We start from the raw sequence: 114,251 nt of genomic DNA, 5'->3' as shown, positions 1-114,251 counted from the left end.
TGCAATCCTTATCGGCCATGCTAAATTAATGCCAGCATGCCTCGTGGGAAAAGGTCGGAGGCATTCATGCGACGGCTCAATGCCTGGCCTGAGGAATCCTCAAGCTTTCAGGAACCTTGTCTGACTTTCCTATAGATCTGACGATCATTATAGTCACATCATTGTTCCCCCTTCATCAGATTCAAGGCGCTGCCACTCAGAATCATAATATTGATGATGTTTTGTGAAGACATAAAAAAAAGAAAGTTATCTTTTGACTAATTATGGCTGTGGGCAAGGTTCGCAACAATGCGTCTTTTTTTTCTTCCTTCTTGGTGTTCCTCCACAAACACAACATTATAGTGTTGGCCCCATTTTCGCAATAATTGATGCATTGCTATCCTAACGTGGCAGCGACATGAGGCCAACATCGCCTAGTCTTCCGCCCCCTCAACCTAGCAGGGGACTAGTTTCAGAACGGAGCAACGGCAGAAATGGCCCCCAATTTCATACTCGCTGCTCCATATCGCAATCTTTTCTCATAGGTGCCCATGCCCACAGACCCTTTGCGCCAGTGTACGGTGTAATAAGCCGGGCACGTCTGTTACAGCCCGCTCGCTTACTATTTGCGGCCCATGCCACACCCTTCATGCTCGAAATGAGCACACCGATGTGACTCGATGATTTAATGATCGACACGCTGAAGCTGATTGTGTACTGAAAATAATATTGACTGAACAGTTGCAACAGTGGCTTGTCGTCTCGTAGACTTTGTCTGCTGGGAGAGTATATCCCTAGTGCTACCATGTGTTGATGAGAGTGACACCAATAAACGAGGGTACCAATCACCATCTGTAGATCCCACTAGGTAGTACTAGCCTTGGCCCATTAGTAGTCCACCAGATGCATGGGGCACTGCTGCGGTTATTTAAAATCCAGAGGGCTAGTTATTATCGCAATATCGTTCACCAGTGGAGCTGGTACAGGTCTGTTCAACGACTTTGACCAGGCCTGGTTTAATGAACCTAATACTGCAGATTGCCGACACAATGACAAAACCAGGTGCCGCCTTGGGCGCTTGCTACTTTGCAGTTGCCCGTTGACTCGGAAATTCTAAAACGGACAGCCAGAGCTGCGATTTGTTGATGTCTTTGTGGTAGCCAAACCACTGTGACGGGCTGGGTGCCTAAGGTGGATTCCATTCGCGTTTTGACTGGTTGCAGGACTAGTGATGCAAAAGCCAACACAGCAGAGCCTCATCCAAGTGCGTGCGTAGCTGTTGTGCTGTGTGTGTATAGAGGGCTGTGTGCACAGCCAAAATGGGCGTACACATATCGCAGACGCCTTACCTTGCTTGGTAGTAATTAATTATTAGTAGTTAGTCTAGTTGTCGGCCTGCCCGACGAGGGTGGTAGTACAGGTATCGGTCTGTACCATGGACCAGGAGTGTCTGGAAGGCTCCGTAACGCCGTATCAAACCAGATTGGTAACCGGTAGCAAAGAGGTTCAACGCGAGTAGTATTGTGCATAACTAGGATGTGATTTCCAATCCTAGAATAAGGTGTTGACGAGAGCCACGGGTAACTATGGCCGCCTAAGACTAGTATCTGTTTGAGAGAATATTGGGGAACCATTAGAAACCCATTTCGTCAGAGGTCTCGGGGACGGTGAATGTGCTGTCCGAACTCCGCGGACTGTCCGGAACGGACATAGTTCTGCCGACCTCATTCCGGCAATCAATCCATTGAGCAATCAATCAAATGACTTCTTGTACGAGTGTATTGGGGACTAATTGGCCCGGTCAGTAGATTAAATGAACCCTTGTGAGTCCGAGTTACGTCAACTCCTTCGGACATCAGTTGTGTGGTAGTGGGTCGGGTTATTCACTCTATCGGGCTGCTGCTAGCTGGGAGTAGGCAGGCAGCTGCCTTCCTTCGCACGGGTGATTGTGAAGGAAGAATTGATTGATTGATTGATTGATTGCTGTCACCTCGTGGCAAAAGCTCGGGGTTTACTGCGGCTCGTCCGTCTCCGTGTCGAGAACACGCTAGTATGGACTACAGAGTACTGATGGGGCCAATACGTCCGTCCCCATTTGTGCTTTGTAGGCCTTAGGCAGTGATAATTCGACATCTCGCCAAGACCACAATCCTACTGCTTGGGCCGGTGTTGAAGAATATTGGTCGTTAAGGTGCCCCATCGGTTGTTTCAGATTCTGTAGGCTTCATGGCCCACTCTCGAGCTAGCACACTGCCACACTGCTCGGTTGGACTAGATGTATTGCAAGGTCACGGCGATCAACATTCTCTGGAATCTGTTGGTATGACGGTATGGACAGGGTTCCACCATCCATTTGCATAGACTCCCGCTACTGGCTAAACTGCCATGGATGGAGCATTCTGTGAGAATTGAATCGCTCCATCTCGGGAAAGAAGGGACAGAAAGACTGACGGAACGGATCCTGCCGGCAGAGTAAGGCATAGTGGACACGAGACTCCTACTGCTGCTGCCATATGCTCGATGATCTGCTCGCAAGTGATTGTTGCCTGGATGGGGTTCAGTAGCCTGAGGTTGGTTGGTTTTCCTAGAAGTCACCCCGTAGTTGATACTATCTTAATGCTACTGCACAGTTCATAGAGGTACACTGACTCACGGAGACCTGGAAGTATGGGCGGACCAGGAGGTGTTGGATATCCCGTGTCCGGGCACTGCTCTCCGTGTAGTTCGGGGCCGAAACCGAACAGCCACGCCCTACTGGTCTTCGTGACTGGGATCCCATGGGCGTGCATCTACTCCATTGATGAGGAGATATCCAATAATCAATGAGTCTGGCGGGATACGCATCTAGCGACTGTCGATCATCCTGTGTCGATTGTTACAACTCGAGAGTATGGTAGCTAGGATATCATTGTATAGCGATGCTATTTACAGAGACGGCTGAGCGTGCCAGCAAACCAAATTCACCCGAGTCACAGCCCATGTCCAACACAGCTGCCGTGTGCACCTCACGAGGGGGTGAAACGCAACCAACTGAGACAGGGGACGTGCCTCAGGCGTCCTGCAAGTAATCGCTCCAAGGCACGGCTGACTACATCTGCCATGGCCCGTTATCTGCAGGCTCCTCGCGTACATCGCCATCATCCTTGACCTCTGTTGCTGGACGGGCGTGTATGTCGTGCAGGAGGCCGCAGATGATGTTTCCGTCTTGTCTAGGATTACCTGGCAGACACCTTCAGTCCCGTTTCCTGAGAACGCCAGAAACTTTGCCCTCGATTACTGGGGTAATCCAATCACCGCTAGGTCGCAAGACGTAAGAAACAAAAAACCCGCCTTTCTTTTGATGTGATGCTCGTGCTCGCCAAGAACAATCACCACTAAATCGACGTATAGTAAAAAACATGCCAACAAGACCGGCCATTTGATATCCATCTATCATCAAATTATACCAGAAAAATCTAGCAATGCAAGCTTAAAAGACCATTTCCATTGTTAAAACCTCTTTTCGCTGATTTAGAGGACATAGCTACTGGTCGGTTAGCAAGCTGCAACATCCATAGGGAAACAGGCAGGCTCTAAACTTACCTCCAAGGGTGACTCTCATCACCATACTGGATACCCTCGATCCAGTTCTTCATCTGAAGAGCAATTTCGCCTGCTTCCTCAGTCTCCTTAAGGCCGCAGTCGACCAGCTTACCCCGGTAGCTGATTGTCCGCACGGGACTCACAATAGCTGCAGTACCGGCGCCGAACACTTCGATCATTCTGCCCTCCTCGGCCGCTTCGGCGACTTCGGACATCTTGAGCTTACGCTCGGAGATGGTCCAGCCCTTGGGCACCAGTCTTTCCCTAGCCAGCCCCAGCACGGAGTCTCTGGTCACACCCTCAAGGATTGTTCCGTCCAGAGGCGCAGTGATCAGTTCCTTCTGGCCAGTTTCCTTGTTCTTCAGAGCAACGAAAAGGTTCATGGTGCCGACCTCGGTAATGTATTCTTCCTCTCCAAAAAGCCACAGATTCTGCTGGAAGCCACGGGACGCCGCCTCCAGCTGAGGGAGGACGCAGGGGGCGTAATTGGCGCCCAGCTTCTTGTCTCCAACACCACCAGGCCAGGCTCTAACAGCATAGTCGGTAGCCTCCAACGAAATGGCCTTGAAGCCAGTGGGGTAATACGGGCCAACCGGGCTTGCAATCACGAACAGAAGAGCAGAGCCCGGGGGTCCCACACCGAGAGTCTTTTGGGTTCCAATCATCGTGGGCCGCAAGTACAGAGAGTAACCCCGCTCGCTATTTATTTAAAGGTAAGTTATTATCCTCAATCATCAATTGGTGGGCTTTTCACCAACCTTGGAATGAACCTGCTGTCCAACTTCACAAACTCTCCAATCAGCTTGGTGAGGGCCTCGCCATCAAAGGAAGGCAAAGCAATGCGCTTCGAGGATTTGTTCAAGCGCGCCATGTTCTTGTCCGGACGAAACAAGCGAATCTGACCAGACTGGTCCTTGTAGGCCTTCATACCCTCAAAACATTCGAACGCATAGTGGAAAACACAAGCCGACGGGTCGAGACTGAGGTTCTGATACGGAACAATCTGGGGAGAGTGCCATCCCTCCGTCGCGGTCCATTCAATCGAGAGCATATGATCTAAGATGGAATGCGCATTAGAAATTGAACAGCGCTGAGAAACGACACGTGCTTGTCATACCGGTGAAGGTCTTGCCAAAGACCAAGTCCTTCGGGGCAGTCAATTCCTTAGGGGTATTCGTCTTCGAGACTGTAAGTTTCGAGGGGTCAAGGGGGGCTAGTTGGGAGGCAGCAGCTGAAGTAGCACTGAAGCATCGCTTCCATAACTGAGCCGTTGCGGGAGATTGAAAGGCGCGCGGTGCGACGAGGCTTTGTAACGCCCTGCGACGAGCGAATTGAAATGACTTCATGATTGCTTTCCGGCTTAAATAACAATCCAGGGGGTAATAACACCAGGTAAAAAAGAATAGGAATCCCAGAAAAAGGACAGCAAAGAAGCGCAGGAGAATGAACCACGACAGGAAATAAACCAGAAGAATGCACCGACAGGACCGAGGGCGGGCTGTGGAGCTTAAAAGGCGGATAAGAACGGTAGTCTATGACTCTTGCCCACGGACTACGGCACCAACTCCGAGATTAAGGTCTGACAAGGTCGATTTGGGTTCAATCATGGAGACCACACTAAGCGAACCTTTGAATCTGGGCGTCCCGCCAGTACGTAAATGGTTACCTATATGAGCAATTGTACAGGCTATATTGCAAACTCTCCAACCAATCGATGAACCGGTGATGAATCAGACACCCTAGAAGGAGCTCTCTCTTGGTCAGTCTCCGTTTCGAGTCCGACGTCGGCGAAGCGAGTTGCCGGCAGTAAATCCGCGTTCCAGCCAGGCGGTGAGTCCGGGGAAAGACCCTCCTTCCAGTCTCCATTCCTGATTGGCCAAGGAGTGTTCCTTGCACGTGATGCTCGCCGACCGGGCAGATTAGCAGCGGCCAACTGATACCTGAAAGCTACCAGAGGGGAGAGAGATATCATATTAATTTAACACTTAAGAGAAACAGAGGCCGGGCAATGTATGATAGCGAGGAAATCATTCGCCTCGTTTACGCTTGAGGAGGACTCAACTTAGCATTGTCAGCTACGCGCCCCCCCTTCCTCTTTCGGTTTCTATATAATACTATTTCTTGTAATATTTGTTCCCCTATCTTCTGTGTCCCTGTTCTTCCAACCCCCGGAACCGCATTGCATACTTCCAGTGTTTCGACGACCACACTGGAAGCACTGAGCCCATTGCGGCGGATTTCTCTTTTTATCTCAGCTTTATCGTGTCTTCTGTGGTGAGAATTGAAACAGACAAAAATGTTTTCGTCTGCTCTCAAATCCCTGAGCTCTAATATATCATCCAACTACCACATCTCTCCACACCCCACCGTGATCTCCGGTCCTTGGAAAATCCACGATGGGAAGAAGAAATCTACCGGAACCACAGCGTCAATCTTCATCTTTGACAAGAAGGTTCTCGAACCGAGATCAACTGGACTTGGTAGTCGTTCCAGCTCTTCCACCAAAAAGCTGCAAGAAGATGTTGTCGAACGCCTGAAGCGGGAAGCAAGCAATCTTGCGCGGCTCCGGCATCCGTCTGTTCTTCAAGTGCTGGAGCCCGTCGAAGAGACTCGGAATGGCGGGCTCATGTTTGCTACCGAGCAGATCACAGCGTCTCTTGCCGGACTACTGCAGGCAAAAGACGCGCAGGAGACCACTTCGAGGAATGGCTCGAGGTCCAGCCGTTACATGGTGGAAGAGCCCGACGGCACGCGCAGGCGAAGAGACCTCGAGATCGACGAACTAGAGATCCAAAAAGGCTTATTGCAAGTTGCCAAAGGTCTCGAATTCCTTCATGAGTCTGCTGGGCTTGTCCACGGCAACTTGAACCCCGAGGCCATCTACATCAATGCCAAATCGGATTGGAAAATCTCCGGGCTTGGATTTGCCGGCCCCGCTAGCTCTACGGAGTCACGCTCTACTCTCCCACCTTTGGCTCTATCAGAGGTTCTCTACCAAGACCCACGTCTGCCTCAATCTGTGCAATTAAATCTGGACTATACTTCACCCGATTTTGTCCTCGATACCAATGTCACTCCTGCAGCGGATCTGTTTTCGCTCGGTCTAATCATAGTGGCGCTCTATAATTCACCCCATGTCTCCCCTCTACAAACGCATTCCAATGTGAATACGTACAAAAAGCTTCTCAGCTCTCCATCCAGCACTCCCTCCCAAGGCAACAACTTCTTATCATCAGGCCCAATCCCAAAGGACGTTCTTTCTCACGTTTTACCCAGGCTGATAACGAGACGGCCTGCTCAGCGTCTGAATGCGCGCGAATTTCAACAATCCCAGTACTTCGATAATATTCTGGTCTCGACCATTCGCTTTCTAGAGTCTCTACCTGCAAAAAATGCCAACGAAAAGTCGCAGTTCATGCGTGGACTTCAACGGGTCTTGCCAGAGTTCCCAGTCTCCGTGCTAGACAGAAAGGTGTTGGGCGCCTTACTGGAAGAGCTGAAGGATCGTGAACTTTTGCCTCTTATCTTGAGCAATGTATTTGCAATCTTGCAGCGTATTCCCAATTCACGCCGCACGTTCCCGGAGCGAGTGATACCTCAGCTCAAAGAGGCCTTCCCAACTGGGAAAGGTACTGTCCAAGACCGCGACTCTAAAAGAGACGCGGGTCTTTTGGTCGTCCTAGAAAACATGCGCGTCGTTGCAGATAATTGTTCCGGAAAGGAGTTCAAAGAAGGTCGGTGAAACCGAAGACACGCGAATGAGCCATAACTAACCTTAGCAGACATCCTGCCCCTGATCCGTCTGGGACTCGATTCACCCACGCACACCTTGGTAGATGGTGCAATCAAGTGCTTACCAGTTATTCTTCCGGTCCTTGACTTCAGCACTGTCAAAAACGAAGTTTTCCCGCCTATAGCTTCGACCTTTAGTCGGACAAACAGTCTTGCTATCAAAGTGCGTTGTCTGGAAGCGTTCGCTGTACTTTGTGGCGGCTCCGTGGAAAGCAAGGAGGCAATCGAAGATGATCTATCGGGTGTAAGCCAAACGAGCAAGTCGCAGTCCGTGAAGTCATCCATCCTAGACAAGTACACGATACAAGAAAAGCTTGTCCCATCGTTGAAAGCCATCAAAACCAAGGAACCAGCTGTCATGATGGCTGCTTTGTCTGTCTTCCGCCAAATTAAAACAGTGGCGGACACCGACTTTCTTGCTCTGGAAGTCCTCCCGGTTCTCTGGAGCTTCAGTCTTGGGCCCCTCCTTGACCTGCGTCAATTTGGGGAATTTATGACTTTAATCAAGGATATCTCATCGAAGATCGAAAAGGAACAGACTAAGAAGCTCCAAGAGCTTTCGTCCGGAGGAGATACTGGAGGATTCCAGAACGGCACTGGGTCTTCCTCAACGGCCGCAATCTCGATGGGTCAGTCTAACATGGACAACACAAGAGACAACTTTGAGCGTCTTGTTCTAGGACGAACGGCAGCCACCTCCAATGACCAGGACATTGACCAATGGGGTAGCCTCACCTCGGGCCCTCCCGCAGTGCAGTCTACTGCTCAAACGACATCGCCTGCGGGCTTCACCTGGTCTTCTAGTACTACAAGTCCAGGTGTGAAAGGGAACATGCTCCCAGCCCAAAACAACCTCAGCATGCGTTCGATCACTCCGGATTATAGCTTGAACACTTTCCCGTCCCTAGAACCTGCCAGTCGGGCCAAGTCTCCCCGGACGCCGTCGTTTCCTACACTGCAGCCTTCGCCTTCTTCATCGTGGAGTATACCGAGCCCCGCGAGCAATCAGCAATCGGCCCAGAGATCTAATGTTTCCGGTCTTTCTCTGGGAGCGCTAGCGAACATGAAGACACAGGCACCTATGCCTAGCCAACCCACTCAAGCTGCCCCCAATTACTCTGCATTTTCAATTCCTCCGCCTCCGTCGGGTCACAGCTCCGTTGGATCATTTGGCAGTCCTGGGGAACTACCGAAGCCGGGAGGTTCAGCTTTTGGTACAACTACCTCCCCCAATGCTTTTCTAAACAACAGTGCGCCGCAGGCAACACCAAAGCAAGGCCTCGACAAGTACGAGAGCTTGCTGTGAAACCTCGGGGGTAAGGTTATACAATGGATCCAATCGCATATTTTCGAATTATAGTCACCAGACTCAGATACTCTTTGGGAATTCCCCTTTTATTTCTCCCCCTTTATTTCTTTTGTTTCTCTAGCATAGTCCTCGGTTATGTTGTGTGTACAGCATCATGCATGATTCCCCCATTGTTTCAGGCGTAGTTCAAAATGGGCTTAAAAAGTTTTCAATTTTCCTCTCTAATGTCTGAGTTGGCTCGCATATGGGGCTAAAGAAGGGTTGTGACATATCTAGCATACTGCCATCATCAGGCCACATAATTATGATAATGGAGCATGGGGAGGAAAGCGTGGTGCTACAAGGTGGAGAAACAGTCGTGGAAACGATAAGTGCAGGCTCCACTTTTTTTGTTGCCAAGCAACCCGATAGTAGATTGATACTATTCCATTCGACTGCAATCTAGGTTTCCTTTCCCCGACGGTGACCCGACGTAGCAGTGACGGAGATTCTGGGTACCCACGGCCACCACCAGCTCTCCAGGCATGCAACCTCCTCTTCGAGGCGCCTTGAGACGCTTTCCCTCGGCTCAGCGTTTTGTCCTCCCCCACCGCCCCTCGTCCCTGCTGCCCCTCCGTCATCGTCTGCCTCCTCTCCACCTCACCCGCTGCTCTTCCTCGTCTGTAGCAAATCCCCTCTCTTCATCCTCCGATTCCCTAATTTACTCCCCTCATCGAGCCACAATGGATGCCCAGACCAAGCAGCACTACCTGGCCGACTCGCCGCCAACCGTGGTTCGCTTGGAAGTCAAGTCTCACTTTGACAACCTCACGGACCCGAAGCTACGGAAATATGCCCATTATCTGAGCAGGTGCGTTATGAATGCTATAGCCCATACATTGCTAGTATTCCAGTGTCATGTCGGGTTCCGCTAACATGCATGTGTTTGTAGAGCTGCCTTTGAGGGAACCCGTATTACCCTCCGTCAGGTCTCCCCGGAGTCTGAGCCTATTTACGACCTCATTCTCGAGCTTCATCGGGCCTGTGATGGAAACTGGTCCGAGCTCGCTCAGAAGACCAATGTCAGCGATGAGCATCTACGCTACTTCTTGGAGTATGCAACTCAGTTCCTTGGGAATTGTGGTAACTACAAGGGATTTGGAGACTCGAAGTTCATTCCCCGACTCCCGGTTGAGGCACTCCAGGCTTTAGCTTCGGCCACGCCAAAGACCAAGGCTGCCTTTGACTTGGCCAATTCTACCGGTGGTGGCATCTACGAGACTGATGAGCAGTCCCGCATGCACCTCGGCTACCCGGAGGGCGGACACATGACAACATACTACCCCGACTCACCGTCTATCACAAAGGATGAGATCACGGCTATCGGAGATCTGATGGAGCAAAAAGGATTGCCGTTGGAGAACACGAGACTCAAGAAGACCGAGTCTGGTGACTTCGAACTATTGATCGCATCGGGTGTCTCCTCACCACCTGTGCGGGATAGAGATCTTGGCGATGCCGATATCTTTGAACTGGATGGAAAGCTCAAGGGAAAGACTCTTCGTCTCGTCTTTGGTGACTATCGGGAGGAAATGGCGAAGGTCGCTCACAGCGTGAAGCAGGCGGGACTTAATGCGGCAAATGAGAACCAGAAGCGGATGTTGGACGCATATGCCATGTCATTCGGCTCTGGCTCGATTGAAGCATTCAAGGAGAGTCAAAGGATCTGGGTGAAGGACCAGAAGCCGGCTCTGGAGACGAATTTGGGCTTCGTCGAAACCTACAGAGACCCCCACGGTGTGAGAGGAGAATGGGAAGGATTTGTTGCTCTGGTAAGCGTCACGTCAGAAATCAAGACCCTATCGCTCGGACAGCTAACAGAGCGCTCCAAAACAGGTCAACTTGGAGCGCACACGTGCATTTGGAAAATTGGTAGACAGTGCTGAGGCTATGATCCCCAAGCTTCCTTGGGGTAAGGATTTCGAGAAGGACAAGTTCCTGAGTCCTGACTTCACCTCCCTGGAGGTGTTGAGCTTCCAGTCCTCTGGTATCCCGGCTGGTATCAATTTGCCCAACTACGATGACATCCGCCAAAATCTTGGCTTTAAGAACGTTTCCCTCGGCAATGTCCTTAGTGCGAAGGCTCCCAACGAGCCTGTTCCTTTCATTGCAGAGAAGGATTTGGAGGTCTACCGTAGATGCCGTGATGCTGCGTTCGAGGTCCAGGTCGGCATTCATGAATTGCTTGGCCACGGAACCGGAAAGTTGCTCCAGGAAACAGCCCCTGGGGAGTACAATTTCGATATCTCCAATCCTCCCATTAGCCCGGTGACGAACAAGCCTATCTCATCCTGGTATAAGCCTGGGCAGACTTGGGGCTCGGTATTTGGAGCGATGTCTTCTTCATATGAAGAGTGCCGCGCAGAGTGTGTCGCCATGGCGCTCAGCTGCGACTTCAGCATCCTGCAGCTGTTTGGCTTCGGTGACGGTAAGGAAGATCTGGCGAACGAGGCCGGTGACGTTCTTTTTGCGGGATACTTGCAGATGGCTCGTGCTGGTCTCGTGGCTCTGGAGTTCTGGGATCCCAAGACGCAGAAGTGGGGACAGGCCCATATGCAGGCCCGGTACAGTATCCTACGTACCTTCCTCGATGCTGGAAGCGACTTTGTCAAGCTCTCATACACTAAGGATGACCTGTCCGATCTGGAGATCCACCTGGACCGGTCCAAGATTCTGAGTCATGGTCGTCCTGCTGTGGAGAAATACCTGCAGAAGCTGCATGTCTACAAGAGCACTGCAGACTTCGAAGCGGGCAAGAAGCTTTATGACGATATCACGTCGGTCGATGAGTGGTGGGGTACCAAGGTCCGCGAGATTGTTCTCAAGAACAAAATCCCTCGCAAGGTCTTTGTGCAAGGCAACACCATCTTGAATGGGGATGAAGTAACTCTCAAGGAGTACGAGCCTACGCTTGAAGGTATGATTCAGAGTTTTGTGGAGCGTAATGTTTGAACGTAAGGCGTTGAGGACGAGGCCGGAGGAGTATTAAAGGGTTGATCAATAACGCTGGATACTCGAGGCTCTCCTCTCTGCATGGTGGTACATATTGGGTGGAAATGTGGCACACTGCCTGCTTTAGTAGTATGGATTGGATCTATCAGGCATGCATCATCATTATGACTTGCATATAATCAGAAATCTTTATCCTACCATTAACATCATAGTATCTACTTACTTCAGGTAACCTGTGCTCTGTCGGAAATGAGGGGGATCGCCACTTTTGACAGGCAGCATCTCCTACCAAATATTCGAGAGCTTTAGTTTCAGGTTTTTCGACCGGAAATAAATTGAGGCAAGCTTTTTGTAGACAGTGCATCACGTAGATACTAATGACTGCCAGGTAATGATTGCTGGGCATCAAGCTGGGAGGGAGCGGCGGCGGGAGCGATCAGCCAATACGCGCAGTCGAGAGCAGTCGGTGGATCAAGTGCCGCCTCCTCCTCTTTCCTCCTCTCTTTAGCAACGGCGGATTCCAGGCTCTCTCGTGCCCTGTAAGCGCTTCGTCTCATCCTCGTTCTCTCTCCTCTTCCCTTTAACCTCCTCCACCCCCACAGTCTCAACATCTTATCATCTTGGCTGCGGTCGCATTCTCATTGTTACTTCTTCTTTTTCTCTTTGTTGTTCTGTCGTACTCTTCAGGATAAAATCCGATTTGGGCCAACTAAACTTGCCCCCTAAGTTCCATGTTTGAGCGTCTCTAGAAACGCAACGGAGGGCTCCTGAGCGACTCGAGCAACCCAGGGTCTGGATTTACTCCGGCCAAGGCCCCTTCTCAGTGGGGTTCACCTAGCTTCCGGCAAACCAAAGGACAAGACGGCCTTCTCTCAGCATCAGTCGACAACTCCCGACACCTTGTCGTGGTCACCGAATTCTTCTGGCTCGCCTCCCACGGCGCGGCCGTACCAGTACACAGACTCCGTAGCGGAGGAGGACGACGACTTCTATACTGCACCACCGCCGCCGCATTCCCCATCCTCGGAGGCTTCTTCCTCTAGTTTCACTTCGTCGCGCCCTCCCCCTTTTTCGTCCCTTGTCTTCGCTCCGGCGACCGAATTCAATCGCGGGAAGGCTACCTTCTCCCCACCTGAATCTGCCTCCGCTCCAGCCTCCGTTCCACTTCCCCCCGACGAAGAGTCTCTCGACCCGAGCCCTTCTTCATCTTTGGTCGCTGAAACTAAGGCGTCTTTCTCCCGGGACCACAAGCCGGAATCGTCAGGAAAATCTGCGGAAGACGGAGAACCTCCTCCGCCGTATACTGAAGGATCCAGTCCTATCGAATCGTTCACATACGTGATGGCTGCAGCAGGAGGAGCGTCGAGCATCATCACGCAGGTGCAGCAGACCGGCGGGCCGCCGATCAATACATTAGGAGGTACGAAAGCCATTTGCCATATTGTCTGGGGAAAGGCCTTTCCTTGGCTGACTGCTTTGCATGGATCTTAGATATCGGTGGAGATGAACATATTACTCTTGATCTCCGGTGAGAACCCTCTATCAGCCCTCAGTCAAACTAGAGTCTTAGACCTCCTAACCAAATTCGCAGGGGAACCCGTTTTACCCTCTCCCGAGATGAGCTGCTGACTCTCCCCGAGTTTGTCCTTTTGTCACTTTTTCCGAACGGTCTACTCCCTGACGGGCACATGGGTACCTTCCATGAAGGCGACATCTATCCGGTCGACGTGAGTTAACAGTCATTCCTCTACTATTCACCTTCCACCGCCGCTGTTCTCCCTATACCTTGCCCAGGACACGTCTCATTATTTCCCACTTTTTAGTACGATCCGGCGTCTCTGCAATATATGCTAGACTTCTTCCGATCGGTTGCTCAATCCATCCCGTCATCATCACCATCTGCATCGACCTCTCCGGACCTGGATGTTGCTCCCGACTCCATGCAAGGGACTGCTAGGGATATGCTTCAGGACCGTGCTGGTATCATAGTGTTGCGCGAGGATCTCGATTTCTATGCGATCCCCCCTCGCCCAGATATAGACCAGGCGGAGATGATCGAGGTCAAGCGCGCGGCTGCAAAAGCATTGTTAAAACAAGACGGGATATTTTCTGGGCTGAGAAAGAGCGACGAAGCCGGCTCGACAGAGCAACATCTCATAGAGATGCTTACTGCAGGGTGAGTTGACTATTTCCACTCATTACTCCAATAGGCGATACAAAGAATGTTTTTCGAGACTAACTGATCGCAGTGGGTTTGATCGTGACGACCGATGGGGCCACCGGGCCCCAGAGCCCAACAAGGCGGTAATATGCAGCCTGGCGCTGGCCAAGCTGCGTACCGATATCCGGGGCGACCTGTCGAACAACAACGCAGTTGGCATGGCTCAGAAGCTCCTTCTATTCTGGAGGAAACCAGCCAGGAGATGCTGGTGGGAAGGAGTTGAGCTGGATGATGTGGAGGGAGTTGAAGGCAAAGTGAAAATTTGGATTCGTAGAGTATGGACTCTAGAGATGGTGAGTTTTCCCTTACTGTTATCATATATCTCAAGATCTAACCAATATTTGCAGAGCGTAATCGGGCTTCGATAGCCTTCTCGCGGCGGTCACATCGTACCAATGGACTTTTTTTTGGTCTCCGCCGTTATCCTGCGATTTCTTTCGTCCTCGTCGATGCATATTAGAATCGCTTTGTTAGCAGCCCATTCTTTGTTTTTTTTTTTTTTTTCCCCTGCGTTGCCCAGTGCACATTTGCGGAGTTGATGATATCCCCTATATCCCGAGTCTGCATCCGCAGCCTAACAGACAAGAGGGATGGCGTATTCAATTATCATTGGGTACTGTGTAATCCTGTTTATAGTTTTCATTAGCTGGCCGGACCCCATGCATTGATCTGTATTTTCATCTAATTTCATTCCTATCCTGCTTTGTCTTAAACCTTTTTGGCCGCTTAGCCCTCCCTGTTGCTGGGCTTTGACAATGTGAAAGACTCTGTTGCCGAGTTGGAAATCCATATAATGTGTCTCTACAATATACGCAAAATAACACGAGGATTACATGGCAGTCGCCCAAGATTTCAATATAAAATGAACTTTGTAGCTCCCAAGTTTGTGTTCTTGTTCTCCAGACAGGCTTGCCTGTATGTACATCACGTGATTATATGGCTGGAAGGGGCCTAGCGTGGAAAGGCCGGCAGTTCTGGCAAAACGCGACGAGCAGAAAAGGCGGAGCTCGACCGCGATCACCGTCAAAGAGCAGCTTTGGCTTCATTTCACCATCCCCATTTCGCAGCCTCAATTCCGGAACCGCGATTTCCTTCAGCAATTGTTCGCTTCAGGCGCTTCCTACCCGCGCAGCGATACCTCAGCCATAACACTCTGAAATCATCGTTTCCAATCATCTGCTGTCAGCCCTTTCGTCCAGCGGATTGTACGCGGCCCTGTTCGCCGACCGACTTGCGCAGTGTCTGAAAGGGACATGTCCCTGACCAGCTAAATGGCCAACATGTCCCCTCTCAGAGGCTACATCACATCATACCCGCCTCGTGTGCGCCAATATGGCAATGCGCTTCTCACCCCGATCATCCCACCTAGCCAAGTTGGCCCGACTTCACGGACGACCAAGCGAGGAACCGCCGCCATCAATTATGCGGAAGATGGTTACGATGATGAAGACTTTGAGGACAGCGAGGGACCTCGGCGGCCAACTGGGCTAAGGAGCCTTCGACGGGAGGAGTCAACGTTCGACAAGGTGCCGCTGGCGGAGAAGCTGGGGAAAGAGATCCACGCCCCTGTTGAGGTCCAAGGGGTTTTTCGCGATTGGATGATCAAGAGGATGTTGCGACCAGCGTATGTGCCGCTCAGTCTGATTCTTTAAGCGTTTCCAGTTTGCGTCTGTGTTTTTCCGGCATTTGTTATGGTACTGACTTGGAGTCTTCTCCCTTCACACAGTTGCGCCGATCAGCTGCAAATTCAAGCGCAGCTCCCTCTTACCCTTATACCTATCCGAATTGATCTGGAGGTCCCAGCGCATCAACCTTTAGAACCATTCCCTTTGCCGCGAACAGTCCTCGATCCCAGTATCAACCCTACCTTGCCCGCCTACAGACGGCCAGAGGCGCTGCCTGCCTATCGCATCAAAGACACGTTCCTTTGGAATCTTCACGAGGCTCTTGCGACTCCCGAAGAATTCGCCGTAGGGTTCGTCCGTGACATGGATTTACCGAATCCACAGGCCATGACGATGGCTATTAGCAACCAGATCCGTCAACAATTGGAGGAATATGCCGGCGTTGCCCTGCATCCTTTATTCCAGAGCGTACAGCCAAAGCCCCCAGCTCCGCAGATTGGCCTGTCACGAGATGTATCTGCTACACCAGTTTCCACCCACGCCGCGACACCTGACAGCAGACCTAACCAGGTAACGGTGACCAAAGAGCCTCTCGTGAACGACAGCATACTAAACCCGGACGACGCGTATCGGTGCATGATCAATTTGAATATCAACTTGCAAAATAAACTTTACACGGATAAGTTTGAATGGTCTCTATTGCACCCTCCAGGCATGGCAGAGGAGTTTGCCAGGATTACATGCGCGGACCTTGGTCTGGGTGGGGAATGGGTCGGAGCCATTGCGCATGGTATCTACGAAGCTGCTCTGAGACTAAAGAAAGAAGTATGCGAAAGTGGTGGACTTATCAGCGGCATGGGTGGTTATGGTAACGAGATCGACAATCAAGCTGCCAACGGCGCGGAGGCGGGCTGGCGTTACGATCCCGAGGGACTGGGTGACGAATGGGAACCTAAAGTGGAGACACTGTCAAAGGAGGAAATCGAGAAGCGTGAGGGTGATCGCGAACGTCAGATTCGTCGTCTACGTCGAGAGACGGCCAGATTCTCCTCCACTGCAGGCATAACGCCCGACGCCTCCCGACAGGGCAGTGGGTACTTTGACGTCGACAGTGAAACGCCGCTAGGAAGAGGCGAACGGAGCAAACGAAAGAGACGATTCCGCAGTCTAAGTCCGTCGGGGAGAGGAGGAACCCCTGGAGGACGAGGGACTCCGGACACTGGTTCAGGAGCTGGCTATGGTGGAGGTGGCGGTACACTTGCCGACTGGTTTGTCATACCTTTAATATCTCTTCATAGTGCGCATACTGACCACCTTCTTTGTTCGATAGGGAGCGTCAAACTTGGAGATGCACCAACTGTATGGTCTGGGGTACGGCCGTTTGGGCCGTACGAGATGGCCCGGCAGGCCCAAGAGTAAGATCTATATGCCACATCTCTAATTGAATACATGCTGACTTAACTGCGACAGACTCTCTGCCACAACTGTGGTCTATTGTACGAACGAGACAAGGTGGCTCCCGAGTGGTCCAGAGATCTACACCGTCACGATATGCCCATCGGCCGGTAGTAGACTTGGTGGATTGCATAAGCGTAGATGTTTCTCTTTGACTCCCGGCTCTACGCTCTGTACCTATACGGCAGAGGTGAGATCGATCCCTCTCCCTGCTACGATACCTCAAGCAGGGGGTCAGAGCCAGAGTCTGATTCCATGTTGTTTCTTTCTCTCCACAGGCCGGCTATTTCGTGACATAACCTACGAAGTATCCCTGACGTGATGAATCCTCGTCGAAAAAGGCCCCCAACCTCCCATCAGCCTGCCTTGTGTTTTCCCCGTGCCGAAACAAGCACATCACACACCCCCAGTCAATGTACTATCTGATTGATGATATCTCTAATGAACCTCTATTCTATAGTTGGGGCAGGCGTTTCTCATTATTTCCATACTTTCAATCTTCCTAACTACTTTCCATTACCTTTTGCTTTTCACTTTCTTACTCTCCCTAATATGTTCTTCTTGATGGATTGGTACCTACCCTTGCTTCTCTGGCGATAGGTTTGGGCCACTTTTATTTCATTCTCCATCATCTTTGGTTGGGTTTGTAAGGACTCTAAGATATTCGGTGATCAATTTTATTTTACTTTTGCTTCAGTGGGGTGTTGGTCTGTTTGGGCTGGTATACTACGTTACGAGGATCTGGTGGGCACTTTTCTGTTTCCTTTTCTTTCTCATTTTGAAGTATGGTATTCCTGCCTATTCTGGACTTATTGTCCTTTTTGTGTGGGCGATCAAACGGAATTGTTATGTGGTAGCTAAACAGTAGTCTTGTTATCGATTGATGTGTTGTATGATAGTTTCAGCGTCATAGCAGAAGGTGCGAAGAGAGTTTATATGTCTGGAAATTTACGCGTCTTGAATAGGTTACTATTGACTGTATTGTTCTGTAACTTCATACTCTGAATATACTCTATTAGACAGCTGCGGTTGGCCCTAGTCGACGATGGATATATATATATCTTGCTAGAGGTGCTCGGTTCAACCATCACCATCCTAATTATAGTAGTAAACAGACCACACGCAATGCAAACCAATTTAAAAACACAGTATGAACACGATGATGGAATTCTATGAGAAAGGAAACACAGGCAATCTAAACTAAACTAGAACTAACCAACACTAATCCGGAACGAAATGGCTCTCTATCTTAGCTACTATATATCATCAATCCATTCCACTACTTTCCCCACAGGCCAGTCGTATATTATGTCCTATCCCCACCTAGCATTATTAAACCCATCAAGAAGAGATAAGAGAAAGCAAGTAAAACAGAATCAGATACGAAAAACACAACAAGACACAAAAGGAAAAGCGTCAAAGAGAAGACGAAAGAGTACACACACGCACAGAGCGAAAAGGTCACTCCGCCTTCCATCTACTACTACCCAATTAGTTCCATACCACACGCCAGAGAAGAGAAAGCTGCAAGCACACTACCGCGCCCTCTTAGCAGCAGTAGTACCTACATCCGGCGGTTCCTATGTCCCAGAAAATAAATTAATCAGCCAGAAGCCCACAACCCCATACACCAAAGTCCCAAGAATAAACCAAGCGAAAACAATTCAAGGGAAAGGAGGAATACAAAACTCACGGAAGAAGCCCTCCTCTTCCTCTTCAGCACATTCATTCCCATTCCTCTCTGCTGTCCACCCATTCCCACGCAAATTACATTCCCACTTCCCAGGATTTTGATCCCAGTGTTGATATTCAGCGTAATGGATGGTGATGGTGATGTATTTGCATTATCTGCTGCTGCACCGGAGTTGTCGGTAGAATTGAGATGACCCGTACGATGTAAGGCAGTGATGATTGATGTGGCCATGTCTGTTAATTTGGAATGGCGCTGGTATGGGGTTGACTGCGGGATGGTGGAGGTTGATGTTAAGGATGGAATGAGAGCGGGTGATGCCTGGGGATTGAGGGTTGATACTGGGGCTGGAGCTGGAGCTGGAGCTGATGGGAGGATGATGCTGTTTGCGTTGCCCTGAATGCTCATTGATGCGTCGATGTGGATGGTTATGAGGCTGGTTTGGTCTGTTTCCCCATGAGAGGAGGCATTTTCGGCTTCAAGTTCTTTTTGGAGATTGTGAGCGGAAGGAGAGTATGGAGGAGGTGGTGTAATGGTGTCTGTCTGATCGGAATCTTCTTGTGATTCGGCTAATTTGTGGAATTGATGAAGGATGGATTCAGATGGTGGAAGCATTGTGAGTAGAATTCGGTCTGATAAGCGCTAGAAGTCATAGAGCAAGGATGAAAAGATTGGTATAGATGTGATGCACTGTGGCAACGAAAGACTGTCCTACGGAAAGGAGACCGGACTTTAAAGAACAGGATGAAAGGATGGGTGAAATAGTAATTGGTTAGGATTGGTCACTGCCGCTAAGAACAATAGCATGCAATTGACATAAATAAACGCTATCAAAAACATCTATCGAGGTAACTAGGATGCATCATTAAACGAACTGTCTCTCGACACCATCCACTAGCAGGCAAAAGCGATACCCCTATCGCGCCAAAATGGCTTAGGAGTGCATCACACAGCCCGTAATGGTCAACATTGTCTCATAACAATGCCACCTGCGTCTCGAATTGACGTGCTCTGGCTGTGATATTGTTCTCCTCCATCAATAGGCGGAATAGGGTCACGTGTCGATTCAGAGAAAACAAGGGTCCCTGTGCGGTGCCACCCCGGAGTTTCAAAGGATGAATAGAGCATCTGAATAGACACAGCCAATTCTGACGGATTAGAGTCTGACACTTCCAACCAACAAGGACTGCTCGGCACTTGCGTGATCCCGAGAGACCATAAATCAACCGGCTAGTCCGATACATTCCCTTTCCTAGCCCCAAGAATTGAATTGGAAAGTCAAATGATTACTTTAAGCCCAGCGGTCCCCATGACGCCAATCCCCGTATGCAGAGTAATCACCGCTAGGGCCGAAGCTACCAGGTGAGCTTTCCGGATTATTTCCACTTGTGATTGAGGCGGAGTTTCCTTTAGACGAAATCCCATGCATGGCGCCTATTCGGTGAAACCCGGTTAGCTTTTCCAGCCTATCATCCTGATCCATCATGCGAAGTAGTAATAGGCCGCCTGGCACGTCACAAACTTACTCGTAGTGTTGGGTGTAGCGTCTCCGCGGGCATGATGGTCCGTATCTCCTATTGTCTGCCCTTGCCGTTCTTTCCGACGTTCCGGATAATATTTGCCGCCTGGGTGCAGTGGATGCGGAATCTAGATACTGATTAGCAGAAACAAAGGCCGGCGCGCAAAGACTTGATTATACCAGCGTTCGTTCCACGCCAGCCGAATTTGATTTCATTTCACGGACTGCTGGTACTGACTTCGCGAAATTCATCCCCCTCGATCTGAACCTCACGGTCGCGAATGCGGCGCATCAAGGCAAGGAAGTTGCTTTCTCTGAACTTCTGGCTTTGATCATGTTTGACACTGTCTAAAAGCTGCCCCGCAGTTCGGGCGAGCTCGTCCGCATCATTCACCCGTGCCTGTTGATCATTCTTCTCTGTCTGGGGAATGGTATCCGATCCAATCTTGATCTTCTCTTCCGTGCTTTCAGCCGTAACATGATTCGTCTCTTCCACGACCTCTTCGGCGTGTACAGGTGTAGTTTCGGTTTCCTGCGACATCATGTCTGCCCGCGCCTGCTCAAATGCAGCTTCAAACGCCGATTCATCAAATGTGTCGGCCATCGGTTGCTGGTTTGCTGCGGTGGCTTGCGCAGGGGGGAAAGCAGTACCAGTCATAGGGAAGCGAGGTGCAAAGGTTGGCTGAAGCCCTTGGACATGTGGCTGATGCTGCTGGAAAGAGGGTCGTTGCTGCTGAGCGAACTCATTCTGCCAACCCTGTTGTGACATGGCTGCCATCGGCGCTACAGATGGTCCTGATGTTTGATGGAGAGAATGCGAAGGTCCCGATATATGCATATTCTGGAAGTCTGCCGCCCAGTTTGACGATTCGGCCGGGCCTGATGCGGGAAACTGATGAGAGGGAGGAACGAAAGGGCCGGCATGCTGTACATCGGGAAGGGGCGCTCCTGCTAGACCGGACTCGAATGCAGCAAATTCGGGATCGAGAACCCCATGGCTTGAATTTTGAGATCGAAACCCCTGGTAATTCCATGAGTACAATTCGGTTAAACACGCTCACGGAGAGAGACTCACTTGAGAAGGCGATTGTCGAGAAATAATTCTATCTTGCTGGAGGGTACGATCAACAGACGCATGCTTTTGGAAGTTCTGCAGCGCATTCGAGGGACCACACAGAGCATCACTCATGGTGGAGACTAGGTTGAACACGAGCTGAGAGGATGGAGCGTGTCGGATTGCTTGCTGTGGTGAGGAGAAGAGGATATACAATAAGCGTAGTGAACAGGCAACAGATAGTAGTATTTAGGAATGCAGGATGTATATACAAGAGCAAGCAATGAAGTGAGTTCAACAGAAGACAAGAAGAGAATGAGAGGAGGCAAAGGCAAGTAAGAGAGAGTAGTAACAGCCAAGGAGACCAGAGGACAGGCCGCGGGGCAGAGCGACCGAGGACTGCCGAGGCCCCCGGATCACGTGTATATGAGCATGACTGGAGATGGCTGACTGAGCCGATAAGATAAGATCGGGCTGCGGCTGACTTGCGAAACGGACAAGCTGGCGGTGTTTTGCTGCTGCTTCTCCTGTTGCGTGTTGATTCGGCCCTCCACCACCGCCTTCTTACCCCCCAAGAACCCCCCTAATACTCCCCGGCAGGGCCACCCACGAGCTTACGTCCCTGTTCACCCTATAGAGTCGATTTTAATTCCGAGCAAAAAGTTGATCAATATGGTATGTCCCCCAACTCCCCTCAAACGGTCCCAGGCGAATTGCCCATGAACATCGCTGACGTCCAAGCAACTAGGCTGCTCAAGTAATCTCCAATTCCGGACACGATGAGATGATTGTACGTGAACCGAGACAGACCCTCCTACGGCATCGTGACAATGGCTTCGTCCCTTTCTGTGTGGTCCCTGAAACTGACCGCAGCGCATAGCACGATGCCGGCCTGGACTACTACGGCCGCAGATTGGCAACATGTTCATCGGACAAAACGATAAAGATCTTTGAAATTGAAGGAGAGACACATCGGTTGATTGAGACATTGAAGGGGTGAGGATCCAGAACTTCCTGGTCATCTTACGCGCCATCGATTCTAACCTCCGGCCGTGTGTGAACAGACATGAAGGAGCTGTGTGGTGTGTGGCTTGGGTACGTCATAATGGCATTCTTGGTCAAAGCTGTCCTATTGAACTATCTATCTGACTCTGGACTTCTCTAGGCGCACCCTAAGTTCGGAACTATCCTCGCTTCCTCTTCGTACGATGGAAAGGTGCTCATCTGGCGCGAACAACACCAGAACGCCACGTCACCCGTCGCTGGCGGCGCTTGGACGAAGGTGTTTGACTTCTCTCTACACACTGCTTCAGTGAACATGGTATCCTGGGCTCCGCATGAGAGTGGCTGTCTCCTGGCTTGCGCCTCCTCAGACGGACATGTTAGCGTTCTCGAATTCCGTGACAACAGCTGGACTCACCAGATTTTCCACGCCCACGGTATGGGTGTGAATTCTATCAGCTGGGCACCTGCCGCCGCCCCTGGCAGCTTGATCAGCTCCAACCCTAGACCGGGCCAGCAGCGGAGATTCGTCACTGGTGGAAGCGACAACCTGCTGAAGATCTGGGACTACAAGTATGCACCATGAGCCGCTACACACAGATACTGTGCTTTAAAATGAACTGAGCTGACCCTTACGCCTCTGCAGCCCGGAAACCAAGACCTACAACAACACGCAGACTCTGGAAGGCCACTCCGACTGGGTCCGGGATGTTGCCTGGTCGCCCAGCGTTCTTTCCAAGTCCTACATCGCCTCTGCCTCTCAAGATAAGACAGTCCGGATCTGGACTTCCGATGCGTCAAACCCTGGCCAGTGGACCAGCCAGCAACTCGAGTTCGACACTGTCCTCTGGCGCGTCAGCTGGAGCCCTAGTGGAAACATCCTTGCTGTGAGCGGTGGCGATAACAAGGTCAGCTTGTGGAAGGAAAACCTCAAGGGACAATGGGAGAAGGTAAAGGATATCGAGGAGTAGGCTTCAGATTTTCATTTCCCCTAAGTTTCATTTTTCATATCTTATGTGTGATAACGGATAAACTGGGTTCCTGCCATGTATTTCATCCGACCCCGACGTTGTCAAAAATCAAAAACGAGCTCAAAAACAGGCAAAACATCATCGTTTCCAGAAGATAAACGGACCCTTGTCCAGTGTCTCCAGCAGATCTATCCAAGTTCCGATCATTATTCTACCTTCCGGTAGGATGACGCCCTCGTAAACCTGTACCAAGTAAAAATCAGACTCAAAGTCCGGTGGCGGCCATTTTGCCTCGAAAAGCCATGCGTTCTCATCCAAAGCGGGCTCTATGCCATCATGAGCAGAAGGAACGGGCGGCTGCTCTTGATCCCATTGATATATCACGAAGCAAATGCGACGCCAGCCAGAGAAGCCCCCTTGAAAATCGGCAATCGGTTCACAGAATCCTCGCACCAGATCTGGGGGCTGAACGACGTAATCAGGTGTCCTCCGTGTTCCACGGAAATATGATCGTTCGAAGTTCAGAGGATCAAGAGGAACTACTGATTGAAGTATAGGTGGCCAATTCAAGGGGTTGGGATCGGGTTTCACTAAAAGAGACTACACAGCAGGCATTGAATCAGCTGGGTTCCTTTTTCTGGAGTATTTCGTGCAATACCTGAAACCGGACTTGTGCACAATTAGTATCCAGATCAGCGCATGTCTGGCGATCCTCGAGGATCTTCAGAGATCTCGGGTATGGGTGGACGCATGCTACACACAAGTTAACACTCGCTTATCTTCATGGTATGGTTGGATAACAGATGATTAACTGACATGCATAACCCATCCATGGCAATTCATCATCAGAAGGCGCAAGCTCACCCCATGATCTGGGCTTGTAGCGTGGAGCCAGGTTAATATAAGAAGCGTGAAAGGTCGCTTCAGTTGGGCAGAGAAGATGACGAAGCCAGAAGTTGCGTATGTGAAGTAACTTCTCCAGGTCGATCTTATTCTCAAGCACAATTGGTCTGCTGTTCTCAGCCCTGTAATCATAGACGACGCCAACGTCATAGTCTGTCCTCAGACACTGAACAGACATTAGAGGATCCAGAGCTAAACCGGTCAGGCACTGTCAGAGTCAGTTTCTACGCTCTCTCATATATGACATCTGTGGTGCTTACCAACTGGGTTGCACAGAAGAGATCGGAAGGCGGGCCTGCATCCTTCTGACTGTAGCCGCTGACGGGCCTGTTCAGAAATTCAGAGCTAGAGAGTATGTCTCGAATCTTTTGGTGGTTCTTAGAAGTGAATGGCCCGTTCGATTCTAGAAGACAGTATGATTCACGTAGCAAATCTCGTAGGACTTCCAGCCAGAGAGTCTGGGCCTCCTTTTGGCCGAATTTAAAACTGATGGATTGTGAGAGGACAATGGCTCGAATTTGATATTCAACTTTGACTTCATCGGAAGCATAATGTCGAATAACGTCGTAAAGGTCAGTGAAGCGGCTTCGCCAGATGGAAGAATGACCAGGGAGTGTTTTTGCTGCTAGCCAAGGGCAGCATTGGGCGAAATTTACCATATCGACGTCGCGAGGTAACAAGTAAGCAATATACTGAATGATCTATGGACAATCTTAGCAGTGCAATCATGATTAATGGTTATAGCAGGAACTGTCACCTCTGTGGGCAAGCGAAAAAAGGAGTTACGAGAGCAATTTTCCGCCTTGGTCGGTATTTGAGAGTTCATCTTCGTTAGGGTTCCTTGTGACTGAGAATGCCTATCAGAGGCTGTACAGTGGTGACAAGCCACTTGCCTTATGTTCTCGAGCCACGCAGGAAGATGTTTAGGATGATGGATTTACACTTTTCTTCGCGTATGTATACGGAGAGTCAGAGAAGGCCGCTGTGCTTAAGGTATATAGCTCCCATAAGGACCGAGAGTGAAGAGGGTTTGAATAAAGAGCGAGTCGGTGTTCAGCTATATGAAAGGCAGTTCTTATGTCACGATATTATGTTTCAAACATGAGTACAATGATCAGTTTTTGCTCTCTTGGATGATGGTACTGCTTGCTACATGCTAACCTAGAGTGATATAGCTCTCTTCGAAATGAAGTATACCGTTTCGAGATAGGGGATGTTGCTGTCAGTTTGATCTCACTACGGTAGGCCTTGCAAGGAGGAAAAGAGTGCATACAGAAAATCAGCTACCGGAGGTAAGATGTGCGCTTCTTCAGGTCAAGTAATGCATAAATAATACATCAATCTAGATCCAGAAAATTAATTTTAAAACGTAGGTTTGTGGTTGATAACAATGTCTATAAAGTCCGCACGCTGGCCACGTATGAGCAGAAGCCAGCCCCTTAGCTCACGCCAGGACGACCACGACGTCTTCTAAGGCTTTCCTGAACACCCCAGCCATCTGATAAAAGTTCCTTGACTTCCTCCAAGCGAAGCCCGCTCATCTCGGGATAGATAGCGTAGATACCAAACCAACCGAACACGCATACGGCCGCATAGGCCGCGAATGTCCATCCAGGAGAGAGCCATTCCATCATAGGCAGGAAAGTAAGACCGACAACAAAATTTGACCCCCAATTCGTTGCAGTAGCCAAGGCTGATCCAAGGGAGCGTACATTCAAGGGGAAGAGCTCTGATTGCTGCCAAGGCACGTTTCCAAGTCCGAAAGCATAAGCTCCCACATAAACGGTGAGGCATATCAGGATAACAACAGGGAGGAAAGCGCTATCACTTGTGGCATCTTCCGCCCGTACCCTCGACTCGGGGTTTGGCATCTCGACTGAGCCGAACGTAAAAGCGCAAGCAATAAGGGAGAGAGCCATCACTGGCACTGAGTACAGGAGAATGCGGCGCCGACCAATCCTATCGATAAAGGCAAATGCGAGTAAGGTGAATAAGAAGTTGGTCAACGCCACTGACAATGACACTAGTGTTGGTGACGAGAATGACAGCATGGAGAAGATTGTTGCCGAGAAATACATGAGGCTATTGAATCCACAGAGTTGTTGTGTGGCTTGCAGCATAACCGCTATGATCAATGCCCTCCGATTACCACCGACGAGGACCAAGTGGCGAGCACACTGTGTAACGTTCGTCAGCCACTGCCAGTTTCCTGTGGAGGGCTTGTTTGTTTGAGTCAACTCTTCCTCCTCCTCGGCCACTTCTTGCTGGATATCACGCATAACCTGCTTGGCCATGACGCCACTGTCGGGATGGCTCCCATAAACCCGGGAGAGGACTTTCGTAGCTTTCTCTTCGAACCCTGCCTGGACCAGCCAACGAGGGGTTTCTGGAAGAGCCAAGACTATGAAAAATTGAAAAATTGCTGGGAGCATTCCAATGCCAACAATATAGCGCCAGCCTCCAGATACAGAGGAAAATAACCAACCGATAATATAAGCAACGACTTGTCCGCCTGTAATGAAGAGACTCAGTATCGTCACAAGCCTTCCTCTAGCATGGGAAGGCGCCAACTCGGAGATGTATCTGTTGATATGTTAGACAAAAGGTCAACTTCATTCCCTCTTACTGTACTCCTTGGGGGGATCCCTTTAGCAAGGACTAGCAAGGGCTGAACATACAATGGAGTCACCAGACTTGCTCCACCAACAGCCAGGCCAACAATGCTTCTTCCAACTATCATGCCCCATACTGCACTTGTGACAGCCTGTATGAAAGCGCCGAGCGTGAAAAGCACGTCTGCAACGAGAATGACTTTTCTGCGACCGAACTTATCTGCCAGGATTCCCGCTAGCGGACTCGCAATCAAAGCGAACAGGCTGGTGCAGGACGTTACGAGACTCTTGTCCAATGTCGTTAGAGGACGGTTAGAGAGGTCGGAGCCGATCGATACTAAGGTTGCGGAAATGACACCTGTGCTTCAAAAGGCAGAGTGTCAGTATAACGGATGACAGCAACCAACTCTCTACTTGGAGTTGTCATTGATGGGAAGGCTATCCAGATCGGACCTACTCGTAACCAAATAACAACCCACTTATGCCGGCGGAGAAGGTCAGAGCGTAAATGAACCACCCGTTTGTTTGTTCCAAGTCGGTAGTAGGCTTCGGCCCATTGCGACCTTCATATTGGGGTTCCTGGTCTATCCGGGGCTCGGAAGGGAGCAAGGGAGCATTGGGGTCAGACGGCTCATTGTCGTCCCTGCGATTCATGGCTTAAGGTTGTATAGGTTCTATATGGGTATCTATATCAGCCATTCCAGGCACGGGTATGACTCGAGCTTCCAGCTATACCCTATATCTGGGGTATACTAGATTGTTCGGGAAAGGGGGTTCTGGAATCCGGAGGAGTGGTTGCGGGTTTAGCTCAGGCACGGGGTAGACACTTACATAATAAGGCTGACAGCTCACGCGACCCACCGCCCCCATACTCAACAGTGGCGCAGCCATGAATCTGGATACAACATCATGTTAAGAAGGGGACACATTTTTGGATCTTATTGATTCAGGTCAATGTTTCAAAGCGTTCCTATGCTATGTCTAATGACATACTGTTGGGCGACCTGGTAAAGTTTGACATCATTCCTCACGAGCACTCCCATATCATCTCTGTAACGACAAGGAGTACATATGAACATATTCCACGCATGTTGATCGACCAAAGCGCAGCTGAAAGGCTACCTGCTGATATTCCTCGAACATAAAAAGAGCCAAATAGTATCCATCTTATAGGCAGAGACTTGTATGGTCAGAGAATCTACACTATAACAGTCTTATAGGCCATTATCAGGACTTGGTCAGTGTCCATACGAGTTTGAATGATGCAGCTTGAGTATATCAACGCCGCAGTATCCTAGCTGAAAACCACAGAATTCAGGATAACGTCTTGGTTACGAAGAGCGGTATGCCGCTGTGGTTGGTCTTCTGTAGAACGGGATACATTAGATTGGCAGGACACAATAAAACCAAGACAAACACCCATCTTACAAAATACAAATGTTCTGCTTCGTGTCAGACCACCTACCTCACTCTCTCAGTGTCCTTATATCTCCTGCTGCCCAGTATCTAGGCATCTGGGCAAGGTTGTCTTGCTATATCACTGATATTGAAGGTTTTATGCCTGAGCGAGAGACTTTTCTCATGATGGCAAAAGCTGAAAATGGATAAAGCCCGAATAATGATCAGATATGGCACACTCTCATTAAGGCTCTGAAGAGCTTTTTACTATCTATATATATTCTGCTTGTCGAAGCTATCGGCCTCACAAACCCCAAACAATGATAGGATGCATCTATCGGGTATTATCACAATGCATGTAGTACGAAGAGATGCTATAGTTATCCTTGACAGGCAGGCCCACGGATGGACAGCTCCGAAATACCCACGGTCTATGTCTCCATATCATTAGTGTCCGACTTGGAAAGGGGGCTCAGATAGTATGTGTTTGGTATATTGTTTAGTGCCTCGAAAAAACCAATTAGGCTTCAGCGGTGATAGTTGAGCCAGAGAGTTTGGGGCGATATAATAACTTGGAAATCAGGCGGTATGGATTTCTGTTCTTTAAAAAATAGTGCAAGTTGGGCTCAAGCTGCCATATTATGTTGGCTTTGGTCGAGTAGCTTCGATACATGCTCACCGGGCAATTGATTCGAAGTGTTCATATAGTCTCCTGTGATTGAGCATCTACCAACAACGCATAGTCGATTCATCATTGTACTCGTGAGCTTAGTTCCCCTGCAATGCATCACTTTTGATGTTACCATCTTCCAGTGTTCCAAGACTTTAGGTACCATGGTCCCCTCAGGATCACGATATCTCTTGCTGCAATGCTCAGATGCTGCTAGTAGCGTCTGGTTCTTATTCATAGCGAACGAGTGAAGGTAATTCTATGAAGCCTATGGTCTTCTGTTCCAACTATCAATGCTATTTTGCATGACTGCTTGGACCCTATTACCTCGCAAAGCCTAGATATGGTGGTCTAGAGTATAGTGGCATAAACTTTCGACTCGTCTTTTTTCCCACTAGGTATCTAGGTGGCGGGTACCAGCTCCTCGTTGCGAACCAACAGGTCGAATGTATGATTTCATTGGTTCCAGTATCTGGCGCCCCATCTTTGTTGGTACAAAGTTGTTTTCCCAGCATGATTATATCATCGTGTTTAGCTTACCGCCCCGGTTTTTCGGGCGTAGGCCCCGCGTAGTCGGTGAAGGAGCATCAACTTTGCCAGCTCACGTTGCTCCCTCTCGGTAAGCACAGGCCTTGAGAGGTTAGCCCGAATGCAGCAGGAAAATAGCCCGGAGTAATGTGCATATAGACAGTAGCTAGCACTCGAATAAGAGCGTAGTGGTAGATTGCCATACCGGTGTACCTACAGGCCAGGACGCTATGTTAATCTATCAAAATTAGAATTCTCTGGCTGATCACCTGCAGTAAGCAACATCGCACAACCAAATTGAGCAAGCTTCAGGAGCCAGTTGATTTGGTCACTCATGGTTGCCCCGGCGAGGAGGGGAGAGGGGCTTCAATTGGCACAACTGCGAGTGCGAGACACTTGCGGAGTACCCGGGTCCTGTACGAAGATGGTTGGTTTGTGACGAGAGTGAACAACGTCCATCGACAGGACCTTGCAAGGATTACCGGGTTTAGCTCCCCAAGATCGCGCGTCAGGAGGCAGGACAGCTGTTCATGGGGCCGTGCAACCCTGGCTAGTTTCGCCAATCAAGGGAGCGAGCGGCACATCTCGTCCACAAAGTGTGCTAAATCTGGATAGGTCAGTCGCACCGCGGCGCACTTTGCACTCCAATCCTAGAGGCCCAATGATGAGGATATCATTAGGACAGGGTTATGCCTGCATAGATGCATGGACTTGCCCCTCAGTGTCACCTAGGAGACTATCCCATCAGTTAAAGTGCCGTATTTCTGGAGGCAAGGGCTGGCGGGTGTTCCTGCTTCTGATGGTTTCACACCCACCGAAGGAAGGGGTGCAGTCAGCAAGGATAGTCTTTCTCTTTCTTATCCAATGGGGCCAGGATCAGATTCTGAAACATGGAGACCAGCTTTTGGCAGATTATAATAAGGCCGTCCGGGTGACGGTTGAGAATGAATCAGTAGCAGCGAACGCCAAGAAAGTCGATCAGCACAGCTGGAGGTACCGGAAAGCACACTCTTTCCGAACGAAGCCTGCAACAGGAGCAGATAGGCATGGCTAATCAATAGATGATGGATGCACAGGGGCACGGAATGCTCGCAGCTACGGATCGGACTCCTGTGGTTCGATCGGATTCATAGCAATCAATCGCACTGAACGGAACTACTATCTGTCTTGCGTAAACAGGCCCAGAGCCTAGGTAACAATAGCGATACAACAAACAAATAATTAAAAATGGAGACCTCAAGGCTCTAGCCCGGCCGGCAATCGGCCGGAAGAAATTGTGCCCTTGGAAGCTCGACGCTCGCAGTCCACGTTCCGCTCCGAGAAATTGGATCTATCATCGCGATCGGCCTTTGTGCTCGATGAGATAAGCTTACTATACACCGTTGGCCTGCCAGTTTTGACACATGCGACCGAGAGAAAGTCCGATACAACTGGTTGGACTCAGAAATTGGCTGCCTTCCCTTACTACATGGCATCTTGCTTACGGATCGCAAACGCTCGAAGAACATTTTTGCACACGGGTACACTGGGAAATGAAAAGCCGTGAGCTCTCGGCCTTTCTCGGAAAATAAATGCGACCGTAGTGGGCTAGATAAATTTTCCTTGGAGATTTGGAGTCTTCAGACTTCAGTGTCGTCATCCTGGGGACAGGCGGAAGGGAAAAGAGGGTCAGCAAGGAGGAATGAAGGGGATTTTATTTTACTTTTTCTTTTTTCCTAATCACATCGGGAACTTGGATGGATAAAGATGGGTAAAAATAATGGATTGGAAGCGCTAAAAGAGGCAAGGACTGAGAAAGTCTACCCTGGGTAGCATCCCGCTTGTTCCTCTCGGCCCCGTGCCTTGGAACCGGCCGGTTTATGAAAGCTCAGGAACCAGATGTTCTGCCGATGGTTGTTCCAGAGATCGCCAGCCTAGATCGCCTCCTCCTTCGCTCCCTTGAATAGCTCGCTCGGTAAGCTAAGCAGGGAACGTAAGTAAGAGACTAGATAGCAGTAGCTAGGGATACGAGCCCGGGGCCCCGTGCTATCTGAGAAAATTAATAGTATTAATATTTCTTATTATTATTGTCATGAGGGTGACTTTTGCCAGTCAGTCAGTCAGCCAGCCAGCCGAAAGCTACTTCCAGTGAAAAAGTGGGGATGGGCATGATGGCTTAGCCGCGTTAGAAAAGGGACCCATTATTTTCATGACTTGGACGGAATCAGCGGTCCTGATCGGTACTAGGCTCGGACGCCAGTTGCGGTCTGATTGCATCATGAGAAAACCAGACTCGGTCACCTCGATCCCATCTCGTGCGATTTTGGAGCTCTCTGCAGAAGCATCTCCACTATCTAGGTCCTGAGAAAGTTGGAAAAAGCAAACAGGGTGAGATGCTAAATCTAGTCAAAGCATAAGATGGATAAAACCAAGTATAATCTAGGCGCCTTCCTAGTAAGTAACATCCCTTCGCACAGGGATAAGATACAATGACACAGGGAGAGAGAGGGTTGAACGTCGTCGATGCTTCCCTTCCAATTATATGGCGTTCTGGACCAGTAGGTTCTCATGAAATCTCGGGAAGGGAGGGAGGGGGGAGGAGCTGAAGATCCCTGGTTTGTTTCATTAGGCCAGCACAGGTTCGGGAATCAGATCCCATCCTCGCCATCAAGTCTCTCTTGGTGGGATCGTGCACGCTAGTGGCCCAGCTGCAGCCGCCGAGGTGCAAGGATCGCGGCTCGCCATGATTACCCAAATACACCGCCCGATGGGTAGATGGTAGTAGTGGACGGTCGGACTACTCCGAACACCATTAGTAGTGTAGTGTGTTTCTGTGTGTGGACTGTGGACAGTAAGCAGCTGAAGACGAAAGATACTAACTGGTAATTAGTTAGTTAGGAAGTAGAATCATACTAGACTTACCTGTCTGATCACTCTACCTAGAACAAGGTAAGTGTTTCATTCCCCAGGTTATGTGCATGATTGGATTTCAGCTTAAACAACACACCAGTCTATTCCTTTGGCTCAGTCGTCCACCACGTCAGTAAATTCCCTCCTACATAATACCTGCATACTACATGGATGGAGTACATGAGCAATGACTTACATAAATACCCTCGTGTTCCTCCTTATTCTGCATTAGAAGGCGTTTCAGGTTTCCTTGGTAGCTATCGCTGTCCACCTGTGAGTTGGTGCCTTTAAACCCCAGGCTGTCAGAAAAGCTCTATGTACTAGATATTTGGTCTCATAATGATCACTAGTTTTATAATACTGAGTAGCAAACCCTTGAACAACAGCAGCTCCAAAATCCCATCATGGTGGCTGCACTTGCCTTGTCTATGCTGTGTGGTCCAAACAGGTGTGTGGAAGTTCTTGCGTAGCATACCAGATAAATGAGGTGTGAAAATTTAACGGCTTTTGTGGTGGAGGGATTTTAGTCTTCGTACCGGTTTTCTATTCTAATACTGAAGGAAAGAAAAGAAAGCACAATTTTAAATAATATTTTATTTTTCCTGCTTTTCTATGCTCCTTCTTTTACCCTTCCAATTTGTGCTCTTCCCGCTTCCCTGACTCTAGCCACAATTTATTGGGACTTGCCTTGCGGTCGTGGGTGTGCTGGGGGTGGAACTCCTAGCGTGATCCATTCCTTTCCCAGTGGTTGAGTTTAGACTAGAACCAGAAGAACATCGCCCGTGGGTAGCAAAGCCAGTGACCGCGTCCCACTGGGGCTTTTGTTGATCGATGACCTTGGTCTGTTATTATTACCTCTCTCATTCGCATGTTGCTATTGCTGCTGCTGCTACTATTGCTGCTGCTGCCGCTGCCGCCGCTGCTACTCTACTACTGCTACTGCTTCTTCATTTTTCCTTCTGCTGTCTGATTTCTTTATTTTTTTTATTTTTCCTTCTTCTCTCCGTTGACTTTAGGACAGTTAAACTGCTGAGACTTTGTGCGGGCCAAAGCTCTAGTCGCTCAGTCTTCCTCTTTAGTCCCTCATTCCTTGATTACATTCCTTTTCGACGATTCCCCCATTCCTTTAGCTTCCTCCTAGCTGGCTCCGACACCCTTTCCCCTCACCCACCCTAAGGTCGCACTGATCGCACGCTGGGATTGTCTTTACAAATAATTAATACTGCTGCTATACTGCCACTGTGGCTTTGTCTTTCACCACCGCAAGGCTAGATCGCGCTCTGATTCCACCTGTCTTCTTTTGAGATGGTGTTTATCTAGATGTGTCGGGCTAGCTGATCCTCCTCGTGCAAGATAATGCAGATGGGTCGTCAACTACATGTGATATCGATGTGGCTAATCTGAGGTTTATGGTGCTTGACACTGTTCTCGGCGCCCTCTGAGAATGGAGCATGTATCAACTGTGAGTTCTGCTCTGTGTCCGATCATATCTCTTTTGGATCGCATTCGTTTGGTTGTCCACTTTGCTGCGGCTACAGGCAGGCTCTCTGCCTCGCGCAAATGGGGAGAAGCAAAGCGCTTGACTCAGATTTCGCGTCCTTTATGTTTACAAGTAGTCGCGGCTAACTGGCTTTTTCTTTCTTCCTTTTCGATCAGCTCTGTGCAATTAGCACCGTCGGTATTGCACCAACTGGCTTCGCCTTCGGTCGCGTAGATCGAAGCTCCTCCAGACCAGGCCGATTCCGGAAAAAGACCCTCCCGCTGCATGATCAATGCGCGACAGCGACAGACGATACCGTATCCTTGTCAAATGCAAACCATGTCCCCACAAGTCCCTTTCCATCAGTGACAGCACAATCTCCTCTGACCGCAGAATTCTTTCGGGGGTCAGAAGATGGTGCATTTGATACGAGTAAGCCGGGAGAGGAGAAGTCGCGCAGGAAATCATCGTTTGCAGGTGTACGACTGCGACGTCGCGGACAGACCTTCACTGGCCCGCCAAAGCCAGTCTTCGAGAATATTTCACTCGCTGCGCACATACGACGACCCTCGTCTTCCTGGGTGCGACGCCTGTCATTTCAACCGGAGAAACGCGCTTCATGCCAGACCCCCGTTTCCCCTTCATCAAACACGCCCGGTAGCCCGGCCAGCCCTCCCGCTTCTATTCAACGCAGGCCCAACAAACTAGTCAAGCGGCCACCTTCACATCATGCTAACTCTCATTCATTGTCCGGGATCGCGCCATCCTCCCCTTTGACTCCCACCGGTTTTCGCAGGCCTGCTACTAGTCATCAGCGGTCTGAGACCTTGGGACATAAAGCTACTCATAGTCTTAATTTCGAACCGAGTCTGATCTTGAACCCTCCGGTAAGCAAACCTGATATCGCTGCTATAGGGGATGATCATGTCTGGCGTCCATACATAGACGTCAGCCCGGAGGGTTTATCGGAAAGGCTGGCGCGCAGATTCTCAACCGCAACGAGACCGAAAGACCAAGGGCTGCGGCGGATCGTACCGAATGCGGAGACTGCCCCGGCTCTCCTTTTGGCAACATCTATCAGAGGGAAGCAACCGACGGCGGAAGCTGGCCTGGATGCATTTACTCCTTCCCCTTCAGTCCAGTTTCGAAACCCATTCGAGCCCAGTGGGAATCCATCTCAACAAAAAGAATTGTCATTGCCGCCGGAGGAAAGCGATTCCCAAACCTCGCCTTCTTTGCAAGATGCAGATCCTAAGTCTCCCCCAACCGACACTGGAGCCGCCGAAGGCGAAAACTTCAAAAATGTTCCCCTAGTTTATTCTAAAAGAAGGGCAATATCAACGCCTCTTCCAGCGTCGACAAAGACGGAAGGAACACAGGTGATTCCACCTCACACACATGGAAGACGAAACATCACCGACCCTAACATCTTCCGTCGTCCGACCTTTGCACAAAACGGCGCTACTTCGTCATTGATGTCGGAACTAATGGGTCCGCGACGCAGAGCCTATCCTCTTTATCTTCAGGACTACAAACAAGAGATGGCTCATCTACGGGACATCGGATCACGTCCATTCACCCTGGACTCAGTAACACTGACTAGGTCTCAAGGCACTTTTCGTCAGCGCCCAAAACGCCATTCTATCGCTGCATCAGACCCTGCATCAACCGTCATAGGTTCCGATGATACTCATATATTCACATCTGGTGATGAGGATGAGACAGATTTCTTGAGCGATACTGCCTTTGACTCCATCCGCACCCATCTCACCACCAGCAGTGGCTTGGGCTCCTATGCTCCTCGAATCGAGACAATCTTTGATAAGGACTTCCCCGTGAATACCTTGGAGGGAGAGTCTTCTAATGGCCATGCACTTGAAACACGCGAATCTCTTACTTCACAGTCGCTTGGGAATTGCCATTGTGAATCTGATGCAGATGCGACGCCAACGCCCATTACTATGCCAGGCCATATCGCAGACAGCGCATCGGATATGCAGGAAGGTGACAGCCATATATCTTTCCCGTCTGACTTGACCGACGACGAAGATTCTCGCAGTCTGGTGGCGGCATTGCCCGGTGAAACTACCAACCCATTCACACAAGTGCAATCTTCAATGTTGTCGTTGAAGGGTAATGGCGGCGATTGTTTCAGAAGCGAGACAAGGCAATCACACAAGTACGATTCTCGCAGTCTCAACCACGAGGCGCTTGACTCGTGTCCGAAAATGAACATCTTCGACTGGTCAGAACAGCCGAGAAGCGACCGTGAAGCAGCAGGCTCTGATGGGCGGCCACGGACCATGCATGGGAAGCATACGCCTGACGTGCGTGGCAGCCGCGCGCCAGGACGAAAAGCTCCGAGTACATTGCATCTCCGTAGTCAAAGTGTTCCAGTAACGAGGGACCCTCCGACAATTAATGAACAACGTCAGACCTCAGGCAAATTCGGTACATGGGGCCTTGGGAGCAAAGGCGTTAGCGAAGACTGGGACAGTGACTTCGATTTCGAGGATGCAGATGAGACTACAACCAATGAGTCTATGAAGCCAAGCAAAACGACCCCCCGGCGGGGTATGATTGTTCCTCAAGCCATCATGGAACGCCAAGCAAGTCTTCATGGGCAGTTCGGACAGGTCCAAGAACTAACCTTGCTGGTTGAAGAGCTAAAGCGTCTGCGACACCAGGGCAGCTTTCTAAACATCGTCCGCGGGCCATCAAGCGAGCTTTGGAAAGAGGCAGAAGGAATAGTGAACCTAGCCACGCTTGATGATGATGATCATAATAACTCGAACAATAACTCTCCTCCTGGATCCCCTTCGTCGCTGACGTTCAGTTTTGACGACTCGGAAGGCGATTCATCCAATACCAATGATCCTTGGAAAAGGGTCAGCGATGGATCATGGGGATTATCGCTCTCAGAGCACTCCAATTCCCGCCCTACTACCTCTCCCAGTCCCGATGTCACTACCAAACCGAACTCTGTGTTGGATCTGATCTATCGACAACGCAGCTCGGTTGACTCCGCTTTTGCGGAATCACATCCTCCTCGTCCCAGAAAACTTCCTTTTGATACACAATCTCTCCGAGACTTGGTCGTTCGAGCTGGCGTTGTCACGCGTGCTTTAAAAGAAGTAATCCGCAAAGCCGAAGGTGTTACGGCGGAGCCTAGAGACACCATACATCTTTCAGACCCGCCATTCCGTCGCATTTTCGACCAGTCTTCCCATCATAATGCATGTCTCGAAACTCACGGCAAATGAGCCACGCCACTTCCTTACATTACATGATGTTATCACTTGACGCATTTTCTATTCTCCGACTGTATCTTCCTTTTTTTGAAAAGTCTGATGATTTCTTGAGCATATGAATTGACGCGAAAGAAAACAATTGACTTGGACATGCTTCACCTCTACGCTACCGCTAATTTCCTCTTCTCCCCTCCCTCTGTCAGGGAAGGAATTTTCGATAAAACTTTCTGTTTTCGGATGGATATCACATTGTACAATTCAGATGTTTGGTATTTCCCATTCAGGGTTTGTGTTGTGTACTTGGGCGGTTCTTGTGCGAATATTTCTTTCTATTGGGGCTTTTCTTTTTCTCTCTCAACCTTTTCCATAAAGTCTCCTTTTTAGTCTCCTTTTTCTTTCTTTTTTTCTCATCTTCTGTTCTCTGTACGTGATATTTTCGGAAGTGGATTACGAAGGTCCCGTACAGTCTTCCATTGCCTGTTTTGCCTCTGCCAGCTTCCTTTCTTCGTTTGATTTTACTTTTCACGGGTGTATGGATATAAGAATCTGGGTCATAATGTACCTGTCTGGAGAAACAAAAGAAAGATATGGCGATATCTCAATAGCCAATATTGCAAAATAACGAAGAACGGGCTATTACAATCCTAATGAAATGAGCCCAGTGAGCCAAAATCTTCCTACAACCATGTAAATGTCCATTTCTACTCCGAATTCACCCTTTAACACATGCTTGACCCTGGCCATCAGGAAGTGTATAGATTTTAGTGGATACGCGGGGGAAAATAAAAAGAGGAGATCAAAGTGAGAAATTTGTGGACAATCCATCAAGAACATGATGGGCTATCCACCGATCTGAGAACGAAAGTGGCGACCAAATGGACCTGGTGTGAAAGGGAGCTTAGACAGTATCGGTGACATACATCCAATCAATGTACTGCTCGTGATACAATGTCTTCTTTTATTGTGACATGATTTTACTAGTATATGGCATTGCAAGCTATAGCAACCATAGGTTTCAACAACATATATATTTATATTGGTTCGAACTTAGTCCTTGCTAACCCGGAGGAAAAGAGCGTAATCTGGGTAACATTGCATGCACCGTTTCTCTTCCAGAAAGAGTTACTAGCTCTCAGTAGTAGCTAGAGTACCCTAGGAAGAATAAAAATAGAAATTATTTATAAGGGGTAGCAATATGTCCTACGTAGATCACACTTCATACCACCCGCGTTGTATACGACATATCCGGGATACCGGATACTTTCTTCCAAGGACATGCTCAAGTTATTCTTCTTGGACTTCTTCTTCTCCCCTCCCCCCACTCCTTTTTCCTGAAAAGCACGCAACTGCTATCTAGCCTTACGGCTATGGAGCTTTGCATGAATAGATCAATCACAAGGAAAACTGCCTTTACAAAGTGCCGATTCAAAGGTAAAACGGCCTAGAGATCTTCCGGACTTCAGGCCTGACAGGTTCTCCTTATGTTCTTCTATAGCTGTATGATGCCCATTACCTGTTAGGTTGAAGTGATATACCTAGAGTGATGCATTCAGAAACGCAAGTTCACTAGCAGCGGAGCTGCAAACTTAAAGGTAGATTTAGTCCTCCCACCTCATCATCATGGCCGATGTACATCATGAGAGCAAGTGCCAACTGATGTTTAGTTGCTTGAGATGTGGATGTGCTGATATGATGCAAGTTACTCTAGTATTGAGCTATTGCTGGTAGTATACTCGCAACATATACATACATACATATATTAATTAGCAGAATACTATTGCTACACGGCATGGTGATATAGCCAGCCAACGATCCAATAGGTTACATGAACCTAGTACCTGGAAAAAGTATGCATGCCATGATCTTCTCCTAGGGGGCATATAATGCATATAATTGTGGTGTTCCTTGCGATTGGTGTATCCATTCTAAGTTCGCTCTGGTTTCCACAACGAACCATAATCCCAGACTCAAGGGACCTTTGCTGTATTCATGTCTCAGTCCCAGCTACATAGGAGATGTGAATGACGAGACGCTCGCAGGTGAGTGGGCATGTTCTATCAGACCAGGGATCTTCTTACTTTCATAATTCTACCATGAGAAATGTGCTTTCTGGACTCTGCAGTTTTAGGACATCTATAACCAAGGTCGCCTCAAAATACTTTTGGGCCTCAGGCCACGGTAGATCAGCTCGAGGCTGTGGTTTGGCTAGTAGATGGCTTAGCCAAATAACCGGCCAATTGATTAATCTGGTTTTCTTTTCTATACTCTGCGTAGTCTTCGTAGTAAGATCGGAAGGGCGGGGAAATATCATAGTTCCCAGAGGCTACCCCATACTTTATCACTTTGCAGACAGAATTGTCACTGATTGCTGGATTGTTTGTTGGGGGGTTCACTAGTTGTGGATAGAAGAGATAGATAGCATCAGTGCAGGACAGTAATGCTTCGTAGGTATTTGGTACTACATGCCAGGAAGGATACCCGGGCCAAGCCAACTGAACAATTGAGTAACTGAGCCAGCCAACTGATGCTAATAATAAACCAACTGTTATCGTGGATGTACGTCAACTACTTCTTCACTAGTTGTACTCTGTAGGCAACCAACAAACTTTCGCAGTGCCAATCTACTCCGGTAGGATCATTCGAGAAGGTTTAGCACCTGTCCAGACTTCCCAAGGGGTAAATGTCAGATAATAATCGAGCAAGTCGACAGGCTCAGCTTTGTATGGCGGGTGGAGAATGTCCGAGAGGTAATCTCCCAAGGGGCGGAGTCCCCTTTCAATTATTGGTCAGGACTGAGCGGGTTCCTGGCGCTAGTCTGAAAAGGAGAGACTAGGCGCCCCACTTGTGCCTTGGTTTTTTGCTTTCTCGACTCAGGGGATTGCGGCCACCTTACTTGCTCGGTCTTAAAGTAGAGAAAAGTAAACAGAGCCGGACCTGGAGGGGATGAAAAGACAGTGGATTGAGAGGGTCGCCAGGGTACTTAGAACATCTGCCAGAAAAAGCCCACGAGGAAGCTGAAACACTTGCAAAGTAAGGAAAGTCACAAAAGAGGAATCAGCTTGCCCAGACTGTTGGATGGAGTCCGTTCACCATTACTGCTAGTGAACTAGTGTTCCATACGGATGTGATACCGGTATCTACTTCACACTCGGTAATATGTATTCCGATCTTCAGCCAACTCAGGGGGCGGCAAAACCATGGCGTGACAGAAGAGGAAGTGTACCTCACTACCTAAACTCCGACTTTTTGGTCCATACTTGAGCCAGCTCCTTTGTAGTTCTATTCCTCTTCTTGACCTCAAAATCAATTGCAATGTACTCACGGTGTAGAAGTTATGTGGGATGGCCAACGTTATTGGCCCAAGCTCTACAAAATAGGAATTATGTTGTTTATCAAGCATTCTTCTGGGGAAGATACTGTGTGCAACAACAATCATACTACTACTTAAAGTAGCTAATAAGTAGTTTACTTTGCTAGCGAGTAGCAGCAGCCTGTCTTATCTGCGTACGTAGATAGATAAATACTCAGATAGATAGTAGTACCTCCTCCTCGAATAGATGACCATACAATACTTTGCGAATACGGGGCATGTGTTCGGTGTTTCCCCTCCCGCACTATGGTACGACGGATGGATACTCACTCCAACTAACTAAACCAGCTAGTTTAGTCTAGTTCAAACCACTGCTCAACTTCCACCCCCCCATCTGCCACCAAGCTTTGCCTCTCCTCCCCACAACCGGTTAGACAAACAAATGAATGGAAATGAAACGGGCCATCTAGACCGCTTAGGCAGACTAGCCCAAGGTAGTAGCCCTGGGTGCTGCTGCTTGCTTACGCCCTCTGGGCTTTCGCCCTGCCGGCTCACTTCATTTTCCCTCTTTTCTCCCTCTCCCTATTGAGTTCGGTCGGCCTCCTCTTCTTGCTACTCCTTTCCTTTCCTTTTTTAACCTGTTACACGTCGTTCTTTCCCTCCCCCCTCGGGCCTCGACATCTCGGGGTTCGTACAGTCGTTCATTTCAGGGAGCCTTTCTCGCTCCCGTCCATTCCTTGCTGGACCCAAATCCGTCCTTGTACCTTCGCTTCTTGTCCGCCATTATCACCGTTGTTGAGCGTGCCCACCTGCCCTCCCCCCAGTGAGATAGATCTTCGCATCATAGGCACCTCCTCAATTGCAGCTCGTCATAAATACCGCCACTCGACTTCATGCTTTACGGATATCGACACCTGGGAAATATTCACATCAGACCGAAGAACTACTGTGGCCCTGCAAGTGCCCCATTGTCGAAGTAATCTGGAAGAATCTGGAAGTCCTCCGGGCTCACGGAGAGTTCGGATTACCTCCTTGAAGAACTCGGTCGATCATGCACAATCATCACCACCATCATCAGGCTCTCCATGGCACACAATTGCAAGGTCGCTCGATGGCACGTCGCCCAAGCCTTGTGCCTCGTGACCGGCTGCCATTGCTAGCGATGCGCGAAACTCCGACGTTGGCAAGAAGAGAGCCTCTGCCGTCTACTGATTCTTCTTCGGCTACCTCATCCTCTGCGTCCAGTGGTACTAAACCGACAAGCACGCTTACCACTACGACCTTGCCTGTTGTTTTAGGAGCAGTGTACGTTCAATTGCGTTCCCTCCTCCCTTCAAAGTGCCTACCTTTGCCCTCCACTTTACGGCACCCATAGTTATAGTTCTGTTCCAATGGTTTAGGGCCATGACTGATGAGCACCTAGGGTTCCTATTGTGATTGCTATTGGCATTCTACTCTACTTGCACCGCAGAAACGTGAAGAAGCTCCGTAACGAAGATGCAAACGACAAACACAAATCCCTCGACTTCGGCCTGGATTTGGCGCCCACTAACGGAGCCGTGCCTATGCAACAAGCAGAGAAAGATCGCAATGCGGCCCACAACAAGGGCATATCGTTGGATATTGGACCTAGCCCCTATCTGCTCCCTCCCGGGCTGCACAACTCGAGGGAATCCCTGGCGTCTATGTCCAGATCCATCGGTGATGGTGACGATGATAAGTATCGACACGTCGGGTCCTTCCTCGGTGACAATTCATCGCTCAGGTCGCACTCGAGAGGCCCCCACGACGACGCGGCAAGCTTCACAGGTTCAACCAGACGGGCCGCCCTGGGAGACGATATGAACCAGGGCCTTCTGCGGAACGCCCAACGAATGTCGCGCTCGTCGCCGCCACTTTACAATACTCAGTCTGGTGACCGTAATGCTGAGAGCCCAGCGAGCTCTGATCATGAACGCGATCATGGGTTCCAACTGGATCTGCCCAGAAGCCCGAGTCCTGTACATGTTCCCGGAACGGCCATTAGCGAGCCGCACACGACAAGCAACGAAGCCGGATTCGCTGGAGATCACGCAGTTACTGAAACCAGTGCCAAGCAGAAGCGCCTATCGCATATGCCACAGTATGCAGATATGACACTTCCCAGTGACCACGGTCTGGGCCACGACGTGGATTCGGTGCCGGCTCCTCAGAATCATGCCAATCTTCCACCGTTACACGACCCTCTTTCGCTTCATCTGGACCCCAGCCCGGCTCCTGTGCAAACTGCATCGATGTCAACACCCAGGATCTCGCTCCCTGTGAGTGATGCAGCTAGCGATTACGGTGATGCGCGGAGGTCTACTATCCCGGCCGTCAATGTGCAAGATGTGACGAGCGCCACAAGCTACGAAGATGGTCCTCAGCACCCCGACGTCCCTGCTTTTCTTGCCGAAGAGCCACCTCGGGGTCAAAACACAGGCCTTGATGCGAGCCGTCGTGACACGCGACGGATGACTTTCGGTCTTCGCCCTCTGCCGCCAGAGGACCCGTCTGAGGACCCCGAGCAACGTGCCAACCGTATCAGGTCCTTCTACAAGGAGTACTTCGATGAGAACAAGAACGGCCGGGAAACAATGTACCACGACTATGTGCCTGATTACTATGGTGAAGAGGCCTATGCGTACGACCCTACGATGGGTGATCAGTTCGGTGCGGTGCCGGCGCCATTCGCTGAACCAGTGACTCGTCGTGCCATGACTCCTCCACCTCGCGCACCTCCGCGCTTCCAAGGGGCAGCTCGGCATATGGCCAGGGGCTCGGACGGAGGCAGCGGCTTTCAATCTCCCGGTCCCCGTGCATTCTCCTCGGCCTCTAACCGTATGCCGGGACCTCCCAAGCCGCGCAAGCCGATACCCCCGCCATCGCCGCTTCAGATCCTCCCCACACCCCATATGCTGAATGATGACTCTATCATGTCTGCCATCGAGTATGCCCCCTCCAATCACTTCAAGGATCAAAAGGAGGGCCGACCAGGAACGCCCTTGGGCGGCCTGCAACCATTTAGCCCGGCGGTGCCGGTCCATTCGCCGCTTGTTTCAGCTTTCGATGACCTTTCAGCCTTGCCTAGCGCGTAAGTCATATGCTCTCCATTTGCATTGAGTACAATATTAACCAAGTTTCAGACACGCATTGCGCAAGTCGGGCGCTTACGACACATTGGATTTTGCACCTCCGCCTCGCTTCAAGAATGATACTGCGAGCGATGCTGGTAGTATTCGCAGCAACGGCACTGGGATTTCCTCGACCCATTTGCACAACATCCGCACTGGTGCGTATCGTGTCAGCCGTCTGCCCGCGGACACTGTAGGTACCAAGGATGACTTGATGTCGAACCTCCGTCCTAAATGGGATATGCGGCAGTAAATACCGGCATTTCTGTTTCGTTCTTTCTTCCCAGCCGTAACGATTTCCCCCTCTGCCACAGCCATCTGGTGTTCACATACCTTATCACGATCTATTCTTGTCCATTATATATTCTGTCCTAGCGGTACTTCTTTTGAGGAACCGGGTTCGATTTCGCAAATCTTCCCGATGTTCAGTGGCGTGAATACATACAAGGGGCCTTTTGTTGTTCGTCTCTGCTTTCTCTAGGCGCTCGGTCTGATCAGCCATGTTTCTCTATAACCTTCAACCTGCAAATATGATTCCTTTTTTTGGAGGCGGATCGTCGATGTCTATATCCGACGATGCTTGTGTCCCCAAAATGCCTTCTTTTTATTAGAAAGAAAAAGAATGTGCTGCTTTTTTGTTTTCGCCAATTCTGGTGAAAGTGTGCGTCGTAGGCCCACGTACGTGGCTTCGAAAGTAAAGGTGCCATGCATATCCGCAACAGTGCAAGGATGACATGCGGTCTTGCGTCATCGAATGATAAGAGACCTGACCGACCGGATGTTGTTACAGATTCTTGCACAAGTAGTAGGTAGTATTCTCGGATACAAGGTGCATTGGAAAAATTCCGGGACAGATATTCGCCCAACGAAGTTTGCAGCTTCATGATGTGTTTTACTGTTTATGGCGTAGTATTCAACGCCTTGTTGGGAGGCCTAAAAGTAAGTGGTAGAGACCCAATTGTTTGACCTATCCAGCTTGTGTCTGTCTCGCCTTATTGTCAGATGCAACCTCGGGAGACAATACTCCTTAGTAGTGGACAGTAGGCAGGTAGGGAAGAATGACAGCCGGAAGCGGCCGACCGAGGCTTCATCTAAGTAGTCAACATGGCCATGACACAGGTTAGTAGATAATGGCGTTGCAGTGTAGCTAGCCTTGATAATGAGATTATTCGATTTTACTCTTTCCTTATTCAATTGGGTTGGATTTTGAAGTGTCAAATATGGATCCTAATGCCTTGAATGAGGAGGTGCACAGTCGATGGTAGACGCGACCGTCCGAGTCGCTCTTACCCGCTCGGGCGATTTTTAGAGTGGAGAGAGATGCGGCATTCGCGGAAGCCACTGATGGCATACTTTTGAGTTGGTAAACATATTTGATTGATTACCTTGCCAGAAATATCTCAAGGCATGTACAGATACTTGGTTTATCGTGGAGATAATATGTTGATATCAAGGAAAATTACTGCCTGTATATTAGGTAGATTGATCAATGCTGCACCACCGTTCAGGGGGTTAGTAGATATCTACTAGTAGTAGTAAACATGTGGCATAGCATTGGTTTTTTTTTTCTTTTCCAAGACACTTGGTACCTGAGAGTTACCGATAGTGGCTCCTGCTTGGTTAGCGGTAAGAATGAAGTCCGGCACCACCAATCCGGGCTTAAGGCTGCTCAACTGTGGGAGATTGAGACCCACGGAAGGCGGCACTCAATCTGCAATCAGCGATTCTTCCTCTTCTCGCGGTGGGCCGCTTTGGGGGTCATCAAGTTTTGTTGCCCCCCAATGGAACCGGGTCTAACTGTTGCTAAGAATAAGTAGTTCAATCTCAGGGCGTGTCATGGTGGTCATGGACATTGGACATTGGAGAACTGGGTATGGAGTATGATTTTAGCTCCATAAGGATAGTAGATGAACCCTTGACACTCCAGATACTACTCCATTGTTCTGGTGTCAATCGATTTCGAGGGAGAGAAAGAGAGAGAGAGAATGTGATGACGGACACTTCGCTTGCTGACTCCGGCGGATGCCGATCGCAGCAATTTGGGTTGGCCAAGTGTAACTGGTACCATTACATACCACTCACTGGTTGTACGTACGTAGGACTTTTTGTACCTAGTCGCTGCTCCGTACTCGTACCTGGTACTAAGAATAATTACCAGGAAGAATCAAAAACCAAGACAAGACTAAGTCAAAGTCACCCTCAGGAGCAACTGAGCCGGTTGCAGAGGCTTGCTTCTGGCCGCAATTCGCCCATACTTCTCCGCTCTCCCGCTCGTTGAATCCATTCGTTCCGTCACTCTCTCACTCGCTCACTCGCTCTTTTCCCTTCCGTTCGTTCGTTCGTTCTCTCGTTGGAGTCTTTTCCCTCAACTCCTCCCACACCCACCCCCCTCAGATGGATCTGTCCCAATGAGTGTGTTATTTCTGCGCTCTATCTAATATGAGATCCGGGTCTGCTGTCTCATGGCATCCAGTTTAATTCCGGTGAGTTGCCACTGTGCAGTCCATCCTCCTAAAAATTTCCTTTCCCGAGAACCCTTTTTTTTTTCCCATAATTTGTTGTTTTCTTCTTTTCTGCCCGCGTTGGTCTGAGGCGACCGTGCTTATCCCCTGACCATCCGCTAGGCAGTCCATTATCAGCTTCACCACTTTTACGGGCGCATACTCTTATTCTACAGTGAAGCAATTCTTTTTTAATTCCTATTGGGTATACGGTCGTACCCTATATTCTTACATATATTCGTTCTTTCGCTATCGCAACATCTTTTCGCTCTTTCGATCGCCTTCCGATCCTTCCAACGCAATCTTAACACAGACTCGTGCTTTTGCGAAACTTCGCTCAAACGTGTACGACCGGTAACTTCTCGGCTGAATACGTCCTGTCCCTTTTCGTGGATCAGTCATTGACAGCTGGACTTGTGGAATCCTCAAATCCCAGTTGATCCTGCTTGACTGATACCACCTGGACTCTTATCTATCTGGGTCTAATTCCCGTCTAAAGATGTCTTCTGGTATGGTGCTACCCCAACCCCTGCCTTGGAGAGCCCGTTTCTGTTCTCTGTTATTCATCATGAACTATGCGCCTGCGATATACTGAACTTGCTCACAGAACCGGCTGCGGCGGCTGCAGGAGCAGCGGCAGCAACATCGGCAAACGCCGCTGGTGCAGCTAGTACTACACCCACCGAGACACAAGCGGAAACCACATCCCAATCGACAACGGAAGCAACTCCTACGTCTGAGGCGACAACATCGCAAGAAACTTCCGCGGAACCAACGACATCCGTATCCACACCCTCTACAACATCAACGTCGTCGACCTCTGAATCAACGTCTTCTGCGACAACAATATCCATACCATCGACAAGTAGCACTTCCACTTCGTCGACTAGTACCACTGAGGCTCCCTCAACCACTACTTCTGCTACTTCCCACACTACCGCGACTCCAGTTGTCACGGAAGTGGTTACTACGACACCAAGCAATGGATCGAGCGGCGTGGAAACCCTGACGATAACATCCACCGACACAACACTCCCAACGGGAACTGCTGGTACTGTAGGAAATGGCGTGACTGCCACGGGCAGCGGATCGGCAGCAGCAGCATCGTCGACGGGTGGAAGTGGAGGTGGCAGCTCAGGGCTTTCGGCAGGCGGCACCATTGCGGTTGCGGTTGTTGTGCCAGTGGCTTCAGTGGCCATAATCATCCTTGCAGCCTTGTACTTCTGGAGAAAGTGGAAAGCGAAGAAGGCGGCCGAAGAAGAACGGAGGAAAGAAGTGGAGGAATACGGGTTCAATCCGAATAACGATCCATCCCTGCCTCCTATCATGGGTGGTGGAGCCTTTGAACCCAAGGACGATAACACTTCTTCAGGTTACCGTGGCTGGGGAACGACATCTGCTGGTCGCAAGGCATCCACGAACCTATCAAGCAGCGCCGGAGTCGGCCTGGCGATGTCCGAGGCTGGAAGCGCGCCTGGTTATCACCATGCAGCGACCCCAAGCGATGGGACAATCCAGTACTCCGAAGGGCAAGGTACACTGGGAGAGACTGAACCCATTGGAGTCTTGGGTGCTGCTCCAGCAGCCGCGGCGAACAGTCGAAATGTCGATATCCACCGTGGTCCATCGAACGCCTCGTCGGCCTACTCTGCAGCCAATCATTCCGAAGCGTCCGAAGAGAGTCACATGTCTGCCACTCACCCCTCGGGAGGTTTCTACGACGATAACCCGTACTATAATGATATGCAACCGCAATATGGTGCATATGGTGACGGCCCGTATGGCGGAGCTCCGCCTGTCATTCGCGATGTTCAGGCACGACGCAATACACGCATTGAGAATCCTGCCGTGTTTCCTAGACAAGGGAATGCTGGTATCGCGCAGAATTTCTGAGATGCCTCTGCTTTCTCTATCCTCGCCGCATTAATACGTGGACATTGCAAGCTGGACGCCCGGATGCAACAGACATTGTGGCGGTCGATGGGTGCTTTCTAACGAGCCCCTAGCGCCTTCAATTGGCTGTCTTTATATTTCTTATTGGGGTCACGAGACCTATGGCATAGCACGAAACATGCCTACAAACGCCAACCCCCCGCCTGGAAAATTGGGATAGCTTTGCCGCCGAACTGTTCGGATAACGTTCAAGTTGCAGCATCATGAATCTCTTGTTCTTCAAATCTCTCGCTCACTGTTTCTTTTGTGGCCTTCCCAGACCTCAAAATACCTCCTTCGTTTCAATTGTCTTGTTTTCTTGTTTCAACCGGTGCCCTCGTTATTCTGGTATATGGATATATCCCTCCTGTTTTTCTCATTTTCTCTTTTTTGTTTAACTCGGCCTTGTGATTGTACATTTATGATTCTATAGAAGCCTGACCTTCACACAAGGCAACCAGGGCTTCCTCTCTTGTTATTTTTTCTACCCACCTCCTTATCTCCTTTTCTATTTTCTGTTTGCCTCGATTTTGTCTAAACGTGTCTTGCTCGGGTCTGGATATATTGTGGGTCAAGGCCACCGCAGTGCGTGCATCTCACCTGTACATTTGGATGCAATGGCATTGTGGACTGTTCATGGGGAGGGTAGTGTGGTTAAGGAATACATATTGTGAACTTTTTTGTTCCTGAACCCGTAGAGTCCGTAAAACTCGGAAAGGCCCAAGCATAAGTGATCCGAAGAAGTAGACCGTAGTGAAATCTGGTCCATTGACACTCAGAATGTCACGTCTGCCCCGGCACAGGGGATGAAAGGGCCCGCACGGACATGCTAACTTTTCAGTGATACAATTGGTATTGCGAACCTGCTAGTGCTTTACGTAGGGCTGAGGACGTAGTACAGTTCAGATCAACCAAGTCCCCTGTAGATCATGACCAACAGACATGATGGGGAGGAGGGATTGATGGGTCAACGTAAGAGCCTGAGAAGGAAGTACGATAATGCAATTAGCCATTGATTCCTTCCTGCCTTCTGTTTCCATGAACAGGAGATATAATGACCTGGGTAGATCAAGCCTTGTGGCTTGAAGGTGCCGCACATTGCAAACATGTATCTAAAGATTAAAAGGTGAACAGTAGGATAGGATCGGACAATTGCCCTCTGATGCACCGGAGTACTAAGCAAAGTATATCCTGCATGTCTCGGCAGCAGAAGTGATTGGCTGCATGTGGGACAACGCAGGGGTGGTACCGCCAAGACTGGAATGGAATGAAGAAAGACGCCTGCGGTAAGTACTAAGTAGATATGAGTCCGGAGTTGTACTATCTGAGTAAGAGTACCATTGGGATACCGTACTTCGAGCCCGGCTGTCCGTCCTTCAATAACAATGATCCCCGAAGAAGTCCAGGTGTACTTTTAACTAACTCAGAACCAAGCAAGTAGTAACGAGTCAGTTCATTGTTAGTGTACTTTTTGTAGAACACGTTGGCCATGAAGCCCGCGAATTGAAGCGTTGTCGTTCGGCGATAGAGGGAACGTGGGCACATTCCGGGCGGTGATTGGACCGGAGGCAGCTCTCCAGAGCTCCCCACTCCTTTTTTTCGACGTAACTTGACGTTGACCCTACCTATTCTGGCATCTAATGAGTGAAGCGCGTTCCCCCATTACCGCGTCTCTTTGGATTTACTGAACCTTGAGCTTCTCTATTGCTCTCTTTTGCCCTCTCTCCCTCCCCCTCTCCCTCTATCCCTCCCTCTTCTTTTTCCCACCCCTCCCAATTGTGCCCCGCCGGGGTCAGGTGCCCCGCATTGGTCTGCCCTTCCGGGTGAACACGGCATACCTTTTTAGTTGTGAGAGAACGAAAGAGGTCTCTCTCTCTCTACCTAAGGAGTAGATAGTGATACTAGACCCTACCACCGGACCAGTCATCCATAGTTTTATCTCCCACCCCTTCTCTTTGTCTGCTGTCCACCTGCCCTGTCACCGCCGACGCCGACGCCGCCGCTGCTGCTTCAGTGAAGGAACGACGAGTGCGACGGAGGTACCAATATCCCGAGATATCACTACCTACGTCTGAAGGTACCTGGATCAGGCCGATCGTCACTTTGACGGGTGTCCTTGCCTTTCGTTCCCCGTCCCTTGGGTTTCTTGTTGACGCCCCACCCTCAAGACTAGTCCAGTCTTCCCTCGTTGTCTTCTCTCGCCCTCCCTCCATCCCGCCGGCCGAGCTCAAGAGAGGGGCGGACGTCCTCACCCCATATTCGCACTCGCTGCCATTCTTCTTCCACTTTCCACTCTATCATTGCTGCTGTACACTGTCTCTCTTTCTTCAGTCTTGTATTCCAGGCCCCTCAGCCTTTGCCTCAACTGGGCACCAGCGCATTAAGGGTCCGGCTACATCGCTCTCTCGCCTTCGCGCAGAGCTAGCCTCCGAAGATGTGAGTCCTGTCTGCTCATAACTCATGAATTTTGAGCTCGTCATGTCTCCCATTGGGACACTAACAACCGGGGTTACAGGAAGTTCGGCAAGCAGATCCAGCGTAGACAGCTTGATCTTCCCGAATATGCCGCCAGCTTCGTGAATTATAAGGCTCTGAAGAAGGTCGGTCTCACACTCACTTATCTGGCCGTTCACTACCTCGCCTTTCTGTCTCCCTGGACCACCAGATATACACCATGTCTCACCACAGCTGACCCCTATGACAGCTTATCAAACAACTTAGTGCGACACCGACAATACCCGCCCAGAGCGCCGCAGGTGTCCCCCAAAATGTCCCCGAAGCGCAAGCTGCTCTTCGCGCGAACAAGGAGGTGTTCTTTTTCCGTCTGGTAAGAAAGTCTGCCCAGCGCATGATGAATTGGAACTCATTGGTGATTTGTGTAGGAGCGAGAGATCGAGAAAGTCAATGCATTCTATCTGCAAAAAGAAGCCGAGGTTTGCATTCCTTTGCAGCTCCCTTCAAGAGCTGTGATGGGCTGACGGCAAGGAACAGTTCTCATTACGGCTGAAGACGCTAGTCGACAAGAAACGAGTTATCCAGTCGCGGGCAGTGACCAGTTCAAAAGCACCAGCCAATTTCGTGGCCCTGTTTGAAGGGTTTCAGCAGTTCGATGGAGACCTGAACAAGTTACAAGTGAGTTCGCTCGGTGTCCGGCAAGCTTTGTCGAGGGAGGCATACTGATAGTCACTGTACGAAAAGCAATTCGTCGAGATCAACGAAACTGCGATGTCGAAAATTCTAAAGAAGGTTCGTCACAGAAAGCAACGCAGCCGTTGGATTCCTTAATCTTGACATGGCTAACAGTTCAGTTAGTGGGATAAAACATCAAAGGTCCGAGTCACTCATACCCGCGCGTCGTGGATCCATCCATCCCATCTTGATAACGTGCGACCATTTACTTATCTATGTGTATCCTATAGTCTCGCATGAAGGAACTCTACCTGCACCGCGCTGTTGAAGTACAACCGTGTTTCAATCGTGATGTCTTGCGTGATTTGTCCGACCGAGCAACGACAGCCAGGTTAGAGCTGGAAGCATGGGCAGAAGGCGAAAACATCCACTTTGATACGGCTCGCCCGGTGGATCGGGCTATGGCTGTTCAGGCCTTTGGCACGGATGAGGAAGATCTCGACCTGCAGATTCTACAGTCTGCAATGGCAGGGAACCTGCAGACTCTACGCGAATGGACCGCCAAGTTGCAGTCGTCTCCCGACGCACAGGCTCGCGCAACCCGCACTTTCTTAGCCGCCATCAACGAGTTCTCCGACGATGTATTAGCGGTGCTCTTGGAAAGCGGCCTGGTTAACCTCTTAGCTGAAGATGACATCAATGAGCGCAACTGTCTGCACGAAGCAGCGATCTCTGGTCGTGAATTTGTCTTCAAAGCTGGCCTGGAAGCCGGGGTCGATGTTTCCAGAACAGATGTTTACGGCAGGATTCCTCTTCATTACGCCTGTATGCATGGACGCGTGGATATGGTGCGGGATCTCCTGGCCGCAGGACCTCATACTGTCGATGTGATGGATCATGATAACTTCACCCCTTTGATTCACAGCATTGTTAAAGATCAACTAGCATGTGCGGAGCAACTACTTCACAACAATGCCCGTATTGACCCCGCTTCCGAGTCCGATCATATTCCGCTGAATCTTGCCTGCCAGCATGGATCGCTCTCGATAGTTCAAATGCTTTTACAGCGGCGTGCACGATTGCTCCCGGATGCGGAAGGCCTCTATCCTCAGCACATGGTAGCACGAGCCTCGCAGTCGCCACAGCTACTTCTACTTCTCAAGCAATACGGGGCTGACATGAACCAGCGCGACAAGTTGTATCAATGGACGCCGCTCTTCCACGCCGCCAGCGAAGGCTGCGTGGGCTGTTTGCGCACCCTACTGGAGCTAGGTGTCGACGCCAGTGCTGTTGATGAGAAGGGCCTCTCGGCGATGTATTATGCAGCCTGGGAAGGCCATTTGGAATGCATGCTTTTGCTTTGGTCTATCCGCACCGACTTACGACCCGCACGGACACCATTCGACATTATGAACGGTATGAGACAGCCAGAAGCAAGCCACAACATTGACCTGCAAATTAGCGATGCGACAGAAACCGGTGATATGGAGACCGCTGACGGTATCCCTGATCTGTCTCTTCCGCCGCCTATCATACCCTTGAGGCGTTACGGCCATAACTTTTTGGATAAGAAAGTGTTTGTTCAGATATTATTTGACACTGGCGCGTCTGGTTCAATCTGCTTCGATCAGGCCGGGCGGCATCCTGCTGCTCGGTTAACCATCTCATCGAAGCTCTCTGACTTGATTCCCCGGACGATCATGCTTCCGATCCAAGAGGATTCACGCATGATCTCATTCCATGTGGACAACCTAGAATCATTCGCCGTTGATTTCGAGATTTTCCCCACTTTTGGCTCCAAGGTTATCGCCAAAACAGTCGCCCTACCAACAGTTTTCAGAGCTGAGAATTCCAGTACCGGGACATGTACATTGCCGTTGTTTGATCCTCGGTTACGTTCGATCGGCCAGCTTCAGTTTGGGTTCCAGGTTATCAAGCCGTACCACGGAGATCCTCTGGAGATCACACACTTTGCCACTTATTGGAAGGCAACAAGTGCTATCGATCCTGAGCATAACGGCCTAGTCACCGGCTCAAGCCTTTCAGGCGACCATGTTCAGCTTTTCGTGCAACTCACTAAGGATCGGGTTCCGGTTCTGTACCCTCACTTTACCATTGGCCATCACAACATCGAAATACCCATTTGCCATCTTACCTATGCCCAGTTCCAAGCAATGGGCGCCGAAAGGGGCATCAATCATTCAGAGATGCTGCAGTTCCTGCAAACGCGTGCGGTGGAGGATTTGACACAGGCTCATCGCTTGCTGGCCTCATCATTCCTTTCATTGCGAGACGTGTTCCACCATCTACCACTCAGTGTCAGCATCAATCTGTCGATCCTCTACCCCTCTGCTGCCGAGGAGCGAGCGTTGAACATGACGTCTTTGGCGGATGTCAACACCTTTGCCGATGCGATTCTTACGGAGGTGTTTGACCACGCTCGTATTTCGCGTGATCAGAACCCCGATTACATGCGTTCTGTGGTCTTTACCTCCTACAACCCCAATATATGCATTGCTTTGAACTGGAAGCAACCGAACTGTGAGTTATACATGCCCTTACAGGTATCGCTTGGAAGCAATACACTAACTGTTCACTTTCTATCTCAGATCCCGTCCTTCTTTGCAATGATCTTGGCCAAATTCGTGACTTAGCCCGTGACGTTAAGTCTTTGCCAGACGTCGATAGTAGTGGTCGAGCTTCTATGTCCATTAAGGAATCGGCACGGATAGCGCAAAGTAACAATCTCATGGGCTTGATATGCCGTTCTAGTCTATTGGTAAGTTGTGCTTCATCTCCCTCCTACACTGACATTATACAACAGTCTGCCCTAAAGATCGGAAACTAACAAATTGATACCATAGAATGTCGTACCGGCGCTTGTAGAGACGATCAAGGAGCTTGGCCTCGTGCTAGTTGCGGATACATCCGATGACTCTGAGCAACCCGACCAACTAGACGCCATGCAAGTCGCAAGCCCATTGGGCGTTGCTGAATGGGCATACAGAATGCCAGACGGTGTGAATGGTGTCATGAAAGCCAATGGCATCCTGAAATTCAACGATATGATTGACATGTGATACGCCAACTCGAGTACTCTCTTTCGCATACATCCCACGTTTTTCTCACAACCTTTTCGTCGATATGTATCTCGGGCGTCAACGGGTCCCGAACCATTGTAATCATGTCAGTCATACATGCTTGTTTCACTGTGAGGTCTTTTCTTTATGTGGGGCTCGGTTCATTTGTTACTTCTTGCACTGCATGCCTGGATGAACTTGTGCCATTACTTTTTCATAACGCTTGGCTCAATATTGCTACATGCTGTGGTTTTTGGGTACTCTAGACTGATGTCCTCTATCCTTTAATGTCCCGTCTCATCTTTCCTCGAACGTTTGTACCCTGTCGTCCTTAGACGATCATGATTGACGGAAATACCCGGTTCAATATCTCTGAGTGGAGAAGGACACTGCGTGCGTGTCCTGCAAAATTATATGTAACAGCTAGTGTACATCTCTCTATAAATATAACATCTTGTTTTGAAGACTCTTCACAGAGCCATTTCCGGCATTAATCGTCCCAACCATCATACTCAAACACATCTCCAATGGCACTTACATGCCCTTCGGCCTACCCTTGACGATATCCCAGCCCCAGCCCCTCAGAACCTTGACAACGTTGGGAGTGATCGCAGCCGTCAGGGGAACCCGAATGAAGATAAGACTCTTGTGAACTGCATAAGCGAGGGCAAGCTGCGTCCAAAGACCTGTTCAACGATGAAGAAACGCGATTAGCCAACGTATCTCTAATACTCACGGATGCATCCAAAGTAAAGGGGTAAAAAACATAAGCCACTTACTAGCTTCACCACCATTAGCCTTCTCCTCGCCCGCCTCCTTCTCCTCCTGCTCTGCCTGCCTCTGCAACGCAGCAGCAGCCTTCTCCTCCTCCTCCGAAGGGGGCCACACCTTCCGAACAGCCCCCTTCACCGACTCCGAAATAACATGCTCATAGTGGCCAATCCGCTCCACTCCAGCCAACCGAACAGCCATAAAGCACAGCGGGAAATCCACCGCCGACAGAATCAAATACACCCACAGCGCGGACCATCCGTACTCCTTCGACAGCGTGCGAAGACGCTGCGAAAGAGAGGGCGCTTGCTGCTCCGATTGCGCCGAGCTGTTCGACCGAGCAGACCGGAAGAACGACCGCCGGAAGATGTTCCCTGGTTGTTGCATCTGGCCGCTCCTGAATTTTATTTGGGAAGGCCCGCGGGTCTGGAAGCTCAATGCGCGTCTGCTGGGCATTCCAAAGGCCCGGCTTAGGATCGGGGAGGAGGATGTCCTTGTTGTTGTGGACGCGGGTGGCGCATTTCGGAGGATTCTCGACGCTTGAGAGAACAGGCGCGAAAGGTGAGACTGTCGTAAACTCATTTTGTTCGGGTTTTATGGATGGGATGGATGGTTGTCCGAATGCGAGCGAATTGGGGGGGAGGCGTAGTTTTGTTGTAACAGGTTGTGATGTGAGTCTTTCTCCGGTAGGTCTTCGGGAAAGAACGGACAAATCGTGGGGTGGAAGATGACCGGGAAAAATCACCAAGAAGTCCTCTTCTTAATATACTCGCGGATAGCGACGGTCTGGAAAGCAAAAGAAGCCGAGACGGCAATGCAGGCCTGAATGCAAGTGAGATTGGGATGACGTTGCGGCAGCAGATCGTAGGATCAGCTTACCTCCCGTCTTTTTTTTATACACTTCGGCGCCGCCATCGGCGTGCCGGCGAGTCCGGTTCCCGATTGGCAATTGGCATCGGAGCATGGAATCGACTGCGCGAAAATCGCATGCTCGAAGTTTGTGGTGCTAGTGTCGCCATATCTTCGGCATTGGCTCGGGTCAGGAATATGAAGGCTCCATATAAGCACTATTAGTGATCTAGTGTAGAATTCTGCGTGCCTACTTGCATGCTGGTAAATAAGCATTCATACAGTAACTAAGTAAACTAACCCATGTTTACCCGCATGTATTAATGCCTGAGGATCATACCCAGGCATCAAACCAGAATCCGCGCTCGCGCGCACCTACACACCACACCGCCTTCGAGGCTCTCCGGCCCATCCTCGACGGGGTCTCCGCACGTCTTGCCAAAAATCTCAGCGGCAGAAAAGAAGTGAGAGTGAGAGAGTTATACCTCCCCCCCATCACCTCCATTCGCCATGCCTCCCCGTATGCCCGGGAAGCTTTCCCAGCTTCCCCTGACGAACATCTGGGCATCTCAAATCCCGACCTCTTCTTCCGTCCGCAGCAGCCAATTCTCCATCACCTCTGTCCGCACCTTCGGTATCCGGTCCTTGAACCCCCCCGAGGCTTCGCGCTTCAACGTCGGCCATGACCTGCCCGTGCTGAAATCGACACCCACCGCCGCCCTCGAGCGCAAGGCAAACACCCTCCCCCTGCGGACCGGTGCCATCACCTTCAAGAAGGGCATGACCGCCCTGTATGACCCGGAGACCGGCAAACGTGTTCCCTGCACCGTGCTGCAGCTCGATCGAGTCGAGGTTGTATCGCACAAGACTCGCGAGAAGCATGGATACTATGCTGTTCAGCTGGGTGCTGGATGGAGGCGTCCTAGTAACCTGACCAAGTCCCTGCTCGGCCATTTCACTGCCAATGGCATCTCGCCTAAGCGTCATGTCTATGAGTTCCGGGTTAAGGATGAGAGCGGGCTTTTGCCTGTTGGTCAGGCGGTCAGTGCGGACTGGTTCCAGGAGGGACAGTTCGTTGATGCGAGGTCTAATACGAAGGGTAAGGGCTTTGCGGGTGTTATGAAGAGACATGGTTTCGGTGGTCAGGATCGCAGTCACGGTGTTTCTTTGACGCATCGTTCGCTTGGTTCCGCTGGTCCTAGTCAAGGTGGTGGTTCTCGTGTTTACCCTGGAAAGAAGATGGCGGGTAACATGGGTAATGAGCAGAACACGGTCCAGAATCTGAGGATCCTGAAGGTGGATGCTGAGAATGGAATCGTCGTGGTCAATGGTAGGATACCCCGAATTACTCTCTTGTTCTCAAGTGGATTTCTTATAGATGGACACGGTTGATGCTAACTTCGGGTTTCTAAATAGGCTCCGTCAGTGGTCCCAAGGGCTGCGTTGTCCGGATACAGGATGCCATCAAGAAGCCGTGGCCGGAAGCTTCCCCCGCGACTGCTGAGGCTTCTGAATAAATTAACCGCGCGCGCTTTCTGTTCTTCTTGTCATCTTTTGTGAAATGTACTACTACACTGTATTGTTTTTAAGAGCGGCGTCTGTATATGCTACATAAATGATATCCCTTTCCCAAAGTGTTGGTTCCTCTAGGTTCTTTTCCGCCTGATTGGCGCTCTCAAATAGCCCTTCCACTCCAGTCGAGCAACCTAAATCTGCCCAATGGGATGAGTGAGGGGGAAAGGGAGAGTGTGACGCTTTCCAAAGCCCGAACGCCTTAGCCCAATGCACATGAATGATATGATATATTTACATGCACAAATCTCCAAACACCACGTAACAAGCGAGTATACAGCCCGAAACAAGAGGGCCAAGTAGTCGAGCCAATCAATTGGTCTGGTTGAATGGGTCGGTATCCTTGTCAAGCAGCTGGACAACCGTGCCGTCCTCGGTTTCCAAACTCCATACTTCTGTGCGGAACTATACAACGAACGAACATTAGCCAAGAGTTTTCAGGTCAAAAACAAAAAGCAATGGGGTAAACGAACAAAGCTAGTCCGGTCAGGTCTAATACTGCGGAACCGCATTTTACCCTGAGCCTTAGTACCCTTGACCCAGAACGAGATATCAATGCGACCATGAAGCTGGTTCATCTCTCCACTAATCCACGGGATCTTCTGAGCAAAATAGATCTCATCGCCCAGAATCTCCCTCGCCTGCGGGGAAGTCCTCAGCGCATACAGCGTACTGTTAACCACACTGGAGGAAGATTTCTGATAGTTAAAGATACCCAGCATAGCGGCCCCCACGACAACAGCAAAGATAGGCAAGGTTCGTATCCATCGCCTCTCGTTTTGAACATTGGGTAGAGCTCTGTCCGCCCGTCTTTCCATAAGAGGGCCTGAGTTCGCCTGTGGTGCGGGGATCAAGTTGCGCCGGGGAGGGAGCATTTTGCGATGATTTACGCATACTCGAGAAGCGCCGATGCGCCTCTCTGCGAGTCGTAGGAGCATCTTTTAAGAAGGTATAGAAGGCCAATTGGATTTCGACGTGTTCCGTGTGTCTTGTTGCGGTGTGACGGCGTGACCTCTGTGGTTTATTGTATTGTGGAAAGTGGCAGTAATAGTAGGGCGTGGTTGCTAAATACTCGGAAGCCCGAAACCTGAGGCGGGAATGGTAATCTAAAACGGGTGTACTGCCCGTACCCTTGGCAAACGAGACAAACCCACGCCCAAGCTGGAGGGACCTCGTGTGCTTTTAGGCCGACGTCATCAACAATTCTTTGATTCCGTCTGCTACCTTCATAGCAGACATATTGTTGCAGCGATGGCGACGGCAAGGCTTCGCAGGGCATTTCGCTACCCTGATGATTCAGGTGATGACGAGCACAGTCGGGAGGAGCTGGACGAAGAAGGTATGTACATACTGGCAAATGGCCAAGCAGGAAGCCATTCTAGACGACGTTGCTGACGGTCCGACAGAGCAGGAACGTGTGATAGAGCAACTGAAAGCACTAAATGAGAAACGGAACTCTGAATATAGTGTAAATATATTTCCTATCATGAAACCATCGAACTGAGAGTGAGAGCATTTGCTGAGGACCAATCGACACATCTACATAGATCGTTTTTGCCGCCATCCCGCTATGTTCCAGCTTCGCTTTCATTGCTTCACTACTGTCGGGCTCCTCGAGTTTATCTGAACGATTTCTCTCTTTGCTCGGTGCCCTATCTCTACTAGTCACGGCCTATATCATGAAGTATCTCCCGCTTGAACGCCCGGATCCTAAGGGCAAGAGACCAATGACCACACCGCATGCTATGGCTAGCATCCGGCCATACATTTTACCTGTCAATGCTGCGATCTGCGTGCTTCTGGCCCTGGTCTACGCTTCGCAATCCTCAACGCAATCCTGGCTGGAGATCCAGCCGGTTACCTACTTGGTTCCAGGAGGTAGGTGACCTTTGGCATCCTTGCTTTGCTTGGATGTTTTGAGTCTTGCAAAAGATCGGACGAGTACTGACATGACATAGCAATGTTTGCAGCGGTATTAGTCGCACGCAAGGTCATGCTATCAGTTGACCTCAAAGCGCTTGAGAACCTCCGCTATGAGTACAAAGGAGCATAGGGCACGCTGCAATAAAAGTCTTTCTTGGTCAAGCACGGCTTCATGGGAAATTGCTTGACAAGACACGGGCGACAGTTACATGCTCATGAGTTCGGTAATCCAACCAGCATGTTAGTGAGTCTACAAATCATATTGATGAGGATAATGCAAGACGTTAAGTTCGATCCTGAATTCGTCCGCTGATACAATGCCAAGATAAGCCTGCTCGCTATTTGCGGAAATGTTAAATGAAGAGAAAAGGAAGTATAACGCCCGACATGCATAGAGCTATAACGACATGGGACACTACTGCAGCGCCCTGAAACTTGTCACTGGCCGGAGAGGTCAGGTGCACTCATAAACGAGCTGTCAAGCCTTTCCAGGGCCGGATCTACCGGTATATCACCATAGTCAGGCGCATACTCTGTTACTGGAGGCACCTCCTCGAGCTGAATGCTATGCTCGACCATTGACTGGTTACGCTTGTCGTCGGCTTCTTTCTGGTGCTTTTTCAGCCGTTTGACCTCATCATCGCCGGCCTTCTTCAGCCACCTGAGGTTGGATTGTCGGAAATCCACTAAGCTCTCCACACTTCGAGGGTCGGCTATCTTTCGGGTGTCGTGGCCCAATAATGTGCATGTCGGCTCAAAGGGCGTCATCGTGGGATCGCGACGACACGCAGCACAACTACAAATCTTGCGGCACTTTGGGCACTTCCACTCGAATGCTTCCATCGTCTCCTGCGGCTTTATATTGAAAGCCCTAAACAAGCTGCCATAACAGTAGTTCGTCCGGCAGCTAGAACACGAGGCAAGCTTCCACCTTGGCTCGGCATATCTGCAGATGTGGCAATTTCCAGTCTGCTGAAAAGCGTCAACTCGACGAGTTTTCCTCCGTTTGCGCGCGGAATTAAGTCGCTCCGAATCACTTTCCAGCTCTTCAAGCCGTTCTGACTGAACAGTCGGCTTACTTATGTCGACCCACGGCCGCCGCCTGAGTTCCAACTGGCAAACCTCTGCAAGTGTTCTCTTCTCCAGCCGGCTCCTCTGCGCTGGGAGACTCACGAATGTGTCTCGGGATTGAGAGTTGATGTCGAGTATCTGCAGCCTCCAGGTCTCGTATTTGGCTTGAAGCTCATCCCAAGGGAACTGCTCAACCCATTTGAGCTTAGCTATGCAAGCACAGCTCCTGCCCATCGCATAGCATTCCATGCAAATATCATAAGTGTCTTCTTCGTCTGTATTTGTTGGTCCCACACAAGACGGGCAAGTTAGGAACCTGTTGAAAATATTACCCCGGCAGTATGAACATGTAATGTTGCTGTCAAAGGCAACATATTCAACATCCTCTTCGGGTAGTTGGTCCGAGAAGCTCTCGGACAAAATGATGTCAGTGAAGAGGCCGAAAAGGTGCTCGAAGTCTTTGATTATTTGCTTAACTGTCGAATCACCACTGTCAACTGTATCTGCCTTGCGGAGGATGGCCGAGTAATGCTCCAATGAATAGAACACTATCGCCTTGTTCTTGTACTGTTCGTCTCGGCAAACCATCCTGGCGTGAGGAAGAGCCTCAGTGAGCGCTTTCTCCAGGGTTTCCGGAGTTGTACGATTCCAAGCTACTTTCATTGTCCGTGTTCCTCGATTCCACACTTGGTGTGCTGCTAAAGGGGGTACGAGGATGAAGTCGCCCGGTCGTTGCTCGACAACATAAGTCTTGAAGGGCGCTGCCTTCCACGCATTTATCTGCGCAAAATGATCCTCAATATCGATATCATGTCCTAGTGTTGACATCCAATATTCCGAGACTACACGGCGGTCTTTGCTCTCGGTCATAAACCAAATAGACGACCCCGGCTTCGTTTCTTTGCCATATTCAGTGGAACCATCCGACGCCTCCACCATGATGTTCTGGCCCAAGCTAGCACACATTTCCTGATGAGCTGGTGTATAGGTACCCTCGTGGCCAATGTAGCACATCAGGTTTTCTGCACGCATGCTTGAAGGGAGGCAACTCATAAGATCCCCAGGTCTGGCTATCGGATTATTTGAGCCCGTAGACTTTTTATTCCTGTTGGAAGAAGTAATTCTCTTCGCTCCCGGGCCGTCAAAGCTTTCCTGAAACTGGTTCAAGTAGAACAATCCGGGGGGGATTATCTTTTTCAATTGCTCGCGCCATTGATGAGGACAGTCAATGTCCTTGAGGTAGATCCTCTGGCGGTCAGGATCTTTGTAGTTATAGGAAGTCCACTGATTTGCTAGAAGGGGCAAGTTTTTCAGGTAATGTCCAATAGTAAGAGGTAAATCAGTTTTTGTGGTCAAATTCCGAGCACATTCCGCTGTGTCGTAGAAGCTCTGGGTTAGATAAGCAAGACAGCATAGATGAGGGATACATCACTCACTTTTCGATGAATAGTGAGTTCTTAGCCATTTCTCCGAGAAGATCGAGTTATTGAGCCGGTGGTTGAAGCCCTCGACTACCAAAGGCTTTCCACCCCGAACTACATGGAGCAACACAAGCTTCTCGAATATCTCCAGCCCATTCTCATCAATCATATCGCAGTGAATCCTGGCAGCTTCCTCGAAGTTTGGTGTCGAGTTCACGAGTGCTGTGAGGTCCAAGTCTGGAGAAAGTGGCTCAAAAGCCGCTCGGGGTCGCTGGGCGGGCATCCTGAAGGGGGTTCAACAAGGTCGGTACGAATGGCTATAGCTCCAGTACTTTCGCCTTCAAATGTATCGATCACCCTATTTCGCGATATTAGATAAAGCCAACAATTCTTTTTCCCCGCAGTAGAGCATACTTAAGCTACCGGATGGACCACTGCGCCGAGGTTGTGTTCTTTTGGAATTCATGAAAGATGTCGGAGCGTACGTACACCAGACTGATTCATGAATATCGCCCAGGAGAGGTGATCAGCTGAGTAGAGCCGATATCAACGCGCTTCAGAAAAGTGGCCGGCAGGGCGAACTTGATCAAATGCCCACATGCACATATCGCGCGGTCATGACAATAGCGAGCAGCAGACGAGCAACAGACGAGCAACACCACGAGGTTGAGACGGAAACAGCAGCTGCTTTCTGTGCAAGCTGTACCCCGATTCCCAAATGATGGAAGTAAAGAGTGTTCAACACCCATAGACCCTGCGCAGTTGTTGATTGTCTCGATTCACTCTCGCTGCAGCTGCATCGGCGATTGTGGCATGTGGGTCCCATCCGCCGGGCCCAGGAACGCATGGAACCACTGCCGAAAAAGGCTCAAGAACACCTCCGGCCGCCAATATCCGTACCTTAAATTTCGCTCATCATGAACCTTTTTTTCTCCCAATCAATTTTCTGAAGAGTGAATCTCAGGAAGCTCCTGCTCCTGGCATGAAAATTGCTTAGTGGTAGCTGCATCTTACGCTTCATTTTGCTTCAATTCTTCTCATCTGCTCGTCAATTGACTCGGATAGCATCTAGTCTGGTTGGCGTGCGGATTTCATCTGCCAAATCGCTGTGCCAGATCGATTCGTTGTCTCCGTGTAGGATAATTCTGAAACTGCTAGTCATACAGGAGGCCAATTGCTACGCACTATCATCTCTACATCCTCATTCGGTTCATTATGAATTGCTTGTATGCCGGCCGGCATGCACGACTATGTCGCTATCCTAGGGAAAGGAGCACTTACATATACCGATTCACCTCTGTACAGGGACACCAGTGTCCAGTTTCCTTATCGTCGTCTAGAAGATATGGTTATACGGCGACCAACAGCATTCAATCAATCTGCCAGAAATCGAACATTACAACCCACAACCGCCATCCCCGTCGCGCGGCCTTGATACTAAGCCAGGCACACAGTACAACAAGCCAGGCCTCAGTGACAAGCTATACGCCACCAAACAAGGGCCTTATCTCTTATTTGCCTCAGTCATGGATACCGTACGCTGAGCTGCTACGCCTCGATAAACCGACAGGTACATACTACCTTTTCTTCCCCTGCGCATTCTCAACTCTACTTGCCGCGTCCATTGCGCCGTCCGTCTCAGCCTGGGAAGTTGTTGGAACTACCGGTCTTTTCTTTGCTGGGGCCTTGATCATGCGCGGTGCCGGATGTGCAATCAATGATCTATGGGATAGAAACTTAGATCCGCATGTCGAACGCACGAAATTCCGCCCAATCGCAAGAGGAGCAATCCCTCCTGGTAAAGCGGTGCTGTTTACAGGTACCCAGTTACTGGCAGGACTTGGTGTTCTTCTTCAATTTCCGTATCAATGCCTTTGGTACGGTATACCTAGTCTTCTTTTGGTGACCACGTATCCGCTTGCTAAACGCGTTACTTATTATCCCCAAGCTGTGCTGGGCCTTACTTTCTCATGGGGTGCGATTATGGGCTTCCCTGCGCTGGGTATCGATCTCCTCCATAATAGCGCCGCACTGGAAGCTGCTGCTGCGCTTTACGCTAGTTGTGTAACCTGGACGGTCCTGTATGACATGATATATGCGCATATGGACATTAAAGATGACGTTGCGGCTGGCATTAAGTCTATTGCCCTTCGTCATGAAAAGAACACGAAAGCTGTGCTTTCAGCTCTCGCCGCCGTCCAGGTGCCATTACTCGCCGCTGCAGGTGTAGCAGCGGGAAGCGGGCCTATCTTCTTCATCGGCAGTTGTGGCAGTGCAGCTGTCACCCTCGGTCTCATGATCTGGAAAGTTCAGTTAAAAAACGTACAGAACTGCTGGTGGTGGTTTAAGAATGGTTGCTTGCTCACCGGTGGAGGCATTACCCTGGGAATGTTCCTTGACTATGTCGCGAAAATCACTGGGTTTTATGATCCGGACGAGGAGCCGGTTTCCCTGGAGAGCTGATAAAAAACAAACACCCTACGTTCTTCATTTCAGGTCCTGAAGCTCTAGCTAACCTCTTTATTTATCGTCTCTGCCAATACCTAAATACTGCTCCACCTTATCGACTATGGTCTTCCATTCCATCATACCCCCGGTTCCTGTATCGCCGCAAGCAAGAGATTTGTCTACCGGGTTAAGTACAGATACCCAGCCCTCGTTGCGAGAGTTTACGCCCCATTCATCATTCAGTATAGCCAGTTGCTTGGCAGTGATCGGATGAAACCACATTGCTGTATTCATGGCGGGGGCGACAAACACAATGGGCTTCTTTTCCTTGAAATTGGCGTCCACCGATCCCGTCGTGTCCCATGCTCGCAAAACAGAGAGAAGAAGGTTATCTGAAATTCCCATGGTCATTTTGGCCATGGTGTTGGCGGATAAAGGCGCGATGAGTAGGATATGAGCCCATTTTCTGAGCTCTATATGTAGGATTGGCTCGCCACGAGTCCAAGAGTGCCTCCACTCATCCTCGTCTCGGTAAATAGCATCCACGCCAGGTAGTTCGAGGAGATTTTCGAGCAATGGTTGCTCGTGACTCTGTCCCTTTAGAAATTCTGCCGCTGATTTTGTAACGATTATGCGGATAGAAATATTCGGATGGCGGCCAAGGGCTTCCGCGATATTGGGAAGCTTGATAGTCGCAACCGACCCACTGGCTGCAAGGAGCACATGAATTTTATTGTCACCCAGGTGGTGTTGGGCTTTGAACGGAGCTGGTGGGGATGCCATGGGGCTCTTGGGCAGATAATGGCCGGATTGGGCAAATGATATGATGAATGCAAATCTCGATATGCGGGGTGAAATTATTCGGAGTTGCGGGGTGTTTGCGAGAGCACAGCGGGGTGTTTTGGAGGAGTAACCTGTTTATCAATTACTCTGCTAACACTTTCCGGTAGGAATCAAGACATTCACAGTCTGCCACGTAAAGATGCTTTACACAACACTTTCAATAGAGATCATGGGGCAATTCTACCTTTGACTGTCCACTTCCAATTTGAAGTCGATATCTTGCTCCAAGATTAATGGGGAGCCGTCAGCTACCTTGACTAGATGGCTTGTTTTACCGCTTCTAGTATTTCGAGTAGCAGCTATTATTTTAATATGATTCACTTCTGTAGACGAGGTTTACTATTCGTACACTCTTGCCAAATGCATAGCTACCTGCTCACTGGGAGTTTTATCAAGCAGAAAGAAGTCTGGATCACATGACTGGGAGTGGGAACTGTTCCTTATTAATGTCAACAACTACAGTGGTTGCTTAGTGAGCATGTGTAGCCAAGTTCTCCGCATGTGCTAACTAAACCCTCCGGACTTCGGTGCATATAGACAAGCAGAGCTTGACTTCAGCGGCAATTATTTGACGTTTCTTTATTCTCACAAACTAATAATTCATCATGTTTTCTAGGACTTTGGCCTCATCGGTACGTATTGCGCACCCCTACTTTGCTGATCTCTCAGCTATTATGCATACTGCTCCTTCCTCTTCATGAACATAGCTAAGTTTACGATAAATTTTTATTAGGCGTTTCGGCCACTTTTCCGGCAACCTCAAGTGTTGCAACCTAGATTCGCTGGCATTCAGCTGCCCTCTACTCTCTATGCCCGGTATCTGTCTTCGGAGACACGGACAGCTATCGACAAAGCTGTCGCATCTGCACCCGTCGTTCTTTTCATGAAGGGCACGCCAGAGACGCCGCAGTGCGGTTTCTCTCGAGCCAGTATACAAATTTTGGGACTGCAGGGAGTGGATCCGAAGAAGTTTGTTGCATTCAATGTGTTGGAAGATGCCGAACTTCGTCAGGGTATGCTTTATAGATGGACTCTTGTCCTCAATCTCTATTTCAAATCAACTAATACTTGGTCTTTCAGGTATCAAAGAGTATTCCGATTGGCCCACAATCCCGCAATTGTATCTGGAGAAGGAGTTCATCGGTGGCTGCGATATTCTGATGTCGATGCATCAGAATGGAGAACTTGCTAAATTGCTCGAAGAGAAGGGGGTCCTTGTGGCGGCCGACTAATTTTAGGAATGTGATACAGCGCAGCTGCCTCGAAACACATACTGTACATTTACAAATATCATACCGTTTTTTGTCCGAAGGAAAGAACTATGTCAGCAGTAGTTGTATTCGTGCTTGTGACTCAATGTCTGCATTTTATTTTGGCGCGATCGAGGATGGGATGATAGAAGCTTCTGTCATGACTTACGCATTGTCCAAACTTCATACTGTTAATCTTAATGTGCTTGTCTTTTTGGAATGCATAAGAGTGGCTTTGTCTTCGCTATCTCCGAGCGTCCCTCCCTTATTCTCCGTCTTCTATATTATATATCATTTCATGTTCTATGGAAGCGCTTTTGCCCGGCTTTGTTATACACCATTGCCATCTAGGCAGATGCCGACTCTTTGGACTTGGCCAACTCCTCAACAACACCCTTTTCGAGTTTGGCGCGCTGTCTTTCTTCATAGGCTTCCCTGCTTTTCAATATCCTGTCAACGATCTCACCGGCATTCACATGCTGGTACGTATGGCTAGATGTCTCTTTGAAAATGCCCATCCGCTTGGGTGCCACATAAGGATCATAGGTGAGGGGTATGAACGTAGTAGGACCGTGGTAAACTGCATCTGGAACGCCTAATGGCATGGCTTCCAGGTATGACTGACTTGGGGAAAATGGCGAGGAAAAGATCACGGCATGTATATACTAAACTCTGGTTAGCAGGTTGATACTTCACTTGAAGATTCCAGACACCTCGAACTACATACGCGACACTGCAGAACGCATAGCCCGCGTTCAAAGATGTTCATGATGGGGTAGTTGAGGCCTTTCCAGTGGTTTATAACATCGTCGTCATGTATGCCAGCAACAACATAGGCAGGGCCATAGTCCTCTCCATATTCTTTGACTCTCTTGACTTTTTGCTCTTCGTCATACCAACCACGCCGGTGGCCTTCCAATTCCTCCTGCGTTAAGACCTGTCGAAGGAATTCGATGTGCCCGGATGAGAACAAGTCAAATCCTCCATCAACATAGATGATTCGCTGTCCTGGCCTTGGCGATTTTCCGTTTACAATGGTCTCGAATGCGCCAGGTTCCTCGACTGTGTTCCCAAGTTTCGCAGAACTCGATCCGTTCCAGATCCAAACCTGCGGGCCAGGCTGCAGACCAGTCTCGTCAGTGGCATAATCACGAATCCTTTGCATGAGACTATTGGCCGAATGCTTGCGCTCTTCCAGACTTCCAGATCCTTCTTCCCCGTTGAGGGTATCTTTTACGCTCTTGACGAAATGATTTTTCGTACACAGAAGCATTCGCCCAACAAGGTCTGTCGTGGATATTCCCGGCGTTCTCTTGACCACACGAAAGCGCCCTGCAGCTTTAACAAACCGGTAGCAGTCCTCCCCATTGCTGTCGGAAGTGATATCATCGCCATGGACGACATACTTGCAGCCGTAGTGCGAAACCCAAGGTAAAAATGTCACGTAAGGAGCAGAGGGAACGCAGCGAGTCACCCAGCGACATGCTTCCACTGCAGCTACTCTAGACTTGGGTTAGAAGGCCAATGGGCTGCTTGATATAGGCAAACTAACCGTTCATCCAGTGTCATAACTGTCGGCCCCTTATTCTCGAGGATTGCTTCGTCAGAGTGAACACCGACATAAAGCTCGTCTCCTAATTGGCGAGCCTGGAGCATAGCGCCCGCATGGCCTATACAGAACTCAGCCTTGTGAAGGTGTTGTGTAAGGTACGAGCAAAAGGTGGCATACCATGATGGCTAAAGTCAAAGCATCCGTCTACCCAAATGCGATTGTCCGAAATGGGTACATCTTCTTGGGGGTCCACGGGCCACTCTCCTGGCGCGGGGATCATGTCTTCTGGAGTGGCGCTCATTGTTGTAGGGCAACTTCGTATGGAGGGAACATAAACCAAGAAGCAATTGCCAGGGTTTAATGGGTACCCTATTACCTTATGCTTGTATTGAAGCGTTCGGGTAAGTTGTCGACGGGTTGAGACCGTGAAACAACTTAGGGAGTCCACCTACCTAACCCGACTAGGCGGGCTAAAGAGGGGCAATGTGGCATGCGGAGAAGGAGGCGGGATGACATCGTAGGATTCGGAACGGGGCGTTACATTATCAGTCCCCGCCTAATAAACATAACCTTTAGTGGTACCTATACTTTCTATGCTTTGAATATACTTCAAATGTACCTTCTGCTACACACTGTCAGATAATATAACATCCATTTTGTGTGACCACTACGTGTGTTAGAATGGTTTTGAGACTTGACCAGATATTCTAATAATTAGAGATTCTGTACTGCCATAGTGAGCGTTCCGGTTCAAAGACAGTATTTATCAAGAGAACTTGTTCCCTTTACATATAGCAGCAACAAAGGGGATCAAGGAAGCCCCATCATAAAATGTCATCCTCTGGAATTATCGAGAGCAAACCACACTGGTGTGTAAATGGCAACGCCATCACTCAAATGCGTTACGAAGAAGCGGATTAGTTCAACATGCCCATTCCTCTATTCTGGTGCATATATAGTACTCATGGTATATGAACACGACGTCGGAAAAAGAGACAGGTGATAAAAGCGAAAGAAGAGTCTATAACTTTTGGTTGTACATGTCTCATGAGTGGCGCGTGATAGCAGAAACAAAAGGCGCTGAGGCAAGGCATTGAAAGACAATCACAAGCAGATGCGGTCCGGACCAATTGCAGAGGGAAGATCCATCGGGAATAGAAAAACAAACGCTTCGATTAAGACACATGGATGAAGGCGAAAAGACGGGAAAGAGAGACGCCAGTTAATGCAAACGCTCAAAAACGTATGACGGAAAATATAGACCAAGACCACAAGCCCCAATTGTGGTTAGGATTGTGGTTAGGATTGAAGCTTAGTGCTCTCGAGTTCACGTTGTTCACTGAAAACTCGGCGACTCATCTCAAGAACAGCCTCAAACCCTTCTCGGCCCTTCTTCGCGTTCTGACTGAATCTCTCCACGCTAGCTTCTTCTACCTTGTTTTTTATTTTCTGCCATCCACCGCACAAGGCAGTAATCTTCGCCTCTTGGTTGAAATCGGTAGTTGAGGAAGGGTTTGACGGCGACGGCTGATAGATAACGGTCTCCTTGACGTTCAAGACGTTAGACCATGTAAGGTTGGTCGAACACATCGTGACCTTCTTCGAAACAGGATCGACGTAGGACACTTCGTAAACATGCGACGTAGCACTGCCTCCAAAGAGTGAAAGAACCCATTGCGGCACTGATTGATTACAGGTAATCAGACGCTCTGTCCGCAGCTATACAACAAGACAATCAGCCAAATGTTGCACGGTAAGAATGAGAGTAAGATGGTCGATGATACGTACAATTCCAGTATCAGCATCGACTGCCCGAGATAGGGTGTCTACTGCCACGACATGTGTAGACTTGTCATTCCAGGGACAATATTTGCGCCAGTTTGCCGCCGAAACTTCTTCCCAAGAATAATCGAAAGTGCACGTCGAAGAAAAGACTCTCATGTCGATAGACTGCAATCTGAAACGTCCCTTGGGATCGTGATAGACAAAGAGTGGCCGTATGCTTATAAAACACTTCGAGAACAAGAAAGATGCACGTCCAAGGAGAAAAAGAGAGCGAGCCAGACCGGGAGCAAAACCCAAGTCTGTGGCGGTAGGTGCTTCGGAGATAGGTTCTTATGGATTCGATAACTACGAGGAGTTCAGGATGCGGCAAATAATCAACTACTACAAGATGAGTAATGAGAACTCCACATGAGTGGTCGTGAAGGCGGACGCAGTGAGTGAGAGTGGCGATCGCCAATCTTGTGCAATATAGCGGTAGGATTGGTAGAAAATTTGAGAATTTTAGCCCCGGATTCCGCGTTCTTCTCCTGGACAAGAACAGTGGCGCCAAGGGTCGGGATTTACCGGTACAGTAATCTGACTCCCGGTCAAGGTCAAAAGACCGCCTTCAACTCCGCATAGAACCCACTAGTTAGTTAGGTACTTATTATGTGCATCTGACATCAGGCGCTACTATTTTAGAGGGTCGAGGTTGGTTTATGCCGACTACTACTACTTTGTACATCCGAACAATCCCCCAGATCAACATCTTATGCTACCGATCAATCACTCATACTATAGGATAGTTGAATTAATTGAGGTCAAGATATGACAGTGTGAATGATGCTCTGGCCCTTTGTTTCCTGCATCATCAAATGTCTTTGAATTATCCAATAAGAGCCAGCTTTGCCTCTTGATACCGAACATTCGTCAAACGGTTCCAAAAGTGGTAGTCGATATTTAGAAGGCACATACATGCTTTTGGTGTACTCGGGGGAACCCCATATTGACGGGGAGATGGGAAATTCTTGGTTGATAGATACGTTAGTCATTTACATATGCAAAGCATGCACTTTCTAGTTCTTTACATACCCCTGTACAAGAATCCCTGCCAATTATTACACATCTCCCATGCGTACTACAGTGGCTGTCTCGGGTGTTAGTCGTTTTCACCTGTTAGTCTTGGCCTACACTCCACTATCTATGAACTTATCCACTGTTTAGCTGTTGATAAGCATCTTCAAAAGTCTTTCTTTACTTCCCCCAATCTTTGTGTTTTGTTTCCGTTGACACAAAAGATCAAACGCCTGGATTCTCAATCACAAGATATGGTTGAACTACGAAAGCGCAAGGCGCCAGCACAAGCCCCTGCGGCAGAGCGCAAGGCCAAAAAAGTTCAAGAATCCACGGTATCTCGAAAGCCGGATTTCCCCAAGGCCATCTCCGACGATAAGGCTCCAAAAGTTGGCGACAAACTAGACTTGGACAACTTCGGTGGTGATATTGAGACTGACGAAGGGCAAAAAACCACGCTGAAAGATCTCGTCGATGCTAGTGAAGCTGGTGTCGTGCTGTTCACGTACCCTAGAGCTTCAACCCCAGGCTGTACGTAAAAATCTCTACTCCCACCTCTCCAATTTCCCCCGCACTCTGCCATGAGGATAATCTGGTGCGGGTACAAGCACGCATGGTGGTCATCGAATACACCCATTCGCGATTATGGCCTTTGATATAATCATCCGCTGCAGTAATCCTAGAGAAGCTAATATATTAATAGGTACCAAACAAGCCTGTTTGTTTCGTGACAATTATGACTCTATCACGGAAAGTGGTTTATCGGTTTACGGCCTTTCAGCGGACTCACCAAAGGCAAATACTACGTTCAAGACTAAACAAAGGTTGCAATACCCTCTTCTCTGCAATCCCACCGCTACATTGATAGCAGCTCTTGGACTTAAAAAGTCGCCAAAAGGCACAATTCGAGGAATCTTTGCTATTGATAAAGAGGGCAAAATTCTGATACTACAGGCCGGAGGCCCCGATGCGACGCTTGATGCTGCACGTAATCTAGCTGCAGGATTGAAGAAACCGAGCTCTGGAGACGAAACCCGCCACGCGAGTCCACCAGCTAAGGATGACTAGTCATTGATAGTGGGTAATCAGCATATCACTTCAATGGGGTTGCTCCCATTGAACGTGGTAGTTGCTGGATTCATAGGTTACAGACATATTGAGGCCTTGATGTTTCCAATTGCTACAGGCCTTGTCTGGCATAATCATTATATGCAATTCCAAACCATCCTCGCGATTGATGCCCCAGAATGTCCCCCAACCCGAACTGTAACCGGCCATAGTAGCCCGCTTCTCACACGTGAGCAAGGCAATTTAGCCTCTTCTAATATGTGGCCTGTAGATGCATGCCCTCTGACACTTTAGTATACAGTAATGTTTTTTTTTTTTTTCTCTCCATGAAATAACAGGGCTCTTTCATTTCCACAGCTACCTACCACAAGGGCAATCGGGGGTGTGCGACTGTCGGAAAATAAGTTGTTCCGTGTGTAGAGGCTCGATTCCGCAGGCCTGGTTCCGTTTGAGACCGTGCGGCGAAGGACGTACCCTTGAAGGTCTTCCATTTCCTTCCCGATATAGTATTCAGGTAAATTGACACCCACTATAGCAAAATCCCTTATCATATTTGCGTCTAAACCATTAATACGTTACCTGGACAGAAAAGAAATCATGGCTCGCGACATCGTGAAAGCGGCTAAGTCCGCATCCAATGTGATAGCCGTCCATAAGGTAGGAGATAGCCATTGGCTACTCTGTGTTATATCGGGATAGAATATTTTACTTATTCTTTATTAGAAATACACTGTTCAATCCACCGGGATATGGGAACGCATTCGCCGCCTCCTTGCCGTCGACCCGACTCGCTCCACGGGTGTTCCGTTGAACGCTCAGTATCGTCTACCGACCCCTGGAGCTCTTCCTCCTCTATCCTACGATGATCCGGTTACTGTTCCGGCCGGTGATTTGGCTGACAACCCTTATTGGAAACGTGATGCTCGGAGGAACTATCCCCGGCTCAGTGCGATCAGTCAGGCGGATGCTGTGGGCCTGCTCAGTGTAGGCAGTCAAGCTGCCCCCAAGGACGATGTCCTTCAGATCGGCGAGGCAGGAGAGAAACAGTTGGTGTCCGTGAAGCAACAGGCCGAAGAGCGCGGCCTTGCTGGTCTGTTTGAGAAGGACAAGAATGGAATCAAGGAAGTTCTGGGCGCTAATGGTCTGCCTCCGCTGCCATGCAACTTGAACCCTGCTGGTAGCAAATATCAGCTCGGCCATGACCATGGCTACCCCAGTGTGTATGTGCTACCTATCCCCGTTACCTCTAGACCAAGCTAACACCTTTGATAAGCTACCCCTGCCGCACTTTCGTTTAGCTTGTCTATGCAGCATTCGAGTACAATATTGAGATAAATGCAATTGTACTTACTTTCCCTTTATCACATGTTCTCATTACTAGACGGTCTGTCCTCGTGATTTTGTGTGTTTAATATTTACTAGTGTTGTAGATATTACTTGGTGTACTTGTAGATGTAATTGACAGAAGTACAGTCGATTTTGTAACCCATCAAAACTTATTGGGACAAGCAAAGGAAAAGACTTAACACTTTCCTCAGGAAATGGCGCAAGCCTACAAGGTACATTCTGCTGCCAATGGGCCATGAATTTGAATGAATTCTGTATACTCCGTAGAGCACATTTGGCTCCTTTAGTTGCATATCTGTGACAAGGCCAAGTTCCACACCCAGGATCACTGGCAATGCGTCTAGCAAATCCACTCTAAATCTAAACACAGGAAGAACTTGAAAGGAGCCAGTATAAGCTTTTTTGAGGTTGTGTGTTTTAGTTGCATGGCGCATGCTATATACTCAAGTTTTCAACTTCAGTGGATTATAGGAAGAACTATTTGCCCGAATATATGATCAATTGATGTTTAAATAACGACATTATCAAAAATTACATTGAAACAATAGAACCTTTAATAGCTGCTAGAAAATGGATTCGTGCGAGTACCCCACCAAGTAAGGAAGAGGCTGAGTCCCACTGTTTCAAACAACCTGCTGACTGCACCTACGGCAACAGTGTCAAGGGGTCTCTTTTCGGCAAAGACCTGGCTCACAACCTATACAAAGGCAGCACATAGTTAGCATGTATCAAATGCGAGTTGGAAGTGGAAAAAGGAAAGGATGGGGAGAACATACACCGGGGGCTGCGCTGGCCATGAAGATCAAGCTCCCAAGATAAGCCGCTCCCTTGTAGCTCAAAGTGCCCGTGGCGTTGATCAGAGCTGCTACTCCATACGTTTGGACAGAGCTTCCAACCAAGGAGGTACCCCAGGCTGCTACTGCACCAGCAGCCTCTTTAGATTTGAGGAACTCTTCCTTGGAATTGGCTGCTTGGGCACGATGATAGGTATCGCCGAATACGGGCGCGAGAATGCCGAGGGAAGCAGTGTGGGTGAAAAGAGCACCTGCCGCAATTGCGGAGGGCTTGACTGAAGGGAGATCTAGGCCAATTATGTTAATTCATGAGAGTTGAAGTTAAGAGGGGAGGGTCGTCGCTTGCACTGCGAGGACAGACGAGCACTCACAGTTCAAGGTTGTCATTTTGGAGATAGGTAGTTGGTGGCTTCGGTGTAGTAGAGACAAGATGTAACTTCAAGTAGGATGCTTCGAAGTTGAGAGAATCGATGTGTAGGAAGTAGATTCTTTTCGAGCAAGTAAGCCTCGTTTTATGGCATGGAGCTGGGCTAGGCTGGCCTTTTCAACCCCTAAGTACCGTCACCGGACAAGTCCATAGTCAATCCGTGGTGAGGTACGAAGTGACGTCGTTATGATCGAAAGACACGAGAAGCACAGCAAGATGGAGGACGACCTTGAGCATACTTTGTACGGTAGTGCTCTATCATGACATCATACAATACTCTCAGTGGGTGCAGGATTATTACGTACTTGGCGGAGGGTTGCCGCAATCATACTAGTGCCTGGATCGTTCAATACCCAGCAGTAGATCTTTACTACTTGCACCTTAAAAGAGTTACGTCGTGGCAGTATCCACAATCACAGACATCCTGGCGATATCTACAACGTACAGCCATTCTGTGATGTAGTCTAATCTTAATGTTTGCACATTTTTTGTACTTTCTTGGGGAAAAAATTACGCTCATATTGGATAGCTTGTTCGCTTGGCTCATGGTCCCTTCGTTTGACTCGTAATATAGATGGTACTCGCTGCTTAGCACTTCGAACTAATTCCAGATTGAACAACTAGGACCTAATGAAGGCGTCATTTCTGGTGCTCTAGTATATACTTTGAATTTGAGGTACAACTTCTCTCTGGGAATAGAATTGTTATGGCACATTCTACATCCATATCTGCGTGTTGTTGACCATGAGTTCTAGGATGCACCTTCAGTCTGTTATACATTGTATAATTATTTCTCAAGTACGCTTACTATCAGACAAGAACAATACTGTGACTAAGTTAGTTATCATATTTCGGGCGTTGCTAAACACGCCTGCTGCCCACTGCTCTGTCAATTATTTCCCACGTTTTCCTCTTTTTCTCCCTTCCCCCCTTACGGTTCTACTCAGAATTTATTGTTGCCCTTTTTTTTTCCTATTGATACCAGCTATATAGGTTCCTTGGTAACTATTCTTCACCAAAGGCGGACTTGTTATTCAACCTCACCAATGGTGGTCAATTCCCCTGGTACATTGTAAAAGTGTGACAACTCGTACTTATATGGGTGATTCCAGACATTAGGTAGAAAACCAATGGGGCAAAGTAGGGCGGGGAAAAAAAATTGAGGGAGACTAGAACTAACGATTCCGTACCTCCCAGTTCGACCCAAAGAAAAGAACAAGTTCATTATAACTAAGTGTGCTTCCATCTGAGTTACTCTTCAAACGTCCAAAGTTGCTTCATTTTATACTTCGGCATCAAGTGTTGGTTAACGCTGTGTGCTGTAACAGACCATCGTCATATTAAATGGAAGTTCCCGGTTCAATGCCAGCTGCAATCGACATGAATGATTCATTAGACATCGATGAATCGTTGATCCCGGTTAGGGATTTTAAGCCCGCCAGTCAGAGCATCATCTCCTTTGATGGGATGTTATCGAACCCTCTACTTCTCCAGGAAGATCTCAAGGAAGGGTGTGGAGGCCAGCTATGGCCAGCGGGGATGGTCCTGTCGAAGTACTTGCTACGCCAACATCAATCTAGCTTTCTCGGTAAAACAATGTCCGTTGCCCTATGACCCGGTTTTGTCCTCACCTGCAAACTGCCCTTCTTGTGCCTGTTATGCGGGTAATTGACCCCTGCTAATTGTTGATTAGAGTTGAACTTGGAGCCGGCGGCGGTCTCGTTGGCCTTGCGCTTGCACGCAAATGTCACCCTGAGGTGCCACGAATTTACATTACGGATCAAGCTCCCATGTTGCCCCTGATGAAAACGAATATCAAGCTCAACAATCTTTCTTCTACAGTCGAAGCTACAGTACTAAACTGGGGAGACTCCCTCCCAGACTGCATCCCAAAGCATCCCGCAATTATCCTTGCCGCTGACTGTGTTTACTTTGAGCCCGCCTTCCCGCTACTAATCTCGACCTTGAATGATCTTCTTGGTCCAGACTCTGTCTGTTACTTCTGCTTTAAGAGGCGTAGAAGAGCAGACCTCCGTTTCATGAAACATGCAAGGAAGATGTTTGATGTGGACGAAATCCGGGATGACCCTGATGCGGAGACATACCGGCGCGAGAACATTTTCCTCTACCAGATACGGTTGAAGTCGGACAAGAGGGGTGTCTAGGAAGGTCTAGCTACAAATTAAAACTAAAACTACTAGGGAAATTCATGTGCGAATATATCGAAATACGCTTGTCTTTGGTACATAGATACAATTTGTAACCGCCCTGGAATCTAAAGCTTGAGCACATGGCCACCTTCCTTCACGGCTTCTTTGATTTTACCGCCATTGATATTTGTCACTTCGCCCTGCTTCCCAATCAATTTGACTCCACCCTTCTTCAAGTCCGAAATGAGCTGCTGATTTTCAGCCGCTTTCCCTGTCTTCTGGGATTTTGCGGTGCTGGCGTTTTGCTTTTTGTGCTCTCGACGCAACCTAGCCTTTTGTTCCCTGGTCATCTCCTCTTTGGCGATTGCCGTTCCATTCTTCAAGATCATCTCACCAGCGACCTTGTTATCGTCACCAGGTGCGTAGATCTCCTGCGGCGCAAGGGTTGCTGTCGCAGTTACAGCGTTGCTAGCTGTCGGCTGAGCATCCTCCATAGTAATTGTTGCCACATCGGTGACAACATTGATGCTTGCCTGCGGAGCCTTGGGCTTGTAATGCCAGTTCGAGAGCGTGTCTAGTTGAGAGCTGATCTCTTTCCATAAACTTGTTACAGTAGCATGCTCACGGATCAACTTCTGATTTTTAGGGTCAACGAAGTTTGGATCGGTAGCACGAAGATGGTCAGCCTCATATAATTCAGCAAGGCTTTGCTGGGGTTTGGTGTCTTCCAGTTCAGGACGAACTCCGCGCGCGCGCTGAGCGTCGGAAACACCAGGGCGCCGACGTATTACTTCGTCAAATTGTTTGGCAAGGATGCGACGCTTGACAAGCTCTTCAATATCCTCTGACAACTCTGCCGTAACGACTGGCACGGGCTTTCCGATCCTTTCGAAATCCAGGTCTTCTTCAATAAGTGAGTTTACAGGCCTTTCGACAGCCCTGGCTTCACCAGCTAGCATCCAATCCTTCTTGGCAACGTTGGCAGCCTCCAAGCGGCGAATCTCATCAGCAATGCGAGCACGCTGTTTTTCATGACTAGAGGAATTGTTCTGAGATCCCCGCGTTACTTCGTGTTCATCACTATCTTCACCGGAAAGCTCATCTTCAAAAAGATCACGGCGAACATCAGCCATGGCACGATCAACGTCGTCGTTGGTAATGGAAAGGTCGGGCTGAGTTTTAGGAAGGGAGCGTGTCTTTTTGCGTGTAACTTTACGTGGAGGTGGAGCGAAGAAGTCAGAATACTTTATGTCGCTGGTGTTCATCCAACCTTCGCCTCCAGAATTTGCCGCATAGACATCATCTGCGTCCATATCGGAATCGTCCTCAAAGCCTGCATCACCAAATGTTGGACCTTCCTCTTCGCTGTCGGAAATATCATCGCCATCATTCCCGTCAGAGTGCTCCTGTGGCATGTCTCTCTTCGGTAGAGACATTGACCCTGCTGTAGTCAAAGGATTTGCGTGCCAATCGATTTCATCATCCTCGCTCTCAGAATCGTTGTCTGGGCCGCCACTAACGTCCTGTCTTTCGAGTAGTTCCGATTGCTTGTTGAAATCATCTATCGAAAAGAACCCATCATTCAGGCCAAAAGGATCCTCCACATACGTTTCTTGTTCACCGTCGTCGATATCGCTTCCGAGATTGTTGTCGGATAATTTCTCAATGTCTTCTTCGACGTCCGAATCATTGTGGGAGGTTTGAGAGTGAGCGTGTACTGAACTAAGGTCGTCATCGTCATTATCGATACTCGATTGGGTGAGATCGGCCTCTGACTGAGAGTCCACGTTGCTGCCCTCGAATTCGCTGTCGTCAAGTGCCACATTATAAGTTGAGGTCAGGGACCGCTCGTGTGGCTTGGCCACTGCAGACCACCAAGTAAAATCCCGCTCGACTTCACCACCGGAAGAATCAAGAATTCTCAAGGCTTGTTGCCATATCTGGTCAGAAGTGAAGCCGTCGACATAGAGTTGCTTGAGCTGTAGGACCTGGTTTGTAGAATCTTCCTCAGCTTCGGATCTTTTGCGCTTTCTATTCCTGCGTTGGCGCGCACATTGGGAATCGCCGACCGACGAGGCTAACGAATCTATATAGTACTTCACAGAGCCGGTGATAGTAGTTTTCAACTCCGTCGTGGGTTGGAGGAAAATCCAAGGAGTCGTCAATCCTGAATTAAATGAAGAAATTGTTTCATGAGTTTCGACTTCAGGAAGAGCCACAGATGGATCGGGAGCGAGGTTCTTCATGGCGTGGTACACGCCTGAGATGAGACAGCTGTATCAAATAAAAAGAGATGGAAAGTGAGGTAAGGAAAATATGCGAAAGCTTTAGATGGTAGGTGCAGAGAGATCAGTCTGATATTTTGAGCTACTGGTGGACACTTCAAATAATGGCTTGCGGAAGCCGAAAGTCGGGAAAAAAAAAAAAGTTAATGAGGGAACTAGGATAATCAATTACTTTGGGTCATAAAAGTGGGGACACTGGAAAGAAGGCAAGCTCGGGCCATGGCCATTTCCTTTGGCCGTTTCACTACAAAATGCTTTTTGTGATGGATGGCGTGTCGCATGGCAGATCTCATCATATAGCAGACAAACGTGGGCATACAAGGCGTGTATAACAATATAGATGATGGGTATTCTGTCTCATACTGATAAAGTCGAGGATTTTTACTCATTGTTGGTTTGGTGCATTAAGAGAATGCTTACCGACCTCTAGCAGGTGCCAATCATGGCCTGAAACATGCGCGAAGATACTGTTTGCGAAACATGACCCGAACAAGAAAAGCCCTGCCGAGCGTATGTAAGTCTGCAGAAAGGCCCGTAATAATTTATTCCCTCTAGTCGGAGAGATACTACCGCTATTGATGACTTGCGAGACAAGGATCATGGGCATACTTTACTTTGTATGAGCCCCGCGGAAAGTTAACACGACTAGAAACGCCAATTCCATTGTCACTGGTGAATCGAACTCCTTTCAAGTATCAGCATGCCAGAAATCTGTGTCCCTAATATTGATGATAAGAGACTTATCGTAGTATGGTCCTTCACCTTGCAGCCTCTAGGTATATTTGAACAGGCGAAGAAGCAGTCTAGCAATTAGTTGCATACTAAGCATGCAAACAGTGGTAATGTCTCGATCTGTTGAAATATTCTAACACTACGACACGATAGAGTCTAGATATGAGACATTTGAGTGTGAGCTGTACAAGTGCGCAGAATATCAGTGTGAATTTGCAGCCAAGTCCCTAACCCCGTTCTAATATACCTAGGAAAGTGGCTTGCAGTTATTGCATACAATACATGTTGGCCGGGTTTCCTTGCTCAACCATGAACATGACACACCTGGTATGCCTGTTGAAAGTTAAGCGTCCACTTCCCTTTTATCCCTCCCCCTATCAATTGCGCGCCGGTAGTGTTCGGTAATGCACGAGAGCACATACTTGATTTCCAGGATAGGACTTCTTATTAAGTCTACGTCCGAACCTGTCCGTTCCAACCCTTAAGTAACATAGGGAGGAAGTAATTCCAAGTTGAGCTTAACGGCGGTACCACATGCGGGTGATCCTTGTGTGCCGCATCTTCTTTTGAAGTTGAAAGATTCCGTACATCAATGCTTCGGAGGTGGGCGGACCTTAAGTTGTTCCCATTAGCCGACGTCATTGTAGGAATGGTAAAGGGTATACAAACATCCGGGAACGTAGACATCCACGGGTACGATTCTATCGCATCCGCGAACAACAGAATAACTGTAATGGTAATAACCACCACCATTTGCACAACTTCCCATACTGACGACCCAACGAGGGTCAGGCATTTGGTCGTACACCTGTCTGAGAGCGGGAGCCATCTTATTTGTCAATGTGCCTGCCACGATCATCACATCCGATTGCCGAGGTGATGCTCTGAAAATGATTCCAAGACGATCCTGATCATATCTGGGGGTCGAAAGATGCATCATCTCAACTGCACAGCAGGCGAGACCAAAGGTCATGGGCCACAAAGAACTTTGGCGGGCCCAATTAGCGACTTGGTCAAGCGTGGTACTACACATGAATCAGTATAAAGTACCCATCTCATGCGTCTCAGGCAACAAACAGGACATATTGCATAGCACCCTCCTTTTTCTCCTGGCTCGGTAAGGGCACCTCTTTCCGCACCTTTCCAGAAGCAGTGAGCGCTTGGCCAGACTGTCCCCGCTGTTCGATTGCTGTTGCCGACTTAATTGAAGAGGTCGAAAGGAACGAAACTGGCTGAATTCGGAAATGGCAAGATGGGATACGCGGTCGCACTACATGAGTTCAGCAATTTAGTAGTAACAATTGGAGAACACATACCATGAAGAGCGCTTGGGATGGCGCCTGGGATGGCGCGACCGGTGAGAGGCAGCATGGCTGTATCGCTCCCAGTAACAATGTGCACAGAGATAAAAAGAAGCGACTTTGCGTACAAAACCCGTATGAACTGCCAGAAGAGTGGAGGCTTGTAGTCCAGTCCGTCAATGGTGGCAAGATATTATCAGGATAGTCGAGGCTCAAATTAAGAGTATCATTCTGCACTATTGGTACCAATGGAACGCAATTTCTGTAAGTTACTGTAACGAAACCTAATTCAGTTCGTTGAATCCAGTGTCTCGCATTTACTCTGTGTATAATACCGTATTGGCACGTGAGCCACGGACAAGCGGCTAACATTGTGCTAGTGTAAGTTAGATTCTAAAGAGCTTCATTGGCTGGAGTCATCAAAGCTCGGTATTCGAATCCCTCCTTATCTGGACAGCGACATGGATCTCATCGCTGCGTGGAGCAAAGTACTGTAGATAGATGGATGCAGGTGAAGAGCACCCCGTAACAGAAACACCAATAGTTCCACACTATTGATAGGCGTCCTAGCAGCCTGGGCTGTATGAAAGATGATGCCTTACTAAAACGGGCGTATCTGAATAGAATATTCACAATGTGGCTCTCTTTGAAGTCGATATCATATAGAACAAGGTCGGACAACGCAGCGAGCACTCATAAATCAAGATGTTGGCAATGGCTTTGAACGGTAACCATGAAATTCCGAAGATGTATGAAGTCAACAGATAAGGGAATCCACAAGTGGAACAGCTACATTTAATAACCATCCTATGTTCTACGTTCGAACTTCGAAGACTTAACCAGACCGAATTCCAAATTATACGTACTGTGTAGTCAATATGAAGATATGCTGGGTCAAACTTTTCCTGTCCTTAAGCGTGTAATAATTGGGGGGGGCGCAATTGACCAAAGCTTTAATTACTATATTATTATACTCTTGTCTTTGAAGTGAAAAAGAAAAACGAAAAAGAAAAGAAAAATGTTGTTAAACTTTGAATTTGAATGATGGTTCAAGCGTATGAATCAATCAATGCATCTCTTCTGCCAGTGAAGAATATCTAAAAGAGGTGGCTCGAACATGTGGCTGATCCGCATGTGGATTACGTTAGTGAACTAGTATGGGGTTGTTCATGGGTGGGTTGGGTATCATTGACATAACTGGCTCAGCGCCTACCTTCTCCGAAACACAGAAGCCAGGAGATCTCGCGTCCCAAGAACGATGAAATTGATGATTTTTATCTGAATTCAGTGGGATTGATTTCTTCAGCAGGCCATAACTGACCTGGAGCTATGGCTTTGCCTAAGATTGCCTGTATCGGCGTCATTGGGAAAGCTGTGAGTCTTCATATCCTTCATCTGCTGCGCCAGTCTTAATGTAGGAATCAGGATAATCCACTCCACGTGTCGCTGTTCCCTCCCTATGTGGAGTCCACTATTGAGTTCTCTTTTATATTGAATTCCTGCCTTGATATCTTTGAAATACGCCGCAAACAGACGTCAATTGACCAAGATCTTGGTCTTTTGCAGGCTGTGGACGAGAGACTTGCAGCATATGGCTGGCTTTCTACTACGGGGGTAAAATTCCTAGTTATAGTTGACTTGATTGGACAGCCCATCAGTGATGAAGGACCTAAAGGTTCCACCAAGTCGGGGTTAAGGGAATTTGACCTAAAAGCAGTACGTTTGTGTTTTTCTCCTGCATTCGAAGTTCTACATGTTGAACAATACACAAGATCCTGGGCTTCAATCACTAATGGTGCCCACCTACAGGTTTTCCGAACTCTCCAAACAGCATATGTGCAGTTGCTACAGAATCCGTTTTATCGACCGGACGAGCACATGGCCACAGCGAAAGCCGTGTCATCTTGCAGTTCGCAGATCACAGACCAGAGGTTCATTAACGAGGTCAACCGAATTGGAAACTCATGGGTTCCGACTGTAGCCTCCCTATAAAAAACCATGAACCCATGCTATGTGGCAAACAACCTACCGCTCTACACGCTATCTTCGAAGAATCTCGATTTCGAAGATCACTTGTACTTTTGATGACTCCCACCCTTGGTATCCTCCAATAATCATGGGTATAACACGCACAGGATTCGGTATAGCATTCTCTGATGTACGGCATTCGTAGGAGACATCTGTCGATCGCAAAGTATCAGTTGATAATATCCAATGTTTACCCAGTGCTTTGTATAACTCTACGTTGTGTACTATTATAAGTGTATAATACGGATAAGAGGATTGAGGAATCAAGTCGATTTGACCAATCTGGTCATCATGGGATGGGTATATAGTGAAGACACAGCTTGTGGGGCAAAGCATCTCGCCCGAGTCATCCGTTTCGATCATGTGGAGGGTCACTCTCAGTCTTGTCCAACGCAGAAAGGACATTTGCAATCTCCGAGGGGTCAGATATAGACCAAACACCGCCGCCTTTCACCATAACCTTACCGACCTCTTTCCCAACCAGATTTCTACCGACTTTCCCAGGTCCAATGCCAATCCAGCGTGTTACTGCATGCGTCTGATCTAGGTATCGAATACTGTCCCACCATTTTACCGTATCGACACACTGCTGTGATAATAGAAACCTGAGTTCTTCCTTGGAATTGAACGGTAAGCCCGAGACGTTGGAGATACATGGCATTCGTGCTGGGAAATTGATATTCATATGTTCAAGGGCACACTTCATGTAGTTGGCTGCTGGTATCATAATGGGACTGTGAAAGGGACTTTCGCATCTCAGTCTCACCGCACGGGGATCGTGTCCTCCAAATTGACGAAGCTGGATAAGCAGGGCTCTTATTTTTGCAATGTTGCCGCTCAGTACAATCTGATTTCTTGAATTGATATTTGCCACCATGACTTGTTGGAATGCCTTGTACCATTGGCTCGAATCATCTTTTAGACTCGATGGGCCAAGTCCAATGAATTCGTAAATGGTAGAAAGCAATTCACTCATGTGGTCGGGCTCACAGACAAGTGCTATCATGCCATATTCATCGCCTGATCTCTTGATAGCAGCTCGAGTGCATTCGGACATTATCTCTGCACGCCGTCTCACCAACTTCAGTGCATCGCTAAAATCGAGATAACCTCCAGCAACGAGTGCTGAGAACTCCCCCAAGCTATGTCCAAGTGTGGCATCCACTCGTGAGGTCGTCATGAAGCCGAACTCCTCTTCAAGTATTCGAAGGATTAGTATCGATGTTGCCATTATAGCCGGCTGACAATTTTCGGTTTTATCGAGCTCCGAATTTGGTCCTTCGGAGATGATGTGAGACAGTTTGAAACCCAGGATCGAATCCATTTCGTCTAGGAATATGCTGGATATTTTCGGGAACCTCTCAACCCAAGAACTTGCCATTCCCACACGCTGTACACCATGACCTACACGGTAAAGGCGTCAGAACAAAGGCGAGTTCAAAATACAGGGTATGCAAACCAGGAAAGAAGAGAGCAGTGCGCAAGGCTGTCTCTGCGGTAATGGGGCTGGCATAATCTCGCTGGAAACTAGGTTTTAGCTGAGTACGACAATGAGCATGGTATCGGGGTGCTTTTATGCGAAAAGATAGTCTTGATTTCGGTGATAATGCAAGCATGTTTTGTAGGCCTCAGGAAGAAAAATGCCCTTGCTGTTATTGCAGGACATAGCCTTCAGATGCCATCGGCAAATGTCAATATTTCTTACAGATGAATTCGCGCTGCCTTCAAATGTAAGTGCAGCAACAGTAGCCGTAGCACGAACAAATGTGTTCTTGTGTAGTCACGTGATATTGAGTACTGACAGCCGCAGAACGTGTCAGTGATAGGGGGATTCTGTACTAACCTTGAAGATTTCGGAGCTGTTGAACGCTGGGTATGTAGATTATTGGGTATGTATTACCTGGCTATGTATTACTGGACTAATAAACCGATAGCACTAGTGTCAGGATGTAAGAACGGGATGGAAAATACAATGTCTACATAGTATCACAATCCTTTCTGATATTTCATGTGTTTAATAGATATAGTACTATCCAACAAGTAGTTATAAACAGGGACTGAAGGTTGTTTACATCACTAATTAGGTAATTGCGATTCTGTTTAACTACGAGAACTTGGCTCTGCAGGTATCTATGGGTGTCTGGAATCCTATCAGAACTGCTGACCGCCTTCGGAGTGAATTAACCTCCATACCTAGTACCTATCAATATCGCTATTTGAAATAATACATTGTTTACATACAAATTTTCAAATCATTCTCCATCACAACTGTGGCGTGTTGCGATTACTTTTCAGATGCGCGCTTCTGGGCCACGAAATCTACACAGGGTCTTCTTTGTACGCAATTAGCTTGTGTCTGGTCCTAAAAAATGTTTGTACCTAAGACGCTTTCATCCGCAGCTTCTCAGCGCAACCCCCGGAGGCGTCAGCGTACGAACTCAGACGAATCACCAAAGCCTCCAAGTGCGAAAAGACAAAGATCTAATCTCCGTCAAAAAGACTTAGAACTAACGTCTCACAATCTGAACAACAATCATACCAAGCTCGACTTTCAGGAACGCCAGTCGTCAACTTTAACTAACGAAGGCGTCGCAAATTCAGAAACTGCCCATTTCCACAGAAATATTCCTATACGAGCGGTCAAAAGGCCTGAGAAGCGCGAGGATGAAGGTGAAGGAACAGTGGTGCTTGTAAGTGGTTCTCGATCACTATTCAGTCTACAAGATCCTTGGATCGCCCATCTGACATAGGCTTATGCATAGTCAAAAACGGAGTTCTACACCGTCACCCAGCTACCCACTTTGCCAGACCAGGTGCTTGGTTTACAAACAGGCGAGTACTGCTGACCCCTTCGCCGCCACAACTATAATAACACAGACATGCAGGGCCTTTCAGAGGTTCATTTGGAACTAGTCATGGATATGCTTTAGCCTTAACCAAATCGCATGCCATTGTCTGGGCATATTCGACCACAGTCCCATCGCCTTCTCCTGCAGATGTTTTCACCCTTGCAATACCCGAGTCCTGCAAAGAGCCTGGTAACACTGCCCCCCTTGGGTTGCTCTTATCTACCGTTGCAGGTGGTGTTCCGGGGTTGATGGTGGTCATGCCATATACCGGAAAAATCATATACTGGGAAACCATATCAAGTGCTGCAACCTTAGCTTTCTCCAGGCAGAAGCACTCTGGCATCCAAGGCTGTATCCCTGGCTTGCTCTCGGGCGAGCACGCTACAGACGTCATAAACAGCGAGCCATCTGGTGTCGTTGTTATATTTTCTACTGGAAGGGTTGCCCATATAACCATCAGAGATTGTCAAGGGAAGCCAGCAATAACTGTCTCGTTCCTGAGAAGCCCCGCAGGTGGCGGTAGACCAGGCTTACTTGGAAGCTTGAGAAACGCTCTTGGGGGTGGCTTTTACAGAAAAGACATTGCCGCAGTTCGAGCGGGCGAATCCCACCAGCGTGGACAACGCGATGTCGTAATCGCTACGTCTCAAGGTCTCTTCGAAATTTGGGATACCCACTGGAACAACGGTAGCATGCTCAAACATCAGCATGATGTATATGATCTCTTGAGTGAAACACTTGGGCCTCTTATCGTTGGTCAAGCCGATGATCATAGGTTAAAGGTTTTAGATTTTGTCTTGGCCGACTGCAAAAGCACTAATGCTCGTGACGGGCCCAATTCCTCGCTGATAACAGCGGTTGTGGCATCCGTCTCACATTCTGCCCCCGGCACCGTTCGGGACATGTTTGTCGTCCAAATGCGATTTTCGGACGATGTTCAAGTCTTATCTACTAATACGATTGATTTTCATGGACTACGCACCCATCTCGACTTTCCGCGTGTCAGGTTGTTTGTACCAAGTCCCGGGCATACCGCTTTCATTGTTGTTGGGCAGTCAATTGTGTTGCTATCATTGACCATTTCCGAACACCCTACTATTACTCAGGATGCGGTTTCCGTAACTCAGCAAGGGCGGGCATTCAAGGATATTATTCCTTTACGTTCTGGAGAGAGCTACGAGATCTTAGGAAGCGGATGTGAAAACCAGAGTGGTGAGGGCTCATTAGCCGCATGCCTGCTCATGGTTCGAGATTTCGGTATCATTCGTATTGCAGCTTTGCCGAGTGAAAGAACAAAGAGCAACGTTGATGATGGCCGCATCACTGCGAAGCATAAAATCGAACAGGCTATATTCTATGGCACAATGACCAAAAACCCACTGAACCTTACAGGTGATGACGGAATAGGATTCCCAATCAGCGAGACGGAAAATGCTGCATTGGAAATATGCCAGGAATTGATGCGGTCTGCATCGGAATTCATTCCATCGAATGGGATTTCCGTGGATCAAAATTTGAAACTGCGAGCGAAAGCACTCGACGACCTCGCCCTCTTGTTGACACAGCAGAATGAGACCATCCGCCGAGAAGTCTGGTGGCAGTTACTTTGGAGTGCGGAGAAACTGGCTGCTCAAAGAGCTATGTGGAAGTTGGAAGACGAAGCCAGGAAATGCGCGAGCAAAAACTCAACACTGCTGGCGCACATAATCGGGTTAATGAGCGAGAAGTTCAAAACGAAGATCGAAGAGCAGACCGGTGATTGCGACCCAGTGCGCCATTGGTTTCTATATGATACTTTTCAAATGGAACATATCGTGCCGTGGATCTTTAAAGCCATCAAGCCTCAAAAGGGAAGCTCTGCAAAACAGGGACGACGGATGTCGGAGCAGCTACTCGAGGCTAGTGACTTGTCCCTAGCAGTTCTGGAGACTGCGTTTCGTTATCGAGACGAGAATTCTAGCCGGTATGGCATTGGCGACGGCTATCTGGAGGACGGCATATTGACGGGTGACTACACTGGTCTTTCGGAGTTCTGGACTTCTCAGCGCTATTGCTATATCGAATTTGGACATCTGCTGGATCTGGAGCTTGATAGCTGCAGAGCTTGGATCCAGAAAACAACGATTGGAGTTGAGCTACCCGAAACTCAAATTGTGAGAAGGATTGCCAAAAATAGTTCTAGGCAGCTTCAGATTTTAGGGCTCATGCACTGTGAACGAGTCCGTTGGCTCTCGTCCCAAGAGAGTCAGAAACTTATCGACGAAAGTATTGCGACTGAACAGGCTCACATCAAGCAACGGAAATGGCAGCTATTCAAGTTGGCCGGAATAGGGCATCTAGATGATGCCATTATGCTTGCCGAACAGTTCCGAGATATGGGAGCGCTCGTGGAGCTCATAATCGAGCTTCAGGACCAAACCAAGAGCCTTGTGACACATCAAGATTCGCCAAACAAAAATGCAGGTGCTGACGAGAACGCGTCTGAGCGACTCAGTCAAAAGATATCCTTTTACTTTGAGAAATTCGGGGAGTCTTGGGCCGATTCTTTTTTCTCCCGGCAGATCTCCATGGGCCAATCCGGAATACTTTTTGCGATGAAAAAGTTCCAGCCCTTCGTCACTCAGTTCTTACGGAAACACCCAGCTTATCTGCGGCTGGGCTGGATTAATGATGTGATCGGTGAGAATGACTATGAGGGCGCTGCCCGATCCTTGGAGAAGCTTGCCACGAAGCATGAATCAGATATATGGAGTCATCGTGTTGAGTTGTCCCTAGCAAAGCTTGCAAATCTCGCGGTCTGGGAGGAATCTCGAATGCCAGATAGTCTAGTCGTTCGCAAGAACGTCAGACGCTTGGAAGATTTTGCGGAGGTTGATGCCGTTCAAGAAGTGATATTCGCCTATGTCGCGCCCGCGTTACACAATGCAATCGATCAGAAGGCGGAAATTGATATCGCGATTGAACAATTTCGCAACCCAACAGCCGCGGACAGGCCTTCATTGCATGAAATATTTAGCGAGGCTCTGGCCAAGATTGTCACTCGACAAGTTCTCAGCTCGGATGAGTTAGTAGACCTGCTAACGCACATATACCTATCCCAGGTCTCTGAACAAGGTCAGGATGAAATCGTGGGGAAACAATTCTACCTAGCTTTGCGAATCATCCGACTCTCTTACGACCAGCGAGATCCACAATATCATGCAGCACTACAAAAATTGGTGTGGAGAAGATGCATGATAGATAACAATTGGGAAAGATTGGAAGAGGCAGCTGAGGGATTGGGAATGGACACCGAAAGTTTCCTTTATGCCACAACACTCTCACGTACCCTTTGTTGGTGCCTCAGGGACGGTATGAAATTGACTAGTGGAGAATGTCCTCAAGCATATTACTAACTCTGTTCACAGGCCTTGATGAAGATTCTAACTACCCTTCTATATACGTCCCTAACGGCCCGCACGACGTGTTACTAAGCGATTCTGACGCTGATCTTATTACAACACGTTTTCCACCTGAGCGGCGTGCCCGCATCTCTCGTGATCTCGCCAGGGAAAACGAAATCCTACTTCAACAAATCGAAAAAGGAAAGCTTAATTTCTGGTTCAAGAACCTTTTTGACTCAGCCAAGACCACGCGTCAAGAACCTTCTGGGGTTTCCACCGAAGATGACAAGAATGGCAATGCGCATAATGAACCGCAATACGATTCATCAACTGAGAAGGCACAGCTGAGTTGGCTCTAAGATTTTAGAACAACACTCAGCAATATCTGAGTTCTTGGCTAGTGCCTGCACGCTATAAATGAGCTCAATTGGTTGCAGACATGCTTCTCTTCCGTTCCGCTCTTTTATACATTCTTAGTAATCCTTTCCTGGCGCTGACATGTTTTCAGTATCTTCTAGCAATGCAATTGTCTGATAGTTGCCTTCCGTAGTTTAGGGCGAGGTTGCGGCATCTTCTTATCCACATTTAATGATTTCTTGAATTAGAGCAAGGCACCTGAATTGCACACGCAGTCAAACTATCTCATCATATTTCCTAGCAGGGGTCTTTGATAAACTGAAGATCGTCACCTTTGTGATACAAAGCTCTTGCTGGTTTACCGTGTCTGTGCAGGATCACTCTTTAAAAATCCTCATTTTGATCCCTGGCTACCTCGCCTGATATAGCTATGGCTTGTTCGAAGGGACTTCACTACCTTCAGTGGTATCACTATTGATACTATCAACTTTCCTTACCATATCGTCATCCGCGGGAAAGGCATCGGGCCCATGCACGGTCTCTTCAAAGACTGGCTCTGGTTCAACGGCTTCAAACTTTGTCTTGAAGTCCGCAATTCCCTGGGCGCTACTGTTTGAGTGACGTCGTGTGTTTGTAAACTTGTAGCCATAGTCGTGCACTTCATCGCCAGAGCGGCCCCTGGAGGAGGGTCACTGGATATTCCTAGGGGCCATGATGGAGAGAGACGCCAGACTACTCAACTAACCAGTTTCGTTTTCCGCCTCCATCTTTCTTTGTCTTCCGGGGATCAGCATCCACTGGTCCTGACTTGGCAAAATAGCGGGGAAGACTCTCTTGACCTAGAGCTCCCCCTTCGTGCAATGCTGAATGATCTGGATCGTTGGTTTTGTGAGACCGCGTCACTAGGGAGTTAACTATTGAGTGCGAAATACAACCAAGCCTAGCTTTTGGGTGTGCATCCAATGATGCGCACACCAAATATAGCTCCTAAGAGAGATGCTTACTTTTCATAGAGGTGGACTTTCTGCGTTCTTATGATCGAGGAAACTAGGCACATAATCAGTGATTTTCATCGAGCGAATGCAAGTCATTAATATACATACCTTGCTCGATATAAGAGATTGGCTCTATTCAATATGTCTGTAGTCTTTAATGAATAGTTAACATAAAGTGCCCGGGGCTTGCCTATTACAAACCCGATACCTACTTTAGCGGCCCACGGTTTCCAGTGGATATAAAGCGATTGGTTTGTTAGACAGTAATGTGTGATGTGGAAATAGGTATTATGTTACTGTTTGAGACTAAAGATATTGTAATTAGGCATTGGACAAAAAGGCACTTCGTACTACTTGTACAACACTCGCGGGGGTGGGGTCAGTCTTTATATGCAAATGTGTACTATATGCAAATGTGTACGGAGTACCAGCCGTATCATTGTACTATATAGGTGTCAATCTCTAGAAGCATGTGACCAGGAATACATTGTTTGTATGGTGAACTTATGACCTCATTGACTTGTAATGCGTTGATGAGCCAAAGGTACTAGTGCTGTAATCACCCATGAGCATCAACTTAATTGGACAATGTATGCATCAAGGGCCCACATAAGTGGGACTCAACTGAAGCTGAGTGTCATGATCCGCTAGCGCCTGGTGCACTTCAGGAGTGAACCGTCTGGAACTACTAACCACTCGGCTATCCGGTTAAAGACTAGAATTCTGAGTTTGTTGACTCAGAACGCGCATCACTTGTAAGCTTGCAGTGAATACTAAATGTGAGGAGTTTCCGGATTCTTGCACTGAGCACATAGACCTGTGTGAATATATTATCCAAGCAGGAAAAGGAATGAGTATAAATCTTGAAAAGATATAAAGTTTAAAAAATAAAAACATCTAACGAGTATAAAATGATTTGAAAATTTAGTAAATTTGTTTATTACTATCATTAAATTATATTCAATGTCTGCGAACTATGTAAATTATTCTAAATTCTTGTAATTAGAGCAGGGCAGCTGTAAGGAACTCTTCTAGGGGCAAAAGTTCAAAACAAGACCATAAGGCCATCATTACCCGCAGATACCTCTGCGGACCCCTAGAATCCCCTATATACTCAGGTACACCCTGGGAGGAGGTGGATAACTATACTTATAAGGATTACTTCCTTATATATATTACAGGTAGAAATAAAAGAAATTTAATATTTGATTATTATTTTCTCGAAAGTAATAATTGCTTATAAAATATTTCAGGGCTTTATAGTCTATTATAATTCTTATTATAAGATTTATTTCTTTTTACCAATATTATTATTCTTTAAAAACTTGAAGAACTTAATTATCGTAAGTGATTTTTAATCTAGAATTCTATGTTATTTTATTATAATCATTTTTTATAAATAAAATATAATTAATATCCACTAGCTATTCTTACTTTTCCATAATATTTTCAATGAATATATTTTCTTAAATCATAAAATTTTTTATAAGTTTCTTTTATTGGAAAGCTTAAATTTAGTTTTCTTTTCTTTTTCTCATAGAATATTTCAATTGAATAAATAAATATATTAGACATTTACAAGTACCTTTATATAAATTAATGATAAATCTATAAATTCTAAGATTTTCTTAATATTCTGTGCCTTTAGTTATTTATGAATTATTTTAATTTATCTAGATTTTATTATATATCTTCACGGCTGATAACAAAATTTAAAAAATGAATTTTGAGTCTTATAAAATAATACTCACTTTATTTTATATATAATCCTGTTTTTTAAAAAAAAGTTATTTTATTTTATAAACCTGTCTTTTCTATTTTTTTCAGATTTTATGAATACACTATAATGTTATTTAAATAGATTAATCTAGATACGCTATAAATAATATACTTATAAGGTCTTAGAATCCTGTGGAAGTATCAATTAATTTAAAAAATATAATTATATATTTGATGATATATATTTTATATAGAATAACATTTAGCTACATATAGTTTCTTAATTCTTTTTATAAGAAGTTTCGCAGAGATCAAGCTATTTATATTATAATATTTATATATATAATTAGATTTATTATATTTTTTTATATTAAGTCTAATAATTCTAATCACTGTTTTATATAAAAATCTAATAAAAAATAATATTTTATATTTAAAATATTATACCAGGAGAAAACTTACAGGAATTCTTTAAAAGTTTTATTATAAGATTCTTTTAATAACTGAATCTGTAAATAATGAATACTCAATAATTTTTAAAAAAATAATTATTATATTAAAATAATTATTATTTAGAAAAGAGACCTGATCAAAAAATTATAATTATGTAAATAATTTATAGATTTGAATAAGATAATAAAAAATATGAAATAATGATATTTAAAATTATAAGATTTTTCTACAAGTCTTTTATTACAGAGAGTATTTTAGAAAAGAGATAAAAAAAATTTATATATATTATAAAGCTGCCAGCTAGGCCTGTAATATTAAAAAATATTATAATAAATTTATAATTGAAAATTATATTTATATAGCTTATATAAAGAATTATTTTATTTAAAATAATTTAAAAATAATAATTTAAAAATAATAAATTTTATTTTTTATTTTTATTTCCTGCTGCTTCTCTAGTAAAAATAATATTATAATAGAATATTTACTAGTAGATGATTTATTTTAGTTTAGTTAAAATGGTTTAATTTCTTTCTTCAGTAATTTAATAATTTTATAAATTTATAGAAAAATATAAACTAGTATTACTATAAATATAAAATAAAAATTATAAATTTATATATAAATTTATATAATATATTTATTAATAATATACCCAGCTTCCAGAGTTATATATAAAAGATCAATAGAAAAGATATCTGTGAATTTAAATATTAGAAATAATTTATTAAAAAATCTTAAAATATTCTAGAAAATTACATATATATAATATCTTTATAATACATTTATAAACTATTAAGAATTAAATATTAAATAAGTATGAAGTACTTGTAGTAAAATAAAAAAATATTAAAATATTATTCTTAAAAATTATAATAATTTAAATAATATAAAATCCAGAAACATAAATAAAAATTTAAAATAAATTTAAATATAATAGAAAGAAAATCCTGAATGAATAATTCTATATTTAATATTAAATATTATTAAAATTAAAACATAAAATGTATAGCAGCTTATTACTTGAAAATATAATATAAATGAAAAATTAAATATTTCAATCTTATATACAGCAGCAGTACTAGAACTTTAATCATAAAAATTTAATTTTATTAATATATAAATAATAATTAATATATTAAAAAAACCCGTATTCCGTGCACTTTAGTAAATCATAATTCAAAAATAAAATAATAACTAGACCTACTAAATATAAGGATCCAAATCCTTATAACCCTTGTGATACTCATTATCACAAGAAATATCTATACTGATAATAGTCCTGTCACAAGATTTAGTTAGTACTTACTACATGATCCATAGACTATCCATAAATATCTTATTATTTACAGGCAGAGTCAGGATAATTAATAATAATATTTTAAAAAAATTAATCCTATATTTTATATTTATAAATAAAATATACTTTTTATATTATCTTATTATATTTATTCTTACAATTTTATTATTTAAATCTTATAAAATAATCTATTAAGCTATATTTATATAAAATACTAAAAATTATATTCATGAAGAATTTCTTGAATTTCATAACTTTAATCCATGAGACTATTATAAAAATAATTATAAAAGAACTTAAAAAAGTATAAATCTTTTTAAATAAGCTTTATAAATAGCTTAATTTATTTAAATAAATTATAAATCTAAAGTCAAGATTAAAAATTATTATAAGATTTCAAAAACCTGCAAAGATTTAAATAACTTTAATAATTTTATTATAAGTTTTAAATACTTAGATATTTATATTTATTTTTATAAAATAATAAATATTAAAATACTTATAATTATATTATTTATTAATTATTTATTATTCAGCAAAATTAATTATAGAAGTAAATAATTAAAATAAAAATAATAAATATATATTATAGTAATTTACTTAGACTATATTCTTAGTAATCTCTAGAAAGAAAAAACTGTAACTAAATATTATAATTATAAATAAAAAATTTCTATAAATTTTTAAAAATCTAATTAAAAATTTAAATAATAAGAAATAGAAGACCTGGTCATGAATTCTTAAAATTATTTCTTATAAAAAAAAGATTTTATATATTTTTAATAATAAAAGAAGATAAGAATAAAACTTAGTTATAAAGTTTAAAAGCTAGATATAATATAATTTTATTTATTTTTTAAATTTTTTCCTGTAATAATTAAGTAGAAGATTTATAAATAATTAAAATTTTCTATAAATAAGCAGGACTTGGTAATATTTTTTATAAAAATATATAAGTCTATCCTGGCAGAATAAAAAATTTAATTATTTATAAAAAAAAATTATTATTATTTATAAATAAAATTAAATAATTTCTGTAATATACCCTGTAAGATAAAAAATTATAAAATATTTTTTTATAAAAAAAAAATATTAATATTATCTTATAAATAACAGTTAGTAAGTCTATAATAATTCTTAAATTAATAATATATTTTTATTATAGAAAGCAGGACTACTTTATAACAGATTATTATATTAAAAAAAATTAATTATAAAAAATAACTAGTTACTTATATAAAGCAGAAAATATTAGAAAAAATATTATTTATAATATATTCTAGTTTACGGATATACAGAAGACTATTTATAAATAATAATTTTAATATATTTTATAAAATAAAGATACTGGTAGATATAAAAATAAAAATAAATTTAATTTCTATAATATTTATAAAAATTATAAAATAAAATTAATTTTTATAAGAATATTTATAAAATTTTTAGATAAGAATAGCATCTGCTTAAAAAATAATTATTTTTTATTAAAATTTTAAAAATATAAAAATAATTATAAAAATTATTAAAATATTATAATTATAATACCAGATATAAAAAAATTATATTAGAAATATTTTAAATTTATATTATAAAATTTATTATAAAATTTAATTATTACTATCTGAAGTTCTGCAAGATTTAAATAATTTAAATATATTATATATTTATAGAAAAGTTTCTCATGGAAAAAAAGACATAGAGTAAATATATATTATAATAATCTAGAAAATTTATAAAAACCAGAAAGAGAAACTATCTAATTAGTTATAAAAATTTAATAAAATATTTATAAAAAATTATATTATATTTATTTTTATAATTAGAAATTAACCTGAAGATCAAACTCGCGGAAAAATATAAATTTAAAATAAATTTAATTTATAAGATATTCTCTGTAGAATAAAAGATTTTATAAAAATATTTATAAAATTATTTTATAGAGAATTAAATCAGAAATTTAAAATTATTTATAAATATTTTAATTTTATATATAAAAAAGAAGAACGGGAGCCTGTAAATATATATTATTTATTATAAAAAAAATAAATAAATTATTAAGAATAAGTATCTACTGCTGTAAATTAATAAATATATTAAGTATTCTATAAAAATATTATAATTTATTTAATTTAATCTTTATAAAGTCTATTATAGAATATAAATTATAAAAGATTATAAGTAGAAAACAGTATTCTGTATAAAATATAAATTATTTAAATATATAATTATATTTTTTAGATTAATTAGTACCCCCGCGGGATTTTAAGATTTTATAAATTTATTATTTATAGAGTACCTGGATTACTTTATTATTATTTATCTAGATAATATTATAGTATACTTACAAGATTTAGAGATATATAAAAAATAGATCTGTAAGATACTGTAAATTCTAGAGAAAATAAGATTATATATAAAATAAAGTAAATATTATTTTATAAGATTAGAAATTAATTTTCTAGATTTTATTATTAACTGTAAAGAAATATGGATGGAACTAGAATAGATTAAGATAATTTATAAATAATTAAAATTATAGAATATAAAGAAAATTCTATAGTTTATAGATTTTATAAATTGGTATTACTGGTTTATATAAAAATATTTATAAATATTTAATTTATTTATAGACCTGATTAAAAGATTTTATAAAAAAAAGAAAAAACTAGATCCAGATTTTCTAATATTAAAAAATTTATAAAAGCTTCTATAAATCAAAAGATATATTTATAAAGGATATTATTATAATTTATTTCTAGAAAAGAGAATAAGTATATATTAAAACTAATATATTAATATTTATAATTAATAAAATACTATTACAGAAAGATAAAAATAGCCAGTAAATACTAGTTATATTTAATTTATAAAAAATAATTATAATAAAATAGAATTACAGGATTCCCGACAAGAAGTTATCTATAATAATTAAACTTTTTAAAGAAATAATAATACTGGTTAGAAGAAGTAAATTTTATAATAAAAATTATAATAAATTATAAAGTCCTAAAATATTTTATAACTAGTAAGAAATTATTATAAAAATAAGTATAATAAATATAATAATTTATAATATTTAGATTTTATATTATATATTATCTAAAAATTTAGAATCTTGTGAATACCCTATTATAATATTTAAATTATAAAAAAAATATTTATAAAAATTATAAAAAATTAAAAGAAGTAATACTATAACAGCTCTCTAATTTATTAAAAATATATTATAAAAAAAGAAATTTATAATAATCAGATAAATCCTGATATATAATAATATTTTAATTTAAGAATAATTTATAAAGAAAAAAGTAATAAGAAGAGTTATTTTTATAAAAATATTATATTATAAAAATCTATCTGTAAAATTATATAAGAATATATTATAAATATTAATTTAAGATAAATAAGTATAGAAAATTTATAAAAATTAAAGAATCCTGTAAGTTTCAGATTTATAAAAAATAAAAAAATAAATAAATTTATTAAATAAAAGAACTGTAATAGCCTTCTCTAGAAATTTAGAAAATTATATATTTTTAATAAACAGAAATTAAAGTTATAAATATTTATAAAATTATATTATAATTTTATTGCGGGATATTTTATAAATAAAAAAATAATAATTTTAATTTTACAAAGATTCTAATAAATAGAAATTAAAAATTTTATATAAAAATATTATAAGACCTGTGGGATCTACTAGAAAAAAAAATAATTTAAACTAAAAATATATATTAATAATTAATAATACACAAAAATGTATTATAAGATAAGAGAAAAATTGAATTATACTATTATATATAAAGTCTTTCTATTCTACAGCTGTGTTAGTAAAGAAATAAATAATTTTCTTAGCTAAGCTAACTATTGAAGAATATCAAATAAGAAATTTTATATTTTTTTAACTTATAAAATCAAAGTAGCTGTGTAAATGAAATTCAGTATATATTATAGAATATATATTGAATTTTTATTTTATATAAGAAATATTGATAGAGAAAATTACAGGAATTAGAATAAGAATTTATATATAAAAGATTAAAAACAAAAGGATTAAGTAATATTATTAAACATTATTTATATTTATTGAAAACCTGCCTGATCTCTGGGATTATTAATAATAAGATTTCTAAGATATCTTCCACGTGTAGTGAGTATTCTGTTATAAAATAATTTTATTTAAAAATTATTAGTTATAAAATATATCTAATAAATAATTTAATCCACATAATCTTTAGTTAAAGTATTAGATTAGCCTTTATATACTGTATAATTCATTTATAATAATTTACAAATATAAAGATTTAAATAATAATAAAATTTAATTTATCCATTTTTAAAATAGACTACCGTAATATTAAACCAGTAATATCTAATAATTATAATAATATATAAAATTAAATATAAGATATATATAAAATTAAATATAAGATATATATAAAAGAATATATTAGATATTTAATTCAATATATAATAACAGGTATAAACAAGTTTCTTATTTAATTGAATTTGAAAACTTATTTTATAACAGTGCTAGCAGTGCTAGCAATATCTAAAATTAATATATTATAAATATAAATATATTATATAAACATGCAAAAGAAGTAGCATTGATTAAATTCTATTTTTGGAAATTAAATAAAAACCTTTATTTGAAATATTATAATTACTGTTATTTTTACAACCTCTCAGGGGCCTGGATATATTATTTATATAAATATTATGTATTAAAGTGTTCTTTATGATTCTGTTACTATTTTTTGCCTCTGCTATTTTATCTATAAATAACTTAATTCTTTATTTCAGTGTTTTTTTTAAATAAAATAATAAGTTATTTAATAATATAATTTATCTAGCATTAATTCTAATATCTTGGTACTCTGATTCTTTAGAGCCTTGCTGAGAATAAAATTATTTATATATAGCATTTATAATCCTGAGCTGTAGAAAGATATTTTAATATTAAAAATTGGTTAGGGGTGATGTAGGAGACATGATGAGTTTAATCATATATATAATACTAGCTATTATTATACTCGAAACTAATCATTATTCTTTCTAAGTACCAGAGAGGGGTCAGCAAGATATAATTTAAGAATATTTATATAATTTACTGGATTATAATAAGCTAGTTACTCTATTTTGATTTTTTATCTTCTGGAGGCTATGTCTGCATGATTATAAAAAAAAATCTATATAATTTTATATATTTTCCAATCAAAAATAAAGTCATTATAATAATCTAATTAATTGAAATATTGGGATTACTATTTTATTATTATTGATATATAATATACTTTTTTACCCTGGGACTCCATATATAAAGATAATATTATATATATATATTTATTCTAAATTAATATAAAGTAATAAATACACTCTTATAATCCTGTATTCTAATGAATACGATTTGTTTAAAATTAGACTTGTCATTTATTAGATTTAGTTTATAATAATAAATTATATAAAATTAAGGAACTTTTCTTATTTTTTATATATATTGTTTAATATATTATTATAATAACTTTTAATTTTTCTTATATAAAAAGAATTTATTCATATATTATTCTTTATTATCTTATGATTTAATTACTTATTAAGAGCCTTACAGATAAAAATAATGAAGATAATCTTTTTTTTATATTTCAAATACTTTTTATATTTATACTGCTATTTATACTATTACTATTATAACTATAGTAAACTGTATTATTACCAAGTTTAACATATCTATTTTATTTTATGTATCTGTCTCTGTTATTATTATTATTTTTCTGCGTGCTGCAGAATTTTGTATATATTTAATACTATTAAGATCTTATTTCTATAAAATGTTTTCTTATTATAATTTTTATTATATAATTTCTATCGGTTGTATCAAATATAATTATTATTTAGTCAGTTATTATTGCTGTATATAAATCAATAATCCTCTTATATTAAATATATTTGATATACTTTATATAATAAATTTCTAAGTATTATTACTTGACAGCTATAAATATGAAAGCTTATTATTATTATTGAAAAATATAATTTAAGAACATCTTATAATAAATTATATTTAAAATAAATTTCTTGTATATTATAATTCTCCAGCTCCAGGAATTTAATTATAAAATTAATATAAGAATATAAATTGGCTAATTTGCTTTAAGTTTATGTGTGATCGAGTAAGTAATTAAATATCTTATGTAAGTTTGTATTTTTTCAAAAGGAATTAATTATTAAATAATAATAACCGTATATATATATAATATGCTTATAAAATACAATTACTATTAGAAAGGCATATAGTAAAAGATTATCCATATTTTTTCAAGTAGTTACATACTGTTTTCTGTATTAATTAAAATAATTAATCTAAATAGAGTTATATATTCTTAATATTTATAAAAAGTTTTTAGATATCTTCTTCAGATCTGTAGTGTTATTATTATACTAAAAAGCTTTTTACTAGCTATTTCTGGCGTTTATATATTGTTATTGGAAATCATTAATAAAAACTACCTGTAAAGGAGTAGTAGAGCTCTATAAATAAGATATAAAAGATAAAATATAGATTTTTATATTTTAATAAGAATTAAAAATTACATAGTTATAATTCCCAGGTATTAATTATAAGAAAATATCTAATTTATTAAAAATCAAGCTTTATGTTTGAATAAATAATTATAGTATTTTTAATTTATATTATAACCTTTTATTCTATCTAGAGGATCTTTTCCTTGTAATTATAATTATATTATTTATTATTATATTTTTATTTTATTCAAACATATTTTCAGTCTATATTAACTTGCAACTAAAATATATAGTTTATTTATATTTTATTAAATATAATTTATATAATATTAATAAATTAAATTATCATAACTTATCTAAGTTAATAAAAGTTATCAAGTCCAGTTATTCTAAAAAGTCTAATTGAATTTACAAACAATATCTAAAAATTAAGATTTAATGCTCTGTCTACTTATCTATTTATCAATATTTATATAATAGTTCAAAATTAGCTATTATCTGTTCATAAAAAAATTTCTTTCTAATTTATTGATTTATTCATATTTCTGAAACAAAATATAATATATTTATATTTTAACTCTGTAAATTACAGAATTATAGAGTTTTTGGTTGTTTACTTAGAGATAAACCTATCTTTGCTTCAGGCACCTCTTAAATACTTTTTTTATTTTTATATCTACTTCTTCCCGAATCTTTATTTTAAGTCTTTTTTGAATCTTTCTTTAATTTTATATCTACTTTTACCTGAATCTTTATTTTAAATATTTTTTAAATATATCTTTATTTTTATATTTATTTCCTTTCAAACCTTTGCTTCAGGTGTCTTTTAAATATTTTTTATTTCTATATCTACTTCTTTCTGATTCTTTATGCTAAATATTTTTATATACTTCTTTATTTCTATTTAAAGAAATATACTAAATCCGGGGATTAACTTATAAGAGATATAACTAATATAAAGAAAATCTATAGAAACAGTAATAAGATAATAAAAAATTTATGAGATAATATTTATATTAAAAGATATCTCTGTTATATGATTATTTTAATACATATAAAAAATTGTAATATTTTATTTAAAAATTTCTTTTGATTTTCAAAAGTAAAAAGTAAAGCAGAGCTACTTTATAATTATATATATATAATATACTTATATTTATAATTTATTTATTTTTAATATTACTGATACTATTACAGAGTAGTTTATCAGGAATAATTTTCTGTAGAGAAAATATCTAATTGAATAAAATATTTATTATATTTTTTTAGATAAGTCTACATGTTCCTGTATATATTGTATACTTATTTTCATATATTATTATAATTATCGAATATTACTGTTTTAATAATATAGTAGTTTATTTCGAAAATTAGTAATTCTAATTTTATTATTACTTAAATTTATAAATTTATAATCTACTGTAAATAAATTATATAATATATAAAAATAAATTTAATATTTAAACTAGAAATCTCTTAGATTAAATTATTTACTAGATATATTTTATAGCTAGTAATTTTATTTATAAATTACTTTATAACAGAATATTTATTATATTTAGAAAATATATTAAAAATCTTATTATTAATAACTCCAGGGGCCAGCCAGGTCTTTTAATGAATATAAATAATAACTAATAATATTATGATATTGTCTTATTTTTTATTTTTTATTTTTTAATCTTTTTATTATTTATATTTTCCATTATCTTTCTTACCTGTATTACTTATATGAAATAGAAATTTAGTATATACTTTATAATAGATATAAAATTTCTTTTTATAAAAAGCTATTCTTGATTTTATAGTTCAATAAAACTTTTTAATTAACATTTTTCTGATAATTATCCTTTACTAAAAATATTAATCCTTTTACTGGTATAATTATAAAATAAAAAAGATTCATATAAAATAATATAGTCTAGTTTTCTTTCCTATTCTTAATAAATTTATCTATATGATTAATTATTAATATATAATTCTAATTTATAATATTTTTATTTTATTTTTATCTCTTTTTTCCCTGAATTAGTAGAACAGTTTGAAAAGAATTTATAACAATTTAAAAATATTTTAATATAAGCTTCTTTTTGTTATTATTTTCTAGGATCCTTGGAATATGAAAAATTTTTATATGATTAAATAATTCATACTTTAAGATTTTCCAGTATAATAATGTAATGGTCCAAATCCTTATAACTCTCACAATACTTATTAGTATTGTGAGAAATACCTATAGTGATAATAGTCTTGTTATGAGGCTTAGTTAGTACTTTATATAATTTACAGGCTACCTGCGAATATCTTATTATTTATAAAAAGAGATAGAATGATTAATAATAATATTTTAAAAGAATTGATTCTATATTTATATTTATAAATAAGATATATTCTTTATATTATTTTATTATATTTATTATTATAATTTTATTATTTAAATCCTGTAAGATAGTCTATTAAATCTTATTTATATAAAATACTAAAAATTATACTTATAAAGAGTTTTTTAGAATTTCTAATTTTTTAATCTATAAGACTACTACAGAGATAAGTATATAAGAATTTAAAAAAGTATAAATCTCTTTAAATAAGTTTTATAAATAACTTAATCTACTTAAATGAATTATAAATCTGAAATTAAGATTAGGAATTACTATAAAACTAAAAAATCTATAAAATCTATAAAAATCTAAGTAACTCTGAAAATGCTATTATAAATTTTAAATATTTAGATATTAATATTTACTCTTTATAAGATAGTAGATATTATAAGATTTATAATTATATTATTTATTGATTATTTATTACTCAGTAAGAATCAACCGCGGAAGTAAATAACTAGAATAAAAATAAAAATTTTATATTATAATAATTTATTAAGATTATACTCTTAGTACTCTCTAGAAAGAAGAAACTATAATTATTTATTATAATTATAAGTAAAAATTCTCTGTAAGTTTCTAAAAATCTAATTAAAAATTTAAATAATAAAAAATAAAAGACCTGGTTATGAATTCTTTGAATTATTTTTTATAATAAAAGGATTTTATATATTTTTAATAATAAAAAATCAAAATAAAACTCGGCTACAAGATCTAGAAGTTAGATATAATAATATAATTATATTTTTTTTATATAATAATTAAACACAAGATCTGCAAGCAGTTAAAATCTTCTATAAATAAATAAAATTAAATAATACTTTTTATAAAAATATAGCTAAGTCTGAGCTAGTAAAGTAAAAATTTTAATTATTTAATAAAAGATTATTTCTGTTCATCAATAAAATTAGATAATTTTAAAAATATATTTTATAAAATAAAAGTTATAAAGTATTTCTCTGTAAAAAAGTATTAATATTATTTTATAAATACCAGCCAGCAAGCCTGTGATAATATTTAATTTAATAATATTAATTTATTATAGGAAATAAAAGTACTTTATAATAAATTATTATATTATAAAAATACTAGCTATAGGAAAATAATTAATTACTTATGTAAAATAAAAATATTTAAAAAATATTACTTGTAATATATCCTAGCTTATAAATATATAAAAATTATTTATAAGAAATAATCCTGATATATTTTATAAAATAAAAATACTGATAAATACAGAAATAGAAATAAATCTAATTTTTATAATATTTATAAAGGCTGTAAAAATAGAAATTAATTTTTACAAAAATAAATATAAAATCTTTAAGCAAGAATAATATTTATTTAAAAATAATAATTTATATAGTAATTCTTGAAAATATAAAGAGCAACTGTAAAATTATTAAAATATTATAGTTATAATATCAAATATAAAGAAGATTATACTGGAAATATTTTAAATTTATATTATAAGATTTATTATAAAATTTAATTATTATTGTCTGAAATTTATAAAATCTACATAATCTGAATATATTATATACTTATAAAAAGGTTTCTTATAAAAAGAAAATATAAAATAAATATATATTATAGTATTTAAGAAGCCTGTAAAAATAGAAAAAGAAATTATTCAATTATTTATAAAAATTTAATAAAATATTTATTATAGATCAAAACTAATATATTAATATTTATAATTAGTAAAATATTCTTACAGAAAAATAAGAATAGCCAGTAGATACTGATTATATTTTATTTACAAAAATAATTATGAAAAAATAGAGTTATAAAATTTTAAATTGAAATTTACTTATGATAATCAAGTCTTTTAAAAAATAGTAATACTGGTTAGAAGAAATAAATTTAATAAAAAGAATTATAATAAATTATAACGTCTTGAAATACTTCATAATAAATATAAAACTATTATAAAAATAAATATAATAAATATAATATTTTATAATATTCAGATTTTATATCACGCACTGTCTAGAAATCTAAAATCTTATAAACATTTCATTATAATATTTAAATTATAAAAGAAAAATATTCACGGAAGATTACAAGAAATTAAAAAAATAATATCATAATACTTTTTTGACTTAATAATAAAATATTACAGAAGAAAACTTATAATAATTAAATAAATCTTAATAAGCCAAGGACAGCTCGCGGAGAAAAAAATAATAAAAAAATTATTTTTATAAAAATATTATATTATAAAAGCCCATCTGTAGAATTACTTAAAAAGATATTATATATATTAATCTAAAATAAATAAGTTTAAAAAATTTATAAACAATTAAAAAATCCCGCGAGTTTGAAACTCAGGAGAAATAAAAGAATAAATAAATTTATTAAATAGAGAGTTTAATAATCTCCTCTGGAGATCCAGGAAATTATATATTTTAAATAAATAAAAATTAAAATTATATAATAACTCTATTAAAAATATTTTATAAATAATAAAATTTTAATTGTAATTTCATGAAGATTCTTATAGATAAAAATTAGAAATTTTATTAATTTATTTTAAATATTAATATTTTAAAAACTTATAAAAGACTTTTAATACTATTTTAATAATAATATATGAATATAGTAAGATAATTTATTTTATTTTTTTATAAAAGAATCTTACAGAAGAGAATGTCACGAGAATTTTCTTATAAGAAATTTTTATTATATAAAATATCTGTAAAGGTTATCACTGAGTAATAGGATATATTTATGAAAAAATTCTAGTCAGATTTTATATATATTTTTATAAGATGATTAAAATTAAATATAATTTATTATTTATAAATAAATAATTAAACAAAGTACTTAAATAGTATTTTTAAATAATATTTATAAAATTATATAAATTTTAAATAAAATAACTGGACAGATCTGTTACCACTTATAAAATTTATATATAATAATTTTTTATAAGTCTTAATTAAAAAGATTTCTTTTTTAATTATATTCATAGAATACCTGTGAATAATTAAATTAAATTCTTATAAAAAATTCTAAAAAAATTAAATATTTTTATAAAAATTAAAAATTTTTCAAATATTTGTAAGAAGATCAGAAGAACTTTAGAATTATTTATAAAAAATAGAAAGAGATGTTTAATAATTTAAATAATTTAATTATTTATGAAACACCTTCCATGAAAGTAAACTAGTAAAAAACTAAAATCTATAAAAATAATATTATATAGTTGAAAAATAAATATATAAATTTATAAATTAAAATTACTCATGGGTACTTAGGTCTATAATATATTTTATATTTTTTTATTTTATAAATATTATAGAATAAACAGAGTAAATTCATAAAAATAATTTATTTTATAAAAGAAACTCTGTAAGTACTATTCAAAGATATAATTTAAAGAAGATAAAATAAAATTTTAAAAATCTTAATTGACTAAAAGAATATTTTAATAAAAATAATACCTGGAAGTCTGTTATAAATTTATATTATTTATAATTATATAAGAATTTTATAGCCGGGGATAGTCTTTCTTATTAAAAATTAATAGAAATTTATTATAAAGACTAAAGAAACTGTCTGATTTTTTATAAATCTTAATTATTAAAGATTTCTATATTACATATAAATAGAATATTAATTATAAATTAGAAATAGATTATACTAGCCTTGTAAAATATATATATAAATAATAAAACTTATATTCTTTCAATTAATATAAAAATAATTATTATATTTTTAATTATAATTATTATTAATATATACCACAAAAGTCAGAATATTATTTTAATCTTATAATATATCTTATACACCTGATGAAATAAAGATTGTATTTTAATTTAGATTATAAAGATAATTTTACATAGCTAGGCACGCTTCTTTGATTATTTTTATTAAATATATTGAATTAAAAATATAAAATAGAGAACAGATACTATAATTAGTTAATTTTTATAATTAAAGATAAACTCCTGTTTTCTCTAGAAAAAAAGACTAGATAAAATAATTAAATATTTTATGAATATTCTAGTAAACTTGAATACTGTAGATAATTTTATAAATTAATATAAAGATTGATCTGTAAGTCTTATATTATAAATTTTTTCTTAATCAGAATTATTAATAGTAAATACTATATAAAAAACTAGATAATATTAAATATACTTATAAAAATATAAATTATTATAAATTAATATGTATACACGCACGTGGATATCCGTGAGAATAAGATAATTTATTATAATTAAAAATATAAAGATTACAGGCAGACTTATGAAAAATATTAAAAAAACTATCTTAATAATAAAATAATAATAAACAATTATTATAATTAATTATAGATCTAATTATATTTATATAAAGGCCAACTTACCGCGGAAAAAAAACTAGAAAAAAAATCATAAATAATAAAAATAAATTAATAAAAAAAATAGTAATATATAAAATATTTTAAATTTTTTATATTATATATATTAAGAAATATATTACTGCTTAAAAAAAACTTATCTAATATAAATTTATAATTTAAGATCGTAAACTCTGCAGATAGTAATATTTTTATTAATTTAATTAAATTCTAGTTTCTGTATCAGAGCAGCTAGATTATTATATTAAAAATCTTTTATTAGAGACTTTGGCTTGGCCGGGATTCTAGAAATCCTTTTAAAATTAATTAAATCAGATAAATACTTTTATTTTTAATATAATTATAATAGTAAGATTATAGATATTATGAAGTCCCTGTTTTTAATATTATAATAAATTTATTTAATTATATTTAATCAGTTTATTATAGATATATAATAGATCTCTAAATAAATTTAAACTTTGATATTCGGTAAAAATATAGTTACTAAAATTCTTTAGAGATTTTATAAATCCCTTCAAAAGTTATATTTGATTATTCTTTAAAATTATTTATATTACCTTTCTGGTGTTTTATAATATTATATAATTATAATATTATAAAACACTACTAGAAGAGTAAAATAACCTTAAATAAGTAAATTAACTGTTTATAAGAATTTATATATTTGAATAAATAATTTACTGTTACTGGATAATACTAATAATTTTGAATATTGTTAGATAAAATAATAAATATAAACCTCCAAAAAGCATTTTGCTGAAATTTTTAGATATTGTAATTATACTAATAAAGAGAATAGTAAAAGTTCTTTTCCTAAATATAATTATAAAAAATCTTATATAAATTAGAAACATTATATATTTATAAATTAACTAGATTAAATTAATTGAGTCTATTATAATACTAAAGAGTAAGAAAATCATAATTATCTCAATATTATATTTATATTTAGAAGGAAGTAATAAGATAAGTATTTTTATTAATCTTTAGATTATATATATCTAAGCAGCTTGATAAAATATGTATTAAAAATAATAATATTAGTTTAATTTAATTAATTTTCATAGAGATATCAATTCTAGCTAAACTAGAATTTCTGGTAAAGAATCTAAAATTGTATATATAAAAAATCTTTAATACAATAATCCAGCTATATTAATATAGAAACCAGAAAAATTAATTAAATTAATAAAGATATTATTATTTATTGAGATTTCAAGATCTTGAATTATAAGATTATAACTAGATAGATTCTTCTAAACAGTAATATACTTTTTATTTTATATAATATAAAAAATATAAAATATTATAATATTAATAAAGACTTTTAATTATTTAATATACATTGGAAGACTCTGGAATCCAGATATTAGAAAAATCTTTAATATTCTTTAATAAGTAGGTTTTAATAAAAAAAACTATATTAAGAAACTTATAAATAACTATTTTAGTATAAATTTATTACATATATCTTTTAAAAGTCTTTTTGTAGCTTATATTTCAGCCTTCTGTTATTTGAATATTATTATCTTTTTATTAATCTTATTCTGCTTTTTCAAATATTCTAGTTTTTAATATCTAATTTACTTACAGAAATTATTATATTATTATATAATCATAATTGGTTTATAGCACTATTTTAAATTAGTAAAACTTATATAATATTAAGTTCTTTCTTAATAAAGCTTATTATAGTGTGTAGAATAATATTTCAAAAATTATTTTTAAATTTTCATTTAATAATATTTTATCATTTTTTATTTTATGAACTAGTTTACTTTAATATATAAGATTATTAAAATTAATAATTATTTTATCCTGCTGTAGCAGCAGGCGAAAGAATTTATATAGTTTTATAATATCTTTTAAAAAAAGTATATTAATTAACCAGAAATTAGTCTTAGCCAATAATTTAATAGTAGTTAGTTATTAATAAATTATTATAAATTCATTTATATAATTAATAATTAATTTAAAATTCTTTGATTATAAAAACAGCAGCTTTTTTATTAAATTTTTAAATAGAAAACTATTTTTTACTTACTAGTTTATCTTAAGATATTTATATATATTCTGACAGTTCATGTTGTCTGTAAAATTAAGTATTATATTATTATATATTAATATTTTTAGGATTTTTCTAATCTTTAAATCTGAATTTTTTATAATTAATATATAATTTAAAGAGCTCAGGCACTAATCTGTTTTGAATATAAAATATAATATCTACATTTAGTAGAATATACTTTACTTTAATAAAAAGTAATTATACTTTTTCTATATTTAAGATACTTTAAATAATTCTATACTATTTCTTGTAATTATCAGGTTTCTGTAATTTCTTGATATATATAAATGTAAATTTATTATTTAATATCTCATAACAAGAATAGTCTTATTTTAGTATATAGATTAATGTTAATTTAGTAATAAAATTTAGAAATTCTTTCTATTTGGGGATTGGAGACTCCCTCTCTATATAAATTATTTTAAAATTAATTATTTTGTTAGTGCTTGTTACAGATAAAAATATTTTAAATAATTATTTAAATAATTACTCAGGCTGTTGATACTGGAGGTTTAATTTTATATTTATAAAATTCTTCCAGTAGAAAGACTTTGATAAAAAGTAAGATACTTATAAAGAATCCTGATATTACTTTTTGGAAATCCCGGAAAATCTTTATATAAATATTATTAAGATATATATTATTATATTACTTGACTGCCTTAACATCTAGTAGTTCTGGTATTTTAGTAGATTATATAATGTTTTATCTGAGTAATTCTGGGCTCACAATCTATGAAATTATAATATTAATACCTACTGAATTAGCCAGTTGGCGGTATTAGATGAAATATATTATTTTATTTAACTGCTGCAGGTATTTTATATAACCTGTACAGGAGATAAGCGAAGCTAGTTTCTTAATCTATGATATAAGATTAGAGTACCCGGTATAATAATTGGTTGACGTTAATTATTAGGTCTGAGGTGTCTAACACAGCTCTGCCTGCCAACATATATAATACCTGACTAGGAAATTAATAAAAAATTGGATAATATAATTTAATAGTACTGATAAATTATCTCCGGGTATATTTTTTTATATTTATAATTTCAATATTTATAATATCATATTATATACTCATCTTAGTTATAGATTATAATATTAAAATTATTATTATTAAATCCAATTTTTATAGGAATCCAGATAGTAGTATAATTATTATTCTATTCTATTATTAATATAAATAAATATGTTTTTAGATAAAGTTTTTCTGTAATCTAGCTTGTCTGATATATGTGATATTTATTATTATGATAATTTATTAATAAATTTCAATAATAAATAAATATCTAATTAATTTATATAAATATTTCAGAAGATTACTTCTTTTACTTATATCAATATTTATATTAATGAGGATTATAAAATATTTATAATACTTAAATATTATATCTACTTCTAAAATTTAATTTAGAAGAAATTTATATATATAAGATATTCCATATCCTTTATATTATATATTTTAAGAAGTATATTATTACTTAAAAGATTCATTTAATATCTTATAGTTCTTATAAGATCTTATAATTATTATAAATAATAATATTTTTATTAATTGAATGAAATTTCCATTCCTGTGTTAAAATAATAAAACTATTATTTTAAACATTTTATATATATATAATTCTAGATTCTCCGCCAGAGACTGAAGCTTAACTGAAATTAATATTCTTATAAAAATCAAATCAGATTGATATTACTGTTTTTCATATATATATTTTATTAAAATAATTAAATATATATAATCTAGTGACTAATATAACCATTAATTTATTATCTCTAAATATAAATATAACTTATATTTCTAAGCAGAAGATCTACAATTTTGTCTAATATATTATAAAATTTAATATTAAAACATATTTTATTAATACTCTATAATTCTATTTATGTGGAAAGAGTTATATATTACTTATTTTTTATAGGAATCTTATATATAATTATAGTCTATATATTAAATATTTTATTTATATAAATATTTATAAACTGCTATCTACACACAGCTAGATTAAAATATGTTATTTTATTATTTTATAAATTATATCTCCTGATATTACTAGATATTTTGAATTAATCAATTCAAATGTACTTATATTAATTCTATAATTAAATAATAAATAATATTAATCTAGTAGTTAGATATTACTTACTGCCAGAATAACTAGAAAAACTATTCATATTTAGAACTATATAATATATATATAGATATCATCTATATATATAAAATATTTATAATCCTTTAAAATTTTTAATATTCATCTCTGCGCGCTGTAGCTACATAAATCAAAAATTTAATTTATATAAAAATATTTATCTGCCTAAAGTCTTGTTTACCAGATTTATTTATTAAAAAAATATAAAACCTATTTAATTATACTACTTTTTTATTATAAACACTTTTATTATAATATTCTTTTCTGTATAGCTGTCAGGAAGAATATTATAATCAAATTAAATATATAAAAAATAAGATTATCAGTCTTATAGAATATTATTATTAATATTTTATAAAAAATATTTTTATTTTTTATTATTTTATTCAAGAAGGTCCTGAATTTTGTCTAAATCTATATTATAATAATAAATTATATTAATAGTTCAATATCTAATACTTATTTATAATTATTTATAAAATATTTAAATATTCTTATATGTATGCCTGTATAATATATATATAAAAATAAAATATATTAAACTGACTATTCTTCTATCTTATATAAATTTTTAATTAATTTTATAATTTTATTAATATTAAAGCAATTTATAAAACTAATTTTTCTATTCTATATTTATATTAGCGCAGAGCTTTATGCCCGGTATATATTATATAAGTATTTTAAGAATAAGCTCTAGATAGATTTTTTATAAAAATTATAAAAATTAACTACTTACTACATCTTCCATACTTTATTAATCAGATATCTAAGATATATATAATATACTGAAAATAGAATTAGTTGAATAATAATTTTAATATTAATGTTTTATTCTTATGTGGTAGTCTTAGTATTAGTGTTAATAAAATAATTAATATACTTATTACCAGAAATCCTTTTATAATTAATAAATTACTGGAGGAAGATTATGCAGCTCAAATATTAATTTTTTTTAATATATATAATAATATTTTATAAGATATATTAATTTAGTTGAAATAATTATATTATAAACTCCTGGAGACAGAGATTAATAAAACTAAAAAATTATAATTAAGATTTGTAGTAATATAGGTTTTAAAATATAATTATTTAATAAAAACCTGGGCTATATTAATATTAGTAAATTAGTATATTATATATATTATACTAAAGCCTACAGGACAACTGATAATATAAAATTTTATGAATATTATTATTTTAATATTGTCTCTGTAATTATTATTATCAGTATAAATATAAAATGAATTAATTATATCAAATTACTAGTACTATTTAAGTACTATCTTTCTTGAATTTATAATTTTTATGTATAGTAGGGTTCATTAAAAAACTATTATAATATTAATAATTTTAAGATTAGAAAGATCTGTTGGATCTTTTAATGAAATTGAATAAATTTTATTTTAAGTTTTCATAAAAAGATAAATATTACAATGTTAAATCATATCTAAGATTCTTTCTTATAATTAATTATTAATTATATATCCTATAAAATATCTAATAAATTAATTATATTAGAAGCTATAAGCAGCCGTTTTTACATAAAAATAAAATGAAATATAAAAATAAATCTCAAAACTTAAATAAAATAATATATGAAAAGTCTTTATAATCTAATAAAATATATAATTCTAAATGCTTTCTATAAATTTGATAATTTTAAATATTATTTATTAAAAGTTCTTCATATTTTAAATGAGCTACATGGAGCAGTTATAAGAATTAAGAATCAAAACTATAATATATATTGTATATTAAAAATTTAAAATAAATATTTTTTATATTTATTTAGTAATCAAAGAAAGAGCAGATATTAAATTAATCTTTTAAATTTATAAAGATTTTGAATAAAGTTATCTGGACAAGTCAGGATTAAGATAGATAATAGAATTATAAAATATTTTGATAATTTTGAATCTAATATTTTATGCATATAATAGTTGATTAAAGTTTATAATATAAGTCTTATAGATAATAAAGATTAAATTATATTATTTAATTAAGTAAATCAGATTATATTTAATAAGTAAGAATTTAAATGAATATATATTTTTTATTACTTAATATATTTATATATATACCAAAATATATATAATAGATGTTTCAGATAATAAAATTTTAGATAAGAATATAATTATTATTTATAAATTTGATTATGAAAAATATTTATATTATAACTATTAAGCAAGTCAATATGTTTAAAAAAACATCCTCTAGTATAATAATGATTATATATTAATTCTTAAGAAAGTTTTATATATAATTAATAAGTACTAGAGCTATTAACTGTCTTTAAAAATTATATATTAAATATAAATATAAAATACTATGATAAGTTTTAAATTATATTAAAAATCTAAAAAATTATAATAAAATATATAATTATTCAGGCAGCATAGACTTTCTTTCAAAAAATATAATATATATTTATAGTAATATTTTTATTATTTTCTTATATATCTCTGTAGCAGAAGTTTACAATAATAAAAAATTTTGAATTACATAATAAGACTAAATTTAAAAGTATTATTAATGATACTAAGTAAAATTTGAAAATATATAAAATAATATTTAATTTAGAGCAGCACCTGCTCTAAAATGAAATTCATAATATTACTTAAATTAAGTATTTTATAAAAGATGATTTAATTTATAATTTTATAAATTTTATGTAAAATAATATACAGCATATCTAATAATAATAAAGAATAATATAAATCTTAAAAATGTTTTTCTAAAATGATGCAATTTTCTTTTTTAAATTTTTAACTAAAATACATGTTAATATATTACTATTACTAGGATATTATTAAACATGTATAAATATAAATTATAAAAAAACTTTAATATATATTTATTTTATTGATTATTAAAACTTTCATAGATTTACTCTTTTTCTTAATTTATTGATAATATATAATTTTTGATATTTTAGTAATTACTTTATGTGCTAGATATTAGATTATATAGAATATATTTTAATTTCTTCTAAGTACATATATTTATATT

General features: G+C 42.2%; 34 protein-coding genes across 34 annotated transcripts; 18 read left to right on the top strand and 16 right to left on the bottom strand.

The window, feature by feature from the left end:
* Positions 1–2,897: 2,897 nt before the first annotated feature.
* AtWU_02585 (uncharacterized protein) lies at positions 2,898–3,372 on the top strand (the record flags this gene model as incomplete). Its single annotated transcript, XM_035497698.1, has 3 exons — positions 2,898–3,043; positions 3,097–3,289; positions 3,370–3,372. 3 exons carry the CDS (start codon positions 2,898–2,900, stop codon positions 3,370–3,372), a joined length of 342 nt encoding a protein of 113 aa, XP_035353591.1.
* Positions 3,373–3,489: 117 nt separating this feature from the next.
* On the bottom strand, positions 3,490–4,907 carry AtWU_02584 (branched-chain amino acid aminotransferase, cytosolic; the record flags this gene model as incomplete). The annotated part of the gene is made up of 4 exons (XM_035497697.1): positions 3,490–3,502; positions 3,562–4,260; positions 4,320–4,617; positions 4,679–4,907. The coding sequence occupies 4 exons, from the start codon at positions 4,905–4,907 to the stop codon at positions 3,490–3,492; spliced, it is 1,239 nt and encodes a 412-aa protein (XP_035353590.1).
* Positions 4,908–5,857: 950 nt separating this feature from the next.
* Positions 5,858–8,659, top strand: AtWU_02583 (putative protein kinase Scy1; the record flags this gene model as incomplete). The annotated part of the gene is made up of 2 exons (XM_035497696.1): positions 5,858–7,295; positions 7,344–8,659. 2 exons carry the CDS (start codon positions 5,858–5,860, stop codon positions 8,657–8,659), a joined length of 2,754 nt encoding a protein of 917 aa, XP_035353589.1.
* Positions 8,660–9,384: 725 nt separating this feature from the next.
* Positions 9,385–14,242, top strand: AtWU_02582 (dipeptidyl-peptidase III; the record flags this gene model as incomplete). The annotated part of the gene is made up of 10 exons (XM_035497695.1): positions 9,385–9,512; positions 9,594–10,473; positions 10,538–11,618; positions 12,042–12,192; positions 12,466–13,073; positions 13,145–13,181; positions 13,245–13,380; positions 13,477–13,829; positions 13,903–14,167; positions 14,222–14,242. The coding sequence occupies 10 exons, from the start codon at positions 9,385–9,387 to the stop codon at positions 14,240–14,242; spliced, it is 3,660 nt and encodes a 1,219-aa protein (XP_035353588.1).
* A 903-nt stretch (positions 14,243–15,145) lies between these two features.
* On the top strand, positions 15,146–17,068 carry AtWU_02581 (putative RSC complex subunit Sfh1; the record flags this gene model as incomplete). The annotated part of the gene is made up of 4 exons (XM_035497694.1): positions 15,146–15,498; positions 15,601–16,767; positions 16,830–16,914; positions 16,970–17,068. The coding sequence occupies 4 exons, from the start codon at positions 15,146–15,148 to the stop codon at positions 17,066–17,068; spliced, it is 1,704 nt and encodes a 567-aa protein (XP_035353587.1).
* A 1,489-nt stretch (positions 17,069–18,557) lies between these two features.
* Positions 18,558–19,259, bottom strand: AtWU_02580 (uncharacterized protein; the record flags this gene model as incomplete). Its single annotated transcript, XM_035497693.1, has 1 exon — positions 18,558–19,259. One exon carries the CDS (start codon positions 19,257–19,259, stop codon positions 18,558–18,560), a length of 702 nt encoding a protein of 233 aa, XP_035353586.1.
* Positions 19,260–20,380: 1,121 nt separating this feature from the next.
* Positions 20,381–21,352, bottom strand: pex20 (the record flags this gene model as incomplete). The annotated part of the gene is made up of 2 exons (XM_035497692.1): positions 20,381–21,184; positions 21,239–21,352. The coding sequence occupies 2 exons, from the start codon at positions 21,350–21,352 to the stop codon at positions 20,381–20,383; spliced, it is 918 nt and encodes a 305-aa protein (XP_035353585.1).
* Positions 21,353–21,889: 537 nt separating this feature from the next.
* sec13 (GTPase-activating protein SEC13) lies at positions 21,890–23,190 on the top strand (the record flags this gene model as incomplete). Its single annotated transcript, XM_035497691.1, has 6 exons — positions 21,890–21,892; positions 21,966–22,007; positions 22,098–22,213; positions 22,282–22,312; positions 22,383–22,792; positions 22,866–23,190. 6 exons carry the CDS (start codon positions 21,890–21,892, stop codon positions 23,188–23,190), a joined length of 927 nt encoding a protein of 308 aa, XP_035353584.1.
* A 138-nt stretch (positions 23,191–23,328) lies between these two features.
* Positions 23,329–24,752, bottom strand: AtWU_02577 (uncharacterized protein; the record flags this gene model as incomplete). Its single annotated transcript, XM_035497690.1, has 4 exons — positions 23,329–23,790; positions 23,849–23,943; positions 24,007–24,301; positions 24,354–24,752. The coding sequence occupies 4 exons, from the start codon at positions 24,750–24,752 to the stop codon at positions 23,329–23,331; spliced, it is 1,251 nt and encodes a 416-aa protein (XP_035353583.1).
* A 780-nt stretch (positions 24,753–25,532) lies between these two features.
* Positions 25,533–27,359, bottom strand: AtWU_02576 (putative MFS myo-inositol transporter; the record flags this gene model as incomplete). Its single annotated transcript, XM_035497689.1, has 3 exons — positions 25,533–26,676; positions 26,772–27,068; positions 27,163–27,359. 3 exons carry the CDS (start codon positions 27,357–27,359, stop codon positions 25,533–25,535), a joined length of 1,638 nt encoding a protein of 545 aa, XP_035353582.1.
* Positions 27,360–33,634: 6,275 nt separating this feature from the next.
* Positions 33,635–36,933, top strand: AtWU_02575 (uncharacterized protein; the record flags this gene model as incomplete). The annotated part of the gene is made up of 2 exons (XM_035497688.1): positions 33,635–33,652; positions 33,847–36,933. The coding sequence occupies 2 exons, from the start codon at positions 33,635–33,637 to the stop codon at positions 36,931–36,933; spliced, it is 3,105 nt and encodes a 1,034-aa protein (XP_035353581.1).
* Positions 36,934–41,282: 4,349 nt separating this feature from the next.
* Positions 41,283–43,636, top strand: AtWU_02574 (uncharacterized protein; the record flags this gene model as incomplete). Its single annotated transcript, XM_035497687.1, has 3 exons — positions 41,283–41,536; positions 41,655–43,343; positions 43,396–43,636. 3 exons carry the CDS (start codon positions 41,283–41,285, stop codon positions 43,634–43,636), a joined length of 2,184 nt encoding a protein of 727 aa, XP_035353580.1.
* Positions 43,637–46,383: 2,747 nt separating this feature from the next.
* On the top strand, positions 46,384–47,777 carry AtWU_02573 (uncharacterized protein; the record flags this gene model as incomplete). The annotated part of the gene is made up of 2 exons (XM_035497686.1): positions 46,384–46,393; positions 46,492–47,777. 2 exons carry the CDS (start codon positions 46,384–46,386, stop codon positions 47,775–47,777), a joined length of 1,296 nt encoding a protein of 431 aa, XP_035353579.1.
* Positions 47,778–49,201: 1,424 nt separating this feature from the next.
* On the top strand, positions 49,202–54,025 carry phoC (putative cyclin dependent kinase inhibitor Pho81; the record flags this gene model as incomplete). Its single annotated transcript, XM_035497685.1, has 11 exons — positions 49,202–49,222; positions 50,242–50,252; positions 50,332–50,416; positions 50,521–50,643; positions 50,699–50,749; positions 50,808–50,948; positions 51,015–51,062; positions 51,129–51,146; positions 51,236–53,486; positions 53,555–53,724; positions 53,810–54,025. The coding sequence occupies 11 exons, from the start codon at positions 49,202–49,204 to the stop codon at positions 54,023–54,025; spliced, it is 3,135 nt and encodes a 1,044-aa protein (XP_035353578.1).
* A 534-nt stretch (positions 54,026–54,559) lies between these two features.
* On the bottom strand, positions 54,560–55,378 carry AtWU_02571 (peptide alpha-N-acetyltransferase Nat2; the record flags this gene model as incomplete). The annotated part of the gene is made up of 2 exons (XM_035497684.1): positions 54,560–54,711; positions 54,805–55,378. The coding sequence occupies 2 exons, from the start codon at positions 55,376–55,378 to the stop codon at positions 54,560–54,562; spliced, it is 726 nt and encodes a 241-aa protein (XP_035353577.1).
* Positions 55,379–56,155: 777 nt separating this feature from the next.
* On the top strand, positions 56,156–57,162 carry AtWU_02570 (mitochondrial 54S ribosomal protein uL3m; the record flags this gene model as incomplete). The annotated part of the gene is made up of 2 exons (XM_035497683.1): positions 56,156–56,975; positions 57,062–57,162. The coding sequence occupies 2 exons, from the start codon at positions 56,156–56,158 to the stop codon at positions 57,160–57,162; spliced, it is 921 nt and encodes a 306-aa protein (XP_035353576.1).
* A 367-nt stretch (positions 57,163–57,529) lies between these two features.
* Positions 57,530–58,092, bottom strand: AtWU_02569 (cytochrome c oxidase assembly factor 1 family protein; the record flags this gene model as incomplete). The annotated part of the gene is made up of 2 exons (XM_035497682.1): positions 57,530–57,622; positions 57,691–58,092. 2 exons carry the CDS (start codon positions 58,090–58,092, stop codon positions 57,530–57,532), a joined length of 495 nt encoding a protein of 164 aa, XP_035353575.1.
* A 376-nt stretch (positions 58,093–58,468) lies between these two features.
* On the top strand, positions 58,469–59,270 carry AtWU_02568 (uncharacterized protein; the record flags this gene model as incomplete). Its single annotated transcript, XM_035497681.1, has 4 exons — positions 58,469–58,556; positions 58,624–58,685; positions 58,765–59,095; positions 59,176–59,270. The coding sequence occupies 4 exons, from the start codon at positions 58,469–58,471 to the stop codon at positions 59,268–59,270; spliced, it is 576 nt and encodes a 191-aa protein (XP_035353574.1).
* Positions 59,271–59,578: 308 nt separating this feature from the next.
* AtWU_02567 (putative JmjC domain protein) lies at positions 59,579–61,915 on the bottom strand (the record flags this gene model as incomplete). The annotated part of the gene is made up of 2 exons (XM_035497680.1): positions 59,579–61,584; positions 61,648–61,915. The coding sequence occupies 2 exons, from the start codon at positions 61,913–61,915 to the stop codon at positions 59,579–59,581; spliced, it is 2,274 nt and encodes a 757-aa protein (XP_035353573.1).
* Positions 61,916–63,379: 1,464 nt separating this feature from the next.
* On the top strand, positions 63,380–64,095 carry AtWU_02566 (putative para-hydroxybenzoate-polyprenyltransferase Coq2; the record flags this gene model as incomplete). Its single annotated transcript, XM_035497679.1, has 2 exons — positions 63,380–63,509; positions 63,581–64,095. 2 exons carry the CDS (start codon positions 63,380–63,382, stop codon positions 64,093–64,095), a joined length of 645 nt encoding a protein of 214 aa, XP_035353572.1.
* Positions 64,096–64,152: 57 nt separating this feature from the next.
* Positions 64,153–64,863, bottom strand: AtWU_02565 (putative flavoprotein; the record flags this gene model as incomplete). Its single annotated transcript, XM_035497678.1, has 1 exon — positions 64,153–64,863. One exon carries the CDS (start codon positions 64,861–64,863, stop codon positions 64,153–64,155), a length of 711 nt encoding a protein of 236 aa, XP_035353571.1.
* Positions 64,864–65,528: 665 nt separating this feature from the next.
* AtWU_02564 (monothiol glutaredoxin GRX5) lies at positions 65,529–66,155 on the top strand (the record flags this gene model as incomplete). Its single annotated transcript, XM_035497677.1, has 3 exons — positions 65,529–65,555; positions 65,657–65,936; positions 66,004–66,155. 3 exons carry the CDS (start codon positions 65,529–65,531, stop codon positions 66,153–66,155), a joined length of 459 nt encoding a protein of 152 aa, XP_035353570.1.
* Positions 66,156–66,520: 365 nt separating this feature from the next.
* AtWU_02563 (ethanolamine-phosphate cytidylyltransferase) lies at positions 66,521–68,026 on the bottom strand (the record flags this gene model as incomplete). Its single annotated transcript, XM_035497676.1, has 4 exons — positions 66,521–66,838; positions 66,901–67,675; positions 67,726–67,843; positions 67,903–68,026. The coding sequence occupies 4 exons, from the start codon at positions 68,024–68,026 to the stop codon at positions 66,521–66,523; spliced, it is 1,335 nt and encodes a 444-aa protein (XP_035353569.1).
* Positions 68,027–69,024: 998 nt separating this feature from the next.
* On the bottom strand, positions 69,025–69,666 carry AtWU_02562 (putative mitochondrial protein sorting (Msf1); the record flags this gene model as incomplete). The annotated part of the gene is made up of 2 exons (XM_035497675.1): positions 69,025–69,444; positions 69,514–69,666. The coding sequence occupies 2 exons, from the start codon at positions 69,664–69,666 to the stop codon at positions 69,025–69,027; spliced, it is 573 nt and encodes a 190-aa protein (XP_035353568.1).
* A 1,151-nt stretch (positions 69,667–70,817) lies between these two features.
* On the top strand, positions 70,818–71,631 carry AtWU_02561 (thioredoxin peroxidase DOT5; the record flags this gene model as incomplete). The annotated part of the gene is made up of 2 exons (XM_035497674.1): positions 70,818–71,094; positions 71,267–71,631. The coding sequence occupies 2 exons, from the start codon at positions 70,818–70,820 to the stop codon at positions 71,629–71,631; spliced, it is 642 nt and encodes a 213-aa protein (XP_035353567.1).
* A 597-nt stretch (positions 71,632–72,228) lies between these two features.
* Positions 72,229–72,929, top strand: AtWU_02560 (putative NADH-ubiquinone oxidoreductase 21 kDa subunit; the record flags this gene model as incomplete). Its single annotated transcript, XM_035497673.1, has 3 exons — positions 72,229–72,288; positions 72,355–72,851; positions 72,905–72,929. 3 exons carry the CDS (start codon positions 72,229–72,231, stop codon positions 72,927–72,929), a joined length of 582 nt encoding a protein of 193 aa, XP_035353566.1.
* Positions 72,930–73,531: 602 nt separating this feature from the next.
* Positions 73,532–74,159, bottom strand: AtWU_02559 (DUF1761 domain-containing protein; the record flags this gene model as incomplete). Its single annotated transcript, XM_035497672.1, has 3 exons — positions 73,532–73,675; positions 73,755–74,059; positions 74,144–74,159. The coding sequence occupies 3 exons, from the start codon at positions 74,157–74,159 to the stop codon at positions 73,532–73,534; spliced, it is 465 nt and encodes a 154-aa protein (XP_035353565.1).
* Positions 74,160–75,579: 1,420 nt separating this feature from the next.
* On the top strand, positions 75,580–76,364 carry AtWU_02558 (S-adenosyl-L-methionine-dependent methyltransferase; the record flags this gene model as incomplete). The annotated part of the gene is made up of 2 exons (XM_035497671.1): positions 75,580–75,797; positions 75,893–76,364. The coding sequence occupies 2 exons, from the start codon at positions 75,580–75,582 to the stop codon at positions 76,362–76,364; spliced, it is 690 nt and encodes a 229-aa protein (XP_035353564.1).
* A 110-nt stretch (positions 76,365–76,474) lies between these two features.
* AtWU_02557 (rRNA-processing protein MPP10) lies at positions 76,475–78,595 on the bottom strand (the record flags this gene model as incomplete). The annotated part of the gene is made up of 1 exon (XM_035497670.1): positions 76,475–78,595. The coding sequence occupies one exon, from the start codon at positions 78,593–78,595 to the stop codon at positions 76,475–76,477; it is 2,121 nt and encodes a 706-aa protein (XP_035353563.1).
* A 1,289-nt stretch (positions 78,596–79,884) lies between these two features.
* On the bottom strand, positions 79,885–80,737 carry AtWU_02556 (NuoB/complex I 20 kDa subunit family protein; the record flags this gene model as incomplete). The annotated part of the gene is made up of 4 exons (XM_035497669.1): positions 79,885–79,979; positions 80,036–80,391; positions 80,444–80,636; positions 80,683–80,737. 4 exons carry the CDS (start codon positions 80,735–80,737, stop codon positions 79,885–79,887), a joined length of 699 nt encoding a protein of 232 aa, XP_035353562.1.
* A 1,259-nt stretch (positions 80,738–81,996) lies between these two features.
* Positions 81,997–82,659, top strand: AtWU_02555 (uncharacterized protein; the record flags this gene model as incomplete). Its single annotated transcript, XM_035497668.1, has 3 exons — positions 81,997–82,041; positions 82,093–82,383; positions 82,477–82,659. 3 exons carry the CDS (start codon positions 81,997–81,999, stop codon positions 82,657–82,659), a joined length of 519 nt encoding a protein of 172 aa, XP_035353561.1.
* Positions 82,660–83,041: 382 nt separating this feature from the next.
* Positions 83,042–84,311, bottom strand: AtWU_02554 (ACP S-malonyltransferase; the record flags this gene model as incomplete). Its single annotated transcript, XM_035497667.1, has 2 exons — positions 83,042–84,099; positions 84,155–84,311. 2 exons carry the CDS (start codon positions 84,309–84,311, stop codon positions 83,042–83,044), a joined length of 1,215 nt encoding a protein of 404 aa, XP_035353560.1.
* A 753-nt stretch (positions 84,312–85,064) lies between these two features.
* AtWU_02553 (putative nuclear pore complex subunit Nup133) lies at positions 85,065–89,286 on the top strand (the record flags this gene model as incomplete). Its single annotated transcript, XM_035497666.1, has 4 exons — positions 85,065–85,385; positions 85,458–85,527; positions 85,581–88,895; positions 88,952–89,286. 4 exons carry the CDS (start codon positions 85,065–85,067, stop codon positions 89,284–89,286), a joined length of 4,041 nt encoding a protein of 1,346 aa, XP_035353559.1.
* A 426-nt stretch (positions 89,287–89,712) lies between these two features.
* Positions 89,713–90,608, bottom strand: AtWU_02552 (ATPase-stabilizing factor 15 kDa protein; the record flags this gene model as incomplete). Its single annotated transcript, XM_035497665.1, has 5 exons — positions 89,713–89,962; positions 90,030–90,186; positions 90,306–90,331; positions 90,388–90,411; positions 90,577–90,608. 5 exons carry the CDS (start codon positions 90,606–90,608, stop codon positions 89,713–89,715), a joined length of 489 nt encoding a protein of 162 aa, XP_035353558.1.
* Positions 90,609–114,251: the final 23,643 nt, after the last annotated feature.

The sequence above is a fragment of the Aspergillus tubingensis genome (genome assembly GCF_013340325.1).
Source record: "Aspergillus tubingensis WU-2223L DNA, scaffold_4, whole genome shotgun sequence".
Lineage (NCBI taxonomy): Eukaryota > Fungi > Ascomycota > Eurotiomycetes > Eurotiales > Aspergillaceae > Aspergillus > Aspergillus tubingensis.
Note: the sequence above shows the minus strand (reverse complement) of the source record. Positions and strands in the feature narration are given on the sequence as shown.